Source organism: Anolis carolinensis, chromosome 1, assembly GCF_035594765.1.
Source record: "Anolis carolinensis isolate JA03-04 chromosome 1, rAnoCar3.1.pri, whole genome shotgun sequence".
Taxonomy (NCBI): domain Eukaryota; kingdom Metazoa; phylum Chordata; class Lepidosauria; order Squamata; family Dactyloidae; genus Anolis; species Anolis carolinensis.
In genome coordinates, this window is record NC_085841.1 from 66,044,037 (window position 1) to 66,188,215 (window position 144,179).

Here is a 144,179-nt window from a genome sequence, read left to right on the forward strand (position 1 = left end):
TAATATGGAATATGGCACTTTCAAAAGGTAAAGGTAAAGGTATTTCCCTGACATTGAGTCTAGTCGTGTCCGACTCTGGGGGTTGGTGCTCATCTCCATTTCTAAGCCGAAGAGCCGGCGTTGTCCGTAGACACCTCCATGTGGCCGGCATGACTGCATGGAGCGCCGTTACCTTCCCGCCGGAGCGGTACCTATTGATCTACTCACCTTTGCATGTTTTTGAGTTGCACTTTTACCAGCTGTTTATTCTTAAGTGGCAGTAGTGCCGGTGCCTCACCAAACTACCAACTCCAAGGACTCCATAGCATTGAGCCATGGCAGTGAGAGTAGTATCAAACCGCATTAATTCTACAGTGTAGATGCACATTGTCATGACCTGTGTTCTAGCTTCTCTGCTTGCAACTCCAACAGTCAGTACAGACTCATATAATGCAGTTCGCATCATGTTAGTCTACATACACCAAGCATGGGAAAACTTCAACCGTCCAGATGTTTTGGACTTTAACTCCCAGAAATCTCAGGAAGCTTAACGGCTGTTAGGAATTATGGGAGCTGAGGTCCAAAACACCCTGAGGGTCAAAGTTTGCCCATGCTTGGTCTACACTAACCACGTAATGCAGTTTCAAATCCTGTAATCCGGGATTTCTCCTGTTAATTTCATAATATAGTATACCTTTTCCTACACGTTATCCCACCTAGACAGAGACAGCTGTTATTAAAAACTAGCTTGGGGTACCTGGGTTATTAGAAAAAGGAATTGTTTGTTTTGGGATTTTAAGTAATATCACTGAAGTTTGGTCCAGATCCGTCATTGGCTGGGTTCAGTGCTGTCTGGATAAAGGTGAACTACAAATCCCAGATTCCCAGGGCAATCACCCCCTAACCCTGACAGTAATCAGTTGGCCATGTTGGGCGTGTGTGACAAGTTTGGTCCAGATCTGTCATCGGCTGGGTTCAGGGCTCTCTGGATAAGAGTGAACTACAACTCCCAGATCCGAGGTCAATCACCCCCAAACCAGGCCTGTATGCACAGTTGGCCATGTTAGGTCTGTGTGCCAAGTTTGGTCCAGATCTGACGTCAGCTGGGTTCAGTGTTTTCTGGATGCAGGTGAACTACAATGCCCAAAACCAAGGTCCATCCCCCTAAAACCCTGAAGTATATTCAGTTGGTAATGGGGCTTCTCTGTGCCAAGTTTGGTCCCAGTCCATTGTCGGTGGGAGTCACAGTATCAGTGAAGGTACTGCAAGTCCCATTATCGGTGGCGTGTGGTCCAAATCCATTGTTGGTTGGTTTAACAGTGCTCTCTGGATGTAGGTCAAGTACAATTCCTGTAAATCATAGTGAATTCTCCCCAAACCTCTTGCTTAGTCACTGTTAACAGTCAATTCATCTGTTAACTGTGTGCCAAAGGAAAGGATAGGAAAGGGTTAAAATAGAGGCAGTAGGCGGGGTCATGCAAATAAAGGAATCCTGGGATGTCGATTCTGGAGGGAAAACAGAACATCTAGGATGAAATTGTTCCTGCATGAAAGCCTTCACTTGACTGGGAGGCAGAATGGTGTTTGCAAAGGACTCTGGCACAGTTTGGGCTACATGTTCATGGCGCTTACTATAACCTGCATGTCAGTGGAGGGAGAGTCATTGGTGTCTCCTGCACAATGGGAACTATAGCTGTCTGTGAAGGCAGGAGGATGTTTGTGTGACACCACTTTCACATACACACATACCCTTTTTTTCACTTGTATTAGGTGTATAGATGGATAATTGTAACATTCACACTTGCCTCAAACAGACAAGAGTTCTTTCTCCCACCCTGGACATTCCAAAGATATTTAAACCCCACTTGCCTTGTTTCCAACAGACCTCAAAACCTCTGAGGATATCTGCCATAAATGTGGGCGAAATGTCAGGAGAGACTCACAGTAACCCAGTGATTCCAGCCATTTTTTTGTTTTTGTTTTTTTGTGTCGGGAGCAATTTGAGACTGCAAGTCGCTTCTGCTGTGAGAAAATTGGCTGTCTGCATGGACAGGGGACTGTTGCTCAGGGGACGCCTGGATGTTTTGATGTTTTTACTATCCTTGTGGGAGGCTTCTCATGTCCCTGCATGGGGAGCTGGAACTGACAGAGGGAGCTCATCCACGCTATCCCGGGGTTGGATTCAAATTGGCAACCTTTAGATTAGTAACCCAACCTTCAAATCAGGAGTTCTGCTGGCACAAGGGTTTAACCCACTGTGCTACTAGGGGCCATGAAAGCCTTCAACAACACACTGATAATCTTCATGTTATACTACCGCAGTGCATTCTGTGTGCGTATTTTAAATAACACTCTCAGGCTCATATTGCCTTTATACAGAGAGACTACATCTAAAATACTGTGTATAGTTAAGGTCAGACCTAAGAAAAGATACTCTAGAGCTAGAAAAGCGGCAGAAAAAGGGAAATAAAATATCAAGAGACCAAAATGACTGTATTGCAAGGAAAGGTTATATTTAGCCCAACAAAGGGAGGCATGATAAAGGCGAATAAAATGATATGAAAGGTGCAGAGGAAGAAACGATGGAACAGTTTTCTCCTTTTCTCATAATACTAGAACTTGGTATCACCCGCTGAAGCTGAATGATAAGAGACAGAACAGATAAAAGGAAGTGCTTTACATTGCATATATTTAAATTGTGCCACAAGATGTATTTATTCATTTATTTACTACATTTTTATTTATTATAGTTAAAAGTTATGTAGTTAAAAGACTTTAAAGGGGGTCTGGGTGCATTATAATATAGGATGGGACCAACAAAGGCTACCAATTAGGATGCCTGCATGTTATCTTTAATATCAAAGGCAGTGGGGTAATGTGCTTTTGCGCATCAGTTACTCTTGTGATGCTGACATGCTTCCCATGGGTAGCTGATTGAGCACTATAGGTATAGAGTCTTAGAGCAAATTCAAATATATATGTGTGTGTGTGTGTGTGTGGCCTGACTCCAATTCATGGTAACCTTATTATAGGGTTTTAAAAAGCAAGATATGAGAGAGGGCTTGCCATTCACTTTTTCTAAGGGTGAGGCAGTGTGACTTTCCCCAAGTAATTGCACTGGTTTCTGTGGCTGAGTCAGGATTAGAACCCAGATCTCCCAAAGCCATAGTCTAACACTCAAATCACTACACAATGCTGACTCTGAAATCCAAAGGGACAGTTTTCAAAATCCCCCCCCCCCCCCCGCAAAAAAAACAAAACCCTATTTGTCTGCATCCACCTTATTGTTCTTTGTGATCTTCAGCAAAACAGCATAACCTTACCTGGATACTTCCAGGCAGATGCACTCACTATTCATTAGGCAATTTTCTGTTATTCACATGCTAATAGATGGATCCCACTCAAGCACTCGCAAATCAGGCTTGCTAATTGCACCCTTCACACTTGCTTAATAGACATTGTTTTTTTTCTCCCACTCTGGACATTCCATGGGTATGTATACTCTACTTGCTTTACCACTATTATATCCTCTGAAGGTGCCAGCCACCAATGCAGGAGAAACCACACAACACTCTAGTGATTCTGGTTGTGAAAGCCTTTGACACTCGTGAAGTCTGATCTGGCCACGGTGGTCCATGCCTTAGTTACCTCTAGACTGGACTATTGCAATGCACTCTACGTGGGGCTGCCCTTGAAGACGGCCCGGAAACTCCAACTAGTTCAACGTTCGGCAGCCTTGCTTCTAACTGGAGCAAATTATAGGGAGCGGTCAACCCTCCTGCTTAAGGAGCTCCACTGGCTGCCGTTCACCTTCCGGACCCAATTCAAGGTGCAAGTGATCACCTACAAAGCCTTGAACGGTTTGGGACCCTCCTACCTTAGTGATCGCCTCTCCCCCTACGAACCTGCACGATCTCTTCGTTCGTCGGGGGAGGCCCTCCTCTCGCTCCCACCTCCGTCACAAGCACGGTTGGTGGGGACGAGAGAGAGGGCCTTCTCCGTGGTGGTGCCCCGGCTCTGGAACTCGTTCCCCAGGGAAATCAGGCAAGCCCCCACCCTGGTAGCATTCAGAAAGAGCTTGAAAACCTGGCTCTTTACTCAAGCCTTTAGATAAAGATTGCTAATCCAGAAGCAATCTGTATCTGTGACCATTCTTGTACCGGTTTGCACTTTTTACCTTTGTCAACTCGATATAGACACAGGGTCTATTCCCATCCCAATTTGCACTTCCAAGAATTTGCAGCACTTTATCAGTCACCTCGTGTTTACAATATTTATATGGTGCACCTTACCCAGTCTACTTTTACAATCTCTCAGTTTTAATCCATGTTTTTATTAGTTCTTGTTTTTTATTGGCTAATGTTTAATTTTTTTTTTATTGAGCATGTTTTTGTCTATTGCTGTGTTTTATACTGCTACTGTTTTTATTCGGGCTTGGCCCCATGTAAGCCGCCCTGAGTCCCCTCCGGGGAGATAGAGGCGGGGTATAAAAATAAAGTTGTTGTTATTATTATTATTATTATTATTATTATTATTATTATTATTATTATTATTATTATTATTATAACGTATCTATATTCTTTTCAAAATGATCAGCATAGTGCAACAAGTGTTAAGAAAAGGCCAAATAGGCATGGCTTTTACTTTAATCTGTACCTCATGTGTTTATTTCTGTGATGAGATTCTTCATCAATTTAGTTTCTGATTATATTAGATTCCATTTTCCACTTAGGCATTGTCTGAGAGCAATTGTCTGAGAGAGGTCCATATGGGCTCTTCCTTCTGGTTTCCCTAAAGTTATGTAAAACTCTTTCGCAGAGAGCCTCCAAGATATATTCTCTGACATCTATTTAATTGACACCTGGCATTACAGTAAACTGCTTTATTGATAATTATAATTCGTTGTACTGTTATTTCTATCCTTAATTTTTGAAATGGCTGTAATATGTGAATTAATATGAAACTTTACAGCAATCCCAAAATATTTTTAAAATAAGATATATGGTAAACTTCTAAATATTCAAATTCAAATTTAACAGAAACTTTAAAAGTATTACAAATGAATAATGAAACTTGGATTCCTTTCTCCTGATTTGTATCTTGAATCAAAACATGATTGACCAGCTATTAAAGAAGCATTTTCAGAAGGTTAGTCACATTTAAATTCCACTGAACTCAAAAGGACAAACTGTTATTAATATCCTATTTGTTTTAACAGAAATTTCAATGTTTAACTCATTTGCTTATATTTTGTTCATAGTTGAGCTAACCTGGACAGAAAGATGGTAAAGATAAGAAATACCATCTTAAACATTACAGATGGAATCCTTTCTGTTGTGAGATTGCCATCGGAAGTAAAAGTGTGCACGCATGTAATGTGAACAAATACTCTCTATACAGACATTATACAGTGCAAAGTTAAATACAATACAAAGTTTATTAAAAATAGGTTGCAAGTGAAATACAGTAGAAATGGGGAACTACAGCAGTTTGATGTTCTTTCCCATAGTAATGCACGAACAGTTATGAAAAGCACTTTTACTCATATTCACAGGTGGCCTGAATGCCCAACAGTGGTCAAATCCACTCCACAGTTAAGTGATATTTCTTTGCTCAGGTTCTAGCAGCAGTAATATTCCAGCCACAGAATATCTAGTGTTCTCAAGATAAATTGGGGAAAGCTTGCTTCTCCTGATTAACAGACATCGCAAGCATGCAGATCCTTCATAACACTTTCAACCAATTTAACCTCCTACTTCATATTTAACAGGTGAACGGTAAAAGCACACTTTCAAATAAGAAATCTGAAATATGTAAAAAAAATATTTACACTCCAATTTTCATATCATTAACTTGCATTTATTTTTTTATCATACAACTTATTAAAAGTGATTCCTAAGGCAGTGAAAGTCTACCCTCTGCATCTGGAAGTGTGCATAATTCCCTAAATATATATTTATAAGAGAACATATTATACAGAAAAAATGATCTAAAACCCAATTAAGGGTTTCATCAAATAGAAAATTTGCTTAGAATCACAATATAATATATTGTTCTTAAACATCACACAATAAGAAACAAACTCTGATGAGGTCCTTATTCTCAACACCAGTCATACACACGCAGCTGAAGGAACAGCGGGGAAAAAAGATTTCAACCATTTAAAATTAAATAATTCTGCAATGTAGTGTGAAAAATAGCTTGAACTGCCAACATTTTCTATAGTACTATGTAGTAAGAGGATACAATACATTGGAGACAAAGCATTGTCAGGCCACCTCAGTGAAATTCTTATTGGCAGACAATAATCTCTTTTTATACCAACCACAGCATCCATACTCCATTCTCCAAGTAGTGTTTAATGCTAACTATTCCATTTTTCTAGTCCTTTTGGGAATATTTAACTTTGGTTTGGACTTGGCTACAACGGGGCTACCAGAGCAAGCTTATTCCTATTGCTTCTAGGGTTTCTAAATAGCTCAAAACATTACCTCAACTCTCTCTATTACACTTTAAAAAATACACACACTAGCTTTATCGTTTGTTTCACCAGTCTCGTTTTCAGAAGTGGTTTACAATTCAGTGTAGAGATGAAGGACAAATAGGTGAAAAAATCAAGGTGGCTGTTTTGTCATATTACTGGACTGCCACCAATATAAATTAATTATTTCATGCCCAAAGAACTTTATGATACAGATAACAACTGTGTTCAAGGATTGAATGCTCTAATAGTGCCATTTCAGCTTTGTAAATATTATTTTAAAAAATAAACAACTTTCAATGATATGCTAATAATGTATATGAACAGTTCTCAGTATCTCTTGAATGTGTATTACACCCTAAGCTGTGTATCAGAAACCACATAGATCAATAAACCAGTGCAGGGATCAGTTTGGGCAGTTCAAGCTATTACCACTTTTTCTGATTAGCAGCTAACAAAGTGTTTCTGCAAGAGACTAGGAAGCAACCAGGACTTGCAAAAATAGCCAAACCTCAAAACAATGAAAAGGATGTGGAGAAAGGATATAATGACACTTGATTCATAAAATTAAAATATATTATACAGTGCTTTAATTGTATAGACCACAAGCTCTTTATAAAGAATGCTTTTAGGTTTTTTTGTTTGTTTTTTTGCTATTGCAACATGACTAAATGTCAAACAGTCCAAGTTTCATCCTGTTTGCCAGAAGACACTTCTCTCTTTTTCAACAGCTCCTTTTCTAGTCCCTTGCTGATCTTTCTGGCAGCTTTTGTCAAGGTGCCTTTTATCCTATTTTGTATTTAACTCATTTTCCAATTCCATTAATTTTCTAGATGCCTTTACTTTGTTGGAGACATCCTGGCCCTGGGAAAAGAGTCTTTGTCGCTCTCGGAAAGTCAGGTTCTCTGGTGCACCAGGTAACTCTGTGTCTTGACTGCAAAAGAAACAATCACATGCTTCAGCATTATGAAAATACAATGCAATGCAATAAGCATAGATATTATGCTTACTTTCCATTAATTCACATATGTTTAAATCTTTCAGAAGTAAACAAGTTATATTTCTAAGTAAATCTAATTACAGAGGACTTTCTCCCTTCTCTGAGGCATGACAGGCATCAGGACTGATCATTGCTGCCAGAAATCTTAGCGATGCAGGTGATATGCCACTTAAATATATGACATTGAGAAGAAATGTTGTCAAAGACCAGGTTGAGTCAAACTGGGAATCAGAATCTGAATCAAGAAGCTAGCCAAGAGAAGTCAAGAGACAAACGCAGTCAAAGTTGAAGACTGCTACAGATTTAAACTGTAATACAAGGCAAAAAATGAGACCTAAACCAGAGAAAATCACTAGAATAAACTAAAATCAGAGAAAGCATCTTATGAAAAATGTTCCTTCAATGCTGTTGGTGCAGAAGAGGAAAAAGAACTGAGGTTTTAGATGGGAAGGGTGGGTAGATGTTGTAAACCGCTTTGGTTCCCCTAGAGGAGGAAGTCAGTATATAAACGATGTAAGTAAATAAATAGATGGGGTTGTTGACAAAACGTTTGCATAATAGTTCTAGAGAAGTGGGTCCCCAGGTGTTTTGGCCTCCAACTCCCAAAAATCCCAGCCAGTTTACCAGCTGTTAGTACTTCTGGGAGTTGAAGGCCAAAACATCTGGGGGATCCACAGGTTGAAAAGAACTGTTCTAGAAGATTCTGAGAGGCACATATAACCCCATTTGTGTGAGCTGCAGAGACCATAAAGGAGAACCACAGTTTCCATTAGCAGCTGGTGGGCCTCATTTTAATTAGAAAAGTGAATCTGCTCAAGTCTCTGGACAGCTTTAAAAGAAATATACAAGGTGCTGGACCTATTTTACCAATAGGTTCAATATCTTGGATTACTTCTTTACAATTCAGACTAAGTGAGTTTAAACTACTACCCTGTTTCCCCGAAAATAAGACATCCCCTGAAAATAAGACCTAGTAGAGATTTTGCTGAATTGCTAAATATAAGGCCTCCCCTGAAAGTAAGACCTAGCAAAGTTTTTGTTTGGAAGCATGTCCGCCGAACAGAACACCAGAGCATGCAGGATTGGTAAATGTACATACCATAGATCATTGTACATGGAAATAATGGTAGTAACAAGAAATTCTTGATAGGATTCACAATTTGTCTGGTTAGGTTGGTTTGTGATGACAACTACTAGTACAGTATATAATAAATGTTCATTTTTTGTTGAACAATAAATGTGAATTCTTCTTCATGGAAAAATAAGGCATCCCCTGAAAATAAGACCTAGCGCATCTTTGGGAGCAAAAATTAGCATAAGACACTGTCTTATTTTCAGGGAAACATGGTAGTTATCACTATCTCTGGATAAATGGGTATTCCACTTGGATGGTATATAAGAATCTGCCAAATTAAGACTAAAATATTTCACTAACCTTAATCATGACAATACTAGTAAAATTATCTCTCAACTTCTATGGGTTTTAGAGGACACACTACATTGTTGATATATGAAAATCTTAAAATGTTTGCCTTACTTAAATTCCAAAACAGAACTATATATAAAACCCGAAGTATTATTTAAGGTATTTCTTTCCATTTTACCTTTTTGAGTTTTTCTCTCTTGGGTCTTGATAAGGTTCATGTGAGCCCACAATTGCTCCAGTAGATCCAGTGTAGTTTATGCCTTTTGCAAAAGAAAGTAAAATGACAGTTGAAAGATTTGTTCAGTGGTAGAAGCCTTTTTTCCCGAAAGGTGCAGTGCTTTCAGGTTGATGTAAGGTAACTCAGATTATGCTTCCTATGCTTTAAAGGTGATTCCGTATCCAAGTGAAAGACACATTCTACTGAAAATAAACCACAATGACAAATGGTGGTTGCCTTGTGATTTCACTTTTAAATATGGGTAGGATAAAATAAAGTACCATATATACTGAAGTATAAGCCGACCCTAACATACTGTATGCCAAGCACCTAATTTTACCACAAAAACTGGGAAAAATTATTGACTCGAGTATAAGCCTAGGGTGGGAAATGCAGCAGCTACTGGTAAATTTCAAAAATAAAAACAAAAATAGTATCAATGAAATTACATTAATTTCATTACAATTACAATAATTAATGGTTTTGAATATTTACTGTATTTCAAAGAAAAACAGTAAGCTAGCTCTGTACGTGGAAAAGTAGGGTCAACAAAAAGAATATGGTATCAACAATAACTTTATATAATAAAACTTCATTTGTATCCTGCTCTATCTCCCCATGGGGACTCAGGCCGGCTTCCAACATAGTAACAGGCAAACATTCAATGCCTATATAAACAATGCAGAGCTAGATATTGATCTGTAATTATATATCCTAATTTCACATAAGCATTTTCCCCTGAAATATTTGCAAATCCTTTCTCTATATCTGCATTTCCCTCCTGCAATATTTGAAAGCCCTATATATCTATTTGAACTCGGCTTATCTTCAAGTATATACGGTACATATACAAAACTGAGTGTTTAAGAATGCCACAATGCAAATCTTGTAGTTAGGTTGCTCAAATCTCAAAGGAACTTGCTCTAACCTAAAGCGGTTTGGATGGAGGAGTGCATTCTAAATTTAAAAAAAACTGGTGCTTCTACCTGTAGCAAAAATCTAGAACTTAAGTTTGAATATTTCCCACTGATCAGATTAAAAATGAGATAAAAAAATGTAGAGAATGGAAACATGTCTTCCTATGACAGTGTTTTTGTATGATAGTCAAACGTGTTACTTACATAATAAAAAAAAAACAGAAATTGTTAACAATTTTGTTACACATACTCTTTAAGAATTACTGTTCTCTTCATGTAAGAGTATATTGTGTATATGCTCTAGCACTGCACCTTTATACTTTACACAAGAAAAAAATCCTATAAAGCAGATTGATCTTCTCCAAAGGTCACAAGATTAAACACATCATTTCTAATTTAAATACCAATTGTGGGCTAATGTTTAAAAACGCTCATCTCATTTGCCAGGTGTACAATTGCTGAAAGCAGTCTGTTGTCACAAAAACTTTTGTTTTGAATTGTTAATTTTGAATCTCTTGGTACTACATGTGTTTTTCTTGTGAGCCTCAATCTACACAAAAACAAAGGCATGCTCCTTCCATTAGTAATTTTTACTTATTGAATACTGAAAATAAAAGCTTGTGTTTTGAGCACAATAATATATTATATTGATTCTCATCTAAGAATGCAATTCTAGGAACATAATCCAGAAAATAACCAATTGAATGCTGCTAAATTTAATTCTCAATAAACATGAACACAATGTATCCTGTACGTTAATAAAACAACTGTAACAATGTTTTAATTGTTCAAAGTGCCAAATTTTAAAGACATTGCTGACAAATCTGCCAAAATACAGACAATGATGCTCAACCACATTTTAATCCTTCACAAGTTTTGTACAGCTCTAAAATGTTGAAATTAACTGATCCAGTGGAAGGAGCTGGGGGCATTTCATTTTTGCAGAAGCACATTTGGGCTGTTAATGCACATTTAAGGACAGAAACGTAAGAATTAATGAGATGGAACAATAACAAGCTATTTAACAAAAGTTATATTTTGTGCAAAGAGCTTTGTATTTTATGCAGGCAGGCTTCAAAGACTGAATGGTCATATGGAATATATGACCTCTTTTATAAGGTTTTTTTTTAAAAAAATGAAACAATGTATGGAATTCAATTTATGGTTCATGGACTGAGGTAAAGATCAAAATTAGACAGCATTTTCCAAAAATGTATATTATTTGTTTCTGTAAATTAGGTAGTAAGATGTTCACTATTAGAAAATGTAAACTCCGATGGCATATGCACAGAGAGCTAGTATAGTCTCAAGGTGTGCTTGTTGCTTGGGGAAAGATTATGATTAGTAGGTAATGCATTTTCTAAAGCCTCTCAGCTTACATAGATTACCAACAGGAGACAAGGTACATAAAACACTCCACTTTGCATTACTGTGATTAAAATGCTAAACATGCCCACACTCCAACTCTCATTGTGGGATGAAAAATATTTTATGCCCCCTTCACTTTGGCAAGATTCTTATAATTATTTGAATGAGAGGTTTTCCTTGACCTTGGATACCAAGACAATTAGAAGAGAGTATCAGCATTTTCAACTAATAGCTCCCATGTGAACATGGAGATATAGCTAACAAATTTTATAGACAACCCCCTCTTCTACAGTACATTGTATTTCAAGTAGAAAAAAGTTAAAATCTGAAAGAACATTACTTTCAAAATTAAGATGGAAGTACAGTTAAAAAGTAACAGCTTTGAAAAACTAGTTTCCACTTGCCAAAGGAGAACCACCTACCAATTATATTACTGTTGTATTCTGATTCTCGTGTTAAAATTTTAGTGGAAATACTTGCTGATACATTCAATTTTGTGTTTGTAACACAGAGAATGAAGAAATGAGAGGGGGAAAAACTTTAGAGAATAAAAGCAAAAAAGCAATACTAATGGTAAACTAGGTTTGTGCTCCGCTACTAGGCCATCTATACTATAAAGATCTGGACAACCTGCTAGTACTGTGTAGCTCTGTTTTTCCCAAACATACACCTAGAATTTTAAATTCAACTATTGGGCTAATTGACTTTAAAGCAATTTGCACACTATTTTATATGACAAATAAGCACAGTATACATTTCTGCCCATTAAAAATAAGTAAGACACACATGTCCTTTTGTCATGAGAAGCATGTGGCTGAGAAATGAAAAAGCACCACTGACCCAATGAAGAAAATAAAGAAGTCACTGAAAGAGATACAGAACAAAAGCCAAAACCAACAGTACTTTTAGTTGACTGAAAAGGAATCATTCTGCTTTCATTATATGAAAGTAGGAATTGGAGAGTTTTATAAGAAAATAGAAAGAGCACACAGTTTGAAATAGGATTTAATAATAGGATATCAGCTGGATCACCGTGCTGAGTATAGTGATCAAGTAAGAGGTAATCATGGAAGTGATTTTTTAAGAAAACCATAGTAGAAATATGCAGAGTTTCATACAAAAATATTCTTAATGAAAATTTTGAGTCTACCTTTTGGCTTGCTGGGGCTGATGAAACTCGGTTTGTTTGGTAGGGGAGGGGGCTGGCTTGTTTTGGAAGCAGTACTGTTGGCATTGACCGAGGATGACTGGAATGAGTTGGAAAGAAAGATGCCATCTGAGGCTGGGCGTGGCTGGCGTGAGGGTTGCTGTGGCTTAAGGGTGGCAGGAGGAAGGTCACCATAAGATTTTCTTGTACCGGAGTACTTATCCTGACCTGTTGCTAGACAGGAGTCCTCCTCCTCCTCATCACTGTATGCAACAAACTTGGCAGTATAAACCGTATCAGGGGAGAGGACCTGTGTTTTGAGGTAAGAGGTGTTTCGCTGAGGTGGGGGAGGAGGAGCATTAGATGAAAGGGGTGGGGATGGGAATTCATATTCCCGTGGAAGCGGAGGTCTGTACAGACCAGGCTCATCGGGTTCCAGCAATCTTCGTTCTGCTTCATCATGCTGACGGCGCCTTTCAGCTTCTAAGCGATTGTAATATTCTTCTTCCTGTCGCCTCTGCAGATCCAAATAAGACAGAAGTATCTTACCAATGACAAACATTATATTTAAGAAAGGTATAATGTCATGAAAGACTCCAAAGGCTGAGTTATTTCAGCATTGTTTGGATACAGTGCATTTTGCATTAGAAATAGTCAATTTATGATGAATTTCCAAATATTTTAAGGAGATTAAGAGGGAAGATTGGCCTCAAAAGAGAATACCACCTTTAATTATAATACCCAGATTACTGAAAGTTAGTGACACTTCACTCTTATCACTAAATTGCCATATTTTTTCTTCCATTCTTTCCCAATATGCATATTTTGCCTTCTTTAAAGTTACAAGAAAACAAATAAAATCTGCTTATTGGTTTTAGGCAATGTCCAGATCTAGTACATTATATGCTATCAAAATAGTGTTATCCACAATTTAGCACATTTGATATTTAATGAACCAATGACACTGGCACCACTATAGTGGCCCCATCATCCATTATTAAAATAAAATCACTAGTCCTCAAGTTAATGAGGTGAAGCATACAAAGATTGGCTTCACTTAGAGACTATAACCTTTTGTTCAGCCTCTCTCTTTGTTCGCTCCTCCTCTTGGCGCCGACGTTCTTCTTCTTGTCTGGCCCTGTCTTCTGCTTCCCGTTTACGCATCTCTTCTAACTGCTGCTGCCGTCTGCGCTCCTCGTCCTGTAGCTAACAAAGATTTGTCTTCATTTTCCCCCCAAATAAAATCCATATAATCCTCCTCAGGATAGCTACGGCATTTTTTATTTTCTCGAAGGAGGGAAAGTCCAACACTGTTACTGTTGAAAACATTTTTATTACTGCTTTAAAATTAAAGTTCTTATTGAAAATGAGGGGGGAAAACAGCAATAATTTATAGGGCAAAAAATGCATAAAGCAAAACATATCTTTTTATCAACTGTTCATAGCTTTAGACTGATGATGGATCCCTACAAAAAATGTGAGTAGTTTGCAATTGCTTTCTATTTTATCATGCTTCTTTAATGGCCAAATTAGATGTTTTATATATTTATCCTTCTGAAGAGACATACAAATTCTTAACTGGGAAAACGTTTCTCCTTCCCACTGGGGAAAATAATTGGAACTACCATTTTTCTGGTCCAGACAGCAAGCAGCTATTCAAATTGTGCAAGCATCAATTATTATCATTCACAAATAAAAGATTTACAAGGATATCTACAATGAAGGAACATTTTGCAATTATCTTAATGTGGGAAAATATCATGTACCCTGGTAATATACCCCAAAAAGTGAAATTACTTATTTCTTCATTTTGAATCCGGACATATTTATACACCTGAATCAACTTGTACTGTTGTAAAATATTTCAAAAGGTGTTCTTGGAAAAGTCTGAATCTTTAAAAAGCATAACAGAAGAATAAAGGAGAACTACTGGACTATGTCCCACAGTGACAAATTGTTAATATCAACGTTTTGCAGCAAGTGGTGTCTTTGAAAATTTTAAAACAATAAATACATAAAATTTAAACAAGAGTAGGGGAGATTTGATAGAATTTTAAAATAAAAGGTGTAACAACAAAAAGGAAAAGAACCATGAAGTCTCACCACATAAAATGTTTTCAAACTATTAGGCTTCTGTTAATGCAAACATATGGTTCTTTTAACTACATCAGGTCACAGCTGCAAACAACTCAAAGATGCAACCAGAAAGAATAAAGAAAGAATGAAAATAAAGGTTAGGAACGTACCTCCAGCAACAGGTGTATTCTTACATACTACTACTGTAATTTAATACATTACACCCTGCCTTAAAGCTTGTGAAATTTCCAATGAATATTGGATCATGATTAATTAAAAAGAAAAGAAAAAAGCAGCAAGGAAAAGGCATTGAAGAGAAAGAAATAAGAACATACCAAATCTAGAACAGAGATTGCTGGCATAGCAGTCTGCTGCAGGTAATAAGAGAAGGAAAAAGAAAGATGCACAGTGAAAATAAGGGTAAATTTAGATTTGCACTATGCCAAAAGCATTTTTCTTTGATTTGTTACCACAGCTGTCTCAAAAGAAAAAGCAGTGTTTGATTCTCTGCTATAAAATAAGTGAACACATCCAAATAAGTAAGTAAAAAGTAATTTTTCCTCTATGAATTGCATCTTCAAAGATACTACACACAGCCAATGTGTGCAGATAAAGGTGTATACAACATCAAGGTAGTGTTCTGCTGTGAAAAAATACCCAATCAGTTACCCTCATTTTAAGGATGTGGTTGGATTTTTTAATAGTTTTAACACTGTGCAAAGGATGCAGAAAATTTAGAAGTTACAAATTAAAAAAATGATCAGATTATGCAATAGAGATGTCATCTAACAAAGGTTATGGTGCGGTTTTTAAAATGGTAAGATTAAATTGCTAGATGACTGAGGATCAAGAAGTTTAAAGGCTGGCTGAAAAAATCAGCATTAGCAACAAGCACCATTAGTTTGTAAAGAAACCATTTAGCCCTCATTTAATCAGTTTAAACTTGCAAAGTAGAAAAATTAAGCTCAACAAAAAGTAAAGCAAAAGAACAAAAGAAAATTCAAAGCTTACAGTGGGAAATGCATAAAAACTTAGCTTTAAAAAGCAAATGCTTTTCATAGATGCACAATAAACATAATACGCAAAACAATTAGAGGCAAATTTTGAAATCAACGATTAATTTTTATCTTATCATTCATCAATATTAAGTACACAGTTCCTAATGTAAAGCAGTGCTGATTCTGCAAATCTAAGTGTAAATGTTTAACCCATTTCTAAGGCTGTATTTCTCAGGAAAAAGTTTCCTGGGCAGCTCTCCTTTGGTGAAAATAAAATAAAATAAAAACTCTGTTGGAATGAAAAATATTAACCATGTTATATACATGTTATGAATAGATGAAAAGCAATGTTAAGTGTCACTGTGTTATTATAAATATGCAAAATGTATTTAAAACAACAGCAAATATTGCTTTTAAAAAAAGAAGTTAGAGGGAAAACTGTCCTATTTGCTCTTTTGGACAATGATATGTGTATGCATTACACAGAAACAACTATGTCTGTATATTAGATATGTAAACAGCAAGAACATACGTTTAATTTTCCCTGCTTTTCCAGTTTTCCTGAGAAATAGCGACATCACAGAGAGCTATGTCAAGCTTTCTAGCTTATAATACACCACTTAACTGGACAAATTAAGATAGTTAAGGCCATTATTTAAAAATGAAAGATGGGGACATTAAGGGAGTCCAGTCCTCCTTTATCCTATTTTGATTCCTACGTTATATTCAGGCAAACAACATGCAGATGTTTAGCACCCAAAATGCATTTTTAAAGGACTCTCTCATTTTACCCTTGCTCTTCTCTCAGCCTCCAGTCGCTGCATAATCAGCATAGTATCGATATCGTCATCTTCTTCATCATCCTCATCCTCATCTTTCTGCTTTGACTCCTGGAGTCGTTTCTGGAATTGCCACTCTAACATGAGTTTGCGCAGACGGTCATTCTCTTCAGCAGTTCGATCTGGCTTATTCTGGAGTTCCTGAATCTCTTTGCTCAGCATATCCACAATGTGCATTTGCTGCTGTTTTTCCAACTTCTCCTTAGCATCTCGTTTCCATGGGTCAGGTGACAAGCTATCACTAGACGACAACTCTTCTTTGCTTATGGTAATGTATTGCAAGTCTCTGCGCTCAATGGTCCGTGGCTGCTGCTGGGGCTGCAATTCCCGAATGACGGTTTCCTGGGACCTCTGCAACGTTGAAGGCTTTTCTGGCTTCACCTGCTGAACTGAAGCAGGAGGAAGCAGCGGCTGAGTTGGAATAAGTGGCTGAGCTCGCATTTGTCCCAGCTTTCTTTCTTGCTCCCGACGCTTCCTGTCTCTTTCTTCTTCTAAACGTGCCTTTTCTTTTTCATACCACCTTTGATGCTCTTCTCTCTTTTTGCGTTCTGCAGCAGCAGCCTGAGATGATGCCTGTGGCCCCAGCTGGCTTGAAGGTGGAGGTGGTGGTGGCAGAGGCAAATCCATTTGCAGTCCATCAAACTCAGCTGCATAGTGCACTGGAGGCGGAGGGGGAGGAAGATCTGTTCTGTTGGACTGGGCAGGTGCCAGTGATAGTGGCTGAGGGACAATAGGAGTTTTCCAGCGACCGGGTCCACTTTTGGTTAAAGAAGAACCAGGGGGAATGGATTTAGAGGAATGGTTCAGATGTTCTTGACTTGATGTGCTAGAATCTACAGAAGAATTCATCCATGGATCACTGTCCGATTTTCGATCAATATACTCCACATCTTTTCGTATGACAACCTCTAATCGATTCCTTTCTGGATGGTAAACCTTATCATCACGTAGTTCCTCTTGAGAACGAGTTACACGCTTGAAAAGAAGGAAAAATATATTGTTAGTTTTCATATTAATATTAATAAACAGCAAAATTACCAAATGACAAGTTGTAACATTCATCTACACTGAACTGTTCACTTACTGTTCATTTGAATGAATATTTTCATAAGCAGAGTATTAAAACAGCTGAGGTCCTAGACACAGACTTTCATTCCAAACAAGTTATGCAAGCTTTAAAAGTCCAATTATGAAAGGATTATGAAATTATGTTGGGAGAAGGTAAATCACAATGAAATTTATGCTGAACAGTTTCTTACACTGTCAGGCACAAACACTAGTGCTTCTGAAAGCTGCTCCCGGAAAAAATATGACGGGCTAGCAGCATAAAAGAGTAAATGAAGCATACTAATTTCTCTAGTCCCGCCTTCAACTGCTGTGACAAGCTTCTATTATAATCACAATTAAATGTACAAAGTGCAAAGGAAGTGCTACCATCTGTTCACTCTGATTAATTTTGCAATTCGTACTGCCTTTTTTCTTCTTGTGGTAATTATATGAGGAGGAATTAAGTTTTCTAGGAAAATATTACACCTTTGCAGGGCTGTACTGGAATTTCAGTAGATTTTTTTTTGTATGAAACACGAAACACAAGCACTGCATAGCAGAGAATTAACACTGGATAACATGGCATCACATGCTTGGAAAGTTTTAACTTAACAAACTGCAAGCTTCAGCTTTAACTCAGGCATCTTTAGAGCATTTCTGTCATTTGCAAAACTGACCAGACACAAAAGAAATCTGACTAGAAATCATGAACAAGAGCAACTTATTCTGTGCTTTTCTATCAATGACCTTAACCATGACCTAGAAACAATGCCTTGTTGGGAATGAAAGCATTTCTTATGCTCTATTACTCCAGAAACTCTGGACACAAAGCAACTTGTGTCAGACGCACTGTGAAAATGCAGCTAGCAGCTTGCTAATGACTTGGTTATTTAAAAGACATTTTATGGTTTCACAATGGTTGACATCTCCTAAAACAGAACATCATAGCTACTCTTTATGGCACATACAGCACCCTACGTAACTTTTGTGAAATTCTGACTTATATTATAATAGCTAAACAAATATTAAATTTATTTTCTAGTTTAGCCAATAATATACATGACATGTTGCAAATGTATTTATATAGGAAATGAACATAAGAGGACCAGTCATCATGATATTTGTTCCATGCTATCACTGAAACTACTGAGATAATTTAGTTTGGATGAAGCAAAATATTTCTAACCTGCATTGCAGCACTGATATAATGATTACTTTCTTCTGGAACTTGTGCTTTTTCTTCATAACTTGACCACTGATTCTGAGCAGGACCCATTCGATCCTGAGACTTGGATGCTGGAAAGGTAAAATACTCTCTAGTATACGTTTGTGTTGGGATGGGATATGCTTCAGGTCTTGGTGGCAGTATCTGTTCCTATGTGAATACCAGAAAGATCAAACAAATACATATTTATATATGCTTTAAAAGCAAATATGCCACACATTTTAACAAATATTTTTAGATTTTTTTTGCTTGCCACTTCTAACCTCCGTACAAAGATTTCCAGTAGACACTGATGTTATCTTGTTAGTGGTTCCAGCTGCATAAGCATTTTTGGTCCCAGGACTTGGAGGCTGATCTGTTGAGAAATAAATTTTTTTTTAAAAAAATTACAAAATCCTTTAACTGAGTGAAATATCAATAAGTAATCTTGGTATTCCCAGAAGGGTATGTAATCTCTTTTCCTTGTATTGGTTTATTTTATTTCTTTAATACTTCTGTAATATAATTATGACGCATTATACTCTATTTATACAATCCAATAAAAAATTTAAGTAGTGTTGGCATTTCCATTAATATTTTATTATGTAATTTATTTCATAGCTAGTCACCAAATTTTGTAATGATATCTGGCTTATTTGCTTCAATATCATATAGAAAGGTGTTACACATTGCTATATGCCATCAAGAGGTTTTTTTTTTACTTATGGCAACTGTAAGGCTAATTTATTATATAGTTTTCTTAGCAAAATTTGTACAAAAGGGATTTGCTTTTTCCTTCCTCTGCAACTTAGAGAATGTAACTTGGCCAAGGTAATTCAGTGGGTTCCCATGGTTGAGTGGGGATTTGAACCCTGGTGACCGGAGTTGTAGTCCAATGATTACATCACTACACCATTCTGGTTCTCTATGTTCAATATAGATCACTATAAATAATATCCTACTTACTTGCTACATTGGGACTAGATCGATGATCAGCTCGATTCTTCATCAGTCTGTCATCTCCTGGCAACTTCTTTGGTTCATTATATTCTGGCCACGGCTGAGGACTCTCAGGTGATCCATTCTGAGCTGAATTGTTATACAGCTCAAAACCTTCACTCTTTGGTCTGGGTTTACCTGAGCCACGACGGTCTGAAACTGCACAAATACAGAAATAATTATGAAAGAGAAATAAACATAATACTCAGAAGGAGGGAATCTTGATTTTCCAATTTCAACTGAATGACAGAACAGAAGGCATGCTTCTCAAATTTGACAATGAGACCAAATTAGGGGAGGTGGCAAACATCTCAGAATGCAGGATCAGAAGTTTAAATTGCCCTGACAAACTGAAGAGTGGAGCAAAATCTAACAAAACGAATTTCAACAGGAATATATGTAAGGTACTATATCTTCCCAGAATCCAGAGGACACATGGCTAAATGCAAAAAAGGATCTTCAGATTATTGTCGATCAGAATTTGAACATGAGCCACCAGCATAATGCTACGTCAAAGAAGACTTGGAACCTATGCATTTATTAATCCGCATTAATAAAAGCATAGGTTCCAAGTTGAGAGAAGTAATATTCCACACTGGCCAGGTTTCATCTGGACTACTGAGTTCATTTCTACCACTTCATTTTAAAAAAGAATAGACTAGATTCAAATATGGACAACGAGAATGATAAAAAAAACAAAACACAGAGAACAAAACATAGGATGAAAGTTTAAAGGGTGACATCTATTCACTCTTTTTTTAAAAAAAAAAACCCAAGACTGTCACAGAAAAGATGGGGCAGGGAATGATTAAGTGAGGAAGTGTAACTGGTTGTAGAAAATGTAGAAAGATGTCTCAATTGATTACCTCTCTGCATCATTGGAGATGGCTGATTAAGTAGGGTTGCTAGACCATGGTAAATTGCTCCTTGTTTTGCCACTTCTAATGTCACAACTGAACCTGTTCTTGTCATCAGTTCTGCTGCCCTGAGATAAAGGTAAAATTTAGTGAAAGTAAATAAGCTGCAACTGACAGTACAAAGAATAAAGAATATATTTAAAATCATACTGAATAAATGGCCTGCAAAAATATCAGATAAAACATTTAAAATGAAGTTTAGATGTTAAATTAAAGGAATTGCATTGAACACTCCCCAAGTGGCCCACAGCGTCATCTGTGTTTACTGAAAAATCACACTCCAGGCAAAGGAGATGACATACTGCTCCTGAATTGCTTAAACATAACTCTTCCTGGTGGTTCCTTTTTTGGTCAAGTTGCTTTCTCTCTACTTAATTATTAGAAATTTTCTGGTATGCCCCATTTTAGCCAAGCTGTTTTCTTCCAAATGAATTACAGTACAACTTCCACCCCAGTGAGATCAATACCCAGTTTCATCTACTTCCTTCAGAGACAGTATGTCCTCTCTCAGAATGTTCTAGGTCTTACGAACAAACTCTATGCTTCTGCCAAACTTTATCATAAAGTTGTGCTGGTAAATCCCTCTCTAGGAATTTTCTAGGTCCTCCAGCATGTCTCTCTAAGTAGCATCCAGTAGAAATTATTCCTTTCAACAGGTTTCATTATTAACCATGGTTTCCTGTTTCCACAGTAAGTTTAGGAACATATTCCCTGCAGATACAGTGGTCATACTGTATTTAAATGTAATTCTTCCTGGTGGGTTCCTATTTCAATCAAGATTTTTTTTTCTTGCCAACCAGAAAAGGAATTATTCCTATTTAGTGGTGATATGCTATTATTGTCCCTCGTATAAAAAGGATGAAAGATCTGAGCACTCTACAGAGCAATTAACCTTCTGGACACAAACAGTGTCTAAAGTATATGACAGATTCATATGGAATAAAATCTGAACCTTAGCAAATGAAAAATGAAACCACAGCAGGACAGGTTGGATTTCAGCATAACAGGAGCACAACTGATCAATATTTTGTGCTCACCTGATTTGATTTCCAAAACCCTATTCAGCCAAAATGAAGCCTGTGTGTGGCCTTTGTGGATTTTACTCTGGCATTTTGTTTAATGGATAGAGTACCATTGAGAAAACGCGTCACACATCAAGACAGGTAAGCATCTGTTATTTCTGAAGCTGCAATCTTATTCTTAAACTAATTTAATAGTTTTATCTGGTAAAGTCAACATCAGGAATAGTGCAGGACAAGTTAGCTTATTTGACCCTTTTAGGTTTAACTTCTATGTGAACAATCTAGTTTTTGACATAAGTTCTTTGGACTGTTTCTTACTTTCTGTTGAAAGAAGCAAGATCCAGTTGCTACTGTATGTTGATAATATGCTCCATTTATCTACTATACAGATACAACATAGGTAACTTCTAAGAAAAGTCAAAATCATCATCCTCTTGTTTCCTTTCTCCCAATTTTGTATTTATATTTCAAAAATTATTATTTAAAGAGAAAAAGAGGGGGAGAAAAATAGAGAGAGAATGAGGGAATCTGAGGAATAAAATATTGGCAAAAACATGAACATTTTTAGGTACAGTAGAGTCTCACTAATCCAAGCCTCACTTCTCCAAGCCTCTGGATTATCCAAGCCATTTTTGTAGTCAATGTTTTCAATATATTGTGATATTTTGGTGCTAAATTCATAAACACAGTAATTACAACATAACATTACTATGTATTGAACTACTTTTTCTATCAAATTTGTTGTATAACATGATGTTTTGGTGCTTAATTTGTAAAATCATAACCTAATTTGATGTTTAATAGGCTTTTCCTTAATCCCTCCTTATTATCCAAGATATTCGCTTATCCAAGCTTCTGCCAGCCCGTTTAGCTTGGATAAGTGAGACCCTACTGTATTTCTTTTACCCCCCCCCCCCCCGTGAAAACAAAAAAAACTTGAAATACCTTTCTTGTGAAAGTCCAACCAAGCTACGTCCATCTACACTGAGCAACTGATCCCCTGCAGCCAGCCTGCCATCCTAGACACATGTTTTATAAGACAAATATTAAGTGTGAAATAAATGAACATATGAAATATCTAAATTAGTAACTGAAAAATTTATCTAGTTTAATTTATACAAATATTACTGACCGCATCTGCAGCACCACCTTTTACTACAGACTTGACATAGATTCCAAGTTTATCTTGGCCAGCACCCTATAAAGAAATAAAACAATGTATTTTACAACTGTGTTTTTAAGGCTATAATCCTAAATCCATAGGCAAGATGTAATTAGTGGGACCTCATTTTGAGTGCACATGTATCAAATACTTAAATCTATTAATCTGAGGAAAAGAAACCACACACAAGAAAGAAGGAAGGGATTGTATGAACTTTGAAGATACTGGAAACACCACCTGTAAATAGAGAAACCAATAAACCTTTTTACTGCAGTAAATATGACACTACAGTAATTTCTACGAGGCCTATAGACAAGGATTACAAAGTATTTATATTTTCATTACCACATAAAATTTATTTGCTTTTCCTTTAATATAAATATGCAGACAACAATCCAGAGAGCAACCTGTGGGAGAGGACAACACAAAAAGCTATTCCTATGAAGTCTTGTGTCCCCCAGAAATGAGGATCTGACTTACAAGAAATATGAGTTAATCAACTTCCAGAGCAGAGGTAACTCCAGAGGAAGGATCCAGCTCCCAAACACACTGCAATGTTGTATTTCAGCATGCCAGAAGGGACACTGCTAATTTTATTGGGTTTCAGATAAAAAATTACACGGATAACTGTCGTGATTTCTTTTCTCTTTTTTAAAATGGGTGTGGGGTTGTATTTGGGGGTCCAAAGGCCATTTGATGTCCAAGTGCAGTCTGTAGGCCCTACTTCATAAATTCTGTTGTAAGGGCAATTTCTTGGCAACTGTTTATATAAGAAATAAGCTAGCAAGATAGGATGACAGATAACTGAAAAATGTAATTATTTAAAAATCCAGAATTTAATGTATTGCTCACTAAACAAAATGTTTTCTAACCTTTTAATCTTCCTAATTAATCTTTTTACATGAAAGATTAACAAATCAATAGCACGCCAAGGTATAATTAGTCCTGGGTAATATTTTCTTAGGTAAAAGTTGTTGGCATGAAATTTCACAAACAAATTAGGTGCTGGGAGCACCTAGACCTCTTCAAAATTGTTCCACACAATGCAAAATGCAAGCTCCATGCAAAATGAATTAAAAAACAACAAGTTCCATGAAACGACAAGGATATCAACACTGGATTTCTATTTTTTAAAAACATAGAACACATACTTTAGAAAAATCATGCTTAATAAATAATTTATGTGTTCTATGTTTTTAAAAATAGAAATCCAGTGTTGATTTAGGATGCACTTAGGCCCCTACTACACAGCTGCATAAAATCCAAATTGAACTGGATTATATGGCAGTATGGACTCGGATAATCCAGTTGAAAGCAGATATTGTGGATTATCTGCCTTGATATTCTGGGTTATATGGCTGTGTGGAAGTGCCCTCAAAATTTTCAGGCATACTAGACAGATTAGAATCCAAAACTTTACTGTACTATTGGAAGATTATTGTTTTAATCAGGAGGGGGGTGCACTTCTTCTTTACTTGTTATGACTTTTAAAGATTCTTGGGCCCGGACTATGGCGCAGGCGGGAGAGCAAGCCAGCTGCAATTAACTGCAATGAATCATTCTGACCAGGAGGTCATGAGTTCGAGGCCCGCTCAGAGCCTATGTTTGTTTGTCTTTGTTCTATGTTAAAAGGCATTGAATGTTTGCCTATATGTGTAATGTGATCCGCCCTGAGTCCCCTTCGGGGTGAGAAGGGCGGAATATAAATGCTGTAAATAAATAAATGCTCATGCCACAAAGGGAATAGGGAAATAATTGTTCAGATGTCCCTTATATCTCCTTAATAAACTGAAATATAATTGTCCAAACTGGGCTAGTGTCTATCTCTCTATCAATAAAAAAACAAGGAACACAACCCTTACTTATTTTCATGTCAGAAAATATGAAAACTAGCAAAGGTGCTTATATTATCATCACAAGTAACATTCTTTCTCACTTGTTTCTATACAAATCAACTGTTAGCTGATAATATAGGCAAGGCATTTTAGTAAGGAACCTTTCTTGCTTAAATGTTCTCATTTTAGGGAAATACTCAAATTAAGTTTCTATTTACAGAAATGGGGTAAACGTGGTAATCTGCTAATTCTTGTATTTCTTTGCACCTTTCTGGAATATTTATTTGTTGGTGCAGTAGAGAATTGGGTAATCAATGAAAATTACCTCCCTCAGTTTTATTCCACAGAAGGAAAGTTCTGTGAACAAAATTGTGTTGATGTCTTTCTGAATGCAACTCACTTGATTACTAGGAGAGAAATGATTTCGCTTCCTTATAATATATATCTGCTTGCCTTTCCCAAAATTTTGTTACTGAAGTCACTCCCATAATTGCTTATTCCTTAGGCACAGTGGGAGAAGAAAAAGTAAGATCTCAACCTCTTCTATACAGTATTCAAGGGGGAAAAAAACCTTATAGTCATGTGACAATATTGGTGGCTAAATCTATTTTTTAAAATGGATTATAAAAAAGTTTGTGGAGGAAAAGAAAGAAAAAAGATGAAATCTCCAGGATGAAAACAACCACATAAAAAATCAGGCACAAAAAGAAAAAGCTCCCTGCTTTAGGGAAAGCAATTTAAAACATTATCTTCAATAAGTTGTATGTAAAAATGTTATTTAAAATATTTTTAAATTTTTAATTTTACTGTGAATGACCTCATTTTAAATAGAACTCCAACACCACAATTCAATGTATGTTTATTAGAAAATATGATCCATGGTATTAAGAAACTTTACTAATTAAGTGTGTTTAGGATAACTGTAATGCAGTTTTTAATATAAATACTATTTAAAATCCTGAAGCTTCTATTAAATCAGGATAAAAGATAAATGATAGCTAATACTTTGGGAGGACTGTTTACACTTTTTAAAATTTCTGTTCACCATTATTTGTAACATTTGACTTTAGCTTTCAGTAAAAAAAAAATCTAACCACAAACCTAAACTAAAAACACAACTTTTGAACAATTTGGATTTCTTTATGATGAATGACGGATAGATAGATAGCTATCTTCTACCAAAGACTTATATGAATCCAAATGACATTAATATCTATTACAATGAGATCTAAGAAGTACTGTGAACAGAAATAAAATTTCAGAAATCTGTTAGTTTTCTTCAATGTTAATAATGTTTAACATTCTTTACAAGTAGAAATAATTTGCTTTTAGTGGTACTTCAGGATTAAAGCTAGACACCATGAAAAGCAAGAGCATTTATCTCAAATTAAGCATACTCTTTCAACCATACTTTAAATGACTGATGAGAAAACTACAGATCAAAACCTGCCACTATACTTCCTATTACAAAATAAATAGATGTACAGACATTCTTGAAACTGTAATGTATAATGTAAGAAGTACATTATATACAAATATTTAGTTATATGTTACACTATTAAATTTACCAAAGTAAAAGAAAAGTATCACAGATAAAGTTAAGCCTCCCTTGAACACACTTACCAAGGATTGTGTTCTTCCAACGACAGAAAACCACATTTTAACTCCAGAAATGTAACGCTTGACTCTTTTTTCAGTTCTTAACTACAATCGTCACTCTGCCAGATATTCCAAAACAGCTAGATAGTTCTGAACTGGAAGTGACACTGCATAGCATTCATCAACACTTCCTATAACCAATACACTGTTTCAGCTTTTACACCGCCAGCTGTGATACTGTCTTTCATTTAGCATTAAGAACCATATTAAACTGTAGACACTGCCTAGAAAAATCAAGGCAGACTTTTGTACAAGATATAGAAAATCCAAGTTAAACAGGAAGTAAAGTGCTGGCCTACAGATGGAAGGAAGTCAGATGCTAACCCCTCCCCGCACTCCCCCTCCCTTTGTGATATATTTTTAAAGTAAACTGCATGCGGACTGCTTCCAAATCATCTGGATTTCATAAAATGTAACCACTGTGTGGTTGGAAGTCAGGCAGCATTTAACATCAAAACAGTTTCAGGCTTAGAGCATTTTGCCCTCAGTCTCAAAAGACTTGCTACCCCCCAACTACCAAGAGATCTAACCACTACCCTCAAAAGATGGCTACTGGTAAAATAAATGGTACTATAATAGAAAATTCCTACACCAGGAACAAATAATAAGAAAGGGTAGGTAATTTATTTATTTAGAGCTCTATCAGAAGTACAACAATTGCCTTTAAGTTCAGTAATCAACATATCTGAATTGTGTTTCTATACATGATCATGATGCATGCCTGGATTTTCAGCTCTCATTGATATCCTGTCCCAGTATGTCATATCTTGTTGGTTTATAGACAAGCTTGAATACTTGTTTGGACTATCATAGGGCCACCTCAATCCATTTTGCTATCCAGGGCAAAGAACAAGATGGCACCCCTTCCTAATTCCACACACAGATTGCAAGCCTATCATTTTGCAGGGACAGTGAAACAATTTCATCAGGACCTCTATGCTTTTCTGGAGACTCTGTTCCTGGGAAGAGCTGTACACCACAGTTCTGGAGCTCTGCAGTATCAGAACTACTTTTGCATGTCTAACTACCACTGATAAAAGAAGTGTAACTATGACTATACTAAGTTTTCACCTCAACAATGACAAACATGAATTAATCACCTGAAACTGAAATTCAAATACAATAAAGTCCCCTCTGCAAGCATGTAGGTCTTTTAACTTGCTTTTTACTTGGGGTCTCCAAACTAAGGCCCGTGGGCCGGATGCGGCCCTCCAAGGTCATTTACCTGGCCCCCTGTTCTAAACTTTAGACTTAGGGTTGACCTAAGTATGAAACAACTTGAAGGCACACAACAACAATAATCCTAATCTTGGACTATTTAATCATAGTCCGCCCCCCAACAGTCTGAGGGATCGTGAACCAGCTCTCCACTTAAAAAGTTTGAGGACCCCTGCTCTAGATGGCCTAGTGAAATGATCCAAATCCATCATTATCATTGATACAGGACCATCAGCAACATACACAAGTTTCTTAAGCCCCAACAGTTAAAGTGTAAGAACTGTTTTGCTTGATCTGAATAAATATTTATTAATTTCAGGATCTTATATTCCATCAACAGCCAACACGTTGCTTCAGTGGCTGTCATCTAATATAATGTCTATAAGCATGACATGACAGTAAGAGTATCTCTCAGTTTTCTGTGACTATCACTCTAGTTCTCTCTGTCTCACTTGTTTCATTACTGCCAGCTCCTAAAAAAATAAAGGGGCATGTTTAATTTCACTTAATATGAAAGGACGCTTAGAAGTGATCATGTTCACCACCATGCTCATTTCCCTATTCCAGAGCTCAACAGGATCATATGCCAAGGCAGCAAGAAATCCACAAGAGCCATTAGAAACTCATCAGGATCCATAAACCTCAATCTTAATGCCCCACCACTATCACCATCACAGGTCTCTCCATGACAACATGTGAAAGCAAAGATGGGCACATGCATTCATACTGGATATAGCTGTAGCTGTATTTATAATGCAGACCTACAATCCTGTTCACTCATAAAGGGAATTAGAGATATGCACGTAGAGAAAGATAATTCCCAGATGAAATCAAATAGGATTCTCCTATGAAGAATGCTACTGCAAGAACTTTCTACTAATTGCAGATTTAACTTATCATTCCTGTGATGCAATTGAAGTGCCATTATATTGCCTTTTTTCATGGCCATGCTCTTTATTCTGTGAAGTTGTGATGTAGAGTTGATATATTACTCTGCTGTGATTGTTATGTATTTTATATTGTTGTATTTTATATTGTGTCTTTTATACTGTGTATTTTATACCACTGTATTTTATTGTATGTTGTTGGGCTTGGCTCTATGTGAGCCACCCTGAGTCCCCTCGGGGAGATGGGGCGGGATATAAAAATAAAGTTATTATTATTATTAATTCCAAGACACTACTGGCTGTGCAATCTCATTAACACACTATTCTTCCTCTCATCACTGTCACTGATGAAATTGGGATATCATTCTTCTTCCAAAGAGTTGAAGATGAAGTGTGTTGATTTATTCACGGTATTGTTCTGTCTTTTGCTGATGATGGCAACAATTGTTTTGTTTTGGCTTCTCTTGTTAGATGTTGAGAAAATTAAATTCTTCTGGTCTATTCTACTAATAGTGGCTTGAAATGAAGTAGAACTCTTCACTTGCTTTGTAGCAATAGTTCTCCCTCTTTCTCTTTTTAGATTATTTCTTAGCTTTCAGAGAATCTATTGAACAGCTAAAATTATTTTGAAATAAACATATACTGAACTTACAGTAATTTCATTTTAGTTATGTAAATTTGAGATAACAATTTAACAATACTATTGCAGTGCACCATCTAGCGTTCAGAAAATGGTGCTACAAGAATTCCCATTGGGTACTTGCACAGGGCCTTTAAAAGTTGGGGCTGTTGTGTGTTTTCCAGGCTGTATGGCCATGTTTCTGAAGTACAGTAGAGTCTCACTTATCCAACATAAACAGGCCGGCAGAATGTTGGATAAGTGAATATGTTGGATAATGAGGGATTAAGGAAAAGCCTATTAAACATCAAATTAGGTTATGATTTCACAAATTAAGCACCAAAACATCATATTATACAACAAATTTGACAGAAAAAGTAATTCAATACGCAGTAATGCTATGTAGTAATTACTGTATTTATGAATTTAGCACCAAAATATCACAATGTATTGAAAACATTGACTACAAAAATGCGTTGGATAATCCAGAATATTAGATAAGCGAGTGTTGGATAAGTGAGACTCTACTGTATTCTGGAACATGGCCATACAGCCCGTGAAACACACAACAACCCTGTGATTCTGGCCATGAAAGCCTTCAACAACACCTTTAAAAGTTGATAGGCAGTTTTTCTTTAAAGTAAAATCAAAGGAATTTTGGACATAATCGGTTATTTTATATCTCCTCCCCAATATATTTTACATTTCAGGTTTACAAGGTTTACAAAAAAAAGATGCTTGGATTTAAATGTGCAGGAAAATACTGTGGGGACATTACTGTGACCATCTGATGATGCCTAAAATGTGCTAAATTATAAATGTACATTCTCAGCCAATATTTTGCACATGTATACATATGAACTTCAGAGCTTGTAGTGAAAGACACTACAGATCTCAAAAGCCTGAACTCAGCTCCACCCCCCTATAAAGTGTATCAAACCTGACAAAGATTATTACTGTATGGTAAGAATGTGTCTTGTGAGGTGTTATGCTTCCCTCACAATTTTCTATGATATTATTAAGATTGTAACTGTGGTGTTAACTACCATAAGACTCTTTGCTTTTTAAAGTATAAAAAATGTGCTTGTACCTTAGCAGCCACTATGCTCAGACCCATTCCATTTTGCTTCTTCAGTGTCACAGTGATTATCTCAGGTTCCTTCCTCAAGGGTTGAGCCTGTACAGAAAAAAAACCCATAGCTCAAACACCAAAATTTCACAGTATCAAGTGAAATGCAAGGCAGGAGCCAAGGAATTAATAGATACTCAGAATGCATTGGGCAACAATTTCAACATCTCCCCTCAACCACCACCCCCCTTCCCGAGTATGCCTATCAAGGTTCTGGGAGGCTCTTTAATGGTTTACAGTGTTGCCTCCCTACTTTAGGGTTCGCTTTTCGCTCTCTCACTGCTTTGCATTTTTCTGAGCGGTGGCACATGCGCAAAATGTGCCAGTTTCCCTTTTGGACGCTCCCTTTCATCAGCGTCCAGCCGGGCCACTCTGGATGTGTCCACTCGGGCCACGAGAGGGAGGCGCATGCACAAAAGGGAAACTGGAAGGTGCTGGAGAGGAGGCCGCCAAGAAGAAGCGCAGGAAGAAGGCTTGTGAAGGGGAGAAAGGCCACCTAACTACTAATATAATGTGTAAATATTAAAATAAATATAGCACCCCTACTTCGTAGATTTTCACTTATTGCGGGTGGTCCTGGAACATAACCCCCACAATAAGTGAGGGAACACTGTATTTCTCTGGAAAATATATTGTACAATTCCAGAAATTTCTGTGTTAGGTATGCCCCCTCTGGAAGGCCATCTCTGTTGGTGGCCGAAACATGACAGGAAAATAAATAAATGGACCCCAGCCTGCTAATTTGCTTTGATTTTTCATATGAGCTTCTCTAGTTTTCACTTTTGGATAGTATTACAGATTGTCAAGAATGCCCATTTATGTGTTTCTCCCATAATGTTCCCCATGGGGATACTTGCCAGATCAGCATTATCCTGTAGTAAATGGTTTTCATAGTCTGCCCCTTCAAAATATATTGTCCAAGTCCCTGGAGAACGTGGATGAGGTGTCAATCTGCAGAAGCCTAGATGGGGAGACAATGTACAACAGAGCATGTATGCTATAGATTTAGGTGAAGTTAATAAAAGAAAGAACAACAAAATAGTAACATGTGTATATTCATACATATATGGTTCAAAAGTAAAAAGAGTGATGAACATCAATCTGATAAGTGTTCTTCTAATCAAGACCTTTCATTGGCTTTTATTTCATTACTACAAACTTGATCTTTCCCTAATCTAACTCTGCATGACATGGCTTCATTGTATACCAGGCCTGCACCAGGCCATCCAAGTTTCTGGGACTTCAGTACCCAGGACAAGTGGACAAGCTGGCAAGGGATAGATTTGGAACCCAAACACCTAGAGGGCCACAGATTGTGCAGACCTATTCTATACCCAAAACACAGTTTTCAGATAAACTAGGAGAATTGTAGTAGATATATTACAGTTCATCTCTCACTATTATATTTTAATGTTTGAGGTAACATTATTACACATGAAAACTGAAAATCTCAACCCTAGTTATTAACCATAACCAACTAATAGGTGAAGTTACGTCCTCTAAAAAACAAATACAATAAAATACTTTTAAAAAATAAGATAAAATTGTTGAAGGAATTTGTGTTTCAACAGATATATAAGTAAAATTACTGTAGCCTGTATTTCAAAGCAAGGCAGTGACAATATTCTTTGCTGAAGTAAATCTTATGAAATTAATGGGGCCTTTAAAGGGTTAACCAAAACTTGGGAGGCAATACTTTAATCCTGAATTAAGAAGCAAGAAGTGAAGGTACAATCACCAGGGGCTTTGAGGGAAGGGGCAGTGTTTGTTTCCCTTGCTGCCCCTGGCTCATCTCCTGGGGACTCACTCCTGGCAGAACTGAGTCCCTGACTCTGCAAAGCCAGCTAGCAACACCTGCTGCTCCAGAGGCTGGAGCTTAAAAAGGACTACATCTGCAGGGCCTCATGAAGATACCATTACCAGGGGCGTTGAGGGAAGGGGCAGTGTTTGTTTCTCTTGCTGCCCCTGGCTCAGCTCCTGGGGACTCACTCTGGCCACTTGGTGCTGCCAGATTCCATCTTGACCAGCCTCTGTTTCAGCATCCTGGGGTCAGCACAGAGATACCGGCATTTGTGTCTTCCGGCCATGGTCCTTGACTCACCTGGGCCCTCTCAAGTGAATGCTGGCACTGTGACCCCAGTTTTATCTCATTCCTCCCCTGATGGAACATTTGCTCCTTTAAAACTATGTTTTAATGTTTTATTGCATTTATAGGTTTAGTAGTTTTATAATTTGATATGTTATATTTATTATTTGTTGTATAACGCGGCATTGAATTTTGCCATAATCTGTAAGCCGCTGAGTCCCCTTTGGGTTTGAGAAGAGCGGGGTATGAATATAGTAAATAAATAAATATTTCACAGAAATGCTATTTAAAGTTCCATTTTCAAAGGAATCAAATTAATTCAAGGTAAGGAATGCTACCACAAGAATCTTGTTACAAAAAAAAAATACAGTACCTCCTAGGTGTAAGAAGAAAAAAACTACACTCTAGTCCCCTATCTATTAACTCAGAAGTAAGTCCCACTAGGTAACAAGAAGTTGACTTAAAGGACATCACAGTTCCAGCTAAACCTCTCATTAAGGCTGAGGACAGCAGAACAGAAAATTCTTCCACATATGGCTCTCTTTTATTCAAGTATTTTGTACAGTTTTCCAATTAATTTCTTAATAGGCATCGATGAAGTAGGCCATTATAGAGTGCCTAACAACATCATAGTAAGAAGCTGGGAAAGAAGGCATGGCAGTACCGCTGAGATTTTATTTATAGATCTCTTTAGGAAAAAAAACCAGCTGACATGATTTGAAAACAAGAACTTTCCAAGCAAGCATATATAAAAGATAAAATAAATTCAATCTAAAACAATTGAAAAAGAGAATAAAGTTTCTACTTCATTCTAAAAATAAAAGCACTAACCTCTTTGGCAGAGAGGATCTAAAAATTCTTGTAACCCATTTGGGATATTTCTAACAACATCACATGAGTAGCCATCTTCTGGCAGAAGAAATGGTAGCTGTAAATCAGGATCCTCTTCTAGTTGTACTTCTCTACCATCACTACGAGCCAACTCGTCAGCAGTATTTTCTGCCACAGCTACAACATTTTCTATTAACTCCTAAGAATGAGGGAAAGAAACATGACCAATATCATACATGAGCTAGTTTAGGAGTAAAAGGTTCTGTACTTTAGTTTCTCAAGTAAGACAATGGTCAGACTAATATATGTGTTTAAAGCTGATATCATGTGAGGCTGATCCAAGCAGCAAAATAAATTAATTTTTCAGCAAAAGTGCTGAGATGTCATAAAACCCTCACACTTTTTCAAAAGTGCAAAACTGTACTTCAAATTATTAGAAACCTATGAATTTGTGAACCGGAAGAGGAAACATTACACTAGTAATGTAATTTCTTATTTAGTTTCACAGGCTTGTAAATGGTTTTATTAGTTTTAACTATGTATTTTAAGTCCTATGTTTAATTCTGTTTTAATGTTTGTATGCTTTGGATTTTAAATTCACATAGTTATGATTTTTAGTGTTTGCCACTTCAAATCATCTTTGGGAGAGAAGAAGCAGAATAATAATATCAATAATAATAATTCTTTTTCAATATGGGAATTATTTTTCAACAAGGCAAAACAGGCCACAAAAATAGTCTAAAGGGGCTATATGTAGCCAATGTATCAAAATGTTTTATTAACTAAAAAAATTATGGCAGGCTGTGATATTCCATCTGTCTTACAGTATTTATTTCCAAATTATTTGCTCAACTTTTCCACAGAACACATATTTTCATTACATTCTATAATTTAAGAATTGAGAAAGATCACTTTTTAAAAATAACAATTTCTGTTAACTTCAAATGTATGACCAATGTTTCAGTACAACTAATGTTTCAAAATTCTATCTGTAAATTCTAAATTGATACTGAAAATATAATACAATTACATTTTGAGCAATTAGACCAATTAAACTATTATGAAACTCAGCACATCCCAGATTCCATATTTTGCCTCTTTGAACCACTCTCTCAGACTCTAGATAAGAAATGGAGAAGTGTAGCCTTCCAGGTGCTGATGGGCTACTATTCAGAGCATCTTCCTTCATTTGCTCTGCCTGAAGTTGCAGTCCAGTAAAATCTAGAATGTTACTGCTCTAAATGTTATCCCAACACAGGGAAAAGAATAACAAAGCCCATTTTGATCATGTTTACACCCAGTTGTTGCTTCCCCCTTTTCTCAATCCTTAAACGCCTGCTTCTTGCTTTTTAATTCACATTTTACACATGCTACTTTTTTAGCCACACTGATTTCAAAACTCTTTTCTAATTAGTTCCCCAGACCCTAATATTTGTCTCTGTTTATTTAGCCCAAAGCACACATTGTCCTGTTTTTAGATTTGATTGATGTTCTTCCTACTCAATTTGGTCAATCTGTTGGCACTTTTGTCACAAATATCACAAGAAAAATGCTTGATTTCTTTCAATAGAACACTTTTCTCCACTCTTTTAAATATAAAAAGCCTAGAGTAACTTACTGTTGGTATAAATGGTTCATCTGGGGCACAGTGATAATTTTGAAGCAATGCATGAAGCTGTAAAGAATTCAGTTTAAAGCAGGTGCTATTAATATTTGGAATATCTTCGGGTAAATACTTATCCATAGTAAGTAGTGTAGTTGCCTGTAGTGGAGAGATAGAAAAAACTATTAGCACAGTCATCTATAGTTCAATAGCTATTAGAAGATGTGGCACCAAAATGGATGTAGGGGAGCCACTTGGTGAGTTAGGATCTTCTAACAGAATATTCAATATGCAATTGTTTTGTTAAAAGAGTTTTATCTACTTCATTTGAACACAGACATACACAATTTCATTGTGCTCTTTATTTCTCTGCACTGCTTGTTATAGTAATCTTCTTTGTCCTTGCACAGAAGTCACTAACAATTTCATTAAGGATTCTGATTCTATTTCTGTCACTTTTTACTTCTCATGCGTCCTTAACTTTTTTAGACTGCATAGTATATTTTTGCATTCATCTCTGACAATGTTCCTGGTTCCAGAGCAGATTTTTTTTCTAGCTCCGTCAAAATTAGGTTTAATAGAGCAAATCTATTTTTTACATTATCTTTAGGTTGTATTTTGGCAGAGTGGTTGGTTTAGTGTTATTCTTTACTTTTACCCACCTTTTGACTACTAGCCGGACATGGTCTGTGCCACAAACTGTTTCTGGCTTTGTTCATGCAGAGAAAATTGAGCTTCTCCATAATTGCTTTCAATTATGTTGTTGGATTTCTATATAATGCTTTCTATCAGATGATATCCCTGTATATAGCTACGTCTTTGGTTGTTTGATGAATGTGTTTATCTTTTGGCCTCACAAGCCTCTCTCCATCATAATCAACTTGCTTTGCAAATTTCTGTTGTTGTTTGTTCCCTCCTGTCTGCTTTTTCCAAGTCTAATCTTGGATTTTTATGTTTTATGTATAAATTAAACAGACAATGTGATAAAATAGAGACAAAAGCAACCCTTTATCAACTGAAAATCATTGTTTCTTTGTATTGTGTACTGATAGTGGTCTCCTATTCTGATTACCGCTCATAGATCAGGACAATAAAATATGCCACAATTATTTCTCTTAAAAGTGATCCATGGGCTTTCATGATCTAACCTGGGGACACTAAACTGAATGTTCATTACTATCTTAGCAGGTGAAAATCTCAAGTATCACACAGGCAAATACTTACCTGTACTATCCTACTGAGGTGACAATCAGCAGCTAGCTCCAAGCCTTGTTTTTCTGCCCAGGCTTCAATGTGTCCTAGTTGTTGGCGGATAATAGCTCCCCAGTAATGTGAACACAATCCTGAATCTGGATCAGTAACCAATCTATTGAAAAGCCACATGTTGATAAAATGAAACAGCTGGGAGAAAAGCTGTATAGTCAGCGCAGCATTCACTCTACAACGTCGCAACAGGGACATGGCTCCAGTTAGAGTATGCAAGACATCATCTATAAAAAGAGTAATATTAAAATATCATTTTTTTGGCTATAAAATCAAGATAGAGCTAGATTACATGTTTAAATATTCAATTTTGATTTATATAAAGAGGACACTATAACTGTAATATAACAATAGAAAACACCAAATCTATTCTTTTTTATTTACAAACATCCATTTTATTTTAAAAAATCTTTCTGTGAAATTTAGATAGATAGATAATAGCTGTTTACAAAAAGAGATCAACAAAATATTGTTCAAGCATTACCAAAACAAAATTCTGGTTTGGATCCTGAGCCCATGATTTGGAGACTTGCCCAAATTGGCCTGATCCAATGTGATGACTGCCCAAAGACACCTAGAGCAACTGTGGCTCAGATTTCAAAAGCTGACAGAGAATCCCAAGTTAGGTACAGCCAATCTTATCAAGCATGGTAGGATACACCCACAATACACAAGTGATCCTATCACTCTTTTATCATATAGCAAAAGTATTGTTATTAGTATAATATATTGTGAGCTAACCTATTTTAGGTCTTTGTGGACTATTTTCTTCAGGATCATCAAGAAACGCAGGCATGTAGTTATTTAGCTCTGACTGAAGACAGTGAACAAGATATCTGAAAAATAAATTTTGTGACAGTAATAAATTTAATAAGTTAAATTTTATCCATTTTTAAAGCATTCTTAATTTACTAGCTGATTTGTAAAAAGCATCTCAACACTCCTTAAATTAGGTCAACTAAAGCTTGCAGTCTTAGCAAACAAGAATTCATACGAATATGACTCCGAAAGTGCAAACCTATCCATATATACTGAGAAATCTCCCACTGAATTCTGATTTTCAAATAAAGATGCTTAGGACTACAACTCACACACATTACTTGATTTAAAAAATAGAATTCTGAATGAATCTAAAACTCCTTCTCAGAAAACAGTTTTAGAAATACAGTCAAAATATAGAAATACTAGCTTTGCCCGGCCAAGAGTTGCTGTGGCTTATGGGAATCATTTGTTGGCCAGGTGGAATAGCATTGAATAGCCTTGCACTCTCAAAGCCTGGCCATTTTCTGGAGTAGCTGGAGTAGCACCCTCAATCAAAGAGCCGCTTTGAAGCCTGGCTACTTCCTTAGTAGGGGGATCCTTGTTTGGCCAGCTTGAACTGCACTGAATAGTCTTGCAGCTTAAAAGCCTGGCCGCTTTCTACATAGAGCATCCTTTCTAGGCCTGGTTGTATGGGACAGAGTAGCCTCGTGGCTTCAGAGCTTGGGGGTTTTTCTATCTAGGGGAAATCTTGGTTGGCAGGCTAAACAGCACTGAATAGCCTTGCTGCTTGCAAGCCTGGCCGCTTTCTACCTTGCAGAATCCTTGGTTGGCCAGTTTGAATAGCAATTAATTCAGTGTGGCAGGTATGAATGCTGCAATTGGCCACCTTGATTAGCATTTAATGGCCTTGCAGCTTCAAAGCCTGTTTGCTTCCTGCCTGGGAGAATAATTTGTTGGGAAGTGTTAGCTGGTCCCGATTGTTTCCTTTCTGGAATTCCCAATTTCCCTGCTTTCAAATTGTTGCTCTTTATTTATTGTCCTGGTTTTAGAGATTATACTGTTCTGTATTATTATACCACAGTAATTATTTCATATTACAGTAGAGTCTCACTTATCCAACATTCGCTTATTAGTCAATGTTTTTGTGAATGTTTTCATTACATGGTGATGTTTTGGTGATAAATTCGTTAATACAGTAATTGCTACATAGCATTACCGCACATTGAACTACTTTTTCTGTCAAATTTCTTGGATCACATAATGTTTTGGTGCTTAATTTGTAAAATCATAACGTAATTTGACGTTTAATAGACTCTTCCTTAATCCCTTATTATCCAACATATTTGCTTATCCAATGTTCTGCCGGGGTGTTTATGTTGGATAAGTGAGACTCTACTATATATTTATCATTTTATATTATCTGCTTAGCACTGGATTATATGATTCTCCTTCTACACAGCTGTATAAAATGCACACTGAAGTGGATTATATGGCAGTGTGGACTCAAAATAATCCAGTTCAAAGCAGATAATATAAGATTATAAATGGGTAATATAGCTGTGTGGAAGGGCCTTGAGTCTACACTGCCATATAATCCAGTTCAAATCAGATAATCTGTATTTTATAGGCAGTGTGGAAGAGGCCTGATTGAAGAGGTCCTGGCCACCATTAAATGGCTGAGTGGGTTGCTAGGAGACAAAGTGGGTGGAGCTTAGCCTTCTAACTGGCAGGAATGGGAAAAAGTTATTCCTCTCCCTCTAATTAGGACTTTATTTTTCTTGTTTTTTGATGTACAAACACAGTCCGGATTACCATGAATTTTGTGGCCAAATTTGGTGTTTTTTGGTTGTGTAGTTTTGTTGTTTAAGTTAAGGGAAAAACTATCAGAACATTTTTATATATATAGATAGACAAAAGTGTAATTTCCTTACTTGAATGCCATTTGAACTAGGTGGGCTAAAACATCTTGGGCATCCAATGTGATTCGACTAAGGTCTCGATCCTGCTTAATGAAGTTTAGCAGCTCAGATGCATTTGCCATCCAGAAAGCAAGTGCCCCAGCAATATTCTTCTGTTTCTGCAATTATTAAATGTAGAAGAAAGTTTTCTGATAATTCAGTTTGCATTCATTGTCAACGGCTTTGCTCAGACAGGCCAGTACATCCTTCATATCACCAACATACTCAGATACCAGATATTTGCAGAAAATGTATATGAAACCAGAAGTAAAAAATCTGGACACATTGCAACTTTTAAATTTTACTTTTAACTATAATTAAATATTCCAAATGCTATCAGTGAAATGGAGTTAGCGTGTTGTCATGGAATGCTGAAAGCGTAGATGTATGCATTATCTGGTAATCTGTATCTGCACAAGCACATGTTCACTAATGCCCGTTGCAACCCAGATACTGTTAAATTACTGGCTTTGATACCAAGCAACCAGTATCAAGTATTGAACTATTTCACCATTTCCCGACCACAGGCGCTAGGCCAGGCAACCCTAGATGAGATCCAAAGAAAAGAACCACAAACAAAACAAAACAAAACAAAACAAAAAAGGGAAGAAAAAGAACTTTCATCATTATGCCTCTGTATTGAAGTGCATTAAGCAGAAGTTATGGAATGCTGATAGTTTGCGCAGTCAAAAAAGGATTTTAGTACTGCATGTTCCAGGTGCTGAATGAGTGTTATGTTCAATCCAGCTGCAGAAATATCTTATATTTACATGGAAGCAGCATGAGAAACTGAGCTAAGCCAATACAGCTAGGATCAGTTCCCAGCAATATCCTACCTGATCAACCTGGTCTACCTCCTGGAGAAAAACGAACGAAGGAAATCAAACAGAAGAAAGAAACTTGTGAACAATCATGGTAGTTTTAGAAATAAAACACTAAATATGAAGGCACAAGACTTAATGCTTAGTCACATTTAACATTTCACCAGGGGACGTATTGTAACTGATTAGACTTGTTGTTTTTTTAATTTATAAAGGGGGGGGGGTCTGTTGGAGGATAAAAATGTTAATCTGGAGGAAGCTTGGGCATCTTCTCCAATCATTCTATGCAAGAACATTAAGATTGTCCCCATAATTCTGAACAGAGCAGTTACCCACAGAAGCCAGGGCAGCCTTCTCCTCCCCTAACAAATCAACCCTGTATCACGCTGTCAGACACAAAACACTATTGATCTGCCATTTTTTTTGGGTCTTTTTAAGAAGAGAATTATCAAGCACGTACAATCTCTCTGCTTTACCATTTTTCCTTGAGTACTCAATAATATCTTTCATCTGCACTTCTGAGTAATTCCTTACAAACAACAAGATGACTGGATTAAAGTAAGTGAAGTAGGTTGAACTGTGAATGTAATACAATAACTTCACCTATTTGTGGTATAATTGCAATCATATTCTATTAACTGCCTTAGTTATGGTGCCATTACTGCATGATTTTGTGCTACAGGCAGTAGCACTATAGGATTCTTTTTTAAAATGAAACCATTCAATTTATTTTTCAGTTACCAGAAAGGCTTACTTTAAAAAATCTATCTCTGACAGCAAGTACACATTAGGGAGAGAGGAAAACAGTTAAACCAGTAAATATTATTAAATTGTTAAATTTTAAAAGAGTGCTGTTTTAATAAAATCTGTGAAAGCATTTTATCACTACTATTCATTTAAAATCATCCTAAATTGCCTTGTATTATTACTACTTTAGCCAAAATTGTTTAGCCATCCTCCCTGAGTCAACAGCAAACCACTGGATAGTACTTTAAACTCCTATATAAAAACAACTGTACATCTCATTTGATAATCTACCAAGAGACCAGACACAGAAATACTGGTTAAGAGGGGCAAATTTATTAAGCTAAAACTGTCTGGATCAACAAGCCTGGAAGAAAGAAGAGGGGGAGCAACTTGATGAGGATCCATCTGAGGCCAGGTGTCCACCCTTGACTACCTGCCTTAGCCTTCTCTTGGGCAAAACATCTGACCTTTGGGGACAATCCCATATCTGAGTTGCTCTTCAGCTGCCCATTTTCTGTAAGGCAACTCAGGACACTCTCACCCAAGATACATGACTTTATAAGTGAAAGCAGTCCCCCAGAGATGCCTCAAAGACAGAGTGTATCCCCACTCCCAAGTCTCAGGACCTTAGAGAGGCAACTCCAAGTCTCTACCCTACACCAAAAGGGTGTCAAATGAGCAAAGAATCCTTAAATTCATCCAACAATTCCTGCCAAATGGAAATGTATTTATCAACATCACTCATAGCCAATAACCCCATGGCCACTAGTTATTGTGTAGGGTAGGAGCAAAAAACAAAAACAACAACAAAAAACAACAGGTAGAGCAGAAGAAAATTCCTACCCAGTCCCAAAGAGACTAGTAGCACCAACACTTCACTGAGGCCTTATATTGCCTGTAACTCTCTCTTCCACGTCTAGGCATCTCAAGAGAAACCAACAAGGGTGACCTCTTGCCTACTGCGTTGGTGCATGCATCTTCAAAATATGTTTTTCTTAAAACGACGAAGAGAATATCCTGAATCCTATTGTTTCTACAGTGTCAACCAATCTGTTGAGTTGATTCTGACTATAAGACACTGAACCACCTGGTGATTTTTAGTTAAGTCAGTACAAAGTGATTCAGTTGATTCACTTAATCACAAGTCTATAGCTGTGGCTCAACAATAACAAAACTAGAACATGGCTTGAAATTCTTTAACTCATGACTGATATAAAAATCATTTTATTCCTTTTTGACCTTAAATATGAAAAACATATTCTAATCATAATAACCCAAAATGTAATGAACAAGTTTTATTACAATGTAGACAAAAGGCAATCCTGCTTAACCTCATGATAAAATTAAACTTGGTGAGACACTTAGCTATAACTGACTCCACTTAGACTAAACCCATTACAAACATCTAGCTTCTTGTTGCTTCTAGACATTTTTCTACTGCAACTTTTCCACAAGTTATCTGGAAATAACAAAAAATGTTGAATGACTTGTGGAAGACTGGGCCTCAAAATGAATGGCATGCTACAGAACAACTACCCAGCAAAGGGATGGCTCTACTGGCTTCTGTGTGGTAGCTCAACAAAACGTTCAGGGAGCATCTGCTATGCAGAAGTATGTCCCAATTTCATAGAAATACTAAGATAAGAGGAAGACATGCAAGACAAAGAGGACAATTTAAAAGAACATGAAAGTGGAACATTAAAATACACAGATTGCTTTAATGGAAACATATACGGAAACAAATTAAATGATTTCTTTCTCAAACACAGAACATCAAAAAAACTGTGTGACATATAAACCATGGTACTAATTATTTACAATTAAAAACTACATGGGACATGTGAAAAAGGTCATAGGTTAGATCCAGAGAGTTCCTAATTATAAATGGAAATATGCTTTCTGATTACAAAAAGGACCGAGATCTAGTTCAGGCTCCTTCTGGAGGAAAGAATGAAACTTTTACCACTTTGTCCTTCTCAATTCTATCTCCCATTATTTTTTAAAACTCCCCTAATCCTCTGGGGACAGCTCTAAATCATAAAACTATTTATGGGGAAGGTACTGTGAAGTTCAATTTAAAAAAAATACATCAAATTCTAATACGATTCATGATGAAGACAGTATGAAACAAAATACAGGTTCAGCATTCGTTATCTGGAATTCCAAAATCAAAAATACTTCAAAATTTACATAGGTGGTTAGCATGGCAACACCTCTGCTTTCTGACGGCTTATGTACACAAACTTTGTTTCATGAACAAAATTATTAAAACATTTGTATAACATTATCTTCAAGCTAGGTGTAATAGGTAAAAAAATTCATTTTTAGATTTCAGTACCATTTCCAAGATATTTCATTATGTACATATATTTCATTATGTACATATATACAAATACATATATATCAAAATAAAAAAACGGCAAAATTCAAAACACTTCGGGTCTCAAGAATTTTGGATAAGGAATACAGAACCTGCATGAAACTAGTGCATTGTATAAAAATCATTACATATTTGAGTGCAGCCCTTATTTAAGCCTGTGAATCTCCTGTTCACCATTTCAGATACATGTAATATTATACAAATCACTCTCTGCTTATATAAAATCCCGGGACATGGCTTTTACATTCATTAGAAGACCTTCAAGCTTTCTCTGCTGCAACTGAGGCATTATTTCATACAACTTTACAAAATACATTATTATGTCCAATGGTACACAGGTTCTGTGAAGGCAACTGTAGTCCACATGTAAATAATTCTGAAAAAGTAAACTTTTTAAAAATCCTTACATAGTAAGTATTTGAGACTGAAACTCACCTGTATAACTCCTTCCATCATGCTCACCATCTTGTTGACTATTGCAATGACTTTGTGAGTGCGTTCAGCAGGACTGATGTCAGGTCTATACTGGCTCGACAATACATACCGACATGTCATGTACAAAACGTAAGTAGGGGACAGCTTAAAATGAACCGTAGAACTATTTGTGTAATTTATAATGGCAGACAAAAAAGCATCTTCCGCTGCAGAAAAAACAAAGAGCAATAAAACCACAATCAGATAAGCATTGCCTATCTTTTGGTAAACCTGTATCAGAAAAAAACTGTAAGAATGTTAATAAATTAAAACGATGCATACAATTATAATGTTAAATTACAAAATATAAAAGAATATGTTGTAGTTACATACATATTGGTGATTAACTTCAAAGATAATGGGAGCACAGATATCACCTCTTTCACCATTCTAGTAATTAAAACAATCAAAACCTAGCAAAGACACACATCAATGTACTAAGGGACAAATCCTAGTGAAAACTGTTCCCGAGATTGCGATGTATCTACCAGGTTTTAACTGGATATCTAGCCACTTCAAATGTATCAAGCTTTTGATTGGTAATAATATTTAGCAGATAGTTTAGCTGAATGTTGGCCTTGCAAATTAAAGCAGATCTTAAGAACTAGCTGGTACACATCTCAATATCTGCAACGAAAGCAGTTTTTCTCCCAAAATGGATGTTACAACCCATCTTGTATATACTATAGCATTTCCTACATGTTGTACTTCTCTCAGAACAGTGCAGGTTCTAAAGTAGAAAGGAAATATCAGTCCAACCTATACCATTACCACATCATATTTGTGATTGCTAAGGACAGATATTAAAGAGAACTGTGGATAAAAGTGCTTAATGAATTATGGTATACACATCATGCTCTGAATTCCTAAAAACAACAGGACAAACTTTCCCCCATTATTATAGCCACCAGAAAAAATCTATCTAATTTCTCAACTGAAATGTTATCTCTCTACCCACAAAGACAACACATGCATAGTAAAACCCAGGGTAACAGTGCAGAGCAAAAAACAGAAGGAAAAATTAGGCTATTAATGAAAATGGCCACTATCAAATTATTTCTGATCCTATAAGTGAAATTCAACTTACCTTGTCTTGGCAATGCAGTCAAGACAGTATTTACATCTGAATTATTGCAGTTTAATGGCACTGTTTCACCATTTGTAAATTTATTTACATGTAAATTTATTTAGAATGGTATTCCTTAAAATTAAGTATTGTGCCACATTCAAGAATGTATTCCACGGAACACAGAACCAGCAACATTCAAAACTTTTATCTTTAAACTTGAATTTTAATTAGATCTAGCAGAAATTCACCTGGCTGCAGGAAGTATCCCACGCTCTAATGCTTGGAACAATGTTACAGAGCTAGCAATAGGCTTTCTTTTTTGGAATTATGAAATAATTTTGTGGCATTTTATTAGCTTTTAAAGGAAGTAGAAACAGAATTGAAGAAAAAAATATAACCAGTACATTTTTTCAGCAATGTATGCATTTGATGTAGCTATTACAAAAAAGAACAATTACAAAACATACATTCACATCTATTTGGTTTTAAAAAAATATATGATAATACTTACACGTTTCCCTGAATTCAATGCTTGCTGGTAATATTAATTCAGGTCCATGCAGATCTTGAGGTCTAAAGACAGAAAGGAAGTTTTCAGAAGTCCAATTCAAAGAGTAAAAATGAATTCCATTTTCCAAAGATACAAATTTGTCCAAAGGTTTTGAAACCATGTACAACATTTTTGTTCATGTGACTAAAAAATACAGGAATTGAAAAACACAGCTTCTCCCCTGTTCTTGTTAGATTCACCCTCAGGTTATACTTGACTATCAACAAAAGAGATTACAATACAGGCATGAACTAAAGATCTGCATTATTAATGAGTTAGTAGTGCACAATATATTCATCAAGGCAACCTGTCAACAGCTGTAAATGGCTCTTGTCACATATACACTGAACTATAACGAAAAAGAATTAGACGTTAGTTGCCCAGCATTATACTAGATCTGCAGGTGTTGCTTCAACATAATAGAAAAAAATATCTATGTAGGTGATAGCAGCTTTAGATAATGATAAAAAAGATTATGATCCCTGAATTGTATAGCTAGTTAGGTCAAAGATTTTTTAAAAAAATAAAATATAATAAAAGATTTTGCATAAAGAACTTATAGAGATATTTTAGAAACTTCATGATAATATATCATCTAACAATTCAAAATACAAGATGTTTTGGCATGAAAGACCAGCTTCAGCCATAACCTAATACAAACAAGAGAACTCAAATGCTAGGTTTTGTGTATTTTACATGCCATCTTTCAGCAGTAGATGACAAATAGCATGAAAGAACAAGACACAACCTTTAAAGATCTCAAATGTGAACTTCCAATCATGCTAGCTTTTGGAAATGATAATTCAAATATGTGGAACCAGTGTAGAGCAAGAGTAAAGCTTGCTCCGAATTCATACAATCTTACCAGAAGAATAATATGGCTGACAAAATTGAAACTGTAAGTAAGTTCAGAAGTATCAACAAGAACAAATTCTTTCTATATCACATCACAGGTAATCTCACAGAGCAGCCAAGGGAGTTTTAGTGCAAAAAGCTATACCCACTTGAACTGAACCTAGAAAATTAGGTTAATTCAAAAGTGGGATCCAATATTTCAAGTTACCTGTTGACTTATGGAGATCCCATGGATTTTTAAGGGTTTTTAAAGGCAAGGAATAGCTTATTAGGCCACTAAAATGTTGATGACAAACATAAAATACATGATCGCATCTCCTATTAGATTTGAAAACCTAGTTCTTTCGAGCCACCTTCGTTTAAGACGAACAGTTGATTGAGCCCCCACCTCTACCTATATCCTGGCCCTCTGCACTTTATTTCTGTCCCATGTTAATAGTACCCCCAAGTTGCTGCACAATTACAATTTTATCCCCCCCCCCAAAAAAAAGAGTGAAGACCGAAATGCCATTATGTCTCTTTTGACCTCTGGTCACGTTTTATTGTGTGATGGTGTGTTTTTATAACTATGTATTAATTTATTATGATTGGATTGAATTTCATGTTGTTGTATTTTATTGTATTTTATTGTATACTATTGGGCTTGGTCCCCATGTGAGCTACCCCGAGTCCCCTCGGGGAGATGGGGCGGGATACAAGACTAAAGTTAAAGCTATTAATCTGTCAGCACAATTGCACACCTTGCCCAGAAAGGAGATGTTAGCCAATTTTTTTTGCAGTTAAAATGGGCACATTTCAATAATGATGCATGTAAGCAAACACTTAAAGCTGATGTCTGCAAGCTGTAAGGAGAGAACTGGGTAACAAAGAAAATGTATTCTTCTCTTATCACCACCACCACCACCAGTTATTCACACGAAATAAATTACTTGGAGATAGCACATCATTAATCAATATTTAATTGTCTAACTGGGCATCTAGTTAGTTTCGGACTGTTCAAATTTTCTGTGAAATCTTTAAGAATTTTAAAGTTGAGGTGAACTTGTACAAACCATACATGTACTTAAGTTTAACTGGTAGCATAATAATTGGAAGTGATTGTCATGTTGAATTACAGTCACCAAGAGAGACTGAAGGCAGATACAAATAATGAATTCAAGTGAACTTAAGTAAATGTATTTACTTTTATCATGAGTACAGTAACTTCTGATGTAATGCAATAGTTAAATATTCCTTTATCTGAAGTTGTTAAACCACCTGAGTACTTTTGTGATTACTGTGATACAGAACCGTCTTATACATCATAGTCTGTACTGCTGTCTATAAGAGATAGGAATCTCCAACTATACAGAATTTTCCTGCACAGGAGTAGAGAAGACAAATGTGCATATGAGTGGCAATACCTTTCTATTACCACATATACTTTATCTATTTATTTGCCTCTGATAGTGTGAGCCACCCTGAATTTTATTTTGTTTGTGGAAAGATAGCATGCTGGTCTTGCAAACTACATGATTTGAAGTCTAAATAAATGTTTTAAATTCATTCAAACTATTTTCTCTTTAAAAATCACACAGAACATCTATATTTACTGTAACTACAATTTTGTTTTTCAATGGTAAACTCAGAATTGGAGGAAGCCGCCCCCTCACCATATTCATATGTATTTTTGAATGGGAGATGAACAAAATGGATTCACTCCACACCTCTTAAATGATTGCACTCAGGTTATCCAAAATGATCAAGGCCGGAAGCGTTTTGGATTTCAGATTTTGGAATGTCTTTATTTTGATGTGTGTACATAATGTGATATTTCGGAGATAGTCCCAAGTCTAAACATAAAACACATTTATGTCTCATGTAAACGTAAGACACATAGCGCAAAGGTAATTTTTATACAATGCATTTAATGATTTAGTGCACAGAACAAAATGTAAGTGCATTGAACCATCAAAAAGCAAAGGTGTCATCTCAGCAACCCATATGGACAATTTTAGAATATTTTTGAGTTCGGATTTATGATAAAGGGATACTCAACCTGTATCATTCCTGCCCCCTGCAGGCATAGCACTCTATTTTCAATCCCAACATGCAAACAGGACCCTCACTCAGTGAAGCAACCATGAATAAAAACATGCATCCTCTTGGGTAAATGTACTGGAGATTATCACTTTAAGTTTGTTTTCAAAACATTATTCTTTTACTGTTAAATGGTCTTCTCCGTAACAAAAGTCACAGGCAGGTGTACATTTTCCTATCATATTCCCATTTTATGAGATGTAATTTTAAGTATTTTTAAAACTTGAAAATTAAAAGGTTCCACTCATACCTGCCATCCTGTCTGCGATAATCTTGTTGCTGTTCTATTCTGATCATTGGTTTCACCATGCCTCGTTCAGCTGTACTGGATGTTGACATTCTGTCACTGTCCAATCTGTTGGTGCTCTGTTCCACACAAAATTAGAAGTACTTGTCATAATGTGCATCAGATATTGATTTCACATTTATGACATACCAAAGCTCAACAATAGTTGAGAAAAGTATAAAAGGTGATCAGTTTGCATTACAATAATTCCCTCAAACTGTAAATTTTAATAAGTCTTTCCCCACCACCCCAAAAAACACCAGAACATTTATCATTAACTTCCTTCATTGAGATTAGTAATGGTTAGCAATGCATGCTTTTTGCAAGGTATGAAATTTCCTAGATTCTAAATGAAACCAGTAATGGGTGTAAGCCTTGGTTTCTCACAGCTCTCAACACCCTTCTTTCATACTCTAGGACACATCAAATCCTTCTCCTTATTTTAAGTTAATCATGACTTCTATGGGGTCTGAACCCACTGAAATGTAATTTACATGAAGTAGGGTTGATAATGAAGTCCTGAAGCCCCAATTTGATCATAGCTTGTTCTCATTAACCAAATGGGCACAGAGGTGGACAGCCCCAGATATCCTTGTACAAAAACTTCCATCTGCTCCAGTCTGCATGGTCAAAATGAATGGTAATGGAAGCTGAAATTGCCCATCTCATTTTTAAACAAACCAAAGAATCAAATTTGGACAATACATGAAATTGTCACACTAAATTCAGGAACAGGGACTTCCATCGTCTTCTCATATGCAATAAGAGAGAAGAAAACACTCAAGCTTGGGACCTATGCACATAACATATGCAATGGCTGACCCAGTGCTGAGGATTCAGCTTTTCTCTAGTTAAATCATTGAATTACACTTTAAGCACTAAGCAAACCATTTTTGTTAGCCACAGAACTTCATGTTCTGCTTCACTCTTACTTGAGGAAAGAAAAGTTCTCACTTCAGAAAAACTTTTCTTAATTCCTCTTTTCTGTCCTCTTCAAAGATACATGGGTTGGGTGGTCATCTACATGGAAATATTCTTTATTTTTGCTCATACTCTGATCAGCTGCTCTGCCACTAAAGGAAGGGAATAGTCTTTATTTATTCTCTTTTTCTGCTGTTATTTTTCCCTTCTTCAGCAATCTCATTCTCTCCACGTTTTTCTCAATTTCTATTCATAAGCATATCTATAATTTTAACTATTTTCCTTTAAGATTGTCAAGGGCAACCATGTCCAGTTAGTATGGCAGGATAGGAAAAAAACAGTAAGAAGGGAGCTGGACCAACCACGATAACTGAAAGAAACATGGGACTCCTAACTCGTTTGATTGGTACATAAGGATAAAACCCAATTGTGGACTGTTCCTTGTGCCATCCCTAAAATTTCAGTGTGTATTACATTTTAATAATTTGAAGTATGAATTGTACAATTATAGATGTTTATCAGAGATTTAAGTCTAGTGACAGTCGGTTACCTTGCTTGTAGATAATCCTGTTCCACTATGTATGTCTCCCTCCAAATCAAATGTAGTTTCTTGTACAGCTCTGAGAAAGTAACATACATTCAAGAACTTGGTGAGTAGGGACATGCAATTAATAGAAACATAACAGCATAGCAATGTTATGTTCAATAATTTAGTATTTTTATTAACTGCAAATTTACAATACATTTAATATGCATAAATAGAAGATTAATGTTTAATTCCCTAGAATGACATTACAGAAAGGTCACTAAAATAATGTGCTAAAAAGATATAAAATTTATCTGTATCCATTACTTTTTTATTTATTGTTTTTTAAACGGTTGCTTCTGATATTAGCTAGCTTGGACTTGGAAATGATATGTAGAAATATTTTAAATAAATTCCTCAGATTGCTAGTTACAGGGTCTTTTTGATCTTTGTCGTACCTGATGTGAGAGCCCACACGTGTGAGGACAGACGTGAGCGATTTTTTATATAAAATGTGCGGGAAGCACAATGCTCGTTCAAAACAAAGTATCTGTTTCTTGCATATCTTGCTTCAAAGAAAAATATGTGCAGAGTTTTGGCAATCATTGCAAATTTGGCCATGATAAAAAAAGAAGAATGTATTGCTTGAGGCTTCTGAATTACAAACTGCCCACCAACGGTGGAGAGGAAGGAATACATTTAAGTGGCTGTCATACAAAAGGAATGAAGTATTTTATTCAATATCTTTTTGACATTGCTCTATATTATTTCTTTATCTTTTCTGTTGTGCTTAAGAAACTAAACATAGTATGCAAAAATTCTTTAAAAAATGCTTTCAAAATAATTGCTAGCATTGCTTGGTAACTATATTATAAATCCTCATTAGTAATACTAAATTCAAAGCCCCAGTAAATACAAACTGGTATACTTTTTGACTAATTAGGAAAACAGAATTTTTGCTCAATCACTTCCCAATAAATTCCAGTCATAATTTGATTTTTATTGTTAATTTTGCTCTCTGGTTATTTTAATTTATACAATTGTTCCAAAATGTTGTATACAAAATAGTGCATTAACTATGAGCAAAACTGGTACTTTTTCTTTAATGCTTTTGTACTTTTTAGTTTTATTATAAAAACCTTAAAATAATAAAAATATAAGGACTTTAAATGCTTATTATGTAATTTATTTATTTCTTAAAAGTGTAACTTGACATGCCTGTTTGGCTGCATTGATAACTGCTCTTCTACTAGTTCAACATGAAATAAGTATTCACTAATGAAACAGAAGCCAATTCCAAAAGGGTTCACATGGTGGAGCAAGAGCACCAAACACTAATGAACACATAATCACATGAACATATTACTTAATTTACAGCATAAATACTTCTTAAAGAATTTCCTAAATTTGGGATTATTGCTTGAAAACTATGATTTACCCAGCTTTGATTCGTGAACTTTTGACCATGTGACCAGCATCCAAGCGTCCTTTAGGAATGTGATCTTGAACAGGATCCACAAATTTAAATACATGAGAGGTCCCAAACTGAACTTTCATACCACTTTGCAGCATAGTGGTCTCTGAGATTCGCTGACCTTCTACATAAGTCTCAGCATCAATGTTTCTTGGGGTAACTGTAACAACTCCATCCATATTAGTAAGGTCACAGTGATGAGGCTGAATTCCTGGACCAAACAACTGTAAATATAAATACTCAAAATTCAAAAACAGCAAAAGCAACATCAAGATGTTCAAAAAATATTGGTTTCAATAAGTGAAGGAAAAAAAACTGAGTTTCAAACTAACACATGTCATGGTCTATTCAGGGAAATGTTCAAATTCCATAAAAAGTTAGTAATATGTAGAGCACGGCTTAGCATTAAAAGTCATGTTGCATGTATTTAAAGTACATTTTTTTCAGAAAAAAAACAAGCTGAATTTAATTTTGAAACTACAAAGTCCTGCAATGAAAAGAACCTCTCAAACTACAATTAATCTCTTTGGATTTATTTATAAGGAACAAGCAACACCCACCCCTGGTTTCAAGTCAGGAAACTAGACTGCAGAAAACTAAGATTCTTCCAGTAATCATACTGAAATAAACTACTTATATTTGGTGTAGTTCTAACACATTGATACCCTACACTGTTCTTTAATGCAGTGTTGGGGATGTATTAGCCTGGAGTGTTCAAATGAAAATCCAGGTTTGTTCCGGTTTAGGAAAATGCCTCGAAAATCTGGACCTTTCAGTAAGGTTTGTAGGTACAGTAGAGTCTCACTAATCCAACATAAACTGGCAAGAAGAACGTTGGATAAGCGAATATGTTGGATAATAAAGAGAGATTACGAAAAAGCCTATTAAACATCAAAATAGGTTATGATTTTACAAATTTAACACCAAAACATCATGTTATACAACAAATTTGACAGAAAAAATAGTTCATTATACATTAATGCTATGTAGTAATTACTATATTTACGAATTTAGCACCAAAATATCACAATGCATTGAAAACATTGACTACAAAAATGCGTTGGATAATCCAGAACGTTGGATAAGTGAGACTCTACTGTATGTGTATGTGGTCACGGCTTGCTGAGACTGCCATGTGTGATCCCAGTGGGCAGTTTCCACAGCCATCCTTCCTCTGCAGGCTCAGGCAGCCTGGGAAAGAGAAACAGTAATGACACCCTCCCCTCTCTGCCCCCCCCCCCCCCGTTTTGCCCTAAAACCTATTGGAAATTCCCCAGGACCAAGGTATAAGGCTTCCATGGAACTTCTGGCTCCTGGTTTTGAAGAGGAAAATGGGAAATTCCCTCTCCAGAGCCCCTGGCGTCATTTTGAATCATCAGGAGCTCCGAAGAACTCATGTCCTGAGGCATTTCCAGTATGTTTTGCGACAAAACAGGGGGCCATATCCCCCCTTGCCAGTTGTGAATTGGGTCAATGTAGAAGGGCCCTGAGTTTCACACCTGTGGGTTTTGCCACTTTCATTATGTTCAGTTTGAAGAAATATAAATCTTCCTTTAACATTACTTTACATATACCTAACTCTGCAGCTTCCCACACCACTTCATTACTGCAATACATCATGACTTATGATATCCTGAAAACGGCTAATCTTTATTTGCTTCAAGATTTCTCACCTGAATGGAATTTTCATCCAATTTTTCTGTACCAACTTCTGTCACACTTAATTGCAAACGATAAAGCTTTGGTTTATCTCTGGAGTCAGAACCATCTGTAAATAAGAACAGACTATTGTATCTGCGCAAGAAATGAAACTATGGAATAAACACTCATGGTAACATTACATTATAAAACACCTCCAGGAGGTTTAGTACTCTTTAATGAGACACTGAAAGACGTACACTTATACATAAGGATGCTATTGCTTCAGCAAAGGGTGCGATTTCCCCAGTTTTTTTCTTCCTACAAGTAAGGTTGAAAATACAATATTGGATTGCCACTGGGGGTTCAAAGGACATAATTGGCAGGAAAAGTGTTCCTTCAGTAGGAAGCCTCCACTGGCCTTCTGCCACCTCCATTCATGAAAGGAAAGATTTCTATCCAACTCTATATAGAATTCTAAGGGGACTGTATTTGAATAAGTCAGTACTCATTTTTTTTTATTTAAAAAAACTAGTTTTGTAGAGCTTTAGTGAGTATCTTAGCATTAACAGTATGTGAAAGAGACAACTGTCCCCATAATTCAGTCGGCAGTAGATTTTCCCATGTGCGGAGTTCCACACTCAAAAATGTAGGGAAAGGATAAGCACATCTATGCATTTGTACTTCGCCAAATGTATGATTTCTTCCAACTACAAGTTCAATTCTAGTCTAAACTAGCATTAGCCTGCAGAAGGAAAACTGACATTAAAATGTGTATGCACTTTGCCTAATAAAACTATTTATGCGCAGACCCCCTAGTCTGCACAATGTGCAAGTATTTCGTAATAATTTTTTAGCCAAGCCTCCTCCTTGTAATGTGTGTATGTACACAAACACATGCACACACATGCGCGTGCATACACTTCCTTAATGGCTTTAGATAATGTTCTGAAAATCAGACATTCTGATATGTAAATACATTTTGGATCACTGTATTAATTTCAAACTTGTCAAATTCATACAGCAGTTCTGGTTTTATGTATTTCTCCACACCAACTCAAGCTCTAAGAATTTCAATGTTGCTAGTTTTTACAATGTTTAAGTTGTTCTAACTTTATGTAAAATAATGTATGTAGAATAACCCTGAATGAGTAGTCTCTTGTGCACTACAATAGCCTCAAACCTGGTGACCTCCATATGCATTTGGACTAAGTATATCAACTCTGACTATTGCTTACCCTGGTTGATAATGATTAAAGTTGTATCAAAAAGGCAATTCCCTCTATACCTATGTGCTGAAACTTATTTAGCTTGTGTTGTCAAAGGCTTTCATGGCCAGGATCACAGGATTGTTGTATGTTTTCCGGGCTGTATGGTCATGTTCCAGAAGTATTTTCTCCCGACGTTTCCCCCACATCTATGGCAGGCATCCTCAGAGCTCACAATCTCTGAGGATGCCTGCCATAGATGTGGGTGAAACGTCAGGAGAGAATACTTCTGGAATGTGGCCATACAGCGCGAAAAACATACAACAACCCTTATTTAGCCTGAAGGTAACTTACCTCAACATGGTTTACTGAGTTTTAGTAAGTCAACAAAGTATCTATAGATAGATGTTTTCAATTTTAAAAATATCTGTGTAGGATTGCTACGAAGAGTTTCTACCATATCTTTTATTATTATTATTATTATTATTATTATTATTATTATTATTATTATTTTATTGTGACACAGCAAACTAGATAGATATGCTGGATTTCATATCACAAAATCACAAGTCAAACACTTCCCAAGTGTCTAGGACTGTGTTTGATGTATTTTTGGATGATGCGCGCAGATCCCAGCAGGGTGGCCTTTTGTAGTTATTATTATTATTATTATTATTATTATTAGTAGTAGTAGTAGTAGTAGTACATCATTTCTACCCCGCCCTTTTCACCCATCAGGGGACTCAGGGCGGCTTACAATATAAGCATATACATCAAAACAGTTTACATCACATTTAAAAAACTGTTTAAATTAAAAATTACATTAAAATTAAGACCTTACATTAAAAACCTAAATAATTATACATATAAATATACATTCAGGGGCGTTTCAAGTCCAAGTGGGGTCTTTTACATATGTGCCCTTTATAATAGCCAACAGGACAACTGCTACTGAAGAAAAATCATTAGCCTAATTTAAATCATTACAAGAGATCAGAACCTATAGCTTCCTCCACAACATGCAAGAAGTAAAAGCTTCTGCTTTACAACAAACCAAATGTCTTATATATTTTCAGTAAAACTGTGGCTTTTCCTAACTCAGGGGTACACCAAACAAAGGTCTGTGGGCCGAATCCGGCATGCCAAGGATTTATTCCAGTCCCCCCCCCCCCCACACACAAACACACTATCACCACTCATTCATATACACATGGCTGATCCTTGCTCACACACCACAAACACACTATGGCAGCATATGCATGTGTGTGGTGGCAGCGAGGAGTGTGAGTGGAAGAGGCATGTGAACGGTAGCAGGTGTGCGGTATATCTGACGCACACTAAACACACACACAGTATGCATGCACACAATTACAGTCCAGGCCCACAACAGGCTGAGGGACTGTGAACCGGCCCTCGGCTTAGAAAGCCAAGAATTGGGGAGTATTTAGTCAGATACCGATTGTACAAGTTCTCCCACTTAAAAAGATGAGAGAGGCCTATAATTGACATCATAAGTAGACCTCAACTATGAGAGACAACATGAGAAAACACATCCAGAAAATCACATTGTCTCATTTTTCACAAATTTATTTGCAAATTATGGTAGGAAATACGTATTTGGTCACCTACAAACAAGCTAGATTTTTGGGTCTCACAGACCTGTAACTTCTTCGTTCAGAGGCTCCTCTGTCCTCCACTCATTACCTGTAGTAATGGCACCTATTTGAACTTGTTATCAGTATAAAAGACACCTGTCCACAACCTCAAGCAGTCACACTCCAAACTCCATTATGGTGAAGAGTTTGAAGGACACCAGAAACAAAATTGTAGCCCTACACCAGACTGGGAAGACTGAATCTGTAATAGGAAAGCAGCTTGGTGTGAAGAAATCAACTGTGGGAGCAATAATTAGAAAATGGAAGTGATACAAGACTACTGATAATCTCCCTTGATCAGGGGCTACATGCAAGATCTTACCCGTGGGGTCAAAAGGATCACAAGAATGGTGAGCAAAAATCCCAGAACTACAAGGGGGGACTTAGTGAATGACCTGCAGAGAGCTGGGACCAACTTCACAAAGGCTACTATCAGTAACACACTATACCACCAGGGACTCAGATCCTGCCATGCCAGACGTGTCTCCCTGCCTAAGCCAGTACATGTCCAGGCCCAACTGAAGTTTGCTAGAGAGCATTTGGATGATCCAGAAAAGTATTGGGAGAATGTCATATGGTCAGATGAAACCAAAGTAGAACTGTTTGGCAGAAACACAACTCAATGTCGTGTTTGGAGGAGAAAGAATGCTGAGTTGCATCCAAAGAACACTATACCTACTGTGAAGCAATATCATGCTTTGGGGCTGTTTCCCTGCAAAGGGACCAGGACGACTGATCCATAGACAGGAAAGAATGAATGGGGCCATATATCGTGAGATTTTGAGTGCAAACCTCCTTCCATCAGCAAGGGCACAGAAGATGAAACATGGCTGGGTCTTTCAACATGACAATTATCCCAAGCACACCGCCAGGGCAACGAAGGAAGGAGTGGCTTCCTAAGAAGCATTTCGAGTGGCCTAGCCAGTCTCCAGATCTCAACCCTATAGAAAACCTTTGGAGGGAGTTGAAAGTCTGTGTTGCCCAGTGACAACCCCAAAACATCACTGCTCTTGAGGAGATCTGCATGAATGGGCGAACATGCCAGCAACACTGTATGCCAACCTTGTGAGGGCTTACAAAAAATGTTTGACCTCTGTAGTTGCCAATAAAGGATATATAACAAAGTATTGAGATGAACTTATGTTATGAATCAAATACTTATTTTCCACCATAATTTGCAAATAAATTTGTGAAAAATCAGACAATGTGATTTTCTGGATGTGTCTTCTCATGTTGTCTCTTATAGTTGAGGTCTACCTATGATGTCAATTACAGGCCTCTCTCATCTTAAAAAAGTGGGAGAACTTATACAATTGGTATCTGACTAAATCCCCCCCCCTCCCCACACACACACACACACACTGTAACTATCCAACAACAAAATACTTATCTCTAAGGTTTGTCAATTACATATTAAACCTAAGTTCATAGAAGCTAGGCTACTCTAGTGTTTAAAGGATTTAGCTGCAAACTAGAAAGCCCAAAATGAAATCTCATTTCTACCGCAACACCTGCAGCGTAAGGGATAAGAAATCCAATACAGTACATAATTTTAAAATAATGCTATGAACATTTGAAAACTTACAGATATTATAGATCACCACTTCTTCTTAGGCTTTTCTTGTTAAAAACAACAGTGCCCCTCTTTATCTTTGGTTTTCATCACCAATAAAATAATCAATAATTATGTTCCTAACCAAGAACAAACAAAAAATAAAACTGATCTTGAGACTAGTGTTCTGCACTCTAGTATGGAAGCCATAAATTTATACAGATTGTACCTTCTAAAGAGGTTGTGCTAGCAGACCACTGTAGGAAATTTCAATACAGGCAGTCCCAAAGTTACGCACAAGATAAATTCTGCAGTTTTTGTTCTTAAGTTGAATTTGTATGTAAGTCGGGATAGGCACATTTTTAAGTGTAACTCCAGCCATTTTGTGTAAGTATAGCTAGCATCTAAACAGCTGGTAATATTTTACAAACACAACCCCCCCCCCCCAATATATATATATATATATATATATATATATATATATATATATATATCAATCACACTGCCACTATGTTCCTTTCTTCTTTTTCTTAATTTTTTTTAGTTTGTATTAAAAGCCATATATTTCACATTTACAGTACAAATGCCCCTATTTTCCATTAAGAGTAAAAACTGGAAATAGTCAACGAGCATGGTTATACACATGTACCAACATTTCTCTGGTCACTAGATTAGGTAAAATGATCTATTGTGGCAAAACAGCTGATTTTCAAATTTTTCTGTATGTGCATGTAGCATATGTCATTTTTATTTTGATAACAAATCCTTTCCAAAATGTCCTGCCTGCAGGATACAATAAGAATCAAAGAATGCAAATCCTGTACAAGTACTAAAGCTTGATGTGTAAACTCCAGATCAGTAGCATTTAGGATGCTTCTGATAGTGATTACTCACACTACTTGATTCTTACAAGATATATGTAATTTAGCACTGAGAATCAGTTCGAGCGGTGTCATGCTAGGAGACCTGGGTTTGAGTCCCTGCTCTGACACAGCAATCTCTTGGTTGTTTGACCTTGAAGAAATCATTCTTTCTTAAAGTCCCCCTTGCGGGTGAGAAGGGTGGGGTAGAAATGTTGTAATAAATAAGTAAATAAATAAATAAAGGCAAAAAACAAATTCCCTCTGAACAAATCTTGTGATGGGTTCACCTTATGTATATATGTGCATCCAAAACATCTGTTGGCATATGCTAGCCCCATCAATTTCACAGGGTTTTCTTAGGCAAGGAATACTGAGAGGTGCTTTTTACTAGTTCCTTTCTCCTACAGCACCTAGTATTCATTGGTGTTTCCCGTCCGAGGACTAACCAGGGCTGACCCTACTTAATTGGGATATGGTGCCTTTACAGTATTTAGATTCTTAGGGTTGTCAAAAATTAACGACTTGAAGGTGCATAAATACAACAACAATTTAACATTACTTTTCTGATTTAGAATATAAAAAGCTTTCTCTAGTATTTTAAAATTAACATTTATGTTTTCTCCCTTCTGTTCACCAATAATAGAAATATTTCCCCCCTTTTTAAAATAGACAAAAGCCTTTTTTGCTGATACAGAGTTTAGTGACTAGTGCGAAAGAGCAGTATTAAGTAATAGGATTACCTTCATAAGTGTGATAGTTGTAGTAGGCAAAGTGATTCCTTCTCCCTGGGGTTAGAAAACACATGCACAGGACCCAGGTGAAGGCAGCATCAGCAGAACAGATACCATGCAGAACATGCGGAGGGCAGAGAAAAGAAAAGATAGGAAAGAGTGAAACTATAAGCCACCACACTTACTCAGTTTAAAAGGATGCAGTGCTTTTAATGCTTTCAACTTTAAAAACAGCACAGTGTTTACAGACATGAGTGTTGTGGATGGATTAATATGATTAATTAGCTGGAAACAAGATGCTAGAAGAAAGCACAGAAAAGTAACAAAGCAAATTGGAAAATCACTCTATATAAGCTAGAAACATACTTCACATTAGATTGCAGTATCATGGCATAAACATTTGTATCTTTCACTCATGTATTCTTTATGACTGAATCAGGATACCGTTATACAAATAACAAAGACACAGAGGACTATTGCCATGGCATACCTACTATGATCTTGGTTGCCCACAGAGAATAGTCACATTTTTACAGGGAAGAAGAGCACACTCTCAGCACGCTGCTGTGTGTGATGTTTTCCCTACAGGGAGACAATCTGGATTGTCTACTATCACATATGAAGGAAAATCAACTTTACTTTAAACAGGGGGCTGCCATAACTACAGGATGCTCAGTCTACATATTTATAACCAAAAATACTTTCACATTCCACTTCATCTGTTATGATACACACAATGCTATACAGTCATATTAATGCAATTTCAAGGTACTAAATATGATGTAGTCTCAGTATTTCACAGATTCAAAATTGCACATTTTTATGATAGGAAGCAACTGTGCTGTAACTATGATGAATGCCTCATACATTCCCTTTAGAATGCAACAAAGTCAATAGAACAGAAAAAGAAAATAAAGGAAAATAAGGTTCTGAGTGGTTAATTTTGCTTCCTGTTGGAGTAGATGCATAGATAAGGTTTCCTCATTAGAGACATGAACAAAATTAGTTTTCAGATGATGGAGAATCACTCTTCACAAATCTCCCAAGGGAAACAGTATGTGTGAAAACTAAAAGAGGCCTCCTTAGTTCTTTAGCCCAGAAAATGAGAACTCTTGTAAATTATTCATTTATTTATTAGGTTTATATCCCACATTTATCCCATTACTAAGATGAAAGGGTGGTTTCCAGTATAAGGGGAAAAACAGATAGACCTATATACCCTAAATAAGTTGTACATGTTAAATTGTAGTATACTGGTCATTGCATTAAAACAATGCTAAAATATTTTAAATTATTATTAGTAGTGATAAAACAGTAATTTAAGAAGTACAATTCATCCACGTAAATCATCTCTCTGTTGCTGAAGGCTCAACTGAACAAAACATTGTTTTCTGCCAGAAGAATAGTGAAGACATTAATCTAGTCTACTTAGCCACACCACTGCTAAATGCTACTAATATTGTATTCAGAAGTCATACTATCTTAAGCATATGTAAAACAAGTTAATCAACAAATAAGTAATTACTACTCAGGACTATTAAAAAGACTGCACTGCAGATCTTTTGCCCCATCTACTCTGACCATTTAATGCAGTTCAAACAGCGGTGGCTAAACCACAGCACCCACAAAAGCAAACCCTTAATATGCATCAGTGCTCTGTGATGGTGGTATGGGAAATAAAGTATTGAGGAATTGGTGGTAGTTAAGGTAAAAGGGTAAAGGTTTTCCCCTGACATTAAGTACAGTTGTGTCTGACTCTGGGGGTTGGTGCTCATCTCCATTTCTAAGCCGAAGAGCTGGCATTGTCCGCGACTCCTCCAAGGTCATGTGGCCGGCATGACTGCATGGAGCGCCGTTACCTTCCCGCCGGAGCAGTACCTATTTATCTACTCCCATTTGCATGTTTTTGAACTTCTGGGTTGGCAGAAGCTGGGGCTAACAGTGGGAGCTCTCTCCACTCCCCCAATTCAAACCTGTGGCCTTTCGGTCCAGATGTTCAGAAGTTCAGCGCTTTAACACGCTGCTCAATCAAGGGATATTATTTCCTAAAGGTTGTGAATATACAATATTTCTGATTTTTTTGTCTGTTGGAGGCAAGTATGAATGCTGCAATTAGGGGAAATGATTAGCATGTAATGGCCTTGCAGCTTTAAAGCCTGACTGTTTTCTCCCCGAGTGAATTTTTTGTTGGGAGGTGTTAGCTGGCCCTGATTGTTTCCTGTCTGGAATTCCCTTGTTTTCAGAGTGGTGTTCTTTGCGATAGTTTATGTGCTTCTACTGTCTGTGGCCCTCAGAAAACAGAGGATTTGCCAGACTTTGGCGATGGAAATACTTTGTTGGGAGGTGTAACTGGCCCTGATTGTTTCCTGTGTGGAATTCCCCTGTTTTCAGAGTGTTGTTCTTTATTTAGTGTTCTGATTTTAGAGATTGTATTGTTCTGTTTTATTATACCACAGTAATTTTTATATATTCTGATTTTAGTGTTTTTGAATACTTGGAGCCAGATTGTATTCATTTTCACAGTTCACTGCAACACAATAATAATAATAATAATAATAATAACAACAACAACAACAACAACAGTAATAATAATGACTTTGGTAATACACACTGCTTCACTCCCTTCTCAGCTTCCTTTCTGGAAGAATCGTTTCTTGGGAGATGTTAGCTGGCCCTGATTGTTTCCTTTGTGGAATTTCCAATTTCCCTGCTTTCAGAGTGTTGTTCTTTATTTACTGTCCTGGTTTTAGAGATTATATTGTTCTGTATTATTCTATCCCAGTAATTATTTCATATTACAGTAGAGTCTCACTTATCCAACATAAACGGGCCGGCAGAACGCTGGATAAGCGAATATGTTGGATAATAAGGAGAGATTAAGAAAAAGCCTATTAAACATCAAAATAGGTTATGATTTTACAAATTAAGCACCAAAACATCATGTTATACAACAAATTTGACAGAAAAAGTAGTTCAATACGCAGTAATGTTATGTTGTAATTACTGTATTTATAAATTTAGCACCAAAATATCACGTTATATTGAAAACATCGACTACAAAAATGTGTTGGATAATCCAGAACGTTAGATAAGGGAGTGTTGGATAACTGAGACTGTACTGTAATTACCACATAGCATTACTGCGCATGGAACTACTTTTTCTGTCAAATTTGTTGTATAACATAATGTTTTGGTGCTTAATTTGTGTAATGATGACCTAATTTGATGTTTAATCGCCTTTTCCTGAATCCCTTCTTATTATCCAACATATTCACTTAGCCAACGTTCTGCCGTCCTGTTTATGTTGGATGAGACTCTACTGTATATTGATAATGTTATATTATCTGCTTAGAACTGGATTATATGAGGGTCCTTCTGCACAGCTGGATAAAATGCACACTGAAGTGGATTATATGGTAGTGTGGAGTCAAGATAATCCAGTACAAAGCAGATAATATAAGATTCTAAATGGGTTATATAGCTGTGTGGAAGGGTCTTGAGTCTACACTGCCATATAATCCCGTTAAAATCTGATAATCTGTGGAAGAGGCCTAAAAGTGAGGCCTAACTGTGCCTGTCCCCTGGGCTGAGGAGGTTGCTAGGAGACCAAGTGGGCGGAACTTAGCCTTCAAACTGGCAGCAACTGGATAAAAATTATTATTCCTCTCCCTGTAATTAGGACTTTATTTTTCTTTTCTTTCTGTTGTATCAACCTAGAGCCGTGGATGATGGGTTGTGTTGTCAAATTTCGAGGTTGGGGGGCCTGTAGTTTTGTTGTTTTGTCTGCTGTCCTGATGCCATCACTCTTTTATATAGAGAGATATGCATGTATGTATATAAAAATATAGAAGGAGAGCTCCTCTGGGAACAGATAATTATCCTCTTGCTTATGATACATATCTCCATGTATAATTACATCCTGACTACTAGAAATATGACATATCCTTCAGTTAAGCTTTCCTAAGGCATTATCAAAAATAAATAGTTTGGATACAAAGATGCCCAACCACATGTGGAAGACATATTCCATAGAACAGGGGTCCTCAAACTTTTTAAGCCGAGGGCCGGTCCACAATCCTTCAGACTGTTGAGGGGCCGGATTATCATTTGAAAAAAAAATACAAACAAATTCCGATGCACATTGCACATGTCTTATTTGTAGTGCAAAAACAACAACAAGAACAAGAACAATGAAAGAACAATACATTATTTAAAAATAAAAACAATTTTAACCAACATACATTTATCAGGATTTCAATGGGAAGTATGGCCCTGCTTCTGGCCAATGAGATAGTCAAGTTAATTAGGGTTGTTGTTGTTGTTGTTGTTGTTGTTGTGTGCCTTCAAGTCATTTCAGACTTTGGGCGAGCCTAAGTCTAAAATTTATTTATTTATTATTTATTTATTTACTGCATTTATTAACTACATTTGTATCACACCCTTCTCACCCCAACGGGGACTCAGAGTGGCTTACAAATTATATGTACATACAATATATTATATTATTAGCATAGCACAATATTAGCATTATATATTACTATATTGAACTATACCACTATACTGTAATATTATTAGTAATATTATATGTAATATAGAATATATAATTAATATTATTATATGGTATTATTATTAGTGTTATATTGTATTACATTATAATATTATTATCAATATTATATATATATATACAATATATTATATTATAAAACTGAGGGCGGGGGCCAGGTAAATGACCTCGGAGGGCCGCATCCGGCCCCCGGGCCTTAGTTTGGGGACCCCTGCCATAGAAGGACGATTTACACCTCATTCTAAAGTGCTGTAGAATACAATGTGAACGGTTATCCAATTAATTACTTGAGATTGATATTGTACTGTTATATAACTTATATAAAAGTATATCTTTCTACAATAAAACCAGTATAAAATGCAAACTTAGAAACAGGATTTTCTGTTCATGCAACTAAGTATCAAGAATTCATTTTAACTAGCATATTTCTCAAATTGTAAGATGTGATTAATTGAAAGATGCACTCTAATTTCAGTAACACCACCAACATAAATACATAAGATACACCTGAGATTCTAAGACGCACCCCATTTTTAAAGATGTTTATATAGAAAAAATGTCTCTTAGAATTGAAGAAATGCATTATTATTTTATTATGGGAACTTCAGTGATTTTATATAGCTACATCAAAATAAAGTTTTACCTGGCTATGAAAATGTTCTTATGGCTTTCTCTGGCAATATTAAAGAAACATTCAGAAATTGTAACAATACAGTTTCTTGCTTAAAATCTGATCTATAATGGAGAATGAGGAATTTCAAAACAAAATCTAAATAATTAGTAAGCAATTCTAAAAACAATCCGTGTTTGAAGAGCAGAACATTTACCTGGACTTAATTCAACAAGATAAGGTAGTTTCTCTGGAGGAAGGGAAGAGCCATAACTAGACCCGTCAACTCTTTCTTTCCCCTTTAATGGCTTTCCATCAACTTGCTTCTTCAACTTCTTTGGGACATAATCAGGTGGCCGCCTTTTTAACTGAAAAACTAGTATTCCTAAACCACAGAAACACAAATAAGGCATCTGAATTCAGTCATACATGTATATATGCTTTACAGTTGGATAAAATAGAAAATCGTTGAATATACTGAAGAGACTGTTTCCCACTAAATAGCAGTTATCCATTTTATGATTAAATTTAGATTACAGTTAAAAAGGATCTTCAAGTCAACAGAACTTCAGCTCTCCAAGATCCAGTATTCTTAGTGTAAAGATACAGTTAAGCATTTAAATATTTTAATGTATAATGTGCATCCTTCTAATGGGTTTTAAAGTCTTCTCAGGGCAGTCAACTGCACCCAAATGCCCAATTTATGTCTATTTTAGATTGTACTGGCACACAGAAAATAATCAATTGGAGCTTAATTTCTTTAGATTTTATAAACCACAAGGCTCAGAACAAATCATATTATCAAATTTTGTCCTCATGTGTCCTCTCTGATGTAAATTAATACAGCACATACTCACTAGTCCAAAACCACCTGAAGGGGGCAGATGCAAGAAACATAATATCATTTCCCGCAAGTTTTCTATTTTTAAAAAACTTGCTGTAATCAGATGCCATGCTCAATTATTGGGATGCTCCTTCACACATTTATTTGGAGCAGCCTTAGGCACATAACTCTTATCACTTACATACCACACTTGCTTAAGACTTAATACTAGATTTCAACTGCAATATGAAGAAGTCACATAAATCATGATTTGATCATTTGAGGAGGATCAAGTGACAAAATACCATGTGGAAGAGTAGGCTAGAGACATGAGTATGGTTCACTCATAGAGTAGCAACAACCTGGTGTGTCTAAATATGCTCATTGTGTATTAAATGTTCTGATTTGCGAAAATTACCTTTGTCACTCGGCCATTCCCTGAATATCTGAAGTGGGCACTCATCATCATCAAGAATAGATTCTTTAGCACCTTTATCATCAGAATGCTGAGCACCAGGAGGAAGCATTACCTAAAGCAAACATAAAGTAGCAGCAGAACGGTTACCCAAAAGTAGATATTCACCATCCTCTCTTCTACCATTCTCTTCTGAGAATAAGTCAAAATTATGTCCAAGATTCTTTTTTTTAAAAAAAGTATATTAAAACGTCAGTACATTTGTAATATATTTATAGTACAGTAAACATATAATTTCCTTTAGTATCTACTATAAATTTCACTCTTGTGTATATTTCTATCATTCATCTTAGTGCCCCCTTCCCCTGAGCCACTTCTTTTTATATCCTCTGTCAAAAATTTCATTTCCTCTTGTGGAGATACTGTATATACTCGAGTATAAGCTGACACAAATATAAGCCGAGGCACCTAATTTTACCACAAAAAAACTGGGAAAACATTGACTCCAGTATAAGCCGAGGGTGGTAAATTTCAGAAATAAAAATAGATACCAATGAAATTACATTAATTGAGGCATCAGTAGGTTAAATGTTTTGGAATATTTACATAAAGCTCAAATTTAAGATAAGACTGTCCAACTCTGATCAAATCATTATTCTCATCTTCTTCAATGTAAATGTGCTTATGTATCCTTTTAATAATAATAGAGTAAAATAATACATGTAATAATAATAATAAATATAGGAAAATAATACATGTAATAATAAATAGAGTAAAATAATAAATGCAATAATAATAATATCAGAGTGAAATAATAAATGTATTAATAATAATAAAAAAGAGTAAAATAAATGTAATAGTAGCAACAATAATAGAGAAGAATAATAACTGTAATAATACCAATAATAATAGAGAAAAATAATAAACGTACCATATATTTTCGAGTATAAGCTGACCCAAACATAAGCCAACCAGGACCCTCACCCGAGTATAAGCCGAGGGGGGCTTTTTCAGTCTTAAAAAAAGGGCTGAAAAACTAGGATTATACTCGAGTATATACAGTAATTCTCCATCCTTCTTTTTAAATCCTTTTCCAATGAATTTTACCTAAACTTAATCTAAATCATTTTTCCCCATATTTCTTTTTTAATTTTTAAATTGTATGTCAGCTTATCATTTATTGCCAATTTCCAGGTCCAAGATTCTAAGTGCACCAAATTATGGTTTGGTTTCCAGTTTTGAAGGTATTACAAGGTAGGAAGTGAAGAGACTAATAAAACCCAGTTGAAATCGCTTGTTATTTTAGCTTTTCTCTCAACATGCAAATAGTTCTCATAAGACTCCAAATATTTTTAGTTTTCAGGAAAACTTCCTTCCATTGTCTCTTTAGGCATAATATCAAATCATGATGAATATAAGAATAATGTTTGAGAGGATAAAACTCTATTATACTATAACAAAAATATAAGCACGCAATGCAAACTTCTAAATCTCAAGACCTTGATTGAGGAAACAGTCCATCACTCCATCAGGTAAGTCAGATCATACATTACAAATTAGTTCAACAGGAACTTCTCTGTTCCTGTTTGCCGAATGCCTTACTCCTCCCCTAAATAGGTTATCCCTAGATGGCAAACAGTATATCTTCACCAAGCTCTCCAACACTTAAGGCTATATCAAAACTAAACAATAAAATTCAATATAATGCAATTTCTTGAATCACATATACGCTAATATTATTTTGCCTTTTATATTCTTACATTATTTAAGGAAGCTAAATATTACATATCATCACTTGTCCTGGCTCACAAATAACTATACAGACATCTTCAGTTCAATGATGCAATGATTTTTTAAAAAAAGGATTAGATCACATTTAAACATTTTCAAAGCTGAGACATAGCGATATTAGTCTGGAATATCAGTATGTAAAACATTCTGTAGTCTACTTCCTAAGATGCAAATAGTCTATGAAAGCTTACACTACCAACTTTATTCTTTCAGTTAGTCTCTAAGGTCATATAAGACGCCTCTGCATAAATAGATAAATGCAATTTTATTATGGTAACCATCTTTACATTCAACAAGATGATTACTTGTACAAGAAATATTTTCTCTAGCCGTTGAAATATCTGAAAGCTAACTACTTTGGAACTATTTTCTTCAATGTATTTACTCACTCGAGCAATGCAGTAATCCTTAGGATTTTCTTTTTCCAGACCATACTTCTCCAGTGCTTCAATAACTGCAAAATCGGCAGTATCTGTGGTAGACAGCAGGATTGTCTTGTACGGTATATTTGGCTTCAAACTGTCTGCATAAATCCTTAGTGTCCCACCTAAACACACAAATTATATTTTAACACACAATATAAAATATGGGCTCTACACATCCTGAAGAACTGGAATCTATTTTTTTTTTCAAAAATGTCATTCAACATGCACTGAGAAATTCTTTTTAAAATACACTGTTTCTCTTTCCTCAATACTGGGATCCAAGGCATTTTACAACATGAAAGCAAAGCAGATAAAATTAAATTATAATGTTAAAACACAAATCGATCACACTAAACCAACTCCATTTAAAATACAGTAGAGTCTCACTTATCCAACATAAATGGGCCGGCAGAATGTTGGATAAGCGAATATGTTGAATAATAAGGAGGCATTAAGGAAAAGCCTATTAAACATCAAATTAGGTTATGATTTTACAAATTAAGCACCAAAACATCATGTTATACAACAAATTTGACAGAAAAGGTAGTTCAATACGCAGTAATGTTATGTTGTAATTACTGTATTTACGAATTTAGCACCAAAATATCACGATATATTGAAAACATTGACTACAAAAATGCGTTGGATAATCCAGAACGTTGGATAAGGGAGTGTTGGATAAGTGAGACTCTACTGTAACTTAAAATCAAGTGAGTTAGGAATGGAGGACTTCCAGTTAAATGCAATTTCCTCAACAAGCAAACAGTTGCCAAAGGCCTGTCTGAATGAAATATATAACATATCAGAAATGAAGACTATTACACTGCAAACTATTTCTGTATGTACATTATGTTTTTATTAATTAACTCCTTTAGCACAACTTTATGCCAATAATACTCCAGGCAAGCTAACTTCCCAAAGGACAAACATATTGTTTTAGGAAAGTCATGTTTTGAACGAAACATCATTCTTTTTTGAATCAAGTTTGTTTGCATCTGTTTTGTAAGAGTAACAGATGAATGCAGACTTTCAATTAATATAAACTGGCTTTCTGCACCACAGCTAATTGCAACTGTCATAATCCTGTTGAGACATTATCATAGTGCAAATATTGTTGCGCAAGCAGTTGCACTTTAACAGATGCTATATAAATACACCTGCTATTACCGATAATATACCATATATACTCGAATATAAGCCGAGTTTTTCAGCCCTTTTTGGGGGGCTGAAAAAGCCCCCCTTGGCTTATATTCGAGTGAAGGTATAAGCCGGGTTGGGTCTTTCGCCCTGCTGAGGCGGCGGAGTCCCCAGCTTTGCCTTCGCAGCCTCCTCCTCTGTTACGTCCTCCGCTGCCTGCCTGCCTGAGTTCTGGGCGCTACCACTCCCCCCCCCTGCCCCGAGGGTGCCCTGACTGCCTCCCCTGCCCCCGGGCCCCACTCGTACTCCTTGAAGCAGCTTCCATGGAGCCAGCAGGGAAAGGGCCAGGGGCTTCGCAATCGCCTCCTTTCTCTTCCCCTAGCCCTTCCTCCTCCCTTGCTCTTTCTTGCTATCGCTCTCCCTTTCCCTTGTTATTCCTCCTCTCTCCTATCTCACTCTCTTCCAATCCTCTCTTTATCTTTTGAGGGAGAAGCCAAGTTGGAGCCCCGCGTCTGACAAAGGAGGCTCCTCTTCCTTCGCCTTGAGGCGAGGTGGCACCAAGCTCCTTGAGTGCTCTCCTTCCCTCCTTCTTTCTCTCAGGTTCTCTCTCTTCTGCACGTCCAAGGAGGGGGTCTCGGCTGTGCAGGCACCTTCCCTCCCTTCCCAGCTTGAAGTCTTGGGGGTCTCGATCCACCCCACCCCCTTTCTTCCCCAGGAATGTCAGCTCAGAAGCAGAGCACCCCTCGGAAGGAGCCCATCCTCTCCGCCTCCTCCTTCCTCCCCTTTTGAAATTTCCCAGTTTCTGAAGTCTCCCCTTGCTGCTCTTATTTGTTAAAACAAATCAAAAAAGGAAGGAGAGAAAGAAAAAAAGCAACAGGATAGATGGAAGCTGGGAAGAGGGTTGGGAGAGGAAGACCTGTGGATTGTATGCCAGCAACCATTGCAAATTGTTGCTTTCAACACTACTGCATCTTATACAGATATCTTATTTTATCTTATACTTATACTTAGCTCAGGCATGGGCAAACTTAAGATCTCCAAGTGTTTTGGACTTATTGTTGATACCATATTGTTTTTGTTGACCCTCCTTTTCCACTTACAGAGCTAGTTTAATATTTTTCTTTTAAATATGCTAAATATTCAAAAACATTTAACCTACTGATGCCTCAATGTAATTTTATTGGCATTTATTTTTATTTTTGAAATTTACCAGTAGCTGCTGCATTTCCCACCCTCGGCTTATATTTGAGTCAATACCTTTTCCCAGTTTTTGGTGGTAAAATTAGGTGCCTCAGCTTATATTCGGGTCGGCTTATACCCGAGTATATACGGTATACAGTTCTTTCTTGCACTTGGTATATGGGAAGCTACTCAACTGTAGTGAACTCAAGACCTTGGTGTTTGTTACATAACTGATTGCACAACGGTGGGACTGATATAACTATATTGGCATGTATTTATGCAGCATAAAAATGTAACTTTGTTAACTTTTCAGATCTACAAGGCTCTTGTGAAGCAAATACAACCATTTAATAACACTAAAATGGGTAGAAAATCATACCAAAATTATAGTCAAGATGGGCAGTTGTACAGTATTTTGTACTTTGTTGGTAGTATCACTTAACCCTATCCTCTCTTTAAAATTAATATATAGTATATGAACAAAACATAGGGAAATATTCTACCTGGTTAATCTACAAGCAAAAATTGTCATGCATTTAATTAAAACAATTTGTTATTGATTGTTATTGATTACTTATTGTTACTGATTTCTTATTGATGTAGATCCAAGTCTCCAAATGAAAGAGACATAAGTTCACAACCTCTATAAATGCTTTAAATGTTGTTCTGTTCTAGGTGATTTCACGTTTCCTCTGAAATAACAGGAGACGTATACTGTAGAAAAGACCCCAGCTTTACACCTGTTCCCAAACATGCTTTCCCCTTCATTTCACTCTTTGTCCCCAAAGATTAGCCATCACGTATATTGTGTATTCACTTGAACTTCTGGGTGACACTACATTTATAGAAGTTCATTAAAAAATTCTGTTCTTGAAGATGCTACAGGGAAACCTATAGTTCTTTGTTGAAACAGAATACCTAACATAGCTAGCCTTTTCTAAAATTATTTAAGAAAGTCTACAAAAGAGACTAAAGATGAATCCGGTTTGGGTTGCTGCTGCTTCGCTGTTTATTATGCCATGACCACAAACGACTAATAATATTTTCTCTGAATACTGTAATTTTTCTATTGTAATTTATTATCAGTTGTTTTCTATATTAATGACATTTTCTTTCCTCTAAGCCCTCAAGTGAGATAAAACAAAAACAAGAGGAAGTTTAAATGGGATACACATGTTAGAAACAGATCTTCTGAAAGCAAAATCCTGTGTTATTGGGACAAATCAAGAAGGGGAAAGGGCCTTTTTGGTGGCTGCTCCAGACTATGGAACTCCCCTCCCCCCCATGAGTGACCAGGATGGCCGTATCTCTGCTGGATTTCTTCAAACAGGTCAGTGATGTTTCTCTGCCAGCAGGCATTTGAAGAAAAATAAGGGGCACACTGCTAGGGAGGTTGTGGGTGGGATTTTTGAGGGGATTAAGCGTTTTAAAATGCATTTTAATTGTATTTGTTATGTTTCAATTTTGGTATTCACTTTATTTAAGTTGATCAATGTGTGTGGTTGTTAGATGCCTTGAGTCCCCTCAGGGAGAAAGGCGGGGTGCAAATCAAGTAAGTGTAAATAAATAATTTATGTGTGTCTCGTTTGTTAGAACATGTTATGTAGGCCATATGTTATTTGGGAAGGCATGTTGACATCTCATAATGGAAGTCAAAGCAAGTATTACAAAGACACAAGTTCCATTAGGATTAGTATTTATTCAAATAATGGGATTTGTTCAAAAGGAGTACCCTAAATTGTGTCTAGGAAGGACGTCCAATGGGAGTCAAAGTAGACTTTAAAGCATATGCAAACCTAACCCATCCAATTAATTTTCTCAACTTAAAAAAATATTACCAGAATCTGGCCGGCCATCAGAACTCCGGAATTCTTGCATTCTTTTCTCTAATTTTTGCTGTCTTCGTCGTTTCATTACCACTTCTGGATTGGATATTGTACGAGTGAAACTAGTCTCAGGCATATCTTTGTACACTTCTGCTGCAAGACGAGAATTCTCACTGCCAAAAATAATTTAAAGAATTATCATAAAAATAATTTAAAGAATAATTGTAGCACATTGCCTACTTTTATTTATGAGTGTTTTTTCCAATCAGTTGTTAGATGCTTTTTCAACACTTTTCTCAGAATAAAGTGAATGTTCTCCTACATCACCAGATCAAAGAATCAGATAAACAGATTGAGGAACATTTTACAAGATGCACAATCAGAAGCACTGAGTTTCCTAGAGGAGATAGGGCGGGCTACAAATAAAGTATTATTTTTATTATTTGAAATTATATAATAATACTTCTTTAAAAGGCCATCATTGTCTGAGAACAGCAATAACTTTAATCTTTAAACAACTCACCAAAATATATTTGATTAAAAAAATTAAAACATTTTGGAAAATTAAAACACTATCAAATAGTAATATTTATGAACAGATAAAAAGAGTCTTTGATATCTTTCATAGGAAAGCATAAGATAACTTCTGTTCTAAAGCATAACATAGCTTATGCTCTGCTGACACAACAAATGCTGTCATGGAATTAAGCTGAAGAGAAAAAACAGGGCCAAGCTGTAATTCACAAAGAAAGTAGTCAAAAAGGCATATCACTTCCCCCATTTATACCTTGAAAGACACTCTAGGTGAGCAATAATTTGCAAGATATTCTAGTCTTCTTTTAAAGAAGTCATAAAGCAATCTAAATGACAATTGTAAGATAGTAAAACATGCCTGTTTCTCTTTTTTGACCCTAATTGTAAAGTTTAGTGAAGCAGCAAAATCAAATTTATTTTAAAACATTTGTAACATTCAATAGATTGTAATGTTAGATTATACTACAGATATCTCCACAATTTTATACATAATATACAAGGCTTGGAAGCAGAGAAGCATGGAGAGATCAATTCAAAGAGGGATCACCCAAATACTACCCCTTTTTCAATGCAATACTTCTCCTGGAAATCTGCTGTGGGAGATTGCAAACCTCCCAGGAATGTTGTGGGATTACGAATTTGGGGGGGGGGGGGGATCTTTGATTAGGTATCTTTTAACATGTGTGCAAATATGCAAATTATGTGACAAAAGCACCCATATGAATGAGTTTTATTCAATATAGAGATCAGCTGTTCTCCTATCTGGTTAACTTAGACTTACATATCATCCCCATGAAATGGTCCATCATTGTCTAAAGCTTGCCGCAATGCTTCTTTTTCTCGCCTCTTTTTTTCTTTCTTTTCCTTCTTTGATAGAGTTCGTTTGAAATTCTGGATCACTCCCTCTTTCTCTTGTTTTTCAGGGCCATTGCTTTGAGTCTTCTGAAACAAATCAAAATTATTACTATTTAATGAAACATTAATCCTGTCAGCTACCCACCCCCCTTGTATGAATCTGCCTGGCCCCTGAGATCTTCAGGAGAGGACCTTCTTTCAGTCCCACTGCCATCTCATCCTCAGCTGGTGGGAACGAGAGAGAAGGCCTTCTCAGTGGCTGCCCAACTCTGGAACTTCCTGCCCAGGGAAGCCAGAATGGCCCCTTCCCTGCTGTCCTTCTGGCGGTAGGCTAAAACCTTCTTATTCAGGCTTTTAAAGAAGAGGATTTTAAATAACACGTCAGGGGATGCTATGATTTTTAGCTTTGTATATGTTTTAATGAATTTTAACTGTTAATTTAAATACTGTTATGTTTAATTCTGTTTTAATGTTTGCATATTTGTATATTTTAAAATAATCATATTTTTAATTGTAAGCCGCTTTAAGTCTCCTTCAGGAGAGATAAAGTGGGATATAAATAAACATTATTATTATTATTATTATTATTATTATTATTATTATTATTATTTAAATGAATCTTGACTGAAACATAAGTATTTTTTTAAATGAAGGAAATTAATTTGTACTTTTGATTGACAGCACAGCAAATATTCAATCCATTCCACTAAACAAAATAATCATGTGATTATTTGATGCTATGTGCCTTCAAATAATTTCTGACATGCTGATAACAGCATTTTCTTTGCGGAACTGTTCTGAGAGGATTGTTTGCCCTTGTCTTCTATGACCAAGAGACTATGACTTTCCAGAGGTCACCCATTGGGTTTCCATAGCTGAAGGGAAATTTAACCCTGGTTCCCAATGTACTAGTCCAATACTCAAGCCACTACACTTTGCTGGTTTGCCCATTAATTATATATAATTGCATAATGCTGGTCATCAACTGAAATAAAATATTCATTCATTCATTCATTCATCCATTCATCCATATATAATTGTAAAACATGCTTAGCATTATGTACACATGTTTTAATGAACTCAGTTAAGTGGCAGGTTCTCTCTCATAGTGCTTTCATCTCCTCCAGTAAAACCTGGAAGACAACTTCAGCAAAGTTTTTTTTTAACTACTTTTATAGAATCCTGTCTGTGTCATGGCTTGGCAGCATGTCTGAACCAAGTATCTTGTTTTAAAACAAAGTTATCATTTTATCAAGACCTGCCTGGATTGAGCATAACACCAATATGAGATGCAGTCAACATTAAAGTCCTCTGAACTACTTGGAAGAAGGAAGTGAAGCATGTGACCGTACAACTTTCCCAGGCTCATTCAGGTTTAACAATTGCAACACAAATAGGGTAAAGGCCAAACAATGTTGCACATGCACTGACTTGGGCTTTTAATTTTGTTTTAGTAAACATACTTGTAAAGCATCTTATGCCAATAAAAAAGTGTGGACGATAAAAAAGTGTAGGGACAAGAGAGAGGGCCTTCTTGGTTGTGGCTCCCCAGCTCTGGAGTTCTCTTCCAAGAGAAATCAGACTAGCCCCTACATTGTCTTCATTCCGAAAATATATGGAAACCTGGTTTTTCCAGGTGACCTTCAAATAAGATGAACAATGGATTGAGTCCTCACCTTAACTATCCTAACCCTCTGCACTTTATCACTGGTCCATGTAAATAGTACCCTAATATATTGTACAACTATAACTTAATTTGTCCCCTCAAGACTGAAGTATGAAGTGCCAATTATGTCACCCCGATTACTGACTTTGCTTTTACTAGCAATGTGGTGGTTTTACATTTGTTGATGTATTAATATGTTGTGATTAGTATGCATTTTATAGTATTTGTATTTTATCGTATGTTTGTATCTCATTGTAGAGTGCTTAGGCTTCGTTCCTATGTAAGCCACCCCAAGTCCCCTAGGGGAGAAGGGAGCGGGATATAAAAATATATTATTATTACTACTACTACTACTACTACTACAGTAGAGTCTCGCTTATCCAACGTAAACGAGCCGGCAGAACGTTGGATAAGCCAATATGTTGGATAATAAGGAGAGATTAAGGAAAAGCCTATTAAACATCAAATTAGGTTGATTTTACAAATTAAGCACCAAAACATCATGTTATACAACAAATTTGACAGAAAAAGTAGTTCAATACACAGTAATGCTATGCTAATTACTGTATTTACAAATTTAGCACCAAAATATCACAACGTATTTAAAACATTGACTACAAAAATGCATTGAATAATCCAGAACGTTGGATAAGCGAGTGTTGGATAAATGAGACTCTACTGTACCTGCAAATGATCTTCATGCTAGAAAGGTTATTATGGATATTTAAACTGGCTTACCAAAATATTTAAAAGTTACGTTTACAGTAGGTTACCGCCAGAAGAGCGCTGTTTTAATTGAGATTTAAAAGTCTATTAGTTTTATTTAATTGCATTTTATATTGTTTTATTTTATGCTCTGTTTTTAGGCACTTTTGTGCCGTGTGTAAGCCGCCCCGAGTCCCTTCAGGGAGATGGTGGCAGGATACAAGAGTAAAGTTATACATACTGAAACTAGTTTTTTTTTTACCTTTGGAGGAAGTGCATCATTTTCATTCTTAAGTACAAATCTTCCCTCTCGATCATCTTTGTTCCAATTTAATTGAACAACTAAGGGTTTCTCATCTATGTCCAATCTTCTTTCTTCTTCAAAATACGAAACAGAAATAGGTATAAATAATGGTTACTGATAACTTCATAATATTGCTCTTCTGTAGCAATGGAAAACTACATACATTAGATCATTTTCAGTTTATAGCAGACAAAATTTGTATTACTAACAACAGTGGATCAGCAAGCAAGACAACATTAACATGACAAAGCGTATTCTCACCACTATGCTTTCATTCAAAGCTTTCAGTATTCTCTACACATCTATGCCTTTAATATTTAAAGAACAGAGCCGCCCGAATCTCTGGAATAAAAAAATTGAAAAAGCAGTCTAAAAGTATTGTTTTCCCCCCAAAAAAGTTGTTCAGGCATAATGTCTGCACTTTTAATAGCTGTATAAAATGTGAAAAGGTTCCTGCAAAGTGAGAAAAATGTCTGTGGAGTCCCAATATTAGTCAAAGATTTTTAACCACCATTGCAAGAGATGACATTACTTTAAAACCAATTCTAGAAAGCCACAAGGGGTAATTTGTCTTTTTAGTAATCCATTTGTTAAAAAGTAATCAAATGAGACAAATAAAATATAATACAACTGAAATTAAAAATCAATAATGCCAAATTTAAAGTTTAAACAATATTTAAGGTATAATATCCATATATTTATTTCTCTATATTTTTCCTTCACACTACAGTGGAGTTCCGGTTACCCGACTTAAATGGGCAGGCTGAATGTTGGATAACTGGAACTGTCGGATAATTGGGAGGTCCAGTTTAGAGAAACCCCGATGCATGCTTGCTGCTTAGCAACACGCACCGAGGCTTCTCCAAAGTGCCAGGCGGTTGGCGAAGGGAGAAGGCTCCTCCCCTCACCAAGCGCCTTGTTTAGAGAAACCCTGGGGCATGCTTGCTGCTTAGCAACATGCACCGAGGCTTCTCCAAAGTGCCGGGTGGATGGCAAAGGGAGGAGGCTCCCTCTCTCCAAAGTGCCGGGCTGTCACGACCCAGGCTGCAGAGCACCAATAACCATACACAGAGGCCAGAATCTATCTAATATCTTTATTAAGGAAATAAGTAAAGGCAATAAAAATAAGTGTAGAATATAGTTCAGAAGAAGACCTTTCAGGAAAGGTCAATTATAGTCCAGGAAATCAATGTCCAATATAAAATATTAAGGTCCAAAGTTGTAATCCAGTAACCGAAACACCCACTTTGCCAAGCAAAGTGAGGGGAGATGACAAGGTTCTTAATCCAAGGAACTTGATGTAAGGCTAGGAAGTAAACTTGATTCTTGGAACACAAGGCTTGATACAAGGCAACAAGGAACGAGGAACAGGGACAAGATCCGTGGTAAATACTTGGCAAGGTCCGGGAAGCAAGGCAAGGTCCTGGAAGGCAAGGCTGAGTCCTAGGAAGCAAGGCAAGGTCCGTGAAGCAAAACAAGGCTGGAAACGTGAACGAAGGCTTGGAAACAGGAACGAGGCTTGGAAACGGGAGTAGCGCTGTCCACACACAACCTACTCCAGTAGCTGACGAATTGACTCCGCAAAATTCCTTCAGGGCAAAGAACCTAAATAGGGTCTCGTTTTCCCACCAAAGAACACTTCTCTGGGGAACCAGAACCGAAAGTCAATCTCTGTGTCCAGATGCATGACTCCCTAAAGTTTCTCATGAAAGCAGTCTTAATCAGCTGAATGCCTGGCTGCGATTCTCAGGCTTCTGCGATTAGCCTGTTGAACTCCTTTTTGTTGTTGATAATAATTACGGCGAGAAAATGGGGGAGATTTTGACTCAGGGCTTGTTTGGCAGATTTCTGGAAGACAAACCTCTTGCAGGTGCAAGGGCTCCAAATCAGGCTGGGAAAGTTCCAATTCTGGCTGAAACAGTGGAAAACCCAAGTTTTCCTCTTCATCTGTCACAACAGCGCTAGGAACGGGACTACATGGCCCATGAGTCATCACACCAAGGAGCCTGTTTAGAGAAGCCCCAGTGCATGCTTGCTCCTTAGCAACATGCACTGAGGCTTCTCTAAAGTACCGGGCACTGGGTGCTTGCCAGGAGGGAAAATCTGCACCAGCCACGCATTGTCCCACCAGCAAGCACTGTGGACCACGCAGTCTGGCCTGGCACCTCGGATAACACCGAGCGTTGGATAACCGGAGGTCAGATAACCGGAACTGTACTGTATATAGTATGCGGACTTTTTTGTAAGGCTATTTGCAGCAGTTCTTCCCAACCCTTTTCCTCTGGAGAAAACATTTCAGGCCTCAAAGAAGCTCTACATAAAAGCTATAAAAATCTCCCAAAAAGATGTAGAGATTTTTTAAATTACAACCTCTCACAACCCCTAGTGACCTCCTGCAGTGCCCTTAGGTTCCAGGGAGTCCTGGTTGAGAAATCCTGGTGTACAATATCTCACATCATTGCAATTACTGGTCCTGGGTTCTTTGTTTCAATTCATTTTGACAAGGGATGCTTGATATATACTTGGCACGGGGGGGGGGGGGGGGGGCTAGAGAAAAGTAATTTTCTTTTCTTTTATTAAAGTTGATGGTTTCTGTTTTCATTATGTTTTTATAACCTCCTGTTTAAAAACTGGCAAAATGATATTCCTTATATTGTACGTTTTAACATGTGTATTTGTGGTGTTTTTGCTGTGCTTATGTGTTTCAATTGTTCTGTGACCCACCTCGAGCCATGAGGAGAGGCGGGTAAGAAATAAATCATCATCATCATCACCATCATCATCATCATCGGCTGAGTATCCCTGATCCAAAAATCCAGAATACTCAAAAATCCAATTCTACAAATTGATGGATAAATAGTAACATCTTTGTTTTCTAATAGTTCCATGTACACAAAGAATGTTTCATGCACAAATTATTTTAAAATTATTGTGTCTAACATCTGTACAATAAGGTATATAGGAAACATAACTGGTTTTAGTGTTCAGAACTGGATCCCATTTCCATGGTATCTTGTTAATATATATGCAAATATTTCAGGAAAAAAATAAAACCACTATGACCAATGTCATATATGTTACGAGCCCCTGGTACATTGGTGAAAAAATTCAGCCTTCCATATTACATATATAGTTTAAGAAGCACCACCTTATTATTAAATATCTTGTAGCTCTCCTTATGACAAAAAAATCAAAATGTAAATACAATTGGTATTTATTATTTAAAAAACCTATACTTTTAATATATCAAAATGATAATTTTATGCTAAATCAATTGATGTATAATGCATTTGTATTCCTAAAGTACAAAATGACGAAGAGCTTCCCAGCTCAGGCAGTTCTGAAGCTGCACATTTCCTTGGGGAGGGAGGACGGCTTGCTGACAGAGCAAGCCTTTCAAGAAGTGCCCATGCCCTTTCCACAGCTTCACCGTGAAAGAGGCACACAGGGCAAGACAGCATCACATGGGATTTCCCAAGGCAAAGAGGTGGCTTCAGTCTTCTCGTCTGTTCAGTATGCAGATTCAATTATACCTAAATAGGGGTTTCAAATTTGCCCAACCCCCTAAATCCTGTCAAGGTTGGCAATTACAGTTACACGTGGCATAGGAGAGGAAGTCTGGTGGGATTCAAAATAAAAATGAAAACTCACAGATTTCCATATCTGTGGCCTGGAGTCAAACAATTTACTGCTCCATATTAGATTTGCCTTGAAAATGTTGTGGCTGGGAAAAGCAACTAAGCTGGAAGAAGACTATGTCCAAGATCCTGCTTCAGGAAATAGCTCCCATTTGTGCAAGTAACAGAGACCTCAAAGAAGAATCTAACTTTCTGGCAGATCCTTAGATCCACTGAGATGCCTGTTGCAGCATATCCAGAGATCTCATTGTCTCACTCTTTGACAACATGTTTTTTTTTAATTAGGATGTCCTATAGAAAAGGTGAGGCTGGAGGGACCTTTGATCGCTGAGTGCATAACAACTGGAAAAGTGAAATGTAATGTCATAAGGCAGACATTTGACAATGTATTACTGAACAATATGTTTCCTCATGCCTAACTAGTTCATGCCAGTTCCGTAAAGTTTCCTCTGCAGCAGGATGAGGCCAGAGAAGCATGGGCTTTGACAATAGAATCTTTATATTAATCAATTGTTTGAATAAGCTTACATTCACCAATCTGTATTCTTTAGGAACTGCTTTAGTGAATTCCTAGATGGAGCTACAACAGAAGGCAAGGAAAAGGAAAACAAGAAAGAAAAGAGGATAAAATGAAAGCAGATGAATAGGGAGAATGCAGAAAGCGGATGCCAAGGAAAAAAATTAGGAACAGAAAAGAAAGGTGTGGTAAAAAAAGTTGAAAAGTAGACCAAGGCAAAGTTTTTTAAATGAAGAAATTCTCCAAAAGATGAAAGTGGGAGAAGGGAGAGAGTGTCCAGAATGGAAATCCTCTGCAAAGCCCATCTCTTCAAAAACATACAAAAAAAAAGATGATACCAATTCTTATGAAATGCCATAGAGAAAATCTGGAAAACCCAGCAAAATACACACCTTACTTATATATTAGAATTGTTTCAGTGCCCCCAATTTACAACTTCAGTACCACATTCAAGCCTGAACTTGTGTTTCTAGAAAATGAAGCAGTGAATGTTTATCCTGAATAGCCATTCTTGGATTATTAGGAGAACAATCCATAGTCATATTGGTTCTGAATTGCTCTGCACTCCAGAAGAGGTGAATATCTTGAACAAATTAAAAGAAATCCACCAACTGTATTTTAGAAGAGAAATATTTCAGAACAGTTGGATAAAATATTTTAAAATAACTTACATTAGCTATATAATTTCAATATATATTTCAGGATACATAAATATTTGGGTATTTCAACTAGGAAAACAAGAGTATAGCAAGCAGATACTTTTTAAAAGAATCATGTATCATACCTGTTCAATATACTATGTGCAATCTACTGTTATATGAATGGTTAATTAATTTATATGCATATGTATATTTCTGAGTTCTCAGTGCAAATATGTGTTCTGCTTCTACAAGATAATGTTGAGGTCCACATCATATTTTTAAACTCAAATATGTCCTTCCTTTGCATTTACCACAAGGCTGATAACTGATAATTCTAATTTCAACTTTCATTTTATTTCTCTCTAGTTTGGCAACAGGCAGAAAGGGAATAAAAATGGTCCACAGAACTGGATAAATATATCCTACTGTATTTGCTATGTGCTATTTTTAAAGCTATATACAATGCATTCTATTTCCTAATTATGAAATAATAGTTTTATATCTATCTGTAATGTGTTTCCCAAATGTTTCTGCTTAATCCACAGAAAGCCACCACCAGAGACTTAAATAGAAATTCACAGCCTTCACAGTGAGTTTCTATGTATCTCTTCCCTTTCTTAATAGTACAGTAGAGTTCCGGTTATCCAAGATAAAGAGGCAGGCCCAATCTCGGATAACCAGAACTGCTCGGATAATAGGGAGGCCCTATTATTCCTCCCAGCAATCCGGTTTAGGGAAGCACCCCACGATCGCTGCTGCCTAACAACGCTTGCGGGGTGTTTCCTAAGGGGCGAGGGCTCGCCGATAGCAATCACGGGGTGCTTCCTCCTCCCTCTCCCTCCCCTTCTCTTGAACTCAAGAGAAGGAGAGGGAAGGGGCGCCCCCGGCGGCGCCTAGAATAATATGGAGTTTTGGTTAACCGGAAGTCGGTTAACCGCAACTCTGTATCTGGAAATTAACATTCAAAAATCCATTTGTTATTTTAAAAAGCTCTCTCCCCTGCAGTGTTTTGTATACATTTGTTTTATATTATCTTTGACATAACCATCAGCTTTTACAGACATGTTTGTTATTTAACCATTATCTTGCTCAAAAGTAGGTCTCTTATTAAATTCACTGCTCTGAAGTTTACACAATATTAGTTTGTGAAGTTCTCTTTTTGTTATAACTTCCCTATTCATTCCAATTAGTGTGGCTAATTTTACTTCTAGTTACTATTAATTGTATTAGGTTGATTTGTTTACTTCTGATTGCCATGTTTGTTGAGAAAAAACAAGAGTTGACCCACTGTGGATGATAACAACTCTTGTGTTCATGGAATCAGTAAACAGTCACATAATTACCAAACTGGAAAAGACACAAAGACCATCTAGTCCATTCAAAGCATTATGGTGGAAAATAAGTATTTGGTCAATAACAAATGTTCATTTCAATATATCCTTTATTGGCAATGACAGAAGTCAAATGTTTTCTGTAAGTCCTCACAAGGTTGGCACGCACTCCTGCTGGTCTGTTGGCCCATTCCCCCATGCAGATGTCCTCGAGAGCAGTGAAGTTTTGGGGCTGTCGCTGGGCAGCACAGACTTTCAACTCCCTCCAAAGGTTTTCTATAGGGTTGAGATCTGGAGACTGGCTAGGCCACTTCTGGACCTTGAAATACTTTTTACGAAGCCACTCCTTCGTTGCCCTGGTGGTGTGCTTGGGATCATTGTCATGTTGAAAGACCCAGCCACGTTTCATCTTCAGTACCCTTGCTGATGGAAGGAGGTTTGCACTCAAAATCTCACGATACATGGCCCCATTCATTCTTTCATGCATATGGATCAGTCACCCTGGTCCCTTTGCAGAGAAACAGCCCAAAGCATGATGTTGTCGCCCCCTTGCTTCACAGTAGGTATAGTGTTAGAATCATAGAATCATAGAATAGTAGAGTTGGAAGAGACCTCATGGGCCATCCAGTCCAACCCCCTGCCAAGAAGCAGTAAATCGCCTCCAAAGCACCCCCGACAGATGGCCATCCAGCCTCTACTTAAAAGCCTCCAAAGAAGGAGCCTCCACCACAGTCCAGGGGAGAGAGTTCCACTGCCGAACAGCTCTCACAGTGAGGAAGTTCTTCCTAATGTTCAGGTGGAATCTCCTTTCCTGTAGTTTGAAGCCATTGTTCCGCGTCCTAGTCTGCAGGGAAGCAGAAAACAAGCTTGCTCCCTCCTCCCTATGACTTCCCTTTACGTATTTGTACATGGCTATCATGTCTCCTCTCAGCCTTCTCTTCTGCAGGCTAAACATGCCTAGTTCTTTAAGCTGCTCCTCATAGGGCTTGTTCTCCAGACCCTTGATCATTTTAGCTGCCCTCCTCTGGACGCTTTTTGGATGCAACTCTGTTCTTTTGATGCAACTCTGCATTCTTTCTCCTCCAAACACAACAAGTTGTGTTTCTGCCAAACAGTTCTACTTTGGCTTCATCTGACCATATGACATTTTACCAATACTCTTCTGGATCATCCAAATGCTCTCTAGCAAACTTCAGTCGGGCCCAGACATGTACTGGCTTAAGCAGGGGGACACGTCTGGCACCGCAGGATCTGAGTCCCTGGCGGCGTAGTGTGTTACTGATGGTAGCCTTTGTGACATTGGTCCCAGCTCTCTGCAAGACATTCACTAGGTTCCCTCGGATAGTTCTGTGATTTTTGCTCACTGTTCTTGTGATCATTTTGACCCCAGAGAGTGAGATCTTGCATGGAGCCTCAGATCGAGGGAGATTCTCAGTGGTCTTGTATCTGTTCCATTTGCTAATTATTGCTCTCACCGTTGATTTTTTCACACCAAGCTGCTTGCCTATTACAGATTCAGTCTTCCCAATCTGGTACAGGACTACAATTTTGTTTCTGGTGTCCTTGGACAGCTCTTTGGTCTACACCATAGTGGAGTTTGGAGTATGACTGCTTGAAGTTGCAGACAGGTGTCTTTTATACTGATAACAAGTTCAAATAGGTACCATTACTACAGGTAATGACTGGAGAACAGAGGAGCCTCTTCAAGAAGAAGTTACAGGTTTGTGAGACCCAGAAATCTTGCTTGCTTGTTGTGACCAAATACTTATTTTCCACCATAATTTGCAAATAAATTCTTGAAAAATCAGACAATGTGATTTTCTGGATGTGTTTTCTCATGTTGTCTCACATAGTTGAGGTCTACCTATGATGTCAATTTCAGGCCTCTCTCATCTTTTTAAGTGGGAGACCTTGTACAATTGGTATCTGACTAAATACTTTTTTCCCCACTGTATGTCTTTTGATTTATCTGTATTTTTGTCTTTCTTTGCCTTTTTAGCTATTTCTGTCCACTTATTCACTTACTTATTATATTACTGATATCCTGAATATTTTTCCAAAATCTTTATGTTTCTATTCAACTTTTGTTTTTCAACAGTATTTTTAATGCTGACCTCTCTGAGTTGCTTTCAATTGAGGTTATATTTTTCAAGTTTTTTTTTACCAATCCTACATCAGGGACTTGTTTCTCTACAAAGTTTTAGGAAGCTAGCATGCCTAAGCTTCTTTCATTTTATAACATTGTTATAAATATGAAATATTTTCTTATCCACTCCTAAATGTGTGTGAATAAAAACATTAAGAAATTAGAATAGAAGTGAAATAATAGTTAGTGATATATAACATCACAAGGTTTCAGATAGGACTGCGTTATTTTCAATGCTCTGTTTTATCTCTTCTAAACAAATTTCAAATTTCATCTGGGGGGGGGGGGGTGTTGAGCGGAGGGAAGACTTTCAACAAGTCCTTATTTGCTCCTATATTTGACATAAAACTTACTGTGGAGAGACATAAAGCTTACTTTATGGCTGAGTTGAGCACAGCCAGACGCCGGAGGTGAAAAGATGGAAGCCTTGCCTCTGTTATGTACTGTTTGTTTTTGTCAATTGTATAACGGCATTGAATGTTTGCCATATATATACTCTGAGTCCCCGCAGGGGAGATAGAGCGGAATATAAAGTATATTTATTATATTACTGTGAAGAGACCCTCCCAGAAAGTGCCAGGCCTAAGCTATAGCAGTAGTGGTGTCCTGAAGAGTTCTAGAAATAAACTGAAGCTTAAAGAAAGCTGCTAGACCATGTTTTTTCACCCCAACTTCCATCAGAATATTAGCAGCATGTTCCAAGTCAGATAAAACTTCTAGTTAATTTTCTAGGGAAAGGCTATTAATTACTACATTACAGAACATAAATAAATTAATGCTTGGGTTGATGGATACCAATAACTAAGCTTACAGCAGCAACATGGGCAGATTTCCCTAAAAATGTCTCATCAGATAAAATCTTCAAGATGTTCTCTATTGAAGGTAGTGGTTGGAGATTTTCTCCCTAAACAATATTACACTTTTACATCATGAATCTTGATGTTCTTACTTTGTAAATTCGTTACAATTTTTTCAAGGTGTGAATTTATAATACAATGTCTCTGTGGATCAAGAAACCTTTTTTAAAATAAGGCAACTCTCACAGCTGAGTACCACCATATAATCACATGAATCAGTTCTCTCTTGCTTAAAGAAAAAGTCCTAAAGAGGATACACTAACCTCCGCTGACATGAACTTCATAAAGTGAGTATTTAGGGGATGATAGCATTCGCATATCTGGCCGGAATTTCTCCGCAAGTGTTTCGATCACATCTTGAGTTGTGGCCGTGCTAGACACTCGGATACACTTCGTTGCAAAATTTCCAGCTGCTCTGTCTTGAAAATAAAATCTCATAACTCCATGGAATTCCAGGTCCTATAATGAAATAAAAGTAAATGAGTGAAAGTCTGTCCATTTTTTTCACACAGGTTTGTATTTACACTCTTATCAGCAGTTTGTCCCATCAACACACCAGGTTCTTTTCAAATATTCAACTAACACTAGCAGCATCTCATATAAACCAAGATACAGTGGAACCTGGACTTACGAGTGTCTCAAGTTGCGGGTTGTTAATGTTATGAGTCGTCAGTCTGGGTTTTTTTTTATTCGACATGCGAGCCATATCCGAGTTATGAAACCCTTCCAAGATGGCGGCCACGCCGGGAGACTGAGGCAAAGAGAGAATGGCCAGAGCATCGACTGCTCCATCTGCCCTCCGAGGGACTCCGCCATTGCTTGGGCCATGCAAGGCCAGCGAGGGAGCTTTAGGGGTACCTCCACAGTGGTGAGAAGAGCTGGAGACGACCCCAAAGGCAGGCCAAGCTCACAAGGAGGGAAGAGAGAAAGAGGCCTTTGTGTGTGTGGCTGGATGCTTCCTTTCTTTCCATCTCTGTCTCTGAAGGATGAACAGCAGTGAGGAATCCAAGAGAGAGTTGCTCAGAGAGAGAAGTAGGAAGGGCTGGCTGAAGCCCCTGAATCTTGCGGGGCCTTGGCAAATAGGTTTAATTTGTTCTGTGACTCAGCTTTGCAAAGGATTAATAGCATTTCAATGCATCTCAATGGAGAAATCTGCTATGACATAAAAGTAAATTGAGTTATCAATTTGGTCACAGAATGAATTAAACTCGTATGTCAATGTATCACTGTACCAACAAGCCTTTTGGTAACAGGCAGACATCTTTCATTTCCCCACTCTCCACAAGCAAGCAAGCAAATCAAAATGTGTTTGATCAAATATAGTTTGGAATTTTATCACAACTACAAATTTAAAGGAACCTTCTTGAGGAAATGTATACTTGGTCTATTTAATACAGTTAATTCTGTACTGTATTCCATTTTTATGGTACCCATTCCTTCAAACATTTGTAAAATGAACCTCCATGTTAATATAAGACATAGCTTACGGTTTCAGAACTGCTAGACTAGAACTTTCAGCCATGCAACAATCTGAGAAAGATTTAAACAACAGTGAAATTGCTACACAGAATGACACTATTCACTATAATTTCCAAGACCGAGATTATTTTTGCTTAATATCTTGTGGAACACTGTATATGAAGAAAGAAGAAAAAGCCTCCTAAGAAATATTTACAGTAAATAAACTGATAAATTTATTTATTCTGAGTTTTACTGCTGATACAAATAGATGAAACTAGCTCTCTGACTTCAGAAAAATTGCTGAAACACTGTAAAATTTCAAATTGTCTAAGGCAGAGCTTTCCAAACTCTGTGCCGCCTGTAGTCCCTAGGTATGTCACATGAAAAGTGCTCCCCCCCCCCCCCACACACACACACGGACAAAGTGGTGCTGTTCAGCTATAGGTACTTTTATCATTTCTACAGCTTGTTGATTGAATTGCAGTAATTCCCAATAAAATGGATAAGAGGAAACAGCACAATAATCAACTGTAGTACATAAGCGTAAAGGAAAAAATTCCAAAACTCACTTATGCAGTGTAGTGATACCTTAAGAGGTTAAATTGTTCCTTGGCTGAGTTCTTAACTTAAATCACTCTTATCTCAAAGCAAATGTTTGCACTGAAATGTTATTAATCCGTTCCGCCCCCCGAAAAACCCAATTTTTGTTATGTGTTTTTAAATAAGAGAATGTACTTTATAAATAACAAAAAATGTATAAAATAATAACAAAAAGAATGTAAACAAATAAACTTACTTGGTTCTATCCAACCACTGTAGCAAGGAAGCACATTTGAGGCAACAAATGGCCAGTGTAACAGCATGGCAAAACCTGTACTTTCACATGCAACAATAAATCAAGCTAGGGCCGAGCAATGGCTTGCAACTAAGAAAAAAAACTTGTAAGTAGGGAAGCTCATAAGTCGAGGTTCCACTGCATATGAAACTTATACATATTATACACTATTTAGTGTATACATTATATACAGACAGTCCCCATACTATGAACAAGATAGGTTTTGTAGGTTTGTTCTTAAGCTGAATTTGTATGCAAATCAGAACAGGTATATTTCTTAAGTGTAACTCTAGCCCAAAAAATGTTTTTAGCTTTGGATAGCATAGGGAAGGATTAACACCCTTGCGGTGTTTGTTGTACTGTCTATGCCCCTGCTTGGAAGATTTCACTTCACATTCTGCCCCTATGATCACTGGATTTCGGAAAATTTAGCCTGTTGTTAGGATCGATGATAAAGCTTCAGTGGAAACTCCTTTTCCCCATAATAACTATTTCATGAGTCAGGCCTGTAGCCAGGATTTTGTTTTGGGAGGGGCTGGGATTTTGGTTCGGGGGGGAGGGGGGGAGCTGAGTCTGAGTGGGAGAGGGTCTACCCTAGCAAACCGTTTGTATCGTTATCCCAATACCCCCATGCATATGGGATATATTGAGCATGGTGATCAAATCATGATATGAATAAACATAACAGTTTAAATAATAAATGTAAGGCCTTCTCGCAGACCAACCCCCCCCCCCCCCCCGGCTACATGCCTGTCATGAGTGAATTTCCCTTCCTGGAATTGGATTTCTATCACTTCCTGTTGTCTCACTCCCATTCTTAACTAGGAGGGGGTTGGTTTAACCTCCAGTTTGCCAATAAAACTTAATTACCATGTCACAAAAAGATGTATGTCTAAAAATCCTGTCACCAACATGAAAATTCTGGAAAGCTCTGTTCTAAGGTTTACACTAGTGGTTCTTCACCTGAGGTCCCCAGATGTTTTTGGCCTACAACTCCCAGAAATCCCAGCCAGTTTACCAGCAGTTAGGATTTCTGGGAGTTGAAGGCTAAAAACATCTGGGGACCTCAAGTTGAGAACCACTGGTTGACATAGCTCCCAAATGAATAGCCGTTTGTTAAATCTTAAGCTCTTCACTTTGGTGAATACAAAAGAAGCACATCAAATTGTAGAAGTCACACATTTGATAGTACAGTCAGTCTTCTACATTCTCTGGAGCTAGAGGGACAGGACCCTTGTAAAGACAGAAAAAACTCAATTTTTTTTTTTAAAAAAAGTAGTTTTTGACTCAAGAGAACACCTCTTGAGGAATTTCTACATCCACCAGTGCAATTCTATGGTTGACTTTTACCAAACATTGACCATATAATCATATTGGAAGACCTGCAAATGCTTAGAGAACTCTTCTCTCTCGGAATTGCTAGGTCCTCCGAAGCAATTTTATGGCAGAAATGGACTATGCTAGAGGAAATAAAGATTCCTTGAGGAAACATATTAATGCAATTCACAAGTAATCAAGGGAAAGCTGCAAATGTAGAGGGCTGATTATACACTTATTAGAAAGAAAGCATTCTGCTTAATTTGTTGACTAGTTGTTAAGCTGTGGTACATCACAGTGGAAGAGATAACTCTAAATTTAAGCTTCGATAACATGGAAGACGAAGGTAAGGTGTGCAGAGAATCTGCATATGTATTCTTATATTCCTCCTTATCTTTCCACTGAATGGAGAAATGAAAGAGAATTTAGGGGTGTGCAAAACGGCACAGAATTCTGTTGTTTTCAGGCCCCTCCCCTGTTCTATTTTCTGGAAGATTCTTCTCAAAACAGAAACTGAACTCAGGGTTCCACATTACTAATCCGAATGGCCCCCCTCCCAATTTCCTGGAATTTTCTTGAAAAAAGAACAGGGGGGAGGGCTGAAATTCAAAATGAAAACAGAACAAAAACAGAAAGGACTTGCACACCTAGAATCTATCCAACCCCGCCCCCTCCAAATGTTTGGGGTGAGGAAACAAGGGCAATAGACATCTGAATTCTGCTGGAGATCTATTCATCTATTTCACATTTTTCTAGTCAGAGAAGGACAAATGTAACAAAAACGGAAACAATACTGATTTTTTTATCTTGCATGAGGTAGTTGAATGACAAATCACTACTCCACGTTTTCTAGGGAAAAATGGGACAAGTGAAGTAGAGTAGAATCAAAGCATTTTACTCTTCTTTTGCCCAATTCTCTTTTTTCCTCTTCCATACATTACAACAGGGGTAAGGAAAGAATAAATTTTTCTTAATAGTCTAACTTTGAAAAAGCTCATCTGCAAGACAACTGAAGTTTTGCCAGGATTTGAGGTACAGTATACATCTATATATATAAAAGAGTAATGGAATCACTTCCTCAGACAAAACAACAAAACTACATGCCCCACAATCTCAAAATTTGGCAGCACAACCCCTCATCCACGCCTCTAGGTTCATACAACAAAACTACACATCACGAACCTCCACAAGGCCTAAAAAAACCAAAAAACCAGAACGCTCCATGTGCGCCTGTGCCAAACGCCGTCCCGCACGCGGACAGAACAACCCCCACCCCTCTCCTCAATGTGATGGAAACAGAGTGAGGAGGGAGGAAGGGAGGGGCCTGGCCCATGTCGCCCCATGAAACAGGCACACCAACGCCACGGAGGTACGGAGGGGGGGACCAGAAGGAGGAGGAATTCTAGACAGGAAACAATCAGGCTCAGCTAACATCTCCCAACAAAGGATTCCCTCAACCAGGAAACAGCCAGGCCTCAAACCTGCAAGGCCATTCAAGGAGGGGGAGGTAGGAAGAGTTCTCCCTCAATTACTTTCAGTTTCTCCTCCTCTTTCCCTCAATTTACCCCTCAATTATAATAAAAACAATCACAACAACAGCAAGAATTAGCCAGGCACTGAAGCTGCAAAGCCATTCAGTGCTAATCAAGCTTGCCAATGGCAACATTCACACTTGGCCTCCAAACAGACAATACAGTAGAGTCTCACTTAGCCAAGCTTCACTTATCCAAGGCAGTCTACCATTTAGTAGTCAATGTTTTTGAACTAAATGTTGCAATGTTTGGGGGCTAAATTCATAAAAACAGTAATTAATACATAACATTACTGTATATCATATGTAATAATTACTGTGGTCTAATAAGAAAACAGAACAATAGAATCTCTAAAATCAGGACACAAAATACAAAACAACACTCAGAAGACAGAGGAATTCCAGACAGGGGAATTCTAGACAGGAAACAATCAGGCTCAGCTAACACCTCCCAACAAAGGATTCCCTCAACCAGGAAACAGCCAGGCCTCAAACCTGCAAGGCCATTCAATGCAAATCAAGGTAACTAATTGCAACATTCATACTTACTGCACTCAGACTATTCATTGCTATTTGACCTGCCCAACCAACAATTCCACAAAGTAGAAAGCGGCTAGGATTCAAAGCACCAAGACTATTCACTCCTCTTCAACCTGTCCAACCAAGATTTCCCCTAGATAAAAAAAACCTCACGTTTGGAAGCCATCAGGCCACTCCTTTCCATTCAACCAGCCCAAACAAGGAGGCCCTTATATAGAAAGCGCCCAGGCTTAGAAGTAATGAGGCTATTCAGTGCAATTCCAATTGGCCACAGCAACGCATGGCAAAGCACAGCTAGTCTATTTACTATAAATGCAGCATTGGCATATGTTTACAATGGAGACCTTTTCTCACCATTCTCCATGTCTAATTCCCACAGCCAGAGTAGAGTGTTGAGGAAGATGGAGTCTATACATATCTTCAATAGCTCTGTGCAATCAAAAGCATAAAAGTATGGGTTTCAACTGAGGTTTTCACCAGCTCCCTGGTTTATGGATTATATGTAATATATTGAAGTGTAAGCTAACATTTTGAAGAGGTTCAGTTACATTTATTCAGTGATACATTTGAGTATAGGAACAACTAACTATAGACTGAACACATAATTCAAAGCATTGCAAGGTGACAGATCTTCAGCAACTGTTTTAAGTTTGTTGCAACAACAACAACAACAACAAGAATATGTATCCCACAAAAGACTGAAAAAGTGTGTTTTTTTTCTACTGGGTTATAGAAAATAAATGTGTATAATGTAAACCTGATGATATTTCACACTAACTTATTACCTAATATCAATTTGAAGATCTTTTCTGAAGCCAAAATAATACGTCCATGAGAATCATAACCTTTTATTCTGAACAATAATAAACATACTGCAGACCTTCTTTTCACCCACTGGTAATGCTAGAAGAAACCATAAGAAAGACTGAATAATTTATTTATTTATTTATTTACAACATTTATATCCCGCCCTTCTCACCCGAAGGGACTCAGGGCGGCGTACAAATTGGCAGCAATTCAATGCCTGCACATAATTAAAACAACAATGAAAATCCAATAAAACAATTAAAACAATAGAAAAATATAAAACATATGATTAAAATCCATTCCTCCAAAATCCTCGTGCTGTAGCCGTAAATCAGTCCAGGGTCGTCTTTTATCATTTAATCTTTGAAAGCCTGGGCACATAGCCATGTTTTCAGGGCTTTTCTAAAACTCAGAAGGGTTGGGGCGTGCTGTATTTCTCTGGGGAGGGTGTTCCACAGCCGGGGAGCCACCACCGAGAAGGCCCTGTCCCTCGTCCCCACCAGCCGTGCCTGTGAGGCAGGCGGGACCGAGAGCAGGGCCTCTCCAGATGACCTTAGGGATCTTCCTGGCTCATAGGAGGAGATACATTCGGACAAGTAGATTGGGCCAGAACCGTTTAGGGCTTTATAGGTCAAGACCAGCACTTTGAATTGGGCTCGGTAGCATATCGGCAGCCAGTGGAGCTGGCTTAACAAGGGGGTGGTATGCTCCCTGTAAGCTGCCCCAGTTATTAATCTGGCTGCCGCCCGTTGTACTAGTTGGGAGTTTCCGGGCCGTCTTCAAAGGCAACCCCACTTAGAGAGCGTTGCAGTAGTCCAAACGAGCTGTAACCAGAGCGTGGACCACCGTGGCCAAGTCAGACCTCCCAAGGAACGGGCGCAGCTGGCGCACAAGTCTGAGTTGTGCAAAGGCTCCCCTGGCCACCGCCGAGACCTGGGGTTCCAGGCTCAGCGATGAGTCCAGGAGGACCCCCAGACTGCGAACCTGTGTCTTCAGGGGGAGTGCGACCCCGTCCAGCACAGGCTGTAACCCTATTCCCTGTTCGGCCCTACGACTGACCAGGAGGACCTCTGTCTTGTCTGGATTCAGTTTCAATTTGTTCACCCTCATCCAGTCCGACACAGCAGCCAGACACCGGTTCAGGACCTGGACAGCCTCCTTAGTGACAGGTGGGAAGGAGTGACAGAGCTGGACATCATCTGCGTACAGATGACACCGGACCCCGAAACTCCGGATGATCTCTCCCAGTGGCTTCATGTAGATGTTGAACAACATGGGGGACAGTACTGAACCCTGCGGGACCCCACAAGTCAATGGTTGTGGGGCCGAGCAGGTGTCCCCCAATGACACCATCTGGGACTGACCCTCCAGGAAGGACCGGAGCCACTGCAGAACAGTACCTCCGAGACCCATCCCAGCGAGGCGTCCCAGAAGGATACCGTGATCGACGGTATCGAAGGCCGCTGAGAGGTCCAGCAGAACCAGCAGGGACACACTCCCCCTGTCCAGTTCCCGGCGTAGATCATCGACTAAGGCAACCAAGGCTGTCTCGGTACCATGCCCCGGCCTGAAGGCAGACTGCACCGGATCCAGAAAATCGGTATCTACCAAGAATGCCTGGAGTTGTGTGGCCACCACACGTTCCATGACCTTGCCCAAAAAGGGGAGATTGGAAATAGGCCGAAAGTTCTCCAATTGAGTGGGGTCCAGTGATGGCTTCTTCAACAGCGGTTTGATCACAGCCAATTTCAGGCTCGCTGGAAATATGCCTTCCCGAAGGGAGGCATTCACCACCACCTTCACCCACTCGGCCAAACCCCCTCTGGCTTCTCTCACCAGTCAGGATGGGCAGGGGTCTAGGATGCATGTAGTAGCCCTCACCTCTCCAAGCACCTTGTCCATGTCCTCAGGCTGAACCAATTGAAATGAATCCATCAAAATAGGACAAGCAGGTGCTCGTGTTACATCCTCGGAGACTGCCGTTAATATGGTGTCAAAGCCAGAACGGATCAAAGCGACTTTGTCCACAAAGAACCGAGCAAATGCTTCACAGCGGGCTGCCGAGTTGTCAGGGATCCCGTCTTGAGGGACGGGATATAACAAACCACTGACAACTCGGAACACCTCCGCCGGACGGTTCTTTGCCGACGCAATATTAGCTGCAAAGAAAACGTTCTTTGCAGCATCTATTGCCGCGGCATATGCCCTAAGATAGGAACACAGCCGTGTTCGGTTTGGCCCGCTTGGCTCCGAACGCCACACGCCCTCTAGTTCCCTCTTCTTTCGCTTCATCGCTGCCAACTCCTCAGTAAACCAAGGAGATGGTTTAGCTCGGGTACTCGAGAAGGGACGTTCTGGAGCGATCGTGTCTATTGCCCTAGCCGCCTCCTTGTTCCAGAGGGTGACCAGAACATCGACAGAATCACCAGCCGAGGTGGCGGGGAATTCCCCAAGAGCCGTCAGGTATCCATCCGGATCCATAAGCCTCCTGGGGCGGACCATTTTAGGTCCTCCACCCCTGCGGAGGTTGGGGGGTGCAGTGAGTCTAAACCTGATCAGGTGATGGTCGGTCCATGGCAACGGAGCGATGGTGAGCTCCTCCACACCGTCACCTTCCTCCCATCCCTGGCAGAAAACCAAGTCAAGTGTGTGCCCCGCTCTGTGGGTAGGGCCAGATACTAATTGGGACAGCCCCATGGTTGCCATGGCGGCCATGAAGTCCTGAGCTGCACCGGAGGGAGTGGCCTCGGCATGGATATTGAAGTCCCCCAGCACAATGAGCCGTTGGGACTCCAAAGCCAGGCCTGAGACCACCCCAGCTAGCTCAGGCAGGGAGACTGTAGTGCAGCGGGGTGGTCGGTACACTAGCAGAATCCCTAAACTGTCCCGGCTCCCTACCCTCAGATGAGCACACTCAAAGAAGGTAGACTGCGGGATGGGGCACCTGGTCAGGGGGATGGACTCCTTATAGACCACTGCAACCCCTCCTCCCCTCCCTCCAGATCTTGGTTGGTGCTGCACGGTATATCCTGGTGGACAAAGCTGGGTAAGGTTAACTCCCCCAGCCTCGTCCAACCAGGTCTCAGTTATGCATGCCAGGTCTGCCCGCTCATCCAGAATGAGATCCTGGATGATTGCAGCTTTACCGTTGACAGACCTGGCGTTCAGCAGCACCACCTTCAGATCGGAGGGTCCGCCAACCTGGGCACCCAACTTTACTATGTCAGGAGGTCGTTTTAGATCTACAAGCACTCTATTTCTCACCCTAGGCCGAATTAAGTTATGCCTCCCTTTCCCGTATCTCCCCCTTCCCTGAATAACTTCGATGGGGGCCCCCCAGTTGCTAAATGCACACCCTCTCCCTACATGGTCTACCATAGTGGTAGACTCACTTTCACATCCGAGGATCATATTACCGCTGCTTCCTACTCCTACCTCCTTGAGGGTTATATTGATGTTCTGATTGGAAGCAGTAGTATACTAAGCGTAAGGAGATAGGATGTTAATTTCTTTACCCCAACCCCTATAAAAGTGCTCCAGTGCTTCAGTGTTGTTTGTATTATCTGTGGATGGTAATTGCACTGGCCCAATAGCCTCTAACCACTGCCCTCCTTCCCACCCTCCTATTAGCCTCCCTGACCCTTAATTAATACCCTAGCTACTAATAATCGCTTTAAGCTGTTCATATCACCATGCAAATATGCATTAATTAATATCAATAAACAAGTTAGACATAGGCTTCCTTTTATTTAGAACTATCTTTTAATGTCTGACAGAAAAGAATTGGTTCTAAATAAGCATGCCAACGGCTGAGCAATAAAGGAGAAGCAGGTGCTTTCCCAGGGAATTGCACAAGGATGGGGAAGGGGTGGGGCTTCCCCTTCTGCAGGCACACAGGGATGAAGGAGGAGTGGCCCACATAAGTTTTTTTTTATCATTGGCCCGTTACAAGGGTCAAATTGTGCAGTCCTCCTTTATCTTATATCATAATTGCTTACCGTAATTTAAGTTGTCAGCGCAGTTGCCATATAAAATTGTAATGATTATCTAAGAAAGCACAGAAGAATCACCCACATACAAGCAAAAAATGTGCCAAAGACAATATATGGACTTGCCATCATCCAAACCCTAAACAATATGTACAATAATGGTGCAATTGACATTACTTTGTGTACCTTGTGTACTGTGAACTTCCACAAACCACATCTTCTCCATGTTACAGACTAATGCAAGAACTCCAACTCAGCAACATAGCATCACATCATATTCTCACATACATGTCCTCCACTGAGGAATCTTGCTCAGTAGCTTATAAAATGCCCTCCATCCATCCCAACTGCTACTTCGGTGGCCTTAAAGAATGGAACAAGCAGTACTTGCCGGATTTAATCCCCACCCCAACTATTGGTTTGCCATCTGTTGTTGAAAATATATTTCTCCTAAGTGGCTTGAATGTAGCTTCAACTTAAGTTTCTAAAACTGGAGGTTTATCTTCATATGGTTCTTCTCTCACACCTTTTATGTATTTTTTTCATTAATGTGCTAATTTACTTACAGGGAACAAGTGCTATACTGCTCATAAAAATTAACCTTTTACTGTCCTGTCTATGAGAGGATGCTATTAAATCGACTAGGACCTGTTATCGAACCCAAGCTTATTGCACAACAAGCAGGTTTCAGACCAGGGAAAAACTGTACAGGTCAAATTCTTCATCTGACTGAGCATATCGAGGAAGGCTATGAGAAAGGCTGCATTACGGGAACAGTTTTTGTGGCCCTTACAGCAGCCTATGACACAGTGCAACATAGAAAAATGCTGCATAAAGTCTACCATATCACCCGGGACTTTGACTTTACAAAAACTGTCCAGACCCTCCTAGAAAACCGCAGCTTCTATGTGGAGTTTCAGGGCCGGAAAAGCAGATGGAGGAGGCAAAAGAATGGTTTACCCCAAGGCAGTGTTCTTGCACCGACCTTATTTAACATCTTCATGAACGATCAGCCACTATCACCACTCACAAAGAGCTTTATATATGCTGATGACCTTGGCCTTACAACACAAGCGAAAGATTTTGAAACAGTTGAAAACCAACTCACTAATGCCTTGAAAGACCTCTCCAGCTACTACAAAGAGAACCACCTGAAGCCCAACCCTGCCAAGACACACCTACGTAATCGTGAAGCCAACAGGAAACTGAAAGTTACTTGGGAAGGCCAAAAGCTCGAACACTGTTTCCATCCTAAATATCTTGGTGTCACCTTAGATCGAACACTAACATATAGGAAACACTGCACGAACACCAAGCACAAAGTAGCTGCACGCAACAACATCCTGCGGAAACTGACTGGCAGCTCATGGGGTGCAGACCCACAAGTAATAAGAATATCAGCCCTGGCCTTGTCTTTCTCAACTGCTGAGTACGCCTGTCCTGTTTGGCAAAAGTCTGCCCATGCGAAGCAAGTGGACATAGCACTGAATGAAACATGCAGAATCATCACAGGATGCCTTAAACCTACACCTGTTGATAAACTCTACAAGCTAGCTGGCATTGCCCCTCCTGACGTGCGACGGGAAGTTGCTGCTAACTGTGAGAGAAATAAGGTTGAACATTGTGAAAGCCACCCACTGCATGACTATCAGCCTCCTCCCAGTAGACTCAAATCAAGGAAGGGCTTCATGAGAACCACCACTCCTCTTGATGTTCCTCCAGCAGCAGCAAGGGTGTCCCTCTGGGCAGCTAAACCTGGCAATTCTAACTGGATGGCCCCCCATGAGGGTCTTCCTCCAGGGGCAAACCAAGAATGGGCAACTTGGAAGTCCCTGAACAGACTCAGAAGTGGAGTGGGCAGATCTAAAGACAACTTGGCAAGGTGGCACTACCTGGAGGAATCCTCCACCTTGTGTGACTGCGGAGCAGAACAAACAACCCCGCATATGTATGCTTGCCCACAATGTCCTGCCTCATGCACGGAGGAGGAGTTGTTTAAAGCTACGGACAATGCGGTTGCTGTTGCCTGTTTCTGGTCTAAAACTATTTAGTTGTTTGTGATTTCCTCTAATTTTTTTCATCATTTTTAAATGCATTTGTTATGCAATGCTTTTGACACGAAATAAATAAACTGTCCTGTTCTTACATTTTTAAAACACAATATTTTTTAAATAGCCCCCCCCCCCCCAAATCTTCCTGAATGCAGTACCTCAAAGTAATATATGCCTCATTTCTATTAAAAAGTAACAAGTTGATCCTCATTGTTATTGTACACAGTGGCCTGAATTCTATTTGTAGGCCAAAGCAGACCAGACTACTGAATCAATGGAATCAATCTATGTGTTGACTCATTATAAAATATTGATTAAATAGATCGAATCTAGTCAGGGCTGACCAACATGATTTAATGGCTAACATGTGGAATAAAACACGTCTAACATAGTTGTACTAGATTTATCTGTTATGCAAATAGTAGAACAAGGGTCAACATAGATATGCAGTGTCTTGCATTACCACTAGTTTAATGGGGAAATATACTCAATTTTGTTACTGAACTATCTTCATACACATATATGATATCTACTATAGCAACTAGCATATGACATCTCTGTATCACAGACACTTTTCTACATTAGTAGTAAAGGATCTGGCAACAATGCCTTATGGAGAGCTGCTTCGGGAGATGGAGTGTTTAGACTGGAGAACAAAAGGGTAAGAGATGACAAGATAACCATGATTAAAAATTTCAAAGGATGTCATATTAAAGATGGAGCAAAGCAATCTTATTTTCTGCTGCTCCAGAGACCAAGACATGAACAATGGATTCCAAGCTACAGTAAAAGAGATTTCACCTAAATATTAGGAAAAACTTACTGATGGAAAGAGCTATTCAGCAGTGGAATATGTTGCATTGGAGAGTGGAGGAGTCTGTAGAGTTTATTAAACAAAGGTTGGATGGCCATCTTTAATTTTATATTCCTATGTGGCAGGAGGTGGGATTGATGTCCCTTGTGGCCTCTTCCAACTCTGTAATGCTGTTATTCTATGATTGCTATTCAGTCCTCATTTTAAAAAATGGCACAAAGGTATAATTTTGTAAAATAAAAATAACAGGAGATCTTTCATAGCAGAATGTGCAATATTAATGGAAACACAAGTATAAGAAGGAACAAGCACAACGCAATTGAATGTTTTAAATGTTGTTTCTTTAAAAACCTAAGCTAATAATTAAATTGATTAAAATGGCAATCAAGCACTCCACAAACAGTGAATATACTTAGTTCCTTAGCTGTTTTGAAAATGCCAGACATTTGTTAAGAATCACAGGAATCTAAGATTGCTTTACCTACACATACATGCCAACTGGTTATTAAAACAGAAAATAAAGAAAATGATCGATAATATTACAATGTAGCATAAATGCACATAAAACACAATTAAAGCCTAGGTTCTAATTTACAGAACTCCAACTATATAAAGATTACAGGAGTTGGAAGTTCAAACTGTCAGAAAAGTAATGTCCAAATGAGGATAATAAGAAATGAATTTTCTTACATTCCACTCTCTCAGGATCAAACCTACTATGAATATAAGAAAACCAACTCATGAAATGTTGAGAATACGTTTAAAAACAAAGAGAACATAAATTTAAAATAAATTATGCATATTATTTAAATAAATTATTTATTATAAAAGCATCCTGCTGCTTTTGAAGAGATTTAGAATTACCAGGACCCGATTCAATCTATATATGTAGATTGTATTTAAAAACGGCAAACTAAAAATATACAGTAGTGTGCTTTTTCCAGTGACATATTATAAAGTTTTTATAAAACAATTGTTAATCTTCATAAATTAAGTAAAATGCTGCATTTAAAACCAGAAGTGGAGTGTGTATGTGTATTTATGTGAGTTCAAGCTACCTGTCAACTCCAATAATTTCATTGGATTTTTTGGGCAAAGAATACTCTAGGGGTTGTTTTGGTCTTCTAAATACTTTTGAACTAAGTCTGCTGCCCACCCTAGCTAGCACAGCTAATAGTGAGGCCTGATGACAACTGCAACTCAAGAACATCTGGTGGGCCACATATTCTCTATCACTATAAATCAAGTAAGCTGCCAACAGCACCAAAGAATTAGGGGAAATACATTGACAAAACACAATTCTCTTCCAAATTATGGATGAGAAGTGGACAGGTAATCATGCACAAGCACTGTCCTAATCCAAATGTACAAAAATACACTTCTCAGTCACTTTAAAAGTAAATTCCCATTCAGCTTCAGTTAGTAACTCAGGTTTCCTATTAACTGCTTGGAAGGCAAAACTCTATATATCTGTGCCATATCATTTTCTTAATTGCTTTTTTATTTTCAGCAAAAGCTACAAGTCTGGTAAGTCTTCATCATAAATGATTTGCTGCAGCTTCTCAATTATTTGGGTTGCTATTTTCTGCACCTGTTTGAACTTTACAATAACCTTTTAGAATCATGGGAACCAGAATTATAGACAGTATTCTAAGTACAGTCACATAGGAGGAAGTGACACTTCTGAAAGACAGTTCAAGTTCAAGGACAAAATCTTAACAGTGTGGCTATGCGACGTACATTTAACATATCAAGATCTCATTCCATTATTTCAATATAACTATTCAATTAAGCGTTAATTATTAAAACACACTGTTTCAGAAACCAGTGACAGTAAGTTATCTACTAGTTAAGTGCATATGAGATCTTGCCCTACTCCCCATTAGATCCCTATTTCTATTACTAGGCCACAATGAAAGACAGACAGCTTTGTCATGCAGCTATGGTGTAGTACAAGCATCCTCAAACTGCAGTCCTCCAGCTGCCTGGACCTCCAACTCCCAGAAGCCATGTCCAGTTTATTCAATGGTTAGGAATTCTGGGAATTGGAGGTTCAAACAGCTGAAGGGCCACAGTTTGAGAATGCCTGGTGTAGTGGTTTGAATGTAGGACTAACACACTAGGAGACCACATTTCAAATCCTGACTCAACCATGGAAACCCACTGAGTGACCCTGGGCTGATCACAGACTCTTTGCCTCAGAGGAATGTAAGGACAAACTTCCTCTGAATAATTTTGCCAAGAAAGCACCATGATAGGCCCCCCTTTCTGTCACCATATGTTAAAAATTACTTGAAAGCACACAATAACAGAGGTTATGACACAAAAAGGTGTTCAAGTGAGTATTTAATTGCAGGGATTTAACAAAGGAGGATAGATTGCTACTGCAAAAATCATCAAATGTGACTGACAAGATCAACAAGGAAGACTGTTCTTAGGGCCACAGAACACTTATAAATCTAACTATGGTCAAGTGTAACAATCACTCCCTTCATCTCACCCACCCCCAATATTTAACTCAACTGACCACATTCATGCCAGAATTCTGATAAGTATACACTTACTGTTAAGTATATCATCCACGCAGATGTCCCTTATCAGATGCTCCAAGTGTTGGTATTCACTCCTCCGTAACAGCATCTTTCCCCTACTTATTGAAAAGCCTCTGATGCTGCTCCACATACCATTCTAAGCTTTGTGAAAAAGCATCTGGCTATATTTCCATAGCCAGATGCTGAGACCCCTGGAAGACCGTGGAAAATCTCAGCACAATGTCATTTTACATCTGATTATGGGGATGTTCTTGAAGCATGTTTGCTTGCTACAAATCATGGAATGGCTATGCAGAACTCCCTTACCCATCCTCTCACTCCTGTTTGAAATCTTTAACAGATACAAACGTATACAAAGAATGTAGAATTTAAATATGTATTTTATTGTCAGCACAATTACTGAGCAATAAAAGTAAAAGTTCTAGTTTGTAAAAAAAATCCTCCACATTTAATAGAACAATGATACAGTCCAGGAAATGTTTTACACATTTAAAAAAATATTTTAAAGTTTTTTTCTTTAAAAAATATTTTGTCTGCATCATCAGCATATAATCCATGCTTCCTATATGGATTTGAACACAATGATCTTTCACCTGTACTTTTTTTTCAGAATATTATATCTTTTATATTATATTATATTATAAAAGCTGCAATAAAGATGCACTCTGACATACTCCAATAATCCTTCTACATTCATGTTCTCAGGTAGTACACACACAAGGGATGTACTACGGCTGTCTTCTACACCTCCTATTTTCCCATCTAATACCGAAGTGAGAAGCCTTTGGCTCTCCTGATGCTCAAAAAATACTGTTTGTGGTAAGAGATGATGACAGGTGAGGTTCAACAACTTCAGATCAGCCCAAGATTTTTGATGTCTAACAAAAAGTGTGCAATCCCATGCCAACCATCCTGAAATTAAATTGAAAACCTAATACACACAACGGTTTTTACATATTCATTGTGACAGAATAGATGGAGAAATAGAAATATATGAACTACTTGATTTTTTTCTTATCAAAGTTAAACGTATTTGGTTGCTTTACTGTGAAATGCAGAGTTTACAACTCAACATATAAAATGCCATTTATAGAACCACCATACCTAGATTTACTCAGAAGTGTAAGCAGAACTTCCATGCATACAATTACTGTACTGTCATGGTGTATAAATGTTTTAGTTACATACAAAGAAAACTGCAAAAATACACAACACTACATCTGCAGATTGTAAAAATTAAGAAAGGTAGGACAGCTGTAACAATCCAATAAGAAACAATACTATAAAAACAGAAACTACTGTATACATTTTACAGAGAATGAAGAAATGTTTTGTCAGAAAGTTCTGAACCACACATTTCTCTCAACAAGATACCCATTAATCCCTAGGTTCAAACGTAGGTCTTGGATTTGGATGTTTTATATGCTTGTAGTAATTTCAAAATACTTCAAGGTCCAAAATTTTCCACATAGTTATGAATGATGGAAGAAAGCTCATCAATTACAGAAATTGCAATCAGGTACAGTAGAGTCTCACTTATCCAATGTAAACGGGCCAGCAGAACGTTGGATAAGCGAATATGTTGGATAATAAGGAGAGATTAAGGAAAGGCCCATTAAACATCAAATTAGGTTGTGATTTTACAAATGAAGCACCAAAACATCATGTATTACAATAAATTTTAAAGAAAAAGTAGTTCAATGCGCAGTAATGTTATGTTGTAATTACTGTATTTACGAATTTAGCACCAAAATATCATGATATATTGAAAACATTGACTACAAAAATGGCTTGGATCATCCAGAGGCTTGGATAAGCGAGGCTTGGATAAGTGAGACTCTACTGTATTTGGATTTGAATCTGGACTTGTTTTTGAGTATAAGAATTTCAAATTTTCATTTGAAGCAATGTTTTTAGGCCATTAATTAAATTAGATTTAAAACATCAACTTCTAATGTTTTAATTTTTCTAAAGTATTAAAAAGCTTTGGCTCAAAAGAAGTCTATTTGGTATATGTTTTCTTTGCCTTCTTATATATTTTAGTTACTTACACACATTTGTACACTTTGTATGCTAGTGTAAACTAATGTATACAACATTCTTTGACGGTAGAAAATTTCAGAGATTTTGTTGAAGTACAGTGGGTGGACTAAAGAAGTAATCTTCCCCCCAATCTCTTTTTCCACAAAAAGAGAAAAACATCCAAATTCACATCATTTTGCATACCATGTACATCAGTGCACAGCTTGAGCAATCAGTTAAGTCTGCTACATGTTCAAAAGGAAATGTTCTTCTTTGCCCTAGGTAAATCATTGTCCACGTACTAAGCTGACTTAGATAAGATTTGTATGAACAACATTCCAACATACCACATTCCCAGACAAGAGTATCACACTGCAGCAAGAACTTATATAGGTCATCTGAAATATGTTATATCTACTCTAAAACCCATTCTGGGCGTACATTTCATCCTAATTTTCCATTAGGACAATGGGATTGAAAGGCAGAATCTCCCTATACAGTTAAGTAAAAAAAGAAGTCTCACCTTCTGCCCACTACTGTACTGTTACTTAACAGTCAAATATACAAACTGTATTCACACATTTCTATTCCAAACCAAAAGGCCAGTCAGTATGAACAGCATCTTTTTGAAGCTTCTAACACGATTTCTTTCCTCCTCTTCCCCTTTTGGTGGGTAAGACATTTTATTTATTTATTTTTTAAAAAACCAGAAACTGGACAATCATAGGCACATTTTTTTCTCACATAAGAGTCACACAACCTGTTTTTCATCAAAATAGGGGGAAAGTGTGACTATTGTGTAATGAAACATGATATTTTTTTCACCATATTTATAGAAAGAAAGAATAAGCACTAGAGATCTGGCAAAAAATGTTTAGCCTCCAGAAACCACCCAGGCCTGTAATCCTGCTCCCACCCCTTTTCATTTTGTTTTAATGCAAAACTGCCAAACTTAGGAGTCTCCAGTAACAAAACCTGCCATTTTTAAATAACCTTTTTATATTTGACTGCGGAAATTGTCAAAGGGAGAACAAGTGGCCCAAAACCTACAAGATTCATCACACTTATATAAATGAACCAAAAACTTCCCAACATCGCCAAAGAATTGCAGTGCAAGTATGTCAATGCAGGGTCAATACACTGATTAGAAATGGACACTTTTTTGAGGCAGTGTTTTGTATGCGTTCACACAAACTCCATGAAGTTACAAAAAAAACAACAAAAAACCAGAATTTCAAAATGATTGATCCAATTTCAAAGCAATATATTTCACAATGACAACAGGTTACATTTACACAAAAAAGTTAGAATTTACTAAGTTATCAAGTTTTATTAACCATTTTGAGTCAGAAACAAATCTAGAAAAACCTCTGCCAAAGGCCTTATGTTGTGGGGCTGCCATCTTGCAAATGACTGGGGCTAAAGGCTGTTTGTGCACTGTGAAAGGCATCTGACAGCAATTATTTGAAACTCTATGCTCTGCCCTTTCAGGTGGTAAGCATTTCATTCATAATTCTAGAAATATAGTGATTTCAAATCGGGTCCATCTTTTTAAAATATTCTGTATAATTGACCTTCCACATTTGCTGGGTAAGGGGCACTGGACCCCCATGAAAGTGAAAACTGAATAAAGAAATTGCTAGTTCTTTACCTGAGAGAGAACATTTTAATCAAATCTATGAATAATCAAATACACAAAAGTCAAAACTGCAAATGTGGAGGGTTGACTGTACTGTAAATCTACAACCCTGCCCATCAAAATAAAGAATTTCAGATCTGTTTTTACATGAGGCAATTAGTTCAAAAAAAAATTAAAGATTTATCTTTATTTCACTGCCATCCATTTAGGGCAGGGAAAGAGAAAATGTAGGGTACATGCAGTTCCCCAAGACCTTTGTTGGAAGAACACAGCCTACTTTACTACTACCCGTTTTTTTTGCTAGTAAAACCAAACTCTAAAACTAGTCAGGAGTGAAGTGGGTGGGTACAGCCTTCCAAGTCACATAAGTACTGAGATCAATGCAGTCCTCCAATTATCAGCACCTCACATCAGCATAGTATCCTTGCAATTAGCCAGTAGGCCTGTGCAATCAATTAAAAAAAAAAGCAATGCTCATTACAAAGTTAGGGAGTGGGGGAAAATAGTTTCTGAAGTGTTTCCAAAATTGGATGGGGTCTGTATGGTAACTATAACAAGTTAACTACTTTTAGTTACTTTTTGTTAAGTAATTAATTGTGCCAATGGAGAAACTTCAGAGGCTCCTTTCTCCCTCATTGTTAAAGCTATTGGCATGAAATTGGCTAAAATTACAAAACACATTTACCACTGTTAGCCCATCAAGTTTCAGAACGTTTCACTCATCCACAATTTTTTGGAGAATTTTCAACATTTTTTTTAAAAAAAAAACTACAAAAGCTATCTCCTCAAATTTTGTATACAAAGACACAAAGATAACAGGGGATCATCCCCCCCCCCAAGTTTCAGGAATATTCATACATTTTTGTTTCTATATCATATTTATTAATAAGTACAAAATGTGTAAATATTTTTCAGCATATTTTAAACAGATTCGAGCATATTGCAATGGGTACAAAATAGTAAGACCCATGCACGCTTTTATTTATGGTGATAAATTATTTGACAATTTTGGACTCCCCCCACCCCAACTGCTAAGTAAGCAAAAATCTAGGGTGCATCCAAACTACAGAATGAATACAATCTGACACCACTTTAGCTGCCAGGACTCAATCATGTGAGTTGTAGCTTTACAGTATTTAGTTTTCTTTGCCAAAGAGTGCTCATGCCTCACCAACTGAAATCTCATGATTCCATCGCACTGAGTCAGGTAAGTTAATAATAATAATAATAATAATAATAATAATAATAATTTATTTGTTCGACCAGTCATATGACCATTTCAAAGTGCAACATAAATAAAAACAAGGCAAAAAGGATGGGAGGACAGGCAGCTGACCATCTGTTTGCTGACAAAATCTAATTTTCCTGATTCTTCTTTCAGGAAATGTGCTCTTTTCTTGATAGCTTTCAGGATAAAAAGGCTTACTCTAATTATGGTGGATCTTTCTTGTCCTTGCAAGAGGGCTGTCAGAAGATCATTTCTGTTGGGAGACCTAAAATTAGATAGTAATGGATGTAAGTAACTGTGTCTAAGATCGGCATATGCTGGGCAATAAATCAAAAAATGTTCGATATCTTCCACTATTTGATCACCCCAGACACAGAATCTCTCATTTCTTGGGATGTTACAGTAGTGACCAGTTTGCATCATAATACTGAGTTGTTCAAACCTGGCCCTGGTGTATATTCTTCTTAAGGGCAACGGAACTGGAAAAGTCAAATAGTGTTCTAAATGAATATTCATTTTGTGGGAGGCTAAAAGCTTTGTGGCAGAAGACCTACCTATACTTGCTAGGTCCAATTGAGCATAGATATCATGAGTGCGTTGCATGAGCACTTGTTTTGCCCTAGGTCCTAGATCATTCAAAAATGGTAAAGGAAGGCCAATTTTAGCCATCTCGTTGTTTAAGGCCACTACCCATGATGACTTGTGGGCACGCTGGTCTTGATCCTCTAAACATAGGTGAGGACGTCTACTGGAATTCATCTGATTTACCTTTGACCAGTAATTGAATTGTCTCATTAAAATTTGAGCTTTTACTGGGAGCATTCCTAGCTCTGCCCTTACAGCAGCCATCAGTGTTGTTCTGGAAAGTCCAAGGAGAATGCAAAGCTGCTTAACTTGGAAGGCTTCGATCTTGGTCAAATTGGTGTGCCCCCAAATTTCGGCCCCAAATATGAGTGTTGGCATTATTTTTTTCTTAAAGACTTCCAGGGCAGCCCTGATTGTGCCTGGGTATCTATGATGGTACAGCTTGTAAATGGAACCTGCTGCTTTTGTTGCTCTTTGTATACTATGAGTAATATGATTAGACCAAGCACCAGATGATGAAAACGTAATGCCTAGATATTTGTAGCTATTAGTTTGTTCCAAGTGTACACCATTTAGGGTCCTGTTTTTTCCAAATAGAGTCAGGTAAGTTAAAATGGTGTCAAACTCCATTAATGTTGCAGTGTAAGTGAATCCCAAGACACGTATTTTTATGTATACCACTCTGAATTCTTTTTACTATGAAAGCACACTTTTTAATGCTCAAAATAAAGAGTTAAAAAAAATAAAAGAAAATTTAGATTATGATTTGGTGAGATAACATGCAAAAGTATGCAACTATCTCTAATATTGGACATAATCAAATTTTACATGTATAAAACTAAAGTTTTTATATTGTATTAGTACATACTTCGAGTTCCCCAGAAAAGTAAGTCTTATTTCCAAGTAAATATACATAGGATTATTAAGTTATAAATATTAAAATATAAAAAATAGATTTTAAATATTGAAATACTTTTTGATGTAATATAATCTCCCATTTTTATTTTCAAACATTTCAGCCTCAACTTTAATTACAAATCCTCATTCTGTTGTGACTGCGCCTTCGGGGATTATGGTTGATGGTGATGGAATTCGAAGAGGAAGAAAAAACCCTCGTGATGAGGGTTCACTGGAGGAGTTGCGCAGGAAGCGACTTAGAGAGCTATATGGGGGATCTTCTGAGGAAGATTCAGATGGGGAGATGGATGCTGAAGAACAGGTGGTGGCTGGGGAAGCGGGCACTGAATGGGCACAGCCACCGGAGATGTCTGGGGATTTGGGGTCTATGGATACTTCTGAACCTGGGGTTTCTGCAGGAGCTGATCCCAATTGGGATGCTTGGAGAAGGGAGGATGGTTCTTTAAGTGTTCATGGGGCTAAGTGTGGGCAGGATGATTGGGACTCCGACGAATTGCTAGGTACTCCAGATCCACGAGCTCTAGCTGTGTGGAGTTCAGACTCTGAGTAGATTTGGGACACCTGGTGTTTGGGTGTGAGTGTTTGGACACCCAGGAGGAAGGGGAATAAAATGGGAATGTTTGGCCACTGCACTTTGCGTGTGGCAAGGTGTTGCTGAGGCGCCATTGGGATCTTATTGGGATGTTATTTTCTGGCTTATCTTCGGAATAAACTCTGTTTTGTAGGTTAACTGGCGTCTGACTCTTGACACATTCTTTAAGATTAAGAAATTTTACATGCATCTTTCAAAGTATTTACATTATTCAGTTAAGTTTACAATAACTAGAAAGAATAGCATAAATAGCAAAAAAAAGCAGCAGATACTATATTGAAAATGAATGTTCACCACATAAAACCAAGAAAGCAAACACACACACACACACACACACACACACACCCCATGAATGAAGAACATACATCTTCACTCTCATAAAATGTAAGTATAATTCCCAACTTTCTTAATGAAATTAAACACTTACCTTTCCATATAGTCTAATACAAACAGACATTTATTTGGAGTGTGAAATTATGAGTGACTGACATTTCTACAGAATAATAAGCTCAGCTTTTGTTCAAAGAAAACATTTAGAAAACAGTGTTCTAGCTGGTAGAACAACAAATGTAATAATTAAACTACAAGTACTTCTGACAGAGTGTTTTGAAAAGTTAGCTTCATAAAGCCTTTCATTCATCAGACACATGGAGAAGAGTGCTAAATCACAATTAAAATGTTATACAATTTCCATTCTTCAAAATATTTTATTTTTAATTTCAATACATTATATGATTACAAACTACTTTAAAACATAATTATACTTAAAACTGTAAATACTTGGTTATAACCTTAATCTTTTTGCAGAGGTAACTTCTACTTGACATAAAGCTCCACTCTAAGGACAAAAAATAAATCCAAATACAGTACTAGTATCTACAAAGAGCAGACTGGAAAATATTTCAAATATTTAGGAGTCCACCTAACACAGATGATCAAAACTGGATTGAGAAAAACATTACTGTTTGTACTCCAGCTGACAGACACTTTTAATTTATATGTTGCTGAACGACCAAGCATCCCCACATCAAAGGTATAATATATAACATAAGAGGTGAACATTCCTCAGGTTCCTTGTACACAACTAGCCATCTTCCTGGACTTGTCATGCATATATGCTTCTACAATACTGAGTGTAAAGGGAAAAGAGGACTACTAACCTATCTTCTGTAAAAGTGCTACCAGAAAAAAAAATCAGAGGAAATGCTTCTGAACACAGCCCTTTACAGAAGATCAGAAGATCCCATCAATGACAGACTGCCTTAAGGCAGTTGCTCAAGAGGAGTTACCACTACATTTCTCTGGGTATTATAGCTACAGCTCAACCAAAACACAAAGTTCAGCTTCAAGAACATTTTTGCACCTCACTGACCATTAATGTCTAAACAACTGGGGAGAGTCGGTTATAAACAGTACCAAGCTGTCTGCTTTGCAAGAGGGGTTCTTAATGATAAGCCCTCTGGACTAGTGTCCCCCATTCTGTCACACTGCAATGAAAATGCTGCAACCAATATAAGAAGCATCAACTTAGATGATTGCTCAGAAGAGAAGTCTGCCCTTCCCCACTGAGACAAGCTCATTTGTCTTAACTGACATTATCATTCAGCCAGTTCTTGTAGATTTACTACATCATCACATTCAACAGAAATTCTTGATTAGCAGAAGCATTCAGGATAGGACAAAAACATGAGCCAAACATGAAAAAGGGGTGGGGAACGCTATGTAACAGAATCACCAGGCAAAGTCAAGGATAACAGCTTGTTTTTAAATAATGGCTCATTTTTAAAACACCTCTTCACTAACATTTTTAGGGAAAATTGATATTGGGGGAAGGGGGACTGCAGATTTTTCTGATCCAATCTCAAGCTACATTCTACAACCATGGGATACTTCTGATATGATTTTCTGATTGGCTATATGTGAAACACAGTTTATGATATAATGATCCAGTCTTGGCCTCTACAAGGTATATCCCTAAAGTGATCTCCTTGAAGGTCAAGAGCATCTTCTGCATATTTTGAGTCAGATATACCATGAGTCACAAATCAAATCATATACTCAAACTTTCAACTTTCCCAGGCCATTTTCTTTTATCTCAGATCTCCCACACCTGTAATAAAATGATGCTTGCACTTTTAAACTATTCCTAAGGATTTCGAAAATAGCATCTGTAAAGAATTCTTAACACATGAAACACTATACACATTCTATGATTTTTTTGGTACTCAAATGTATCTCAAGGAGGCAGGTAAGAAATAATAATAATAATTATAATTATTATTATTATATCTTCAAATTTCAGAAGTACAATATCTTTCAGCACTGCATTTAATGAGACTGTCTTCTTCACAAGCCCTTTGCTTCACCAAAATCGAACAGTATCTTCACTTTAGGTTTTTACAGTATGTGCTCATTTGCTAGGATAGATGGCATTGCACTGTAGCCTAGAAATGTAGTAATCATAAATAAGTGAGAGCTGCCTTGGGAGAGGAAGCAGAATAAACCCTCAATGAAGAGTCAGTTACCTACCACAGTGGTGAGAAACACTTCTATATCATGTTCAAACACTAGACGAAGTATAGGCAACTTTGAGTGGTGCAGGGCCAATATTCTTCCCTAAAATCATCTGCGGGCAAAAAAAGGCCCCCAAGTAAACTGTCTCAAAACCCCCAAAACACCACAAGAAGTATCAGTTTCTGGTTTAATTATTTTGACTTAGCTGGACAGGAATCCCTCTAAGAGTAAACCTGCTGCTCTTGAGCCATCTAAAAATGGGGGGGGGGGGGGGGCACTTCTATTTTTGGCAAGGAGCTTTCAGGGGCATCAAGGGTCACACTAAACACTAAAAACAAAGAACAGGGGATGGGCTTGGTTGCCATGGTAAAAAAGATGTTTTTCCACTGTACTGCCTAAGAAGAGGGAAGAAGCAGCATGGCTTGGACAGAAAGAAGCACTACTGAATGAAGTCCTCGATAAGTGTGTATTCACTCAGCAATATCACTACCCATGAGTTCCTGACCATTTGTTTTAAAATGTTGTAAACATAATAAAGAGCCACAGACAAAACCAAATTGTGGACAAATCACCATATTGATCAGAATAGGTATTTGGCACCCCCTGCACAAGATGTGGTAATAAACAATCTTACAAGTTTGCTGAGGAGAAGAGCTGAAGGCATTCCACTGCATTTGTGTATAAAAAAACAGTAGCAATCAACAGATTAAACTGAAGAGCTACACAGTCCTGCAATGCAATATTTGAAAAGCTGATCTAAGATAAACTAGATTTTCAACCCACAAACTGGCAACAGCCAATAATATGAATATACAGCTTTTAACCTATCTTTACATGAGGTCTATTGCAGCTGTAAAATCATAAAATTAATATAAATCATCTGACCTTGCATGAAACAAATTTTGAGCTGCCAGACTATTTATCTCCAAAAAATAAGATGAGTTTTATTAATACTGACATTTATCCTAAATATCAATGCATCTGTTTCATTATAAAATCATAAATTGTACTAAATATTATATAAGCTGCAATTTCATTTTCTGTGAAAATCATGTGAAAGGGATTTCCTTTCTACAAGCAGAAGTCCAGATAATAATTTTAAAATGCAGTGTTCTAGCTACTTAAAACTAAAGAAAGCATATCTAACTGAGGAAAGCAAATCTACTGTTCATGTCTAATCTTTTGTTAAGCACGCAGAGCCACAAGCAAGTGTAAATTTCATTCTTTTCCTTGGGAACAGGCACGTGGTGTACTTCCACCCAATGAATAAAGATTACAGTGCTGTTTTGCTCAGAAAGAAAACCATCCACCTATCAAAACTCTCCCCTTTCGACATTTCATACCTGACTCATGCACTGACCAACCACAAGAAATGTCACAAAAGCACCAACGAGGTGTGGCCAGGCATTGCCTTTTCAAAGTCACAGTTTTCAATATGAATTTATGCAGCATTTATTTAGAACATTTATTTTTAGCATTGTGAAATTAATTCCCAATATTTAACCAATGGTAATTCTTGGGGGTGCACTTTAAGAAATGCAACTAAGTGTAAATAATATTTTTTTCATGATTTCTCAACCTTTTTTCTCCTCAAAGTTGCTGCAGAAGCATTCTCCTGCAATACCTTTTATGGATACTATTACATTTTGAAATATGTTCCTTCTTCACACCCTCTAATATATCCCCCTCCCCGAAACTGGATTTCACTATGTCTCCTAAGGCACTGCCTCTTGACTCAAAAGCCAGGATACAGGGGAGTGAGGAAGTAGCCAGCCTGCTGAGGAGCTAAAAAGAAATTTGAGGGATTGGATGTAGAAGAAGCTAAGAAACTGTTAAAAGAAGAAAAGGCCTAGCTAGCTGTTTGTGGGTTTTCTGGGCTGTATGGTCATGTTCCAGAAATTTTGCTTGCATCTATGGCAGACATCCTCAGAGGTTGTGAGGTCTGTTGGAAACTAGGGAAGCGGGGTTAATATATCTGTGGAATATCTAGGGTGGGAAAAAGAACTGTCTGTTTGAGGCAAGTGTGGATGTTGCAATTGGACACCCTGATTAGCACTGAATTGCCTTGGCAGCTTCCTGCCTGGGACAATCCTTTGTTAGGAGTTATTGGCTGGTCCTGATTGTTTCCTGTCTGGAATTCCCCTGTTTTTTAGTTTTGTCCTGATTTTAGAGGGGTTTTGTTTATGTTCATGGTTTCCTCATTTCTGTTGACATGCTTGTGGATTTGTCTCCTAGGCCCCATCTACACTGAATATTTAGTGCAGTTTCACACCGGTATTAAGGAAAGTGATTACCGTGCAGATAGATGATTAAATAGGAAATCTGGGAACCAGATTGAGGCCCCGATAGTGATTACACAAAAAACCACAAAAGCACAGATGCGCGTAAAGGGGCTTGGCTTGCTTTCGTGCACTCTTGGCCACCAGTTTGTTGAACCTTTTACTGATGAAACTACAATGAAATTGTTTTTTTTTTTTTTAATTTTATTTTTACTTCTAGTGTGCTTTAACAGATTTTTGGGGATTTTAGGATGATGTCCTGACGGTTAAGTTAATTAGGTTGCTTTCTTGTTAAATGTGTCTATTACGATGTATTGTCACAGGTTTTTGTTTTTTTGGGGTAATATTCTGTTAAGTTAATTAGGTTGTGTTATGTTGTTGAATATGTCTATTTCGATGTATTGTCTGACAATTTCCAGCAACTGATTGTTTGCCTTACATGTTGGAAACTGCCCTAAGTCCCTTCAGGGTGACAGCGCGGTACACAAATAAAGTTTATTATTATTATTATTATTATTATTATTGTGGGAGCTTGTTGTCTGCCCGCCGCTGCAGTCTGAAGCTATCTTGGAGCTGCATTTAATGCTCAGTGTGGATGGGGCCTTACAGTAAAAATGGCCGTCTAAGGGTATATATGTGTGTGTAAGGGGGGGTTATGATGTGAAGTGTTATCTGCTGTCGCTGGCTTGGGCAAACTTGGGCCCTCCCTCCAGGTGTTTTGGACTTCAACTCCCACCATTCCTAACAGCCTCAGGCCCTTTCCTTTTCCTGAGGGGGAAAAAGAAGGGGACTGAGGCTGTTAGGAATGGTGGGAGTTGAAGTCCAAAACACCTGCTACCTCATCACACCAGAGCATGGATCCACTTTAAATCCGGTTTCTGCCTCCTTCAGAATCCTGGGGCTTGTAGTTTGGTGAGGCCCAGGACCTGTCTGGCTGAGCTGTTTAAAGGATGTAAAGTGGAGCCAAGCGCTAGTGTGATCAGGTCCTTGGAAGGAAGGCCGAAGTTTGCTCATGCCTAGATCAAACGAAAGAGGGAGCAAAGCCGCCCTGAGTCCCTTGAGGAGATAGGGCGGTATATACATATTATTATTATTATTATTATTATTATTATTATTATTATTATTATTATAAAAGGCGGGGAGGCTGGGCACGTTATCATTTAAAAGGGATTTTTTTTCGGAGGGGGGAGCTGGATACCACCATTCCGCCTCCCTGGAAAGGCAATCATGCGAGAGGCGTAACGTGAATGAAGGCAGGCGAGAGGTGACCTCTTTCTCCCGGGAAATGTGACGAGGCGAAGGAAGGGGGGTCTCTCTCACCTCGGAAAGGGGCGGAGCCTCCCTTCAGAGCGGAGGGAGGGAGGGAGAGCGAGTAGAGGCCTCACCTCCGTGAGGGGAGATAAGCCATGGGGGTGAGAGGCAGGTCAGCTGATTGACTGGCTGAGAGGGGAAAGGGTGTGTGTGTGGGGGGGGGGGGGGGGGGATGGGCATTCGCCTCGTCCTCGCTCACTCACCTCAGTCGGGGGGCTGATCTCGAACAGGTCCAGCCGGTTCGCGTTCCAGTGGTTGATAATGTCGGCCAGCTTTCGCCGCTCCTCTTCCCGGCTTCCTCCGCCGCCGCCGCCTCCCGACATCCTCCCTCAGCCGCGTCCACCTTTCACACGAGATACAGGCAGGGAGGGAGGGAAGGCCGGGGACGCGGGTTGTTTGGCAAACACACACACACACAAAAGAAGAACGCGCCGGTCCGCCTCTTAGCCGCGTCTCTCTTCCTCCTCTGCCCCCTCCTCATACAAATCCAGACTTTGCCCTTCTCGGCGCTCCAGCGCTGCTTCCTGTTCGGTAGCGTCTCTCGCTTTCACCTCACGGAACGACACAACGACGACGACGCCTCCTCCTCCTATTCTTCTCCTGGGTTGTCTCTCTCTCTCTCTCTCTCGCCTTTCCTCCTTCCTTCCTTCCCCGCCTTTTCTTTCTCTTCCTACAGAGGCGCACCACCGTCCTGTATGTCTGTCTGTGTGTGTAAGCGGGCGCGTTCTCGCCTCAGAGAGCGCGTCACCAACGCGGCTCCAACACTCCTCTCAGCCTCGCACGCGCGCCAAGGCAAACACATACACCTCTCGCTCGCTCTCTCCCCGCCTGCGTGCGTTCGTACGTGCGCGTGCGCGTCACAGGTCAACAGCCCGGCGAGTGCGCGCGCTTCCTAACGTGAGGCTCGCGCTTCTCGAGGCGCCTACCCTCCCTCTTTCTCTCGTTTGTGTCAAGGGGAGAAATTAGCCGTTGAAAGGCGTTTGGGTTTGAAGGGAAGGAGGAGGGAAAGAGGGAGGCCGGCAGAGAGAACAATGAAGGGTGGTGGCGGCTGCTGCTGAGGATGATGGGGGCTGGGTTCCTACTACGTAGCAGTAGTAATACCTAGTACTAGCCAATGGCACCATTCACACTTGCCTCCAGCAGACAAGAGTTCTTTCTCCCACCCTGGACCTTCCACAGATATATAAAGACCACTTGCATCGTTTTCCAAAAGACCTCACAACTTCTGAGGATGCTTGCCATAGATGTGGGCAAAACGTCAGGAGAGAATGCTTCTGGAACATGGCCATACAGCTCGGAAAACTCACAGCGAGCCAAACATTCCTTTGCTTGGCCTTTCCTCTTCAAAAATAATACTTCATAGTTTCCCAACAGATCTCACCAGTGGGTTACTGTGAGTTTTCCGGGCTGTATGGCCATGTTCCAGAAGTATTATCTCCTGACATTTCACCCACCAGCATTCTCATAGGTTGTGAGGTCTGTTGGAAACTAGGCAAGTGGGGTTTATATATCTGTAGAAAGTCCAGGTTGAGAGAAAGAGCTCTTGTCTACTTGAGGCAAGTGTGAATGTTTCAATTAATCACTTTGATTAGTATTGAATAGCCTTGCAATTTCAAAGCCTGGCTGATTCCTGCCTGGAAGAATCCTTTGTTGGGAGGTGTTAGCTGGCCCTGATTGTTTCATGGATTTCCCCTGTTTTCAGAGTGTACTTTATTTACTGTCCTAATTTTTTTAGTTTTTTAAAATACTGGTAGCCAGATTTTGTTCATTTTCATTGTTTCCTCCTTTCTGGTGAAATTGTCCACATGCTGGCAGACTGTGTAAAAAGAATCTGCAAACCCCACCTCCTCCAAGGGGAAATGAACCACCTAAACTGGTCTCTACAGGCCAATGGATACTCCACCACAGACATCAGAAAAGCTGCAAGGCCAAGAACAAGCTGCGAGAGGAAAAACAAAGATCCACCCAGAGGAAGAGTGTTCTTACCATACCTCGAGGGAACCACTGACCGCATAGGCAAGCTGATGAAGAAACGCAACCCACAAACTATCTACAGACCCACTAAGAAAATCCAGCAAATGCTATATTCAGCAAAGGACGAGAGTCTACTGTATACCATGCAGCTGTGGACAAGTCTAAATAGGGACCACCAAATGCAGCATTGCCCAAACACGAATCAAGGAACACGAAAGGCACTGCATACTAATCCAAACAGAGAAGTCAGCCGTAGCAGAGCATCTGATGAACCAACCTGGACACAACATATTATTTAAGGACACAGAAATGCTGGACCATTCTAACAACCACCATGTCAGACTACACAGAGAAGCCATTGAAATCCACAAGGATGTGGACAATTTCAACAGAAAGGAGGAAACCATGAAAATGAACAAAATCTGGCTATCAGTATTTAAAAACTTTAAAATCAGGACAGTAAATAAAAACAACGTTCAGAAAACAGGAATTCCAAACAAGAAACAATCAGGGACAGCTAACACCTAATCAAGGTCCTAATCAAGGTGGACAATTGCAACATTCACACCTGCTTCAAACAGACAAGATTTCTTTCTCCTACCCTGGACCTTCCACAGATATATAAAGCCTACTTGCATAGTTTTCCAACAGACCTCACAACCTCTGAGGATGCTTGCCATAGATGTGGGCAAAACATCAGGAGAGAATGCTTCTGGAACATGGCCATACAGCCGGGAAAACTCACAGCAACCCAATAATAGTACTACTTGGAGCCTTATGAATAGTGGTAGTAGACAACTGTGGATGGAGAGGCCTTGGGAACCATGTCAAGGAATTTGGGCTCACGTTTTCACCGCTGTGTGAGATGTTAAGCAAGAGCTTTCCCAACATCTCTTGTTAGTTACATACTTTTCAGACATGCATTGTTTCAGGACACACTGATTCAGTTTTACTAGCACACTGGTGGTCAAACCAACAGATCAAGATCCATACATAAATTGGAATAATGAAACATATGCGGACATAACATCTAATGATATAATTTTTTAAAATACTGTATATAATTTATTACTTGTCTCAGAATCAGGTTTCATGTTACCTTCACGCGACACACCTACACACTGCAGCCAACGCACTGTAGGCTGTTAGGAATTGTGGGTGTTGAAGTCCAAAAAACCTGGAGGGCCGTGCCTGCATTAATGTGTTGCAACACACAGTTCAGAAAGCTTTGCATTAAGCTTTCAAGTGAAACACACATAGGAATGGCTAGATGAGAACTTCCAATGGGACCTTTCTTTTCTTGAGAAATCTCCCACCTGGAGATTTGTGTCTCTGAAATGCTGAATACCTAAGGGGCACCTGCACTATAGGATTAATAGGGGTTGTTGAGGCCTCTGCCATAGAAGGCTGGTCTGTCACCCTATTACAAATCCCATGTTTCCATAGCATTGAGCCATGGCAGTTAAAATGGTGTAAAACTGCATGGATTAAACATAGGATACATATGTTGGCTCTATACTGATGCTAAATGGGAAGTTGTCATTATACAATAAGCCTCAGAAAAAGAAAGTACTTTGGTGAGGCAATAAAACTCTCTGGGTTGTGAATTCTAAGTAATCCTCTCTGAACTACAAATCCCAGGATTTAATTTTTCTAACAAACCAGATGTTATAAGAGATATGGACACATACATAAATTGTGATAATGAAATTTATGGGGACACAACGTATCTCATGAAAACCATTTATTGATATTTTAAAAAATGTATGATGTATTGCTTTATTCACATAGACTCATTACATTCACATGACATATTTACATGCTCCAGATGATATCCTTGACTAATGTGTCACAACAGAGTTTGGAAAGCTCTGATCCACACTGCAAAGTCAATAAAGTTACACCCCAGTTTAAATCCTATGGTTCAGTGCTGTAGGATCATGGGATCTGGAGTCCCCATTGGCACAATGGGTTAAAGTCTTATGCTGGCAGACTGCTGACTTGAAGGTTGGGATACTAACCTGAAGGTTGCCAGTTCAAATCTAATCCAGGGAGAGCGCAGTTGAGCTCCCTCTGTCAGCTCCAGCTCTCCATGTGGGGACATGAGAGAAGCTTCCCACAGAATGGTAAAAACATCAAACATTCAGGCATCCCCTGGGCAACGTTCTTGCAGACGCCCAATTCTCTCACACCAGAAGCAACTTGCAGTTTCTCAAGTCGCTCCTGAAATGCAAACAAATGGGATCTGTAATTTTACAAGGTCTTTAGCCTTTGCCAAAGAGTGTGGGAGTGTCACCTAACTACAACTCCCATGATTCCATAGCATTATGACATGGCAGTGAAAGTGGTGTTAAACTGCATTAATTCTAGATGTGCCCCTAGTTGCATGACTGATTTCAACAGAAGTCTATTCTTACCTGATAATAAGCACCTTGTGTGAGCCAGCTTTTAAAATGAAGTATAAGGCAAGTATGATCATTGGACTAGGACAATGGCGACCAGGATTTGAATCCCTGCTTGATCACGGAAACCCCCTAGGTGACCTATGATAGGGTCACCTTAAGTTAGAAATAAGTTGAAGGCACACAACAGCAAGCATTCAAAGGTAACTCAATAGGAATTACTCCTAAGTAGATGTATATAGGATTACAGCATATAGTTGACTTACTAGAGCAGCCTTTGTTGGATTTAGGCTTTCAGGCAACAGAACCCTACAGCAATCCACAATCCAACTGAAATATAGCAAAAGTTGTACTATGAAAAGGTACTTCTGGTGTTGGATTTGGCACATTGGTGCAAATTCAGCCATGCCATTACTTTGTTTTCTTGCCTGAGTCCATTCTTCTTAACAACAATTGGGATGAAAATTGCCCAATAAGAAATTCTGTAAATGTAAAATGTAATTCTGATAAATGAGTATAATGACAGTAAAACACAATGAGGCTGAAGCAGCTTTACTTATCTAAATCGAAGACATTTCCATTTTCTCAGGCAAGTATGAGGTTTCAGATTAGTTCCTTAACGTTTTCACAGCATCCCCTAAGATCATTTCAGGTTGATTGTGGGAGCAAAGAAAAGAAAGGCAGCGGGTGTTATGAACCAAGGAGGTGACTCTAGATAGACCTTTACCCATGAATAAAACAAGATAAAACCTGAAAAAATTAATGGCAGCTCCACTGGTGTGGAGGAAGAGATCTATGGGAGGAAGAAATCTATGCTTACCAATTTGGTTTGGAAAATGAGTCACCATACTGAGCAGTGTCCAAGGGCAGTAAATCAAGGAAAAAGGACAAGGTTAATTTGAACTGAGAAAACGTTTTAATACATACTCCCTTTGTTCTTATTTTCTTTCAGAGGATTTTTCCTGAAACAGAAGTGCATTCTTGAATCACTATAAGCCTCTATATTAATTGCAATAATTCTCTAGGTGATGAGTTTTCATATCTTGCCATTTTATTTAAAATATATTAAAGTGCTTGATATCATGTTTCCAAATATTTGCTGCCCCCCAGAACCATAAGGCATGGGGCAGAGTTAAAATTTACATAAGCATAGTCAGCCCTCTGCATCCTTGGATTCTGTATCCACGGATTCAGCCATTCACTGCTTGAAAATATTTGTAAAAAATCAAAAAGTAAAACTTCAATTTTGCCATTTTATATAAGGGACACTATTTTACTAAGACAGTGTATATAATGGGACTTGAGCATCCATGGATTTTATTATTCACAAGAGTCCTGGAAACACCATGGATACCAAGGGCCCACTAATTCTATTACTAAAATACAGTTTGGCTTGTTAATTGATGCTACTTTCCCTGAAAGAAAATATTTAATCATAATGCAGATATTAAAAACTAAATGTGATGTCCATGATGTGAGATTTTCTTAATGGTTTCAAATGTCAGTGTGTGCAATATTTCAGATTCTAGATCTTTTGTGGAACCTGGACAAGCATTTTTAGCCATTTGCAGAATTTTTTTATAGTCAAAAGAGCTGCTCTATGCTCAATTGCTCCCTATTTCATGATCTTGTTTTTCATTGAGCTTATACAGTACTTCTATTGCACGGATATCACTCTTGACCCAGGGAATATGATCGTTTTTTCCACACAGTCCATTCATTGTATTGCGATCCTGGGATGGAATGTGGTTGTGCAAGTGTTATAGGCAATCAGCTGAAAAATTTTAGTAATGTAATTAATCATGAGCCACATACTCTTGCACCACTGTGCAATTCCAGTGAAAAGCACTTGTGTAATGATAATCTTCAAAGCCATTAACATGATCAACACAAATAATAATAATAATAATAATAATAATAATAATAATAATAATAATAATAATTTTATTCTTATATCCCACCCCATCTCCCCGGAGGGACTCGGGGCGGCTTACATGGGGCCATGCCCAGACACGACAGCACAAATCAGATAAAACATTAAACCGAGCAGTAAAACTTCAACATGATTAAAAACAGTCATAAAAGTCAATATACACAACAATATTAAAATCCCGATTTGGGTCAAAAGATCCAGGCCAAGGTGCAAAGCAATATCAAGTTATCAGGGAGGGATAATTATACAGCAGGTGTAATACTTAAAGTGCTGAATGAATCCTAAAAACAATCCAGAGGGTCTACTGCTTAATAGGTAAATAACATGATCCCACAAGGATCAGTCAACGAAGGCCTTCTGGAATAGCCAAGTTTTCAGGCTCTTCCTGAAAGAAAGTAGGGTAGGGGCCTGCCTAATCTCCCTGGGGAGCGAGTTCCACAGCCGGAGGGCCACGGCGGAAAAGGCCCTCTCCCTCGTCCCCACCAACCGCAACTGCGAAGTTGGTGGAAGCGAGAGGAGGGCCTCCCCCGACGAGCAAAGAGGTCGTGCGGGTTCATAGGGGGAAATGCGGTCTCGAAGGTAGGTGGGTCCCAAACCGTTAAGGGCTTTGTAGGTGATAACCTGCACCTTGAATTGGGCTCGGAAAATAAATGGCAGCCAGTGGAGCTCTTTAAACAGCGGCGTTGAGCGCGCCCTGTAATCTGCCCCAGTTAGAAACCTGGCTGCCGATCGTTATACTAGTTGTAGTTCCGGGCCATCTTCAAAGGCAGCCCCACGTAGAGCGCATTGCAGTAATCCAGTCTAGAGGTAACTAAGGCATGGACCACCATGGTCAGATCTGACTTCTCGAGGTATGGTTGCAGCTGGCGCACAAGTTTTAGTTGTGCAAAGGCCCTCCCAGCCACGGCCGACACCTGGGCCTCAAGTGTCAGCGCAGAGTCCAGGAGGACCCCCAAGCTGCGGACCTGCGCCTTCAGGGGGAGTGCGACCCCGTCAAGCACAGGTTGCCACCCAATACCCCGATCAGACGTACGACTGACCTGGAGGACCTCTGTCTTGTCAGGATTGAGCTTCAGCTTGTTCGCCCTCATCCAGGCCAATACAGCGGCCAGACACTGGTCCAGTATCTGAGGGGCTTCCTTGGAATTAGGTGGAAAGGAGTAGTAGAGTTGGGTGTCATCCGCGTAGAGATGGCACCACACTCCAAAACTCCAGATGACCTCACCCAGCGGTTTCATGTAGATATTAAAAAGCATGGGGGACAAAATGGAACCTTGCGGGACCCAACAGGTCAATGGCCAGGGGTCCGAGCAGGTGTCCCCCAGCTTCACCAACTGGGAACAGCCCTCTAGGAAGGACTGGAGCCACTGCAATGCAGTGCCCCCAAGGCCCATCCCAGAGAGCTGTCCCAGAAGGATACCATGGTCGATGGTATCGAAAGCCGCTGAGATGTCCAAGAGAACCAGCAGGGTCACACTCCCCCTGTCCAGCTCTCTGCGGAGGTCATCCACCAAGGCGACCAAAGCCGTCTCGGTACTGTAGCCAGGTCTGAAACCAGACTGCGATTGGTCCAGAAAATCCGTATCTTCCAAGAATCCCTGGAGCTGGGAAGCAACCACCCGCTCCAAGACCTTGCCCAAGAATGGAAGGTTAGAGATTGGTCTGTAGTTACTGAGGTTAGCCAGATCCAAGGAGGCTTTCTTCAAAACAGGCCTCACCACAGCTTGTTTTAGGCCAGATGGAAATATGCCCTGCTCCAAAGAGGCATTGATTATTCTCACAAACCAATCAACTAGCCCTCCACTGGCTTGTTTTAAGAACCAAGATGGGCAAGGGTCAAGGGCATAGGTGGTCACCCTCACCGCTCCAAGAATCTTGTCCACATCATCAGGCTGCACAAGCTGAAACGAATCCCACAAGATCGAACAGACAGATGCCTTGGTTACCTCACCTGGCAATGCATCAAGGCCGGCGTCTAAGTCGGAACGAATCTGAGCGACTTTGTCTGCAAAATGGTGAGCGAACTCGCTACACCGAGTTGACGAGATGTCGGGTGCTACCCCAACCTGAGGAGGGTGGAGGAGCTCCCCAACAACTCGAAACAACTCTGAAGATCTATTTGTTGCAGACGCGATGCGGGCAGTCGAGAAAACTTTCCGGGCTGCCCGCAACGCCGCAGAATAGGCCCTAATAGCGGCTCTAGACTGTGCTCGGTCAGATACGTCACGAGTTGTCCGCCAGCGGCACTCTAGTCTCCTTCTCGCACGTTTCATCTCCGCCAGCTCCCCAGTAAACCAGGGAGCTGGGGCAACTCCACGCAGCGAGAGGGGACGCTCAGGAGCGATCGTGTCTATTGCCCTGGACAACTCGCCATTATAACGAGTGACCAGGGCATCGACAGGATCGTCAGCTTCCATGGTAGACACAGATCCCCAAGAGACCTCAGGAATCTCTCAGGATCCATAAGTCTCCTGGGGCGGACCATCTTAATTGGTCCACCACTCCTGCAGAGGTTGGAAGAGACAGTTAGTCTTAAACTGATCAGATAGTGGTCGGACCATGACAATGGAAGAATAATTTGCTCTTCCACTCCGACCAAACCGTTGCCCGCAACAAAAACCAGGTCGAGTGTATGTCCAGCTTGATGAGTGGGACCCGATATTATTTGGGACAGACCCATGGTCGTCATGGCGGCCATGAATTCCTGTCACGCCCAAGGCAACGGAGCACTAAGAACCGAACACAGAGGCCAATACTATCTAATATCTTTATTAAGGAAATATATAAGAATAATAAAAACAAGTAGAAAATATAGTCCAGAAGCAGACCTATCAAATGAGGTCAAATATAGTCCAGAAATGTTTTGTCCAATAAATGATATTAGAGTTCAAAGTAGAATCCAACAAACCGAAACACACACTATTGCCAAGCAATAGTGTGGGGAAATGTCCAGAGTCTTTCAAGGTCCAAGGTAAATCCACAACAAGGCTGGAAGCAAAACTTGATTCTATGAACAAGGTCCGTGGCTAGGAACAAGGCAAGGCAATTCTTGAATACTTGATTAGGCAAAGCAAGAAGACTGGGTTTGCGGACTTTGCGAAGTCCACACAAGGCTGGAAGCACGAAATCACTCCTGAAGCTGCTCTGTTGACTCCGCACGGAACCTACCGTGCCAGGCACATTTAACTGGGTCTCGTTTTCCTGCCAAGCAGGTGTCCAGCGTTCTCTTTCCCTAGAGAACAGGAAACGAAACACAGCTCTCTCCAGATGTGAGACTCCCTAGATTTTCCCAGGGGAACATGGCTAATCAGTGTCTTGTTTAGCTGCAAGTCTCAAACTCCTCCGAATCTGCTCCTTCTCTCCCCTGCCCGCGGTATAGGATTGTCTCCTAACAAAAGGGGGTGAGAACTGCTCAAGGTCTGTTTTAATGGGTTCTTGGGCAAAAACATCAACATCAGGCATCTGGAAAGATTCCGGCTCTTGCTGAGCCGGCGAAAACCCCATGTTTTCATCTTCGTCAGCCACGGTGGCGCTGGGAGCAGGACTACAAGGCCCATGAGGCATTACAATTCCTGAGCTGCACCTGTCAAGGTGGTCTCAGCATGAATGTTGAAGTCGCCCAGCAGGCGCTGGGAACCCAACACCACGCTAGAAACCACCTCTGCTAGCTCAGGCAGGGAGACTGCTGTGTCGCGGGGTGGAGGGTACACCAGCAGAATCCCCGAACTGTCCTGGGTACCCACCTTCAAGTGGAGACGCTCAAACCTGACCGATTGCAAAGCGACGCATCTGACCAGGGCGATGGACTGCCTAAAGACCACCGCAACCCCACCTCCCCGCCCTCCTGGCCTGGCCTGCTGATGCACCCCGAAACCCGGAGGACAAAGCTGGGTAAGACTAACCCCACCCAGATCATCCACCCAGGTTTCGGTGATGCAAGCCAGATCCGCATGTTCATCCATGATTAGATCCTGGATAATAGATGATTTACCTTTGACGGATCTGGCATTAAACAGCAGGACCTTCAGCCGGGAGGGGCTACCATGGAGACTACCACACCTATCCTTCTCCACGGTTGCAAAAACCCTGTTGCGCTTCTCCCTTGAAATTCGTTGACGGCAATTCCTCCTCCTCCTCCACACGACCTCGATGGAGCCACCCCCCGCCTGTTCCTCACCCCCCAAGGAGTCTGGCTCAATTGGAGCATCCTTAAGAGAATCTAGTCAGCTCCCTGGATCCAAAAGGTTACTAGACAACCATCTAACTTAACTTCAAAAGAAGGGGATAAATGGGGCCTACTGGAAAAACGTAGTGAGGTTGAAGAGGGTGAAAGTTGCTGGTCTGGTACGGAAAAAGATTGGGCCAGAGTCTCTAATTGAGACTTTTCTAAAGGGGGGAGCCTATGCTGAGGACTACATATCCTATTATCTCTGGGCCTAATAGATGGTTGAGTGTGTAAAGATAGGTTGGCCACCAAAGGGCGAATCACGGGGTCCACAAATACTCTTCTAATGGTAATGCCCCATGAGAGCAGCCGGAACTTAAGGGCCCATAATTCATCTGTTATAGACTTATCCTCAAAAGTGAAGATAAGGCGTAAAGAGCGATCATATGATTGATAGCCCTTATGGAACCAAGTGATCATCTTTATCTTGACTGTCGTCAGGCTCCTTGAAAGAATTTGACCCAAGGACCTCTGGATCACTCTTTCCGAGGTCCATCTACCCCTGTTCAATATAGAGTCTTCAATTTGAAAAGCCAGCTGTTTCGTCTGTACATGATGTTCATAGTAATCCTCTACGTATGGAATACTTCGGATTCAAAAGAATGTCTCTTCTCATATAGGGACTCTTTCACAGGTGTTCTGTCTCCCACTCATTTTGGAATGCACATTTTGTTGTAGTTGTTACATTTTTTAATTTTCTTTCATGTCAGGTTCAGTTTGTGGTGATCCTTTGAATGAAAAACCTTCAACAGCTCCAGTCATAAATAGTCCTGTAGGTATCATAAACTCAGGGCTTTCCTGATCAAATCTGTCCAGATGTAATGTGGTCTTCCTCTTGTCCTGCTACCTTCCACTTATTCCAGCATTGTCATATATTCCCATGAGTCATGCCATCATGTAATGTGCTCGAAGTACAGTAACCTCATTTAGTCATTTTGTCTTCTACTAAATGTTCAGGGCTGATTTGATTTTGGACCCATTTATTTGACCTTTTGGTAATATCCATAGAACTCTTTGAATTGATTTGATATTCCTCTTAGTCATATTTCCCTGTCACATCTATAAATAAAATTAAAAATGTTATGGCATGGATTATTCTCATTTTGGTATTCAATGCACATCTCATAGATTTTATCTATGGTAAAGCTTTATTCTGTGTCTCAGTGGATAGCACAGCACGTTGAGTGAAAATATTTTACTAAAAATGAGCTAAAACCTAGAACTAATTTGTTTTACTGGAATGTATCTTGTATTGTCTATTTACCTGTATATAAGTTTAATACTTTAAATGAATATTTGTAAATGGTATCTGTGAGAGGCAGGAGACACATATTTTAATAAACTTGCCTGAGGATAGACTTTTTTGTAAGTAAACTTACATAAATATGGTTTTGTTGTAGACATGTGTACGTGAAAAGACCACAACAAGATATTTTAATGGCGTGTTCCCAGAGAGGACAAGTTAATGTAGTAGCCAGACACTGATAAAGCAGAGCTCCATTTTTCCCAATTTAAGACTAGGAATAAAGGAAATTATGAAATCAAATGTGTAGAATTGTTTTTACTGTTTTATCACTGTTATTGTATTTTTATGTCGGGCATGGCCCCATGTAAGCCGCTCCGAGTCCCTCCAGGGAGATGGGGCGGGGTATAAAAATAAAGTTGTTGTTATTATTATTATTATTATTATTATTATTATTATTATTATTATTATTATTAAACAACGTAGAACAGTTCATGGATAGTGAGATCCAGAACTCGGTGAAACCCAATACGTGGATAATGAGATCTGGCACCAGGCTGCAGAGTCCATGCCTGGCGAGACCCAAAGCTAAAACTCAATGTTCCCAATTGAAGTCTCACCAGTTGAAGCAGAAATAACTGAGGTAACTTATTTGATCTGACCAGAAAGGATGACAGCCAGCAGTATGCTGCTCAAAGAAGCTGACATGCCATGGTACAGATTATACACACATTTTAGACAGTTCGGTCTTTTGTTTTTTGTGCACGCACCCAGCTGGGGCTGGCTTCATGCTGACTGGTGGAGCCGGTTCTGACATCACAAGCAGCTGGGAGGATTCCTTTCACATGGCACCCGGCAGCCAGTCAGTGAGCTTTCCCCACTTCCAATGCTGATTCTGGCCCTGAAATGGCAGGCAGGGGTCAGGAAAAACAAAGGATACTATAGTTTCATGAATGGGTTACAATGTCTCAACCTCGAGACTAACAAAGTGGGGCCATCAGGTCCCTAAGGATTATTGTCTTGGTGATTGTCCAATGAATGACCTATCTGGTGACTCTTGCGCCTGTGTCCATTGTTGACCTTACAAACATGCTATCCAGAATGATGGGATTAAGGAATCCATTCCTGGGAAAGGGTAAATGGCATTCAGGAACAACAGTGGCAGAACCTTCCAAACTCCAGGGAGGGTGTCAGGTGATTATGAGTCCTTTATGTCCATATGGCCACACAAAAGGAGGTTAGCCCAATTCAGGGTCCAGTCATCCTATGTGCAGTCAGTCCAATCTGGAATCAATAGAGATGGGTTGATTCCAAAGATGATGGGTGCTTGAGTCCTTTGTTGAGGTAAAGACCAGGGAGACTGGGGAATCCGGTGAAAGGTCACCAAGGTCATGGCAGTGGCTTCATGGCTCCAAAGATATTTTATAAAATTATAAAACACAAAATATTGCAACACATAAGGGATCCCGCGTAGCCTAATCAGCGAGTACTGAGAGGTCTTTGGGGTATGGAATTTGACCCTGGGTTGGGGGCATGGAAAGTGGCAGTGGAAATGGGGGGAAGGTAGGAGAGAAGCCCTGCTTGGAATGGCCGCACGATAACTGCGGGGGGGGGGGGGGGGGAGGCTGTGAAAGTAAAAAAGTAAAAAAAAAAAAAGAAAGAAAGCAAAAAGGAGGCAATGACACCAGGGGTGATACATAAAGGTGATTTGGAGACAATGTGCCCTCTGGAGCTGGCGGCTGCTGCAAGTCCTCCTCCAGCAAGCCATTGGAACTTGGGGTTCCCAGTTGGCAATGTTTGACTTGAATTTCCCATCATGGTCCAAATGAAGACTTCTGTTGGGGGGGGGGGTGTTGTGGCTTGATATCAATTATAAATATAGAAGCTTTATTTATGCAGAAGTACACCCATGGTAGGTCTCTATAATGCCAGGATCCCCTCTCCCTCTCCCTAGCATCACTGAACATGTGCAAAATGGGGTTGAACTGGATGGCCCCTGGGGTTGTTCCTGTTGTTATTCCTGTTGTTGTTGTTATTTCAAAGGCATGGTAGCCATCTGTTGGGGGTGCTTTGATTCTGATTTTCCTGCATGGCAGAAGCAGGTTGTACTTGATGGCCCCAGGGTCTCTTCTGTTACTATTATTATTTTTGCGAAGGCTGGGTGGCCATCTGTTGGGAATACTTTGATTGTGCTTTTCCTACATGGCAAAATAAAGGGGGTTGGACTGGATGGTTCCTGGTGTCTTCCACTGAAATACAGGGAGCTCTGGCCTGGTTTATGAGTTCACGAAGAGTCGGAATCGACTGAACGAATAAACTGGAATTTCAAGAACTACTGCGAATATTTAACTAGCAACAATTCAGACTACTTTAACAAAATCAGAAAAGCCTAGCCCACTCTTTAAACAAAAAGTTGAACTATATGTATATTAAAAAGCAAACAAAATACAAAGTCCAGGGTGTTTGTTTTATTGCTTGCCAATTCTAATTCAGCAAGTTATTCATAGCTTCATGCATTGTTGCTGCTGTGTATATTCAAGTCACATATGGTTTAAGGGAACTCTATGGTGGATCTATCACATGATGGATCTATTTTCTGAGGTTGAGAGGGTATGACTTAATTCAACCAGGGGGGTTCCATGGCCAAGTCAGGAATCAAACCCTGGTTCCCAGAGTCATAGTTCAATGCTCAAACCACTACACTACACTGGATCAATTTCATATGAAAATGTTATTAAAATATCCTGGAAAGAGAAACAGAACCAAATTTCCCAGCCAAATTAACATTTTAGTTCGTGTTTTCTTTGCCAATGCAGAATAGCTCTTAAGCCAAACCAAGCAAAACTGTTAGTTTAACTACAATACTATATGATCAAAAGCCAGCATTTAGAACTAGTGGCACAGTATGTATTCCACTGTTATAATTAGCTTATATGAAAGACTTCTAAATATGCATGCATATTCAAGACACCTAGTAACTATGACTCTTAAATGGCTTTTGTAAAAACCCCAAGAACTAATTAAGGCTCAACAGCCCTTGGAGACAGATAAATGTAAACACTGGTTTTTCCTTTTGTAAAGCATCTGAGACATAGCTTCAGTGAGGTCTATTTCTAGTAACAAGCCATGAGAGGGTGCATGGATGCCTTACTAGGCAATTAGTACAAACAGCCAGAAAGTATTTTGCTTCTAGAGCATGTTTCCATGTCTCATTGTGATTCATGCTACTCAAAATATCAGTTTTGGAATATTTCAAGAAAAATGTATTTGTGCTATGAAAAATAATTCCTGTTATAAATAAAAAATAACAAAATTAAATTACTATTCAAAGGAGACTTGGCATGGTGAAAAAACTGTGTATATTAACCCTCTTTTCTTTGACTTCATCCACTTCCAAAGCATCCATGAAAGCTCCCTTTTGCTTCTCAACATTAACTTGGTATGGAAATGCATTTCAGAGCATGTCTGACATAACCTACTGACTTTTATAGTTCCTTGTGCTGCAATTTGGCAATATCTTTCATGGCAGTGCAGCACTGATTTCCAATCCTTCCCAAAGTTTCCCATAGATATTGTTAAATTTGCAGCCCAGCATTTAATCTGGGGAGAAAATGCCTCAACTGAAATTCATAAGGTATCCAACTTGGAATATATTAGTGGAACAACAACAACAATAATTATAATAATAAATTTATTTGTATCCTGCCTCCATCCCCTCTGAAGGGGACTTGGGGTGGCTCACAGAAATATCAGATACAAAAACAATTACAATATACAATACATCAACAGACAATAACGTGCACCAGTAGTAGCATTTACACATTAACCAGAAAATTAAAGGGTACAAGGCAGTATTGCTGACTCAGGGGCTCCTCCTAACAATAGCAGGAAGATAGTGACAGAAAGAGAATCTTCCTGTTTAAGGGTTATGAGCTATCCTTTGTATTTACATTGGGGTGGAATTGCGTAGCCTTACAGATGGACTGGATGAGGGTGAATAAGCTGAAACTTAATCTTGACAAGATAGAGGTCCTCCAGGTCAGTCGTGCGGCCAATTGGGGCATAGGGTGGCAACCTGCGCTCGATGGGGTCGCACTCCCCCTTAAGACGCAGGTCTGCAGCTTGGGGGTCCTACTGGACTCAGCACTGACACTTGATGCTCAGGTGTTGGCTGTGGCCGGGAGGGCTTTTGCACAGCTAAAGCTTGTGCACCAGCTGCGACCGTACCTGGTGAAGTCTGATTTGGCCATGGTGGTCCACGCCTTAGACACCTCCAGGTTGGACTACTGCAATGTACTCTACATGGGGCTGCCTTTGAAGATGGTTTGGAAACTTCAGTTGGTTCAGAGATCAGCGGCCAGATTAATAACAGGAGCTAGTTACAGAGAATGGTCAACTCCTTTGTTTAAACAGCTCCACTGGCTACCGATAGGTTTCTGGGCCCAATTCAAGGTGCAGGTTATTACCTATAAAGCCTTAAACGGTTCAGGACCTGCTTGTCTCCGTGATCGCCTCCTCTCCTATGAACCGATGTGAGCCCTAAGAGGCCCTCCTCTCGCTCCTGCCTTTGTCTCAAATGCGGCTGGTGGGGACGAGGGAGAGGGCCTTCTCGGCAGTGGCCCTCCGGCTCTGGAACTCTCTCCCCAGGAAAATCAGGTTAGCTCCTTCCCTGCCCATTTTCCGCCAGGAATTGAAAACATGGTTGTTCCGGAGTGCGTTTGAATGAATAGGCCCAGTAGAGTTGTCCTCAGAATACTTATTTATGTTTATAAAACTATACGGCACATTATCACTGTTACTCATTTCCATAATATAGCACTTTATGAAACCTGTCTCCACTGGTTCGCTTTTAATTGCTCCGATTTTATCTGCTTGTATTTTAATGTATTGTCCATTATATTATTTTGTGTATCGTTGAAATGTTTTAAGTTTTGTTAAATATGTTGTGTTGTTGTTCGGGCTTGTCCCTGCAGTGAGCCGCCCCAAGTCCCTTCAGGGAGATGGGGCGGGATATAAAAATAAAGTTTGTTTATTATTTATTTATGTTGTTAGATTGCATTTCAAAGAAGCTGTAATGAGCAGAGTCAATAGTGAGGAATACTGGTTTAGGTACATTAACAATGCCCGCATCCATAACCTACAGAGGACAGGCGTTTCTCTGTAGGATTGTCCAAGTCCTGTTTTGAGATTAAAAATCACAAGAAAGGAGACCATACGCTTTGAGTCTCACATCTGGACAGTGGACCTGAGGATGCATAAGATGAGATACTCAATATCATGAGATGTACTGCACTTATTTTAATCCTAGTAATAGTTTCAAACTTTGCCTCTTCCTTAAAATTATCATTCACATTTTTTGGCAGATTTATTTTCTTTTTCTCCTTTTTTTGTAGTAAAGCATTGTCTCTGATTTTATATTGTGGAGGTATCTAGCTTGAATGCATGGTTCTTTCTGATGATCATTAGCCTGAATCACTTTATTGGTCAGTTATCACAGTACTTACAACACTGAAAAAAGCTGATGGCACAAATAATCTCCTGTATCATAATCCCTAGCCATTGCCTCAGCACATCTGGCTGTGATTCCTTCACAGTGGGCTTGCTGTGTCAGCATAAAAGTTTGCTTCACAACACTGAGCTGGCTGATCAGTAAGTACACCTTATCGCAACCTCTCATGTTTCTAAAGCTAGGTTGTTTGTCTTGGCTATTGGTGAATACTTGTGTGGGCATTTTAATACATTTGCAAAGTTTGAACAGGGAAATAATGTACACCCTTTTCTGGTTTTTAAAGATGTCTTTTAGAATGCAAGATGTATCTTGTTTTAGTTCTAAAATTAAACAAAATTTACCAACAACGTCTTATGGCAACTTTAAACAAATATTTATTGTGGAATATGTTTTCACAGGCAGGTTATTGCCTGTGTGTGCCTTTAGGTCACATGTTGAGTTGTGTCAATTTATGTTACTACCACCTTCATGAGATTTTCAGTATAGTCTTGGATAAGTAAGAGTTCTGAAGGACTAATACTCAGATAAACACAGACATGATTCCCAGCTTTTCGGCTGTTGTCCTATACTCACTTTATTAGGAGTGACTTCCTGGGAGTTGAATATAGAGTGGGCAGATGTGCAAGGTCTTCATGCCACTTTTTACCCCGGCTTAGCCCCATTTTTTTTTAAGTCTGTACTCACCACCCAGGACACAAATAATTGCATCTTTTTTGGCATTTTGGGTCCAAGATAGGCATTTGAAGTATTGTGATATCAAATTCAATTGCCATCTGTGCCAAAATGTGACCAGGGACAGATAATGGGGTTCTGGGAGATATGATAAGACACTTTCACTCATTTTTGATTTTTTGATGTAGTTTTCAGGGGGAAATCACCCCAAAATTGCCCTGAAAATATTAAAAACCCAAAGGGGACTTTGGGAAACTGGCAAGGGGCTTCAGGGACTGAGGGCAGAAGGAGGCAGGATGTGCACTTACAGTAAGGTTTCACCATCAAGATTGGTACATAAAGTGTTGACCAATGAGGAAAGGGCCTTCTTTCTTGTGCTTTTCTAATTTTTTATATCATGGTCAGCTTTTTAAATTTTGTTTTAATCTTGTTTTTAATTCTAATGTTATCTTATACATCTTAACTTTTTGTAGAAATGATGTTTTAATTGTATCTTGGTTTTTTAATGCTGTAGGCCACCTTGGATCTTCAAGGAAAAGAAAAGTGGAATATACATCAAATAAATAAAGTATATGAAAGATTATTGTTAATTGGCAGGCTTTACACACAAAGAGAAAAATGATCATGATTTGGGTGCAGAAGGTCTAGCAGTACAAACCAAACTATGTGATTTTACTGTGTAGAGCACAAATGAAAGGGGTCCATACCGAAGAGTATTAACAATTTTAAAGAGTAGATGTGATCCACTTGCAACTGTATATGTATTGGTATAGCTTGATGAACAGTCAACAGTAACATTAAAGAGAAACAACTGTAGTGAGCTAACACCTTCCAGTTTCTGCCAAGTCTAAATTCCAACACAACAATGGATTTCTCCATCTATTCTCTTTCCCAGAAAGCCAACTGGTTTGCTTTATGTAGACAGGCCCACTATAGTGGGCAACTTAATGGCTTCTGTTAAGAAATCTTGCTTTATATTGGCAGCTTGGTGATAGAGCTTCAGATGTTGCCATCCTTCCCATTACCCTTCTCTAAATTTGGTATATCAAAAACCACCATTAAGGGAGGCTTCTGAAATCTACCACCAAGCATGAAGAAAGCTGGATGTAGCAATTTGAATGAATGTGACAGTCTGTAATATTTTCATGAGATATATTATGCATAATTGAAGAAACTTCTATATGTGTATTTCCTTAGGTATTAGCATAGTAGATTATTTATAATCTCAAGAAATGTACTGCAATTAGCCTTGTTAGTTCTTATCAGCTTCCTGATTTTAATGTGAAACTCTTTTTTAAATAATCAAGTTCTAATTGAACACGATCAAGTGATGAATCATACATTTTCAAAGCATCACACACCAAGCAGGCTCTCACAGCTGAATCTTCACACCCTCTTTTGAACATTCCAAAGTAAAATAAAAAATAAAAATCAGCACTCAGCCAAGAAAAAGCCAATCCCTTTACTACTATACAGGAATTCTTGAACTTCCAACAGTTTCTGCTGCTTGCTATCATACTCTTACTTTTCTTCACTTTTCTGGGCTGTCATTTTATAATAAATTTTATAATAACTGTCATTTTATAACAGCAACAATAACAACTTTATTTTATACCTCACCTCCAGCTCCCCAGAGAGAATCGGGGTGACTTACATGGGAATAAGCCCCATCCAACATAAATTAAAACCCAACATAGATTAAAACATATCTCAATAAAATTAAACATCATCAGAACAAAATAATAACATAAAATCGGCATCATCCAGTCAATAGTCTGGACAGTAATAAATACTGGAATTCAGAGAGTAGGAACTTGTGCAATAGAGCTTTAGAACAGGGCGGTGGAAAAATGCAAGGGCCAATAATAATAAGAACTAAAAAAGGGATGTTAATTTAAAACGCTGAACCTATAGGACGAGGGACAGGGATAAAATGCTGGAGCTGATAGTAAGTTATAGTTGGGGCTGAATATCTTGTGAACTGCTTAATCGAAAGCACAACAGAACATCCACGTTTTTAAGTCTTTATGAAACGTGGACAAGGTGGGAGAGAGTTCCCTGTATTTTGATGTATAGGGCAAAATTTACTAAGATCTGGAAAAGCCTCTGAGCTGTTAGCTTTCACTGTGTATATCTATGACAAAACTAGCATTTTGAATGATCAGTCTCAATTTTATAAAACATTTCTAGCCCTTTGGGTTGTAGATATTAGTTTCAATATTAGTAGACAACAGTAAAAATGCATTGGCTACACTATCATTTAATATGAAATCACGTTATGAATTTCAATAAGTACTCACAAGTGTTTGTACGGAATCAATAAATGAGAATGGCATCTCCTCTCTCTGTTTCACTTTTCCATTAAGGTCACAGCATTTTTGAATCATAGCATTGAAAAAAGCAATACATGTAATGGTAATGTCAAGTAAGCAATCTGAATTGCCTTAGAAATTTCCAAAGAAGAATAAATCAATGTGCAAATGGAAGCCACAGCAGGAAACCATAATAACCAAATGAACTTTCATCTTCCTGTCTACTTGCTGGGACCTAATCTTATCGATCACTCATTATTCATTTGGGTAAAACCTCAATGTTTCAGTCGCAAACGTACCCAAGAGTTACCATTGTATGCTTCTGATAACTCATATTCTTGAAATGTTTTAATAGATATTACTCTATAGGATGTTTGAGAATACCTTGCACTTCACATCAAATATCTAATTATTATGTGAAAATGTAAGACATTACACTCAAAGGTCATTACAAGAAAACATGAACAAAACATTCCTTGGTCAAGATCAATTTTTTTTAATGAGGTTAGGTTACATCACTGTCACATTATATGAATAAAGAAAAGATGAACCTGGAGCAAGAAGGGAATAGATAGACATGGAGACTATTCACATTTGTGCAGTTACCTAAAAAACTTCACTAATCATAAAAACCAATTAGCCAAAGATATAATGGCTAGCAGACCTGAAAATATTGCAATGCACTGTGTGAGAGAGATTTCAGGTATACCTATCTGTACAACTGCAGCATTAAAATACAGTTTTCAGGCAATTTTCTGCAGAGCTTCTACTGTTATATAGTATGCACAATGTTGCCCATCTGCCATAATTGTAGGTCTTTTTAGCCTTGCTCAATATTCATTAAAATTTAAAAACTAATCCTAAACATATTGCTTGGCACTGTCTTTTCTGGATTCCAAAGGATTTACATTATTTTGAATGTGTTTCCAAGACTGTAACTAAAATTATTCTCAAGAGGCCAGAAGACTGTGAATTTAAATAGTAGACATAGCAAAACACCTTTTGGCTTGTTCAAAGCCAGTACTGGCTCAGAAAGCCAGCCATAACATGAGACAAATTGTTTCAGGCAGCAGATTCCAAGGAGCAGAGAGAGGACTAGGAGGACATTGTTGCAGGATTGAGCTATGCATTTGTCAACTTTGAAGCAAGATTCATTTGCCAACCTGGTTATCTTCTGCATATAGAAAGAAGAAGGGGCAATTTCATATGAACAAGCATCACATCACATAATCTGGAGAACTTCCAACAGCTGTGGATGGTATTGCTCTGGATTTTAAAAAAATCAAGTCTGCCAAAGTGCAACTACACTGGCTTATTGTTCTGATTTCTTGCCCATTTCAGGATGGCACATTGTACACCAAAACTGACCAATATCTAGCCTTTCAACAAATTTCAACCAGAATCCTTTTGGTGCCTTATACCAGTGTAATGGTCCATTAAGTCAATATAATGTTCCTTTTGGAGCAGTGTATCATGGCAGCAGAGTAATGGTGGCAGTAGAAAAAGCCACCTTCATTGCTTGGAGGGAATTGGCTGGACAGGTCTCTGTCCTTCCTATGACAGGTTTCACTGTCATTCCTTCTCCTCCCTGCTGTAACCATTTTACTTCTGCTGCTACAATTTCACCTACACTACCACTACGACTGACGCCAGCCTAATTGTACCAGCCCATAAGATTATGGCTTCTGTCCGGAACAGGTATTTTGTAGACTCCGAGCCTGCTCATTTAAATCATGCACTACTTATTTACATAATAAGCACAGTTTTGAGCAACATTGTTTCTGAGAAAGCTCACCTCCTTCCCCTTATGTTAGTAACTATGAGGATCGCAAGTATGCTAAGAGGGGACATGCACCAGCATCATTCCTGCTAAATAAGAGGTCCCAGTGCTCCCAATCATGTAAAACCAGGATGCACTACATGGATTTACTTCTGAATAAAAATTATTGCAAATAATTTTGTACCAATGGTACAAACGTTGTGCCACCCAGACATCAGAATGAGATGGCAAACACTTAAGATGTGATTGCAGCATGCTTTCCACAGAGTTACCAGAATATCCATAGAAAGCTGTTTCACATGAAACCTATGTTATCTTATTATGGCTTAAGTCAGACAATGAAGAGATGTTTCCAAGTGCAGACAGGTATTCCTATGAGTCTTCAAATGATGGTTTTGTGATTCATTATGGATATAGAAATATATGGTGGCATTCCACAGGCATGTGGACATTTATTGCTTCACATAGATTGATGGATTAGAAGACTTCTATGACTGAAGAGTGAAAAATGGGGACAATGAAGAAAGCAACCCTAAAAGAAGAGACAGCACAGAGGGAAGAGGAATGAAACGAGCAATACTATCAAGGAGTCCCTTTTGTTTTTGCTAGCAGACAAGAAAACAAGTTTCACCACAGATAAATGGCAATTAATAGCAATGTAGAAAAACAATTAATAACAATCAGGGGACAGCATCAGATAGTGTATAAGTGGCCATAAATCAGTAATCAGTTTAAGACACAAAGGAGACCATCTGTTAACAAGAGTGAAAGTGAATGTTCAGATGATCAATACTAATGAAGAACAAGAAGATAGTGAATAATATTGTCAACAATAGGCAGGTAATCTGTACTTGATCTTTCAGAAAGAAAGAATTTGGAGAACTACATGTGTTAGAAGTGATTGCCATTTACACTCATGAACGAGATGAGGTCAGGTTTTGCTAAAACATATTATACACATTAAAATGAGGCAGATTAAAACTGATTAAAATAGCATTGAATTAATTTAAACTAGTTTTAACCTGCTTTCTTGTAACTTTAGTAGTTTAAAACAGTTTGAACGATTTTATTTTTATTGCGTTTTACTGGTTTTATTGCATGAAAACCTTTTTAGTGTTATTACATTTTTCTTGTCGGAAAGTTCTCTGAGACCTGATAAAAGATACACATAAATACTGTTAAATAAATAAAACATTTATAATTAATATTACTGTTTTTATCCACTGTAAACTGCCTAGAGGCATGCAAAAGTATTTAAAAGAGCAGTTGTAAGTCTTTTTCATGAATAAATATTTCTCAAACACAGTGTTCACATACCATCCAACATTTCACAGATGAAAAGCAGGATACCTGTAATCAAGCAACAGCCAGAGTATAGAAAATATGACAAAAATATTAATGAGGAAGATAACATGAGTTAGGAGAGGCTGCAAGAGTTTGCTTTTGCCTGAGCCTTGTGCAAAAGATAACCTGAGTGCAAGTAACCTTTGCAATTTAAACTGAAGAAATTTGAGGACAAGAGGAAAGTGGCAGGGGGAGAGAGAAACAGCTACATCTTGGGAATCAGTAATTTATTAGATGTGCCTCCCAGATCTCTGGAATCGCTTGCCTAATTTATGTGCCGGACAGTCCCCATATTATTATTAATTGAAGTATGTAGAAATAACAGCAAACTGAACATTAGTTCTTTAGCTCATTTATTAATGTATTTATATTATGCCTTTCCTTGAATGAAATCAAGGCTGTGTAAATGGTTATCATCATCATCATCATCATCATCATTAATTATTTATTTTTATCCCACTTTTCTCCCATGGGTGGGACTCAAAGCGGCGAACAATAATTAAAATGACAGATATTACATGTCACAAAAGCAAAATAAAACTGATAAACAGATAATATAATTACATAAGCCATAGACAACAAAGTTAATAAATACAACATGTTCCACTACAATTCTCTGGGCCTCAGGCCACTGAGGTCATCCATAAAAATTATATTAAAAATCCTAAAGCTCTGTTTGTTTAGGCCACATTGTCAAGTCTGAGACAGCCTTCATTGATATGCCTTACCCATCACAGCCTTATCATTTCCTATTTTGAGTTATCAGGAAAGACCTGCTTTCACGGGGAGATTTTGATCTGTGCACAAAAGGCCAGTAGAGAGCAGACCTCTTTGGGAAGGAAACTCCAGAACCGCGGGGCCATCACTGAGAAGGCTCTTGCTCTTGTTCCCATCAACCATACTTGTGACAATAGTGGGACTGAGAGAAGGGCCTCTCATGATGATCTCAGGGCTTGAGTGGGCTGGTAGGAGGAGATGTAGGTTCTTCTACTCTTCATTTTATCCTCACAAGCAAGGTATCAGGCTCCAAGAGATATCTCTTTAGGAATCTCTAGGTCCACCGTTGTAATTCACCTTCAACAGAAGTTGAAGTAGAGACATGCTAAGGTACCTCAGGATTCTTAGACCAATGTATTCTCAAGTTAAAAGAATGTGGTTGCTTAATTTATAATTTTACCCCATTTGGAGAGGTCCAAGAATCAAGCAATACCTTATTGAAGAAATGTCTCCTTTTTGAGAAACTAGATTTTCATATTCACTAAATGGCCAACACAGGATAGTCTGGTGGAATAATTTGTTAGGGTTTATCTGCCTTAAAGTGCAGAGTTCTTACTTCTGAGAAAGGAAATGAACCATTCTTTTATGTGGCAAGATTTCAGTTATCTTCCTGTTTTTAGCCCTAAAGAAAAGAGAAGCAGAATTTGTTCAATGTATAAGAAGCTTATGATGTCAGATGTAAAATGTCAACAGATAGCAACTTAGTCTAATCCTCCAAAGATGACCTACTTGAAGATGTTTGACAGCATATGCAATCTCTTTTTTAGAGAGTCAGTGAATGCCACTTTCAAGGCACTGGGTTTTAAACATATTTTGCATCAGTCACTATCTCATTATTATTGGATCAAATGTTGATTTTATAGTCTGACATTTTAGAGTGTAATGGATGCTAAAGAGGGTATTATGTTCAGTCACAGCAAATTCTGCTTACCATCCCAAAGTTTTCTTAGTCCTTTAATTGCTTTTATTTCTGGTGTTTACTTTTATCACTAATGGCTTCAAATAATGTTTTTTTTTTTCTCACAATTAGGTTGCTTTTGAGAAAATACTACCTGATTGTGTGTATCAAAGTGAGAGCTCTGAAGGCAGGCAGGTAGTTTAATTACTATGTTGGCTGCCCAGCAAAATGGTAAGCACAGAGAAAGAGTTGGCCAAGTTGGTACTTAAAGACAGTTGGGATCCTATTGGCTACTCTGCTAAGGTGGCAGCCACAGTACCATCCTATGCCCCATCACAGGTTAGCAGCAATGTTCTTTGGCAATCTGCCTAAATAGTGAAGTAAGCAAGATGTTTGGAATTTGCTACTAGAGTCTCTTATCTGAAACCACAAATACTTTATTCCATCTTAGGTTTTCTAATCCCATTTCCCCCAAGATGGTTGCTTGGTCGTGTTACCGAACTATTCTATTTCCCACTGAACCAAAAACTAATGGAATTATAGTATGATCAAGTCAAGTATAGTATTAAGATGGAGAGAAGTAAGTCTACTATTAATGGCTGCTTTGGTCAGACCTCACTTAAGTTCTTGTGTTTAGTTCTTGAAGGCAATTGACAAGCTAGATATCTAGAAGAGATCCTCTGATAAATCTTTAGGAAAGCAAGTCATATGAGGAATAGTGAAGATAACTGGTGTCGTTTGGCTTGGAGAACATGAGCTTGAGAGGTGATATGATAAGCATCATCAAATATAGGAAAGAGTGGCATGTAAAAGATAGAGCAAGGCCATTTTCTGCTGTTCCTGAGACTAGGATATGAACCAATGGATTCAAATTAAAAGAAAAAAGATGCCATGTAAATATTAGGAAAAATATCTGATTGTGATAGTTGTTTGGCAATGGAATAGGCTATTTTAGTAGGTCATGACTCTTGTTCTTCATAAATCATACATAGAAGTTGATTGGCCATTTCTCAGGAGTGCTTTAGTTGTATATTCCTGCATGGCAGGGGCTTGGACTATATAATGTTTGTAGTTCCTTCCCTTATATGAGTCTATGAAACTGCTTAAGAGACAAAAATTATTGGACACAGTGCTGTATTTTCAATTCACATCTGTTTCTTAAACATCAATTTTTCATTTCTAATTTTAATTTCAAAAGTAATTCTTTTGGAATGATTCAAATATGTCCTGAAATAATGTTCTTCTCTGCCAGTCTTCTTCCTTCCATTCTTGTTATGGTTGAGCCTTATGGCTCCGATACTGGGAGACGTGGTCGTAAGACTCCTCGGCAGTCAGATACTCTCGAGGAGCGAGAAAGGAAGCGGCTGCGGGACTTATTTGCAGAACCATCTGACAAGGATTCCTTTGAGGGTTTTACTGAGAGAATGGAGGAAGAGATGGTTAGCTCAGAGGAGGATGACATGGAATGGACTCGTGTGAGGGAGGATTTGGGTGCCACTGGCAATGATAGTATGGAAGGCGATTGGGGACCTTCAGGATTAGACCCGTGGACAAGCTGGAGGGATGGGACGAGATCCACAGCTGGGGATGCTGTGGGGCGTAGTCAAAGGTGTTTCAGTTCTGATGAGGAAAGTGATGAGGAAACGCCTGGAATTAGGGTAACAGCTGATAGTGATGAGGAGCTGTAAACTGGCATAAAATGGGGTTTGGAAGCAATGGCTAATTGCGTTGGGCAAGGTAATCTGGACGAACGCTTGGGCTCTGTGTGGGAAATTCCTGAAGACGGGTGTGATTCGTTTGCTGACTACGTAAGTTACCAAGGACACTGGGCATAGACGGCGGGAGGAACTGTGTGGGCTTTTGTTGTGCAACCTGTGCTTAATCTTAATAGCTTGGACCTCCGTCGTCTTCTTGACGGACGCCATCTGTTATTCTGGACTGACTGACTGACTACGGCCTCGGACTCTCCTTCCTGTGATTATCGTTGGACCTGGTGAACTACAAACGTCTGTACCTGCCTTACGACCTTCGGACCGGATTGGAACTTCGCTGACCGCTTCTGCCCTTGAATGCTGCGTTTGTATCTGGAAATTGCTTGCTGTGTGGAGGAGTAACCTCTTAGTTACTCAAACATAGCTTTTGGCAGCAGAAAAGCATCTGCTGCCAGTTTTTTTGTATTCCTTTGAACCTTTTGTTCACCATCTTTTGTTTGTTTTAGTCCCAGGCTGAAGTAAGCTTTTTTGGTTTAACCCGGATTGAACTCCGGTTTAATCCGGTTTATCTTTTGAACGTTTTCCTTGTGTCTTTTTACTTTTAAGGCCAATGTTTGCCTAGCCCTTGTCTTTTACGGGCATTTTTGGTTCTGTAACTCCAATAAACTTTGTTATATCTTATCTTGTGGCGTTCTGTCCATGACAGATTGCCCAACGCCCATAAAAAAGTTTTTTCTTAGTAGTTAATTGCGTCAAGAAGACGATGGAGGAGCTCAAAGCTCGCTTTGATCAGTTGCAGGCTGCTTTTTACGCTGCACAAGCAGCACAGCCAGCCAAAGGACATGTTATGACTCCCGAACGTTTCGACGGGTCTCGGAACAAACTGCCTACCTTTTTGGCACAAATTGAACTCTATTTTTCCCAGATTAGTGTACAAGCTTTTCCTACGGACACTAGCAAGTGGCATTTATTTTGAGTTTATTGACTGGTCCCGCAGGACAATGGGCCACTAATTTGATTTTGGGAAATGACCCAGTCAAGGACAATTTAAGTGATTTCAAAAAATTATTAACTGACACTTTTGGGGATCCCCTCCGTACGGAGAATGCTAGCTGGGCTCTTTATCGGTTGAAACAGGGAAAGGGGACTGTTTTGGATTATTTAAATAAGTTTAACTCGTATCGACATCAATTAGACTGGGGCGAGAATGCATTTATGCTTTTGTTTATTGCGGGTTTAAATGACTACCTCCAGGATGAATTGGCACGTTTAGAGCCGGCAGAAAGTTGGGATGCCTTAATAGCTAAAGTGTTGCATTTGGACGCCCGGTTCGAATCCCGTAAACAGTCTAGAGCTATGTCTGCGCCACCTGTGTTTGAGCCTAAGGCACTTGTGACAAAGGGGGACGAACCTATGGAACTCGGGGTGTTTAAAAAACTATCTATAGCAGAAAAAAACCGTAGGAGACAACTGGGGTTGTGTTTGTATTGTGGGAATGCTGGGCATTTTGCCAGAACTTGTAATGTAAAACCTTCCCAGCTTTCGGGAAAAGGCCAGCCCTAGTGCGACGTGAGTCCAACGCATTAGGGCTTTTAAAGCAGTCAACTGAGGGGAAGAAACATGTCTTTGTACCCATGTCTTTATCTGTTGGGGGAAAAGAACTTGCTTCTACTCTGGCACTGCTGGACTCAGGGGCTACGGTCTCATATGTGGATGTTGGGTTTGCAAGGAAGCATGGACTTCCTGTAGTGCGTAAAGCATGCGATGTATGGGTGGAAGGGGCGGATGGGAGATTATTGGAGACTGGGGTGGTTAATCATGAGACCTCAGAGATAACGTGGGAGGTACAAGGAGTAACGGGAAAGTTTGTTTGGGATATTACACGATTACCAAGGTACGACGTGATCCTGGGAATGGATTGGTTAACCTTAGTAAATCCTCAAGTGGACTGGGTAACGCGTACTATAGCTTTTAAGAGGCAGGAATGTTTTGCTCTAAACCCTTCTCAGGTTGATATGGAGGGAGTGCCTGGTGAATATGGGGAATTTCAAGACGTATTTTGTAAGAAAGAAGCAGATAAGTTACCGCCTCATAGACCATACGATTGTGCCATTAGACTAGTGGACGGTGCAAAATTGCCAGCAGGAAGGTTGTACGCCTTAACAGTACCAGAAAGGCAAGCCTTGAGAGAATTCCTTGATGAAAACCTAGCTAAGGGGTTTATTCGCCCATCTAGCTCTCCAACTGCTGCACCTGTGTTCTTTGTAGCTAAAAAGACAGGAGAACTCAGGTTGGTTTGTGATTACCGGGTTCTTAACAAGCACACCATTAGAGATAGGTACCCGCTACCTCTGATTTCAGAATTACTATCGAGGGTGCAAGGGGCTAAGATCTTTACCAAGCTTGACCTGCGGGGGGCGTATAACTTGATTAGAATACGGGAAGGTGATGAATGGAAGACGGCATTTAACACGTGTTTCGGATGCCACGAGTTCCGTGTAATGCCTTTCGGACTTTGCAATGCGCCTGCGGTCTCCCAAAGGTTCATAAACGATGTATTTAGAGACTTAATTGATCAATTTGTGGTGGTTTATTTGGACGATATATTAATTTTCTCTAAGGATGAAAAAGAACACCGACAGCATGTTAAGCAGGTACTACACCGCCTACGGGCTAATGGGCTTTTCGCTAAGGCTTCTAAATGTGTTTTTCATGTACCTGAAGTTGAGTTCCTGGGACATGTAGTTTCCGGAAAGGAACTCAAAATGGATCCGCATAAAGTTGACGCAGTCAACTCATGGCAAGAACTTAAGACTAAGAAAGATGTGCAGCGGTTCTTAGGCTTCGCTAACTACTACCGGGAGTTTATCCCAAACTTTGCCAAACTCACGGTACCTTTAACGCAACTCTTGCGTAAGAAGCAACCGTTTGCGTGGGGACGGGAGGCTCACGATGCGTTCTTACAGTTAAAGTCTAGCTTCCAGGCAGACAATATACTAATACATCCGGATGTGGAGAAGCCGTTCATAGTAGAAGCAGATGCTTCTAGCTATGCGTTGGGGGCTGTATTATCTCAAAGGGATTCATCAGGGACTTTGCGTCCCTGTGGATTTTACTCTCGGCAACTAACACCGTTTGAACAAAATTATACCATATGGGAGAAGGAATTACTGGCTATCAAGGTGGCGTTTGAGGTGTGGCGGCACTGGTTAGAGGGCGCACGGCATCAAATTGTGGTCAGATCTGACCACAAGAATTTGGAACATTTGCAAACGGCCAAGAAATTAAATCAACGCCAGATTCGATGGGCTTTGTTTTTCTCTAGGTTTAATTTTAAAGTTCAGTTTGTGGAAGGGAAGGCAAATTTGCGGGCAGATGCATTGTCTCGCAAACCCGAGTTTAAGACCAGTGAGCAGGTAGTGTGCCAGACAATTTTGCCTACTGCCTCTTTATGTGTAGTGGAAAATGAGATGGGATTACATGCTCAAATCCTAGAGGCTCAGAAGGAAGATAACTGGACTCAAGAGCAACTCATGCTATTGTCAGTAGGGAACCGTACAATGTTGCCTCATTTACAAGATCAGGATGGCGTACTGGTACGCAATGGACAGGTTTATGTACCAGTGGGGGCACTCAGGTTGGAGGTCATTAGAGCACATCATGACGAACCCATGGCTGGGCATTTTGGCAGATTTAAGACCGTACAGCTCATTACTAGAAACTACTGGTGGCCAAAGATGCGACAAGACATTCTTCGCTTCTGTGATAGCTGCGCTGTTTGCCAGCAGAGTAAGACGCCTGTTGGGCACCCTAGAGGTTTACTATCTTCCTTGCCTGTCCCTGAGAGACCATGGCAAATTATTTCCTTGGATTTCATTTCTGATTTGCCTAAGTCTGGGGGTTATACATGTATTTGGGTGGTGGTGGATTTATTTTCTAAAATGGCTCATTTTATACCATGTTCGACA

The 144,179-nt window shown here is 38.5% G+C and overlaps 1 protein-coding gene across 26 annotated transcripts; it reads right to left on the minus strand.

Moving 5' to 3' along the window:
- Window positions 1–5,397: 5,397 nt before the first annotated feature.
- On the minus strand, window positions 5,398–114,262 carry afdn (afadin, adherens junction formation factor). 26 transcript variants are annotated; one of them, XM_062976124.1, is made up of 36 exons: window positions 113,634–113,717; window positions 105,430–105,496; window positions 84,709–84,904; window positions 75,274–75,389; window positions 72,567–72,727; window positions 71,264–71,424; window positions 67,071–67,228; window positions 64,894–65,005; window positions 63,870–64,037; window positions 58,488–58,532; window positions 52,505–52,599; window positions 50,796–51,055; window positions 49,382–49,451; window positions 47,875–47,990; window positions 44,652–44,713; window positions 43,033–43,238; window positions 39,486–39,506; window positions 38,623–38,768; window positions 36,671–36,765; window positions 35,891–36,156; window positions 34,682–34,825; window positions 33,064–33,262; window positions 31,004–31,107; window positions 30,108–30,194; window positions 22,770–22,835; window positions 22,583–22,656; window positions 20,565–20,683; window positions 19,666–19,857; window positions 18,984–19,075; window positions 18,682–18,870; window positions 16,401–17,423; window positions 14,947–14,982; window positions 13,607–13,741; window positions 12,539–13,052; window positions 9,065–9,146; window positions 5,398–7,394 (listed from the first exon to the last, which is right to left on the minus strand). In XM_062976124.1, the coding sequence occupies exons 3-36, from the start codon at window positions 84,881–84,883 to the stop codon at window positions 7,250–7,252; spliced, it is 5,634 nt and encodes a 1,877-aa protein (XP_062832194.1). In that variant the 5' UTR covers window positions 84,884–84,904; window positions 105,430–105,496; window positions 113,634–113,717; the 3' UTR covers window positions 5,398–7,249. The 26 variants fall into 26 exon arrangements, with proteins under 26 accessions (XP_062832194.1, XP_062832143.1, XP_062832146.1 ...); XM_062976073.1 differs by lacking the exon at window positions 105,430–105,496 and having other exon boundaries at window positions 75,274–75,386; window positions 113,634–114,262; XM_062976076.1 differs by lacking the exon at window positions 105,430–105,496 and having other exon boundaries at window positions 13,607–13,735; window positions 113,634–114,262.
- Between the last annotated feature and the right edge of the window lie 29,917 nt (window positions 114,263–144,179).

Bases quoted from the DNA above. Each gene is read 5' to 3' on its own strand.
- afdn (XM_062976061.1), bottom strand. From the start codon at position 113,753: ATGTCGGGAGGCGGCGGCGGCGGAGGAAGCCGGGAAGAGGAGCGGCGA. The intron at 44,714-47,874 runs GTATGAGTGGAA...TTCTGTCTTTAG, and splicing joins TATCGCAGACAGGATGGCAG to ACCTCAAGATCTGCATGGAC. The intron at 19,076-19,665 runs GTAAGTAGGATA...ATTTCTCAACAG, and splicing joins ATCTAGTCCCAATGTAGCAA to ATCAGCCTCCAAGTCCTGGG.